The sequence below is a fragment of the Silurus meridionalis genome, chromosome 16 (assembly GCF_014805685.1).
Source record: "Silurus meridionalis isolate SWU-2019-XX chromosome 16, ASM1480568v1, whole genome shotgun sequence".
In the NCBI taxonomy this organism is placed as follows: Eukaryota; Metazoa; Chordata; class Actinopteri; order Siluriformes; family Siluridae; genus Silurus; species Silurus meridionalis.
This window is the reverse complement of record NC_060899.1, coordinates 14,007,148-14,148,515: the sequence shown is the minus strand read 5'-3', so window position 1 is coordinate 14,148,515 and position 141,368 is coordinate 14,007,148. Positions and strand designations below refer to the sequence as shown.

At 38.3% G+C, this 141,368-nt stretch overlaps 16 protein-coding genes across 27 annotated transcripts; 11 read left to right on the top strand and 5 right to left on the bottom strand.

Moving 5' to 3' along the window:
- The first annotated feature begins 4,019 nt into the window (after positions 1 to 4,019).
- On the top strand, positions 4,020 to 6,848 carry LOC124399136 (chemokine XC receptor 1-like). Its single transcript, XM_046869864.1, has 2 exons — positions 4,020 to 4,255; positions 5,032 to 6,848. Exons 1-2 carry the CDS (start codon positions 4,252 to 4,254, stop codon positions 5,967 to 5,969), a joined length of 942 nt encoding a protein of 313 aa, XP_046725820.1. The 5' UTR covers positions 4,020 to 4,251; the 3' UTR covers positions 5,970 to 6,848.
- Positions 6,849 to 8,357: 1,509 nt separating this feature from the next.
- Positions 8,358 to 10,191, top strand: LOC124399170 (chemokine XC receptor 1-like). The gene is made up of 2 exons (XM_046869930.1): positions 8,358 to 8,438; positions 8,720 to 10,191. Exons 1-2 carry the CDS (start codon positions 8,435 to 8,437, stop codon positions 9,643 to 9,645), a joined length of 930 nt encoding a protein of 309 aa, XP_046725886.1. The 5' UTR covers positions 8,358 to 8,434; the 3' UTR covers positions 9,646 to 10,191.
- Positions 10,192 to 15,956: 5,765 nt separating this feature from the next.
- On the top strand, positions 15,957 to 17,721 carry LOC124399205 (chemokine XC receptor 1-like). The gene is made up of 2 exons (XM_046869987.1): positions 15,957 to 15,974; positions 16,469 to 17,721. The coding sequence occupies exon 2, from the start codon at positions 16,483 to 16,485 to the stop codon at positions 17,419 to 17,421; it is 939 nt and encodes a 312-aa protein (XP_046725943.1). The 5' UTR covers positions 15,957 to 15,974; positions 16,469 to 16,482; the 3' UTR covers positions 17,422 to 17,721.
- Positions 17,722 to 21,051: 3,330 nt separating this feature from the next.
- LOC124398602 (chemokine XC receptor 1-like) lies at positions 21,052 to 23,002 on the top strand. Its single transcript, XM_046868789.1, has 2 exons — positions 21,052 to 21,055; positions 21,994 to 23,002. Exons 1-2 carry the CDS (start codon positions 21,052 to 21,054, stop codon positions 22,971 to 22,973), a joined length of 984 nt encoding a protein of 327 aa, XP_046724745.1. The 3' UTR covers positions 22,974 to 23,002.
- A 1,471-nt stretch (positions 23,003 to 24,473) lies between these two features.
- On the top strand, positions 24,474 to 26,408 carry LOC124399188 (chemokine XC receptor 1-like). The gene is made up of 2 exons (XM_046869954.1): positions 24,474 to 24,574; positions 25,043 to 26,408. Exons 1-2 carry the CDS (start codon positions 24,571 to 24,573, stop codon positions 25,966 to 25,968), a joined length of 930 nt encoding a protein of 309 aa, XP_046725910.1. The 5' UTR covers positions 24,474 to 24,570; the 3' UTR covers positions 25,969 to 26,408.
- A 3,362-nt stretch (positions 26,409 to 29,770) lies between these two features.
- Positions 29,771 to 31,351, top strand: LOC124399183 (chemokine XC receptor 1-like). The gene is made up of 2 exons (XM_046869949.1): positions 29,771 to 29,908; positions 30,024 to 31,351. The coding sequence occupies exons 1-2, from the start codon at positions 29,905 to 29,907 to the stop codon at positions 31,070 to 31,072; spliced, it is 1,053 nt and encodes a 350-aa protein (XP_046725905.1). The 5' UTR covers positions 29,771 to 29,904; the 3' UTR covers positions 31,073 to 31,351.
- A 685-nt stretch (positions 31,352 to 32,036) lies between these two features.
- Positions 32,037 to 55,606, bottom strand: map7b (microtubule-associated protein 7b). Of its 11 annotated transcripts, none has more exons than XM_046869788.1 (20): positions 55,498 to 55,606; positions 45,205 to 45,327; positions 45,025 to 45,099; positions 43,421 to 43,584; positions 42,878 to 42,992; positions 42,211 to 42,309; positions 41,031 to 41,141; positions 40,052 to 40,153; positions 39,044 to 39,160; positions 38,130 to 38,302; positions 36,851 to 36,993; positions 36,214 to 36,524; positions 35,943 to 36,099; positions 35,689 to 35,857; positions 35,444 to 35,548; positions 35,312 to 35,353; positions 35,078 to 35,138; positions 34,216 to 34,348; positions 33,750 to 33,970; positions 32,037 to 33,502 (listed from the first exon to the last, which is right to left on the bottom strand). In XM_046869788.1, the coding sequence occupies exons 1-20, from the start codon at positions 55,541 to 55,543 to the stop codon at positions 33,492 to 33,494; spliced, it is 2,478 nt and encodes an 825-aa protein (XP_046725744.1). In that variant the 5' UTR covers positions 55,544 to 55,606; the 3' UTR covers positions 32,037 to 33,491. The 11 variants fall into 11 exon arrangements, with proteins under 11 accessions (XP_046725744.1, XP_046725740.1, XP_046725743.1 ...); XM_046869784.1 differs by lacking the exon at positions 55,498 to 55,606 and adding an exon at positions 51,389 to 51,945; XM_046869787.1 differs by lacking the exon at positions 55,498 to 55,606 and adding an exon at positions 51,389 to 51,945 and having other exon boundaries at positions 38,130 to 38,278.
- A 4,062-nt stretch (positions 55,607 to 59,668) lies between these two features.
- On the top strand, positions 59,669 to 72,127 carry ppp1r14c (protein phosphatase 1, regulatory (inhibitor) subunit 14C). The gene is made up of 4 exons (XM_046870225.1): positions 59,669 to 60,009; positions 69,385 to 69,468; positions 69,589 to 69,621; positions 70,292 to 72,127. The coding sequence occupies exons 1-4, from the start codon at positions 59,776 to 59,778 to the stop codon at positions 70,364 to 70,366; spliced, it is 426 nt and encodes a 141-aa protein (XP_046726181.1). The 5' UTR covers positions 59,669 to 59,775; the 3' UTR covers positions 70,367 to 72,127.
- Positions 72,128 to 77,642: 5,515 nt separating this feature from the next.
- Positions 77,643 to 81,092, top strand: iyd (iodotyrosine deiodinase). Its single transcript, XM_046869858.1, has 5 exons — positions 77,643 to 78,006; positions 78,925 to 79,119; positions 79,396 to 79,555; positions 80,182 to 80,338; positions 80,419 to 81,092. The coding sequence occupies exons 1-5, from the start codon at positions 77,808 to 77,810 to the stop codon at positions 80,599 to 80,601; spliced, it is 894 nt and encodes a 297-aa protein (XP_046725814.1). The 5' UTR covers positions 77,643 to 77,807; the 3' UTR covers positions 80,602 to 81,092.
- A 331-nt stretch (positions 81,093 to 81,423) lies between these two features.
- selenoi (selenoprotein I) lies at positions 81,424 to 92,001 on the top strand. The gene is made up of 10 exons (XM_046869856.1): positions 81,424 to 81,578; positions 84,281 to 84,349; positions 85,113 to 85,221; positions 85,628 to 85,702; positions 85,932 to 86,194; positions 86,772 to 86,880; positions 87,185 to 87,233; positions 87,434 to 87,614; positions 88,822 to 89,004; positions 89,507 to 92,001. The coding sequence occupies exons 1-10, from the start codon at positions 81,522 to 81,524 to the stop codon at positions 89,612 to 89,614; spliced, it is 1,203 nt and encodes a 400-aa protein (XP_046725812.1). The 5' UTR covers positions 81,424 to 81,521; the 3' UTR covers positions 89,615 to 92,001.
- Positions 92,002 to 93,152: 1,151 nt separating this feature from the next.
- Positions 93,153 to 101,617, top strand: dnajc16 (DnaJ (Hsp40) homolog, subfamily C, member 16). Of its 2 annotated transcripts, XM_046869854.1 has the most exons (16): positions 93,153 to 93,401; positions 93,810 to 93,995; positions 94,215 to 94,281; positions 94,411 to 94,732; positions 94,889 to 95,073; positions 95,162 to 95,266; positions 95,356 to 95,514; positions 95,615 to 95,745; positions 96,664 to 96,838; positions 96,914 to 97,096; positions 97,280 to 97,356; positions 97,456 to 97,536; positions 97,606 to 97,695; positions 97,798 to 97,968; positions 98,380 to 98,439; positions 98,828 to 98,908. In XM_046869854.1, the coding sequence occupies exons 2-15, from the start codon at positions 93,820 to 93,822 to the stop codon at positions 98,396 to 98,398; spliced, it is 1,941 nt and encodes a 646-aa protein (XP_046725810.1). In that variant the 5' UTR covers positions 93,153 to 93,401; positions 93,810 to 93,819; the 3' UTR covers positions 98,399 to 98,439; positions 98,828 to 98,908. The 2 variants fall into 2 exon arrangements, with proteins under 2 accessions (XP_046725810.1, XP_046725809.1); XM_046869853.1 differs by lacking the exon at positions 98,380 to 98,439 and having other exon boundaries at positions 98,828 to 101,617.
- Positions 101,618 to 101,764: 147 nt separating this feature from the next.
- agmat (agmatine ureohydrolase (agmatinase)) lies at positions 101,765 to 105,020 on the bottom strand. The gene is made up of 7 exons (XM_046869857.1): positions 104,616 to 105,020; positions 103,375 to 103,574; positions 103,095 to 103,143; positions 102,794 to 102,989; positions 102,476 to 102,655; positions 102,142 to 102,226; positions 101,765 to 102,034 (listed from the first exon to the last, which is right to left on the bottom strand). Exons 1-7 carry the CDS (start codon positions 104,894 to 104,896, stop codon positions 101,961 to 101,963), a joined length of 1,065 nt encoding a protein of 354 aa, XP_046725813.1. The 5' UTR covers positions 104,897 to 105,020; the 3' UTR covers positions 101,765 to 101,960.
- A 664-nt stretch (positions 105,021 to 105,684) lies between these two features.
- On the bottom strand, positions 105,685 to 109,038 carry pink1 (PTEN induced kinase 1). The gene is made up of 8 exons (XM_046869855.1): positions 108,582 to 109,038; positions 107,700 to 107,972; positions 107,508 to 107,608; positions 107,194 to 107,376; positions 106,855 to 107,018; positions 106,641 to 106,768; positions 106,318 to 106,548; positions 105,685 to 106,236 (listed from the first exon to the last, which is right to left on the bottom strand). The coding sequence occupies exons 1-8, from the start codon at positions 108,936 to 108,938 to the stop codon at positions 105,970 to 105,972; spliced, it is 1,704 nt and encodes a 567-aa protein (XP_046725811.1). The 5' UTR covers positions 108,939 to 109,038; the 3' UTR covers positions 105,685 to 105,969.
- Positions 109,039 to 109,671: 633 nt separating this feature from the next.
- On the bottom strand, positions 109,672 to 115,104 carry cdaa (cytidine deaminase a). The gene is made up of 6 exons (XM_046869860.1): positions 115,013 to 115,104; positions 114,716 to 114,789; positions 111,896 to 112,071; positions 110,173 to 110,284; positions 110,015 to 110,072; positions 109,672 to 109,929 (listed from the first exon to the last, which is right to left on the bottom strand). The coding sequence occupies exons 3-6, from the start codon at positions 112,023 to 112,025 to the stop codon at positions 109,819 to 109,821; spliced, it is 411 nt and encodes a 136-aa protein (XP_046725816.1). The 5' UTR covers positions 112,026 to 112,071; positions 114,716 to 114,789; positions 115,013 to 115,104; the 3' UTR covers positions 109,672 to 109,818.
- A 2,397-nt stretch (positions 115,105 to 117,501) lies between these two features.
- Positions 117,502 to 119,813, bottom strand: LOC124399134 (trypsin-3). Its single transcript, XM_046869861.1, has 5 exons — positions 119,683 to 119,813; positions 119,335 to 119,485; positions 118,717 to 118,858; positions 118,238 to 118,495; positions 117,502 to 117,945 (listed from the first exon to the last, which is right to left on the bottom strand). The coding sequence occupies exons 1-5, from the start codon at positions 119,732 to 119,734 to the stop codon at positions 117,787 to 117,789; spliced, it is 762 nt and encodes a 253-aa protein (XP_046725817.1). The 5' UTR covers positions 119,735 to 119,813; the 3' UTR covers positions 117,502 to 117,786.
- Positions 119,814 to 121,517: 1,704 nt separating this feature from the next.
- zmp:0000001088 (trypsin) lies at positions 121,518 to 131,686 on the top strand. The gene is made up of 6 exons (XM_046869859.1): positions 121,518 to 121,567; positions 122,778 to 123,029; positions 126,435 to 126,594; positions 127,841 to 127,982; positions 129,873 to 130,136; positions 131,144 to 131,686. Exons 2-6 carry the CDS (start codon positions 122,972 to 122,974, stop codon positions 131,312 to 131,314), a joined length of 795 nt encoding a protein of 264 aa, XP_046725815.1. The 5' UTR covers positions 121,518 to 121,567; positions 122,778 to 122,971; the 3' UTR covers positions 131,315 to 131,686.
- Positions 131,687 to 141,368: the final 9,682 nt, after the last annotated feature.

Below are 141,368 nucleotides of genomic sequence, written 5' to 3'. Positions count from 1 at the left end.
AATGTCTCAGAAGTAAAATATATTGTTACACAGATTAAACCATTTTTCTATGAGAATATATGAGAGAAAAACTTTGTTCATGGCCAATTCTGGGGCATGTTCAAAGGCCCAGCATTGGCAGCTCAGTGGTGATGGGATTTTAAATGATGGCTTTTTGATCAGAAGTCCAACATCTTAATTACTAAACGTTCTGATACTGCTACACTTCTATACTATTACATCTCCTTAGCAACAGAGCAAAATGCTATTAACAGTACAGTGTCATATCTACAGTATATACAATGTGATAGACTAGATAGATAGATAGATAGATAGATAGATAGATAGATAGATAGATAGATAGATAGATAGATAGATAGATAGATAGATAGATAGATAGATAGATAGATAGATCTTTGCAAACCTCCAGAACATGTGATAGCATCTGATCGATTCTGGGAAACACCCCCAAAATATTTTCTTAAGCAGTATTTCTATTTAAAATGCATTCACAAAAACAAGATTTTATTTCAGATTTTTAAAAATTGAAATTATTTTAATTTACTATTCTGTTCTTTGCTTTCCAGAATACAGCACAATGGCAGAGCTTTCAAATGAATTAAACTCTAGTTATAATTCATATTTATATTATGATTATTATGATTATTATGCATTTATATGTGACCATGGATCAGAGGCTGAATACAGTCACATTGCAATTCCCATAATCTTCAGCATTGTGATCATCCTCAGTCTTGTTGGTAACGTCCTGGTGGTTGGGATCAGCGTATTCAGCGTGAGGCTCCAATCAGTGATCGGCATCTTCATACTCAACATGGCTCTGTCAGACCTGCTGCTTACTATCGGACTACTGCTCTGGCTCTGCATATATTTCTGGAGTTGGACAATTGGAGTGGCAGGGTGTAAGGTGTCCATCTTTTTTTCCTTTGTTGGATTTTACAGCTGCATAGTGTTCCTGGTGTTAATAAGTGTTCAACGCTACATAGCCGTGGTGCACCCTTGCCAAAGATGGAAGACAGGCCGGTGCTTGAACCTCGTTCTCGTCATTGCTTGGTTGGTGAGCACCTTGGCAGCATTGCAAGCTACAGTGCATGTCACCCTCATCTCTGAGGTAAATAGCCATGCTTCCTACTGTGGCTACAGCAGCATTACTGCATCTGTTGCTAACACAGATCATTGTCTTTGTGTGTGCCTATTTGGGCATGGTTTTTTTCTACATCAGAATCCTGCAAACCATCTTAATGTCACCGACAAACCAGAGACGTACAACTACTAGACTTGCCTTCATTTTGGTAGCGACCTACTTCATTTGTTGTGCTCCTTATAGCATAGTGAATATTCTGTTCCTCTTAGAATACCATGAGATCTTTCTTTTCAGATATTGTGAAGGACTCGGTTTACCGTACGTCGTCTACATCTGCCAACTTTTGGCTTTCAGCCACTGCTGCTTCAATCCACTGATTTATGGTTTGTTCAGTGTAAAGTTCCGCCTGACGGTGCGAGAGATTTTTCAAAGGCGAGCAACTTTAAATTCTGCTCAAATCAGGATGGCGTAAATCTGAATGTTGTCTCAAGCTGAATAATTACGTCCCAGCGCTGCATATGAATCATGATTATTAGTGACCTCCAAATTCTAGACAAAATGCTATTTTTTTTCCTGATTTCTGGAATTTCCTAATCACATTCTTTCTTTTCTTTCATTTATGAGGGACCACATTCACAAACATCTGTTATTCATGGAAGTTTTTTCAAATCTGGACACTGATGTGCTAGACGTGTATTTTAAAGGAAAATCCAATCTATGGTTTTGTATGTTTTATGTGAAATATAATCAATAATCATTATTACTCTTATGGCTCTGATTCTTTGTAAAAAATGACCACAAACGTAAAATATTTCCCCACTGATTATAAGATTTTATTTCGACAAAGCATTTTAAAAATCATGCTCGAGAATTTATTGGAAAACACAAATAACATATAAGGTTTTCTTTCTATTTCTTTTCTGGTATCGGAATCTGTACCAAAGTTTTAACAAAAAGTTTATTTTTATTTAAGCATACAAAGTGTATTAACTTTTTCACAAAGGTGAAAATTACCTTTAAATTTGTGATATAAAAGAATAATTACATGGAATGGAATATTACATTATACATAATATATAAGTATGATTTCTCTAAGATTTCTGTTTATAAATTTACAATTACAAATATTATTTTACCGGTTTCAAATTTTTTTTATTCTATTGGCAGATATATTATTTTTTCTTTTTACTATTAAGTGCTTATCATGTGCAAGTGTTTGTTCAACAATGTACAGTCTCATTATTAAAATCAAGTAGTGTTATTTCACAGAGAGGTGTTTTGCTTACAGCATCAGGATTCACTGTCAATCAAATGCTCAACAAATTGAGTGCTGATAAATGTACCAAATGTGTTGAGGGTGACCTTTAAAAACCAAACATTGAAAACGATGGAAAAACAATGGAAAACGTTTTCATGGAAAACAATATTCCAGCCCAATTTCACTGCATTTTGTGATATAGTCATGAAATATAATCTATTGATTCGTGCTCATACAGTAGACCTAAATTTCCCTCTTATTTAGTCATCCTCACTGAGGATGACTTTCTATATAATTTATTTCATTAGAAAGTGTTTTTGGTGTCAAGGTTTTCTTTTTGCCACTGGATACCACAGATGCTGTACTGTTTTGTTTTTCTTTTCTTTTTTTTTTATCTTTAAGCACCATGCTTTATATTCGGGAAGCTACTCTTTATTGTAAACTATCATCAGTGGTTCCTTCCAGTCAAAACAAAGTAAATTTATTCTACCGGTTAATTAAGAAGTCTGTGTTTATTTACTACAGTCTAACCCTCACCCTTGCCATAAATCAGAGTCTTATTCTCTGACATGGGGAAAAAAGATTACCATTGGCATTTCTGTCAGCATTACCCATGATCCTCTGCCTCTATAGCTATGGAGATTGGAAACTCTCATCCATGAAAATGTATCAATAAATGAGTGTGTGACTATATCACGAAATGCCGTGAGTCTGTGTTGGATATTCCCTAATGGCAGTGACTTCTTTCCACAGAATAATGTGTCTTGCATATCCACACTGCAACAACTGACCAGAAATGGTTTGAGGGACATGATAAAAAGTTCAAGGTGTTGAATTGGCTTCCAGATTTTTCCAGATTGAGTACCTGTGGCACATGCTGGACAAACAAGTCCAATCCATAGAGACCCCACTTTACAACTTGTCAGATTTAGAGGATCATGTGTTAATGATTCTGTGTCAGATACTACTGTAGAGTCCAGGCATTTGCGGATCAAAGCTGTTTTATCACATTCATACGGTATATCATTAAACTTTTTCTATTTGTTCTGCATGAGCCCTTTTTCTAATTAAACCTTATTCTGTTTACACTTACTGTGCTCTTCTGACACATAGAAGCCTTCACAGGAAATGTTAAGATGTGGGGCTGATGGGCTTCTGTGCTCCAAGCTGCAAGGTCACAGTTCAAAACCTTACACAACAGAAACACTATATAAAGCACAACCTAAAATTTTTTATTTTTTACAGTATTTTTAATTATATTATTTACTTTTAATTCAGTCGGTAAATCAAAAGGAAAACGGGTAAGGATTCTCACTTTAAAATACAATTTCTCAACTTTGACAGCACTGATCATTAACAAGTAATTAATCAAGTCATTTTTTGTATATGATTCATTAGCGATCACATCCGCTATCACTTCTCCATAACGTTACTGACATTTAAAAAATGTTTTGTTGCATACAAACAGCAAAACCATTCATTTCATGTACTGCTATTTTGTGTAAACAGAGACAGATAAGCTTGACACTGATAATCAAAATGAGATCTTATTTCCTGTTGTAAACTTCTCAAGCATCAACTATTGTTGGTAAAATTGCTTTGCTAGAAGGAGATCATTTTATAAACACAGAGGTAGGGCTTTTATGACACAGAAGCATTCACAGGATGTGGGGATGATTTGCTTCTGTATTCCAAGTTGCAGATTCTCTCTTTAAACCCTTACACAGCAAAAAGACTGTTTCTGGTTAAGGCGGAAAACTGCAGATCCAGTATATGAAGCATAATATAAAAAATTACAAAACAAAGAGGGAACTGAAACACTGAAACAACTGTCCTACAGATACTCCCTGTTAAGCTCCACATTTCTTGAGGGATTCATTGAACTTCAGTCAGAAAAACCAATAGGAAAATGGGTAAGGCTTTTTTTTTATATATGTAATTATATATATTTTCTGGAATTTGACACTAATCATTAACAAACCCCAGTAATTATTTGTATCTGATTCAGTAGCGATAATATCTGCTACACTTCCTCATTCCAGAATAACATTACTGACATTCATACATGACGAGGGTGACACTGATAATCAAAATGACAATTTCCTGTTGTACACTTCACACTAATCCAATTTTGCTGTAAATTTGCTTCGCTATAAAGAGATTTTATTAGGAGATGTTTTCTAAATACAGAGGTAGGCATGGCACAGAACTTTTGGTTGAGATACATAAATTGTTCTTGTGTTCTACATATTTAAAGTAATGAATAGTATTTAATGTTAATATTAAACTATTATGCCCAAGAATATTGATTCATACACTATATTGCCTAAAGTATTGGGTCACCTGGTTTGGTACAGGGTATGTGATTTTTAAACATTCCACATTTAGTCCCAATTTGCTCCTATAATTCCCTCCACTTTTTTGGGAAGATGTTCCACTAGATTTTGGAGTGGGTTTAAGGATATTTGTGTTCCTCAGCCACAAGGGTGTTACGAAAGGCCACGAATTGAGTGCCTCCATCTTTTTGGTAACAGTTTGAGAAAAGAACCACATATAGCAGGAAAGGTCAGGTGACCCAATACTTTTGGCAATATAGTGTATATGAGGATATAGACAGAGTAATTTGAATTGTAGTAACAAAACAGGATGGCAAATATGTATTTTTTTTAATCCTTGCTTTGTTTTTCAGAAAGCCTGGTGGAGTTTACACTAGATGACTATTGGTTTTCACAGAATTACTCTTACGATTGGGACAACATTTATGAGTTACCAATATTCATGGATAACAAACACATTATAATATGCATCATCCTCGGCATTGTGGTCCTTCTTAGTTTTGTTGGTAACATTCTGGTTGTTGTGATCAGTGTATTCTATGTGAGGCTTCGATCATTAATAAGCGTCTTCATACTCAACTTGGCTCTGTCAGACCTGCTGTTCACTGTTGGACTGCCGTTCTGGGTCTGTGATTACCTCTGGAATTTGGATCTTGGAGATGCACTTTGCAAAGTTTACAAGTTTCTTTTCTTCTCAGTTGGATTTTACAGCAACATGGTGTTTCTGGTGTTGATGAGCGTTCAGCGCTACATCTGTGTGGTGCACCCACTCTCAGGCTGGATGAAAGGATGTAGTTTTACAGTTGTTCTTATCTGTGCATGGGCAATAAGCATCTTGGCAGCATTGCAAGTAGCGGTGCAGGTTGAAGCAAATTCTAACTTAGGCTGTATATACAGCAGTAATACTGCATTTCTTGCTATTCTATATAAAGAGATATCTGTTTTTGTGTGCACCTTTTTGTTCATGGCTGTCTTGTACATCAAGATTCTACAAAACATCTTTAAGTCAACAACAAACCAGGGACACAGAACTACTGGACTTGTCTTCACTTTGGTAGCTACCTACTTTGTTTTTTGGGCTCCTTATATAATACTGCATTTTCTGGCCATCTTAAATCATCATCAGGTCAGGTTTTATATCCCTGTCGAATATTTCAATGATGCCATCTACATCTGCTATGTTTTGTCTTTCACCCGATGTTGCCTTAATCCACTGATTTATGGTTTATTTGGTCTAAGGTTCCGTAAGACTGCACGAAACATTTTTCTAAGGCGAGCAAACTCTGAATAAATGGGAATTTAAGAAGTTCATTCTGACAGTGATGTCAAATTAAATAATTAATTAAACCAACTTTTGTAACTTTCTCTAACCAACCACTTGTAACTTCTAGCTCTGAAACCTTGACTCCTAACAAGAAAATCTGAGCAGTCAGGTATTTTTCACAAATTCTCAAAAATCAAAGGGGAAAAAAACAACTTTTAAAGCATATTATTTGCTGCAACTTATCATAAGTAGAATTATAATTATAAGATCTTATTTACAACATTCCTAACTTCTTGATTCCTCTTGACTTAGAAGCATTGATGATTATGAAATCTCACATCAAAATTCGTACAAAGTTTTCCATCACATTCCGGCGTTAAACCCCTGGTGAATGTGACCTGCGTTTTGTCTGAATAATTAAAATTCTGTGTTCTGTGTAAAATCAAAAATCTGTGTTTTTTTGGATTACTTCTCTTTGTTTTTGCATTATTATGATATATTTGCACTTCATGTGTTCGTTTTAAATGACTGAAACTAACCTGCATTAAAGGGATGTGTTCAATTGTTTAATGTTTCTTTTTTTTTTATTTCATGTATAATTTGTCTCATGATTTGTCTCATGATATTCAGTATTAAAAAAGAAAAGAAATCGATTATTTGTAAAATAGCATGCTTTATTTGTTTACCTGGAACATATCTCATTGTGGAAACTGTAGAATTACAGATATAATCAGACCATCAGAGCTGCTCCCAGTGAACCAGTCACCAAAATATACACTATTATTACTGTTTAACTGTGCAATATTGACAAAAATAACGTTTTTTAAAGCAGCACGTGCAATAACAATAGTTTAAAAACGTGCAATATTACCTATGTGCAATATGTTTGATATTATAACTACTTACTTGTGGTCTCTTTTTTCTTCTTTTGTATTTATACATTGTGTTGTGTATATTCTGTATTATTTTTCTACTTTTTTTTTTTTTTTTTTTTTTTTACATATTTGCACATTTCTTTTTTTTTTTGCTGCTGTAACAGAAAATTTTCCCCACTGTGGGACAAATAAAGGCATATCTTATCTTTCTACATTTAGTTTATTATAGTGTTTGATTACATCAAGCATTTATCATACAAATTTGAGAAAGTTTGATAAGGACCAAATTGTGACGTCTAGACGACTGGGTCTGCAACAATGATCAGTATATATCAAAAGTAGTCCAAGGAAGGAACAGTGGAAAACCGGCAACAGGGTCATGGGCGACCAAGGCTCATTGATGCATGTGGGGAGTGAAGGCTGGTCATTTAACTAAAAATGTATGGTGTCTCTGGGGGATATGTTTGTGGTATGGTAACATGGCTAGAGCATTGGTTGGGGGTTTATAACCAGTCATGTCAAAAAGGCCAAGCCTGATAGATTTTTACGCAATAAATTTTACAGTCTATGATGTCATTGTCACTGCTGTGCTGAGAACAAGCTACCTCAAAGATAATGTCACTGATGTTCCTTTTTTTTTGCTTTGTGATCTGATATACTTCCGATATTAGCTCTAATTCTGAGACTCATATTTAAGAAAGACAGTTCCTGTTTAATATATTTAATATTCATTGATAGATGAAGTACACAACCATGCATGAGTTAAAGTAAAGATACACTAGGTAAAATATTACTGCAGGATAAAGTAAAAACGCTCATTTTAAACTTTAATTTAAGTAAAAGTACAAAATTATTTGCCATAAATCATGAGACGTGATGGACAAACAAGTCTGCTGCTAATGTTATAGTGCCAGATACCTGAAGTCGGAGTCGGAGTCCAGGCTCCAGCTGGTCAGAGTTGTTATGACACACAACAGGACCTACACAATATTAGGCAGATGTTTTAATGTTATTGCTGATTACAGAGACATATAACTGAGAGGTAGAAGCATTTACAGGAAATGTGGAAGGTGGGGGTGATGGGCTACAACTTAAAACCTTACACAGCACAAAAAAGTGTTATTCATTGTGGTGGGCAAAGGCACCTTGGTATGTAGTAGTATTTTTGAAGTAAAAAAAAGGATGACAAAAAGGAATCATTGAGATCATCTTGTGTTCAAAAAAATTCAATCCATTAAGGATTAACTTCACAAACTGTAAAATTTAAAAGACTCTTCTGCTAATGTCTTGGTGTCAGATACTACTTTAGAGGCCAGGCATTGACGGATCAGAGCTGTTTTTATCACATTCAGAAACACTGTATGTCATATATCTCTTCCTCTATTTGTTCTGCACGAGCCCTTTTTTCTTTTTATACTTTATTCTGTTCACACTTACTGCACTTTTCTGACACGTAGAAGATTTCACAGGAAATGTTAATAGATAGGGCTTCCGTGCTCCAACTCGCAAGTTCACTCTTAAAAACCTTACACAGCAGAAAGTCTGGAGCTGGTTAAGGCGAGTGCTGCACATTTTTTGAGTGATTCGTTTGAATTCAGTCAGTAAACCAAAAGGAAAATGGGTAAGGATTCTTACTTTTAAATATAATTTTCCAAATGTAAACTTCTCACTCACCGAATTTCGTTTGGTAAAATTGCTTTGCTATAAGGAGATCCTTTTATAAATACAGAGGTAGGCATGATGCAGAATTTTTGATAGAGAGTAAAAAAAAGGAAAAATTCTGTTCTAAATATGTCAAGTAATAAATATTATTGATATTAATGTTTCATTATGTTGAAGAAAATAAAGACACATACAGCATGAGGATGAATTCTTTTTACTTATGCTTGCTTTGTTTTTTAGACGAGAGCACACTGATGGAGACTACAGATGAATATTGGCATAAAAACCACATTGCCGTTTCCATCCTCCTCGGCATTGTGGTAATTCTTAGTGTTGTCGGTAACTTTATTGTTATTGTGACCAGCATATTCTATGTGAGGCTTCGATCACTGACCAGCATCTTCATACTCAACTTGGCTCTGTCAGACCTGCTGTTCACTGTTGGACTGCCGTTCTGGGTCTGTGATTACATCTGGAATTTGGATCTTGGAGATGCACTTTGCAAAGTTTACAAGTTTTTTTTCTTTTCAGTTGGATTTTACAGCAGCGTGGTGCTCTTGGGGTTGATGACTGTTCATCGCTATATGGTTGTTGTGCATTCTCTCTCAGGCTGGAAGAAAGAACCTAGTTTTACAGAGGTTTTTATCTGTGTGTGGGTGATGAGCATCTTGGCATCATTGCCAGTCACAGTGCATGCTAAAGCGAATCCTTACTCACAAGGCTGTACATACAGCAGTAATGCTGCATTTCTTGCTATTGCATATAAAGAGATTATTATTTATATGTACGCCTTTTGGTTCATAGCTTTATGCTACATCACAATTTTGCAAAACATTATCAGGTCAACAACAAATCAGGGACACGGAACTACTGGACTCGCCTTCACTCTGGTAGCTACCTACTTTGTTTTTTGGGGTCCTTATAACATAATGCATTTTCTGAACATCTTAAATTATCCTCAGGTCGTGGTTTATATGTCTGTCAAATATCACTTTAATGCCGTTAACATCTGCAATATTCTGGCTCTCACCAGATGCTGCCTCAATCCACTGATTTATGGTTTATTTGGACTAAAGTTCCGTAAGACCGCAAGAGAGATTTTTAAAAAGGGAGCTACTACAAACTCTACACAGATGGAAATTGAATTAACAGTGATGTCAGTTTGAACGATTAAGTGCCAACTTCTGTAACTTTTTGTACTTACCTGTAACTTCTAGCTGCGGAGCCTCAACTCCTAACACAAAAAAACAGTCAGGTATTTTTCACAAATTCTCCCAGAACAAAAAAAAATGAATCAAATATCAAAACATGTATTTTGTGGCAAAAACTAATTAGTAGAATTATAATTATAAGACCTCATGGACCACAATCCAGACTTTTGGATTCTCTTGATTCTCTAGTGATGATTGTAAAATCTTCAAAGTTCAAAGTTCAAGTTTGGTCAAAGTTGTCCAAAAGTTCTTAATTTTCATTGCATTCAGGCTTTAATCTCAGGTGAATATTATTTATGCTTTATCTGACTAGTTGATCAAATTTGAAATCTGTGATTTTTCTGATTATTTGTGCTTGTTTGCTTTACCTCATGATAAAATATTTGCACTTCCTGTGTTCATTTTCAATGACTGAAACTAAACTGCATTTAAGGGATGCATGTAATGGTCTTTTTTCTCATTTCATGTATGATTTAACTCATTATACACTCACCATTTAAAAAAAAAAAAAAAGAAATCGATTATTTGTAACATGTCTGCATGTTTAGTCTCATTGTAGAAACTGTAGAATTACTGAAAAAGTTCAAATAAATGGTATTTTAAACAAAAGGATTTATTGGTTTTAATATTTTTTTTACATGTACATTTTTATACAGATGTGACTGCTTGAAGGAAAAATAAGTGGACTTAAGAAATTCCACCAAACTAAACCTAAGCTTTATTTCTCTAAATACAATGTTCAACATCTATCCATATAGTTAGAAAGGAAAAATGGGCAAGTATAAGGCAAGTTTGAGCGAGTTTGATAAAGGGCCAAATTGTGAGGTCTAGACGACTGGGTCAGAGTATCTCCAAAACTGCAGCTCTTGTGGGATGTTCCCAGTGGTCATTTTCTATCAAAAGTGCTCCAAGGAAGGAACAGTGGTGAACCGGCGACAGGGTCATTAATGCACATGGGGAGTGAAGACTGTCCCGTGTAGTACGAGCCAACAGACGAGCTCCTGTAGCTCAAATTGCTAAAGAAGTTAATGCTGTTAATCCTCGACTGATCAGGACTGTTTTGGCAGCAAAAGAAGGACCAACACAATATAAGGCAGACTATATATATACTGTAGCAAACCTTATACATTTAACCATTTAACCATTTAATTTTTTATCAACTCAATTCATGTAATAAATGTATATGAGTGAAAAGTAGGATATTTGACTTTGAAATGTAGTGAAGTTAAATGTAGAAGCATTCACAGGAAATGGTAATAGGTGGGGTTTTGGACTTCGGTGCTCCAAGTTGCAAGGTAACAGTTAAAAACCTTACACAGCAGAAAGACTGGCGCTGATTAAGGTGGAGAGCTGCAGCTTTATAAATAACAACCTAAACAGTTTTATTTTCACAGTTTTTTGTAATTCATTTGAATTCAGTCAGTAAACCAAAAGAAAAATGGGTAAGGATTTTTACTTTCAAATAGAATTTCTTAACTTTGACAGCACTGATCAGCCTAAAATTATTATTTGTATCTGATTCAGTAGCGATCATATCTGCCATCACTGCTTTATTCCAATATAACCTTTTTTCATACAAACAGCAAAGTTGGTAAAGTTGCTTTGTTATAAGAAGATAATTTTATAAATCACAGAAGTAGGCATGACGCAGTTCTTTTGGCTGAGATTGAATGGTTTTTTTTATTGTTCTACTGTTCTACATATGTCAAGTCATAAATAGGATTAATGTTAATATTACATTATTATGTTGAAGGAAATATAGATACTAATATGAGCATACAGACATACAGATAGAGAAATTTTAATTGTTTCAACAAACAGTTTTTTTTCTTATCCTTGCTTTGTTTTTCAGAAAACAGCACACTGATGCAGACTACAGATGAATATTGGCGTTACTATGGAATTGTGCAAGAAATATTCTTTGATAAAAGTCATATTACAGTTTCCATCATCCTCGGCATTGTGGTCCTTCTTAGCCTTGTCGGAAACATTCTGGTTATTGTGGCCAGCGTATTGTATGTGAGGCTTCGATCACTGATGAGCATCTTTATACTCAACTTGGCTCTGTCAGACCTGCTGTTCACTGTTGGACTGCCGTTCTGGGTCTGTGATTACATCTGGAATTTGGATCTTGGAGATGCACTTTGCAAAGTTTACAAGTTTTTTTGTTCAGTTGGATTTTACAGCAACGTGGTGTTCCTGGTGTTGATGAGCGTTCAGCACTACATTGCCATGCTGCACCCTTTCTCAGGCTGGAATCAAGAATTGAGTTTTGTAGATGTTCTTATCTGTTCATGGGTGATGAGCATTTTGGCAGCATTGCCAGTCATAGTGCACGTTAATGCAAATCATTACATAGGAGGCTGTATGTACAGTAATAATACTGCATTTGTTGCTATTGCATATAAAAAGATTATTGTTTTTATGTGCGCCTTTTTGTTCATGGCTTTCTGCTACATCAGGATTCTGAAAAAGATCTTCAAGTCAACAACAAACCAGGGACACAGAACTACTGGACTTGGGTTCACTCTGGTAGCTACCTACTTTGTTTTTTGGGCTCCTTATTACATACTGACTTTTCTGTACATCTTATCAGATTATCATAAGATCAGGGATTTTACTCTAAAGTCGACACATTTCTATTACAGCTGGTACATCTGCTGTATTCTGGTTCTCACCCGATGCTGCCTCAATCCACTGATCTATGGTTTATTTGGTCTAAAGTTTTATAAGACTGCACGAGAGATTTTTCAAAGGCGAGGAACTCCAAACTCTGCACAGATGGGAATTGAAGAAGTTCGTTCTGACAGTGATGTCAATTTGAATAATTAAGTACCAACTTCTGTGACTTTCTTTAACTACCTGTATTTTTTAGCTCTGCAACCTTGACTCCTCACACGAACATTCTATCAGTCAGGTATTTTTCACAAATCCTGTGTCCTAAAACTTATAGTTTGCTGCAACAACTAATCATAAGTGGAATTATAATTATAAGAGCTCATAGATCTCAATCCTGACTTTTTGGTTCCTTGGTATGCTGAGCTATTTTATGAGTTGCTCAGTAGCTCCTGGTTCCATAACCTCAAATGACTGTATACGTCTTTTTTTTTTTTTTAATTTAGAAAATAAATTACTCATAATCTTACATTCCGGTGATCATGTTAGTCCTCACTCTCCGGTGTTTTGTATTGTTTTAAAGATTTATAATCTCACCGAGGTTTGGTGAGTTTGGAATCATTAAAAATGGGCAAATGTGAAGATCTGAGTCTAAGAATCTTCATGGCAGCAGTATTCCCTAATGGCTTACAGTAGGACAAAGTGGACTTGTACATGGCAAATTTTTGTTCAGGAAAGGTCTGAGGAATGCTCAATCTCAGTCAGATCACGCATTCATGGGTACTTGATAGACAACCAAGACTCTGTTGCTAATGTCTTGGTAGGAGATACCACACCTTCAGAGGATTCGTTTGACTTCTCAGTAAAGCAGGTAGTAATTCAGGAAAGAAACTGTAAGAATTCTACTAGAATTTGTATCTTTATAACAGTATAATCTTATTGACATTAAAACACGTTGTTGCACAAAAAATATTTATTTTTATTTTTTACATATGTAAAGCAATAAAGGTTATTTTAGAAATGAGTTTATTAGACGGACAGCGCATGTAGGACGTTTTGGAGACAATGTGAGGGAGGCGAGATTGAGATGGTTTGGACATGTGCAGAAGAGGGACATGGGGTATATCAGTAGGAGAATGCTGAGGATGGAGCCACCAGGAAGGAGGAAAAGAGGAAGACCAAGGAGGAAGTTTATGGATGTGGTGAGGGAAGACATGCAGGTGGTTGGGTTGAAAAAGGCAGATGTAGAGGACAGAGGGGTATGGAGACGGATGATCCGCTAATGGGAGAAGTCGAAAGACGAAGAAGAAGAAGAAGAAGAAGATAGCAATAAATGTTATTAAATGTTAATATTAATTTTTTATGTCTAAGGATATAGATACTAAAAAAAATTATAAAAAAATTTGTAGATATTTTTGTTTGGTGACTCTAATTATAAAAAGTTCAGCTGATGACCAACTGTACAGCAACAAACTTATAAAAAATAAAATGTTTATTTTTGTCATCCTCAGCACTGTCTTCCTTCTAGTAGGTAAATTTCTGTTCGTTGTGGTCGTTTATTTCCACGTGACTTCGATAAGAGATTTTATTCTTCATGATCAGCTTGTCTCTGCCAGACCTGCTGCTCACTGCCAAACATCCGTTCTGGGTCTGTGCTCATATCTGGCATTTAGATCTCACACACACAGTGTGGTTTTAAAAAAAAAGAAACTGTATGACTTTTTATCCTCAGCAGGATTCTAAAGCAGGATGCTGTTGCTGGTGTTGATAAGTTTTCGGTGCTACATGATTGTGGTGATTCCTCTTTAGACATGGTGTTGCAGAAGTACTTACCTGTGTGTGGGTGATGAGTGCTTTGGCAGCTTTGCATATACATAATTCAAAGATTTCAAGATTTATAGCAATTTTAAAACATACTATCAAACTTATTGTAAAACACAAGTAAAGCATGCGGTTTCCTTTCTTTTTCTTCTCTGCTATAGTATTCTGTGCCAAAGTTTTACCGAAGTCCTTTAGGTAAATCTTTGCATATGATACCTTAATGTTTTAATAAACATACAAGGTGCAATTTATTTGTTTATATTTGTGATTAAAAAAAGAATAAAATATAAACGAGCCAACAAACCCAGACACAAAAAGAGGGAACTTAAATAAACAGGGGGCTAACAAAACAGATGAAACATTAGGCACAGACTAGGGAGTAGGTAGTAGGGGGTATGAAGTAGGGAGTAGGGGGTAGGGAATAGGGAGTAAGGGGTAGGGAGCTGGGGCAAACTAGCAGCATCTAGTGGCCGAACCTTGTAATAACAGTCTTTTTCCCTGATCCTGGCACAAATCCTCAACACCACAATAAGGTCTAGACAGAAGGTAGAAGAAGGTATTACACCACATCTGGATGAATAATGTACATCTGTTTGTAGATCGTCTCATACCTAAACATTGTAATAAATACCAATAAAAATGTAACCAATCTTTAATGAGCTTTACACTGAAATGCTGTTATGTTATTCTCACTCATTTAGATTAATAATAATTATAATCGCTAATCCGCAAACATATAAACTAATATATCCACTTAGTTCACAGCGAATGGCAGTTTTAAATAAAACTGATTCAACTTCAGATAACCGCCAGGGGGCGATCTGGTTCATCTGTAAATTCTCTCACTGCACATTAAAAGAAAAAAGAGCTGCTGCAGCACATATTAGAGAAAAAATAATGCAGGCTACGACAGAAAATAATCAGAAGACAGTGCATCATGACTTGCTGTGTATGGGGTCGCAAAGCTAAAGAGCAGTCAGATTATTCAAGGCTGTGCCTTGAACTTTAACAAGCAAACATCAGACCTGGACCGTGGAGCAATGGGAGAAAGTGGACTGGTCTCATGAATCACATAATATGTATGGCCAGATGTGTGGCAAGCCTGCAGAGGCAGTGTGATGCTCTGATTGATGGAAGGCTTCCATCATTCATATAGGTAGTGCATTGACATGTACCACGTACATCTAATACGTCCTGCATATCCACAATGCAACAATTGACCAGAGATGGTTTGAGGAACATGAAAAAGAGTTCAAGGTATTGACATTCAGATTCTTTCAGACAGAACATTTGTGACATGCTGGACAAACAAATCCTATCCATAGAGGCCTTATTTTACAACTTACAGTACATAAAGGATCTTCTGCTAATGTCTTGGTGTCAGATATTACAGTACATCTTTAGAATCCAGGCCTTGACGGATCGGAGCTGTTTAGGGGGCACAACATCATGACAAACACTATACACGGCAGATGGTTTTAATGCTATGGCATATTACAGTATGCCTCTTTTTCTATCTCTTCTGAACGAGCCACGTTTCTCTTATTAGATTATACTATTTATACTTTCTGTGCTCTTCTGAGACTTGGAAGCATTCACAGGATATATTAAGATGTTGGGCTGATGGTATTCATATGACAAGGTGCATTTTTTCACACTTCTAAACCACACACAGCAGAAAGACGGGTAGTGGTTAAAACAGAGAGCTCCAGCCACTGCATATGGACCACAAAGTAAAAAAGAAATAACAAAAGGGGAAATAAAATACTCTAGCTGCCCTACAAGTTGAGTTTCACATTACTCGAGTTATTCATTTGACTTCAGTCAGTTAACCAAAAGGACAAAGGGTAAGCATTCTTATTTTCTAATAGAACATTCACAGCACTTCATTAACAAGCTCAAGTGGCTATTTGTATCTGATTCAGTAGTGATCATGTCTGCTATCAATGCCTCATTCCAATATAAAAACAAAAAAACTAAACAAGATCTCTACTTTTACCTCTACTTTTACCTCAGACCAAGATCTCTACCTACTTTTACCTCAGACCAAGATCTCTACCTACTTTTACCTCAGATCTGCTTCGAATCTTGTTGGTAAAGTTGCTTTGCTATAAGTAAAGCAGGCAATTTTTTAATAAAGAAGCAGGCATGGCACAAAACCTTTGGTTGAGATTGTAAAATATAAATAAATTGTATTTATTGTTAATATTGCGTTACTATGCCACAGGAAATTGATATTTATATGAGATACAGATTTTTTTTTAATCAATTCTACAATTCTAATTGTTTCAACCAAAACAGAATGGCAAAGAATTTGTGTTTCTTATACTTTGTTTTTTAGAAAACAGCACTCTGATGGAGACTAAAGTTTATTCTAATGATGTTGATCATTACCGTGCACCATCATACAGTCACGCAACAGCTTTCTGGATTGTGGTTAACAAACAAATTACAATTTCCATCCTCCTCGGCATTGTGGTCCTTCTTAGCCTTGTCGGAAACATTCTGGTTGTTGTGGCCAGCGTATTGTATGTGAGGCTTCGATCACTGATGAGCATCTTCATACTCAACTTGGCTCTGTCAGACCTGCTGTTCACTGTTGGAATGCTGTTCTGGATCTGTGATTACATCTGGCATTTGGATCTTGGAGACACCGTTTGCAAAATGTACAGGTTTTTCTTCTCAGTCGGATGTTACAGCAACGTGGTGTTCCAGGTGTTGATGAGTTTTCAGCGCTACATGGCCGTGGTGCACCCTCGCACAGGTTGGAAGAAAGGACAAAGTGTCAAAGATGTTCTTATCTGTGCGTGGGTGATGAGCATCTTGGCAGCATTGCCAGTCACAGTGCACTTTAAAACATATCCTTACTTAGAAGGCTGTACATACAGCAGTGATACTGCATTTGCTGCTAGTATGTATAAAGGGATCTTTGTTTTTTTGTGCTCCTTTTTGTTCATGGCTTTTTGCTACATCAGGATTCTGCAAAACATCAAGTCAACAACAAATCAGGAACACAAAACTACTGGACTCGCCTTCACTCTGTCAGCTACCTACTTTGTTTTTTGGGGTCCTTATAGCATAGTGACTTTTATGACCATCTTCTCAGATTATCATCAGATGAGGTTTTTTACTGAGAACTGGACAGATAAATTTTACAGTCGGCTCTCCCTTATTCTGTCTCTCACCCGATGCTGCCACAATCCACTCATCTATGGTTTGTTTATTTCAAAGTTCAGTAAGACTACACGAGAGATTTTTCAAAGGCGAGCTACTCCAAACCCTTTGGGAATTTGAAGGTGGTCGTTCTGACAGTTCTTCACTCATAAGAGTGATGATTGTGATTGTCAAAATTCTCCTCACATTCAAGCTTTAAGCCCAGGTGAATTTTATTTACACTTTGTCCAACTAGTTCGGTGTTTTTTCTGATAATTTTTGTTAGTTTTGTTCGGTTTTTGCCTCATGAGGATATATTTGCACTTCCTTTGTTGATTTTAAACGAATAAAACTAACCTGAATTTAGGAATTTGCTTGTAGTGGTTAAATACCTGAGTAATAATGAATTTTCTTTCTAATTGTGAAGTATGATTTGTCTGCCTTGTTTGAACCTTGAAAAATAAAAAAGGAAATCGCTTATACGTAACCTAGCATGCTACATGTTTAGTTGGAACATGTCTCACTGTAGAAACTGTAGAAACACAAAACATGTTTAAATAAAGCTAAATTGTGTTTCAAACAAAATGATTTTTTGATATTAATATTACATGCTATACAGATGTCACTGTTTGGGAATATAATTGGATTTATGAAATTCCACCAAACTAAACCTAAGCGTTATTTCTCAGTGTGGAATGTTTAACATCTGGTTATTCCTTTATAACACTATATATATAGTGACATGTAGAAGCATTCACAGGAAATGTTAAGAGGTGGAGCTGATGGGTTTCGTTGCTACAAGGTGCAAGTTCACAGTTCCAAACCTTACACAGCTAAAGGTCTGGTACTGGTTGAGGCAGAGAGCTGCAGCGATATTTTCAGATTATTTGAGTGAATCATTTGAATTCAGTCAGCAAACCAAAAGGAAAATGGGTAAGGATTCTTACTTTCAAATATAATTTCTCAACTTTGACAGCACGGATCATTAACAAACACGAGTAATTATTGAAATATATTATTCAGTAGCGATCACGTCTGCGATCACTGCATCATTCCAACATGACCTTACTGACATTCAGAAATGTTTTGTCGCATATTAACAGCAAAACCATTTCTTTTATGTACTGCTCTTTTGTGTAAATGGAGATAAGTTTAACACTGATAATCATAATGAGATCTAATTTCCAGAACATCTGGTTGAGATTAAAAACATGATAAATGTGTTCTACATATGTCAAATAATACATAGAATTGAATGTTGAAATTACATTTTTATTTCAGAGCTTATAGATACTTATATGAGGATACAGATAAAGAATAGCTAATTGTTTTAACAAAACAGGATGGCAAACATTGTATTGTATTCCATTAATTCCATTCCCTATTGATTTAGCATAAGACACAGTGGGTTTTTTATGGCAAATATTTAATGAAATTATTAAGATACATTTAATTTGGATTCATCCCACCTTACTGACGTGACGTCACTCCAGGTCTTGTTAGTTCTCCCACTGCAAACTCTGAAGGCTGAGGTGACGTCAACCAACCCCCACCTCGTACTTCTCTGAGTACTACACAGTGAGTGGTGGGCTCACATTGTTGATGACCAACTTCCACCCTTTCATGGAAACAATATTCTCTAATGGCAGTGGCCTTTTTCAGCAGAATTATGTGTCCTGCATACCACACAGCACCAAGTCCAATCCATAGAGGCCATTTCACAACTTGTAAAACTTAAAGGATCTTCTGCTAATGTTTTGGTGTCAGATACTACAGCATAAAGAGTCCAGGTCTCTTTTTACTTTTATTTTTCCTGCACAAGCCCTGTTAATCTTTTAAGAGTTTGGGCTGATTTGATCGTGCGACAAGTTTCTCACACTTCAAAACCTCACACAGCCATAAGACTGCTACTGGTTACGGTGTAAAGCTGAAGCTCTATGAAGCACAATGTAAAAACATCAACAAAATGGGAACTAAAACACTGCAACTGTCCTGCAGATAATTGATGCTGTTTCACATTTTTGAGTGATAGATTTGACTTCAGTCAGTAAACCAATAGGAAAATGGGTAAGGATTCTTACTTTCAATTAGAATATCTCTTTTTTGACAGCACTGGTCATTAACAGATTCAAGTAATTATTTGTATCTGATTTAGAAGCGATCACTTCTGCTATCACGTCCTCATTTCAATATAACCTTCCTGACATTCAAAAAGGTTTTAATTCATATTAAAAGCAAATACATTCATTTTTATATATTGTTATTTTGTGAAGACAGAGACTGGTAAGATTGACACTGATAATCAAAATGAGCTAATTTCCTTTTGTAAATTTCTCACTAATCGAAACTTGTTGGTAAAGTTGCTTCGCTATGAGATCATTTTATAAATACAGAGGCATGAGATATATATATATACTGGGCATGAGATATATATATACTGTATATACTTTTTTTTATCCTTGTTTTTTTTTTTTTTTTTTTAAACAGCTCACTGATGCAGACTACAGATGAATATTGGCGTTACTATAAAATTGTGCCACAAATATTCTTTGATAAAAGTCACATTACAGTTTCCATCATCCTCGGTATTGTGGTCCTTCTTAGTCTTGTTGGTAACATTCTGGTTATTGTGACCAGCATATCCTATGTGAGGCTTCGATCACTGACCAGCATCTCCATACTCAACTTGACCTGTAATTTTTAGCTTTTGAGCCTTTACTCACATGAAAATCCTAGCAGTCAGGTTCTTTTTTATAAATTCACTTGAAATAAAAAAACACAAACATCAATTTTGCTGCAACATCTACACATGAATAGAATCCTATTTATAAGACCTAATGGACCACAGTCCTGACGTCCTGGTTCCTCTTCACTCAAAAACGTGAATGTGAAATCTCAGGTTCTCACAGATTAATTCAACATCACATTCAAGCTTTAACCACATGTGAATTTTATTTACTCTTTGTCTGACTAGTTGACTAAATAAAAAAATCTGTGTTTCTTCTGACTATTTTTGTTTGCTTTTTCCTCATTAAGGAAATATTTGCACTTCCTGTGTTCATTTCTTTGTTCACAACTGAAACTAACCAGAATTTAAAGGATTGCATCAAAAGGTTTGCCTTTTTCCCATTTTTTAAAGTGTGATTTGTCTCATGATACATTCACCATAACCTTTTCGGACCCTCGAAAAATAAAGAGAAATCACTTATATGTAACATAACACGCTACATGTTTAGTTGTTATACATCTCACTGTAGAAAGTGTAGAATTGCAAAAAAAAAAATTAATAAAGCTGAATTGTGTTTTAAAGAAAATGATTTATTGATTTTAATATTGTAAAGTTATTTAAGGGAAAAAGAAACTCAATCAAACTAAACCCAATTCTAATATCTCTGAGTGGAGTTTTTAAACATCTGGCTATTTTCTCATGCACACACATACTCCAAAACATTTTAAGATTTAAGTATTAGTATACTCTAAGTATTAGCCATATATATACATTACAAATTCAGGATCCTGCATGACGTGGGTCGAAGTTGTAATCTTGGGTACAAGTATAAGAATCTGAGTGAAAGGAACTGATATGGTTGGGCTTTTGATCTACAAGTTCCAAATTCTAATGCTTAGATTAGGTATATAAATGCAGCTATAGGACGCCCTGTAAAAGAAACATTGTGTACATCCTACAAAAACTCTTTTTTGAGATTCACATTACTTAGATCATTGGTTTGACTTCAGTCAGTAAACCAGTTCATAAATCAGAAAAGGATAATGGGTAAGAATTTTTATTTCAAGTCAAGTCAAGAGGCTTTTATTGTCATTTCTACTATACACAGTGGTACACAGTACACAGTAAAAACGAGACAACGTTCCTCCGGAACCCTGGTGCTACACTAAACAACAACATAGAGCTACAACACAACACAAAGCTACAGAAAGTGCATCGAGTGCAACCGAGTGCAAACAGTGCAGACAAAAAACAGTACAGACAGACAGTGCAGACAGACAACACAAGACACAGTAAAAAAAACTATACCCCAGAGTGAATATAACCAGAACAATGTAGTGCAAAAAACAGCAGCAATCAAGAGGTGCAAAAGACAGTATGTAAACAGTATAGTATAATACAGTCAAAGGTGCAAAAAAACAGCATGTAAACAGTATAATAAAGTGAAAGGTGCAAAAAACAGCAGTTAGAGAGTGTAGTATGGTCAAGTAAAAATAATAGTGTGTGAGAGTGAGTGTGTGTAAGTTCCGTTTTAGTTCTGTGTATTGAGAAGCCTGATGGCTTGAGGAAAGAAACTGTTGCACAGTCTTGATGTGGCGGCCCGAATGCTTCGGAACCGTTTTCCTGATGGCAGGAGAGTAAAAAGTGTGTGTGACGGGTGTGTGTGGTCATCCACACTGCTGTTTGCTTTGCGGATGCAGCATGTGGTGTAAATGTCCATAATAGAGGGAAGAGAGACTAGAATTATTTCAACTAGAATTTCCACCTTTGTTATAACCCTACTGACATTATAACACTTTTTGTTGCACATAAATATTCTTTAGTGTTCTACATATGTAAGGGAAAAAATAGTATTAAATGTTTTTGCATTATTATGTCTGAGGATTATAGACATTGAGAGAACAGGACACAAGACATTATAATAGGTTTTTTTAAAAAGGATGGCAGAGATGCTTTTTTTAAAATTTATCTCTGCTTTTTTCCAGGAAACAACACAATGATGGAGACTATAGATGGACCTCGGTTTGGTTACTCTAAGTATGAAAGTTCAGTACTGTACAGCAACAAAATTATGAACAACATACACATAACAATTCCTATAATCCTCAGCATTTTCGGCCTTCTTAGTCTCATTGGTAACATCTTGGTCAGTGTATACACAAGGCTTCAATCACTGACCAGCATCTTCATACTCAACTTGGCTCTGTCAGACCTGCTGCTCACCATCAGACTTCCGTTCTGGGTCTCTGATTACATCTGGCGTTTGGATCTCGGAGACTCAGTGTGCAAAGTTTACAACTTTTTATCCTCAGCTGGGTTCTACAGCAGCATGTTGTTCCTGGTTTTGATGAGTATTCAGCGCTACATGATCGTGGTGCACTCTCTCTCAGGTCTGAAGGAAGGACATATTGTCACAGATGTACTTACCTGTGTGTGGGTGATGAGTGTTTTGGCAGCATTGCCAATTACAATGCACTTTAAAGCACAGCATTACCTAGGAGGCTGCAGGTACAGAAGAAAAGCTGCAATTGTTGTTATTATGTATAAAGAGATCATCGTTTTTGTGTGTGCCTTGTTGGTCACGAGTTTCTGCTACATCAGCATTCTGCGAACCATCTTCAAGTCACCAAAAGACCAGAGACACACATTTTCTGGACTTGACATCATTCTGGTAGCTACCTATTTTATTTGCTGGGCTCCTTATAACATACTGAATTTTCTGTACATCTTAGATTATCATCAGATCACGGCCTTTTCAAATGACAAACATCTTAATTACGGCATTTACATCAGCTATATTCTGGCTCTCCCCCGATGCTGCCTCAATCCAGTGAGCTATGGTTTATCTCGTCTAAAATTGTGTAAAACTGTGCGAGAGATTTTTCAAAGACAGGTTGCTTCAAACCCTGCACAGATGGGAATTGAGGACTGTCATTCTGACAGCTATGCCAGTTTGAATATTTAAGTCATTAAGCTGGATAGAAATCATGTTTTCTGAGACCTGAAGTCAAACACATAATAATAGACAGTGCAGTTCACTCATTCAGTGCCCATCATCCTGAAAAAGACATTTGCTTTTCACTTTCTTTTGTTGTTCTGAACTTGTTGTAATAAAATTAAGAATGTGTTGCTTCTTGTGTTTTTTTTTATTAACCTCTACCATTATTATGTAATGCAGCTCATGGTTTCACTTGTTGATTTTGCATTTGTCATGTGCTGTTTCATGCCATTGATAATATTTGTACATTGCACTATTACTGCAAAATAAAGATTTGATTGCCTTTAATGCTACATACTTGCTATAGATACACAAATAGGTGTGAGAATCACATGTTCTGGAACCATCTGTTCATCCTCGGTACGTCTAACAAAGACAGTAGTTAGAACAAAAAAATCTCATATTTGGACTTGACCTTGAAGGCAAAGGAGGAGGTTTATGGTAAGTAAGGGATCACATGCAGTTGGTTAGGTAATTTGAAAGAGGCAGATGTAGCGGACACGGGGGTATGAAGATGGATGATCCACTGTGGCGACCCCTACTGGTAGCAGCCGAAAAAAGAAGGACTTATCTGACCAAAGGACAGTTTCTACTGGTTTCTGATTCAGGTAATTTTAATAATCGTACCCTCTGCATCCTCTTGGTCTTCCTTTCATGGGATGGTTCTCGCAAAAGCCTGTTTCATCATAGCGTTTGATGGTTTTGGCAACTACACATGGGAATAGTTTAGAGTTATTACGATTTTTTAAAGTGACTGACCTTCATTTGTTGTAATGATGGACTGTCATTTCTCTTCACTAAACGGAGTGTTTTGTTGCCATAAAATGGATTTGTTGTTAGAATAGTTGTAGTAGCACTAATAGACCTTTATTTTATAGTATAATTTTTGTATTACTTTTTTTTAAACCTGTACTTACAGACCTGGAAGCATTGACAGGGTGGCAGGCTTTGCTGCTTTTACTTCCAGTTACTCACACCACAAAACCATACACAGCAGAAAAACTGTTACTAGTTAAAGCATGTGAAAGCAGCTCTTTGAAGTACAGTGTAAAAAAGAGCATGAGAGAGAAGAACTGAAACATTGCATTCACCTGATCATATGTAAGCTTGACTATTCATTATTTGATTAATTGTGCAACAATGTATTCATGAATTACAGTTATATAATTTGCATAATCCTCAGCATCATGATCATCCTTATTGTCATTATTCAATCACTGGCCAACATTGTCATACTCAATTTAGCTCTGCAGATCTACTGCTCACTGTTTGTATATGCTTGTATAAGATGTATAAGCCTTTACAGGGAATGATAACAAGAATTGGGGGTGGGCCACAAATTCCAGTTACTTACACCTCAAAACAGTGCGGAAAAATGGTATTGGAGAAGGAGTGTTTACGTCACACCACTGCTGCGTCCTTTTAACTTTCACCTCATTGTGAAAAGACAAAGACAAGGGGAACTCCAGCAGTTAAAACATCTGGCAGAGTGAAGAAGCTTTGGTGATTTAAGTGATTCTGTTGACTTTCATCAGTGACCTAGGTCTTAATTCAGGAAAGGATAATGGGTAAGAATTCTTGTTTCAGCTACAATGTTTTTTTTTTTCACAATTTACAGAACTATTTATTAACAACTTACTAATTATTAACAATCTCATCACTGATTCAGTAGTGATTTGGTCTGCTTACTTCCTCAATATAGTATAGCTTAACTCACAGCTTAACTCACAGCTTAACTCACATATTATATATCATCATTATATAGCAACCAAACCATTCTTTCGAAATAGTTCTTTATAAAACACCACTGACTTAATAATTTAATCCTGTTACAATCTGTCAAGGGGTGAAATATATCAGACACATGGACGGTAATAAAAAAAAAAATCTATTATGCAGGTGGTTGTAACCAATGGCTAATTGCTGCATGTTTCACATAAAAAAATGAGCTAGGCTCAAGAAAGTAAAGAGAGATATCAGTGAAACAGGATGTCAAAGATGTATTGTTTTTATTTAATCCTTGCTTTGCTTTTCAGAAACCAGCACACCAACGACGATTACAGATTACTACACCTATGTTGACTTTTATAGTAATGAAATGGACAACAAAGTACCCCCGGCTGAAAATAGACACATTAAAATTCCTATAGTCCTCATCATTGTGATAAGCCTCAGTCTCATTGGTAACATCCTGGTTGCTGGGTTCAGCATTTTCTATATGAGATTTCGAACACTGACCAGCATCACCATACTCAACTTGGCTCTCTCAGACTTGCTGCTCACTAGCCAACCTGTTATTTGGGTCTGTAAATACTTCTGGCCTTGGACTCTTACAGATGCAGCGTGCAAGTTTTTCGAATTTCTATCCTCTATTGGATTTTACAGCAGCATGGTGTTCCTGGTGTTGATGAGTGTTCAGCGCTACATGGCCGTGGTGCACCCTCACTCAGGCTGGAAAACAAAAGGTTGCATTACATGCATTTTTATATGTGCATGGGTGATGACTGCCTTAGCAGCATTGCCAGGCACAGTGCACACTGAAGCTTGGTCTTACGCAGGCTGTATGTATAACAGTGAATCTGTATTTATTGCTGTTAATTATGAAAAGATCATTTTTTTTGTGTGCGCTTTTGTGTTCATGGCTTTTTGCTACATCAGGATTCTGCTAACCATGTTCAGGTCACCAACAAACCAGAGCCAGAGAATTACTGGACTTGCTTTCATACTGGTAGCTACCTACTTTCTTTTTTGGGCTCCTTATAAAATATTTCTTTTTTTGTACATCCTAACTTGGCATGGCATCAATGTTATTAGCAAGGATGATAATTGTTTTTATGCCTTCAACATCTGCAATCTTCTGTCTCTCACCCGATGCTGCCTCAATCCAGTGATCTATGGTTTATTTGGTCTAAAATTCCATAAAATTGTGAGAGACACAATTTTACAATTCAATACCGGGTGAATTCTAAAATCCTCATTAGATTAGAAATCTGTGTTTTTGCGTGCTTTTGCCCTATAATCACTATAACCGGCGCTATCCTCTTTTGATTAACCATTACTAAAAAATACAGTTTGTGGTTGTTGTTTTCGCATGTCATGCTGTGTAATTCAATAATGTCCTTCATTATAATTGTACATCTGAGCTGTTACACTGTTACTGCCAAACAGTTTATACAAACAGTCTATTCTTCTTACACTGCATATGTTTCTTTATTGCTACAGATACTGTAGGCTGTTTATTCAAATTCTAATTCAAATTTTATTCAGGTTATTTAGCATTTTGTAAGTAATAATTTACTGCACAGCATATAGTAAGGTACTCTTAGTAAAAAATAAATAAAAATAAAGATATTCTTTTATTTTCTTTTGCATATTATATAAACTTGTATACCACGATTTGTCTTGATACCTCCCATTTCAAAACCAGTTGAGACAATAAAATAAATATTTTTCTCCAAGATGCCCTGTTTAGCCATTTTTCTTATGCATATTCAGAATGAAAAGAAAAAAAAAATGTTAGTGATATATTTTAAATAAAAATAATTATTGTGATTTATTTCATTACAATAATGTAATGACCTTTATTGATCATTTTGACCCACTTTAGTATTACTGGTATATTTAGAGAATATTTCTTTTATTACAGAAAATCTATTTCATTTCCAGGCTGTAACACTATAAAATGTGAATCCATACCAGCCCTTTTTTTTTTCCATCTTTTCTTTATAATTATTTTTCACATTTTATATTATACCTAACTATTATACCTTTTTTATACCTATCATTTATATACATTTTATATGTATACAATTATTATTTCTCTGAGTCTCTGATTACACGGACTTATTTTATTGCTTTTTTTTGTCACAAAACAGTCACAGGAAATGTTAACAGGAATTGAAGATGCCAACGTGCCCTAGTTTCATAGACCTCAAAACCTCATAATGCAGAAAAAATGGTATTACGTAAGGCAAAGGCAGATCGAACGGTATGCTTGAATAATTAAAATGTAATCTTTATCTTTATTAAAAATATTTATTAAAAGCTTCATTCTTTTCACATTTTTATTTACAACAATATCATAATAGGCTGTATATCAGTTTATTGCCAGAAATCAACTTATTCTATGTGAAATCAGACATTGAGCACCCCCATCTAACTAAAATGGCATGATCCTTGTTTCATAGCACCTCTGTGAGATTGGTGGTCAAATCAGCGTCCTCCTCTCAAAGCACTGACTGTTCATCTATTCTGGGTCATCTCTAGTTTTCAGGATGCAAATTTAAAAATTCTCAGTTATGATTGGTCAGTTTTAATACATTTTAATTAGGAACTTAATTCGTTTTCATTAGGAACTAGGAAACCCAAACATGTTACAGCATGACAATGCCTATACAGTAAGATGAAGTGGCTTCTTGCGTGGCCTGCTATTGACCTCTGACCTCAGCTCTACTGAACACCTCTAAGATCAATTGTTATTCTGAATGCACCCCAGGCCTCCTCACCTCATCTACATCAGAACATCTTTCCAGAAAATTAAAGGGTATTCTTTTAGTTATATATATATATATATATATATATATATATATATATATATATATATATATATATATATATATATATATGTGTGTGTGTGTGTGTGTGTGTGTGTGTGTGTGTGTGTGTGTGTGTGTGTGTGTGGATTTTTTAACTGAATTCTACATTACATTAATCCACATAAATCTTATGGTATTCTTGATAATTAGGATGACACATTTAAATCTCATACACTCAACATACAGCATTACACAGATTACGGTGTCAGTGTCTCCCAGATAATATCTGTTCGGTGGTGGTCCTCCGATGGTGTCTTTGTAATCAGCAACAGGTGTTTAGTTAATAACTTTCAGTTATCAACTTTTCACCATTAAAACTACGGCAGGACCCAAATGTCAGATAACACTGACTTAAAATATGTAAAAAAGAAAAATTAAAAAAAAAAAGACATTATTCAGGATTCTGCTGTCAAAGTTGGAAAATGTTGTTTGAAAAAAGCATGAAAAATGGGCAAGGGTAAGAATCCCACAGAACACAAACCTACTGTCTAAGCAACTGCAATATTTCTGAATTAGTTTTGATTGATTTGCATATGTAAAGAATTGAATACAAGAGCATGGTGTCAGTGGAAAATAATGGCTGCAGTATCACCTCAGATGGTAAGCCCCCAATCCACACACACACACACACACACACACACACACACACACACACACACACACACACCAAAGTGTGTAGTCCTTGTATACCACAAGTAGTTTCTGGGTCAATGACTGTTTTTTTTTGTGTGTGTGTAGAATAAGTAGTCTATATAAACCACTTCTTCAAACATGGTTGTGCTACACCTACCTACAGAATGAGAAGTAGCTAGATATATTTGAAATTCGATCATATACATCAAGCTTAACTATATTTTCATGCATGGTAGGCCAAAAAGGTTTTGATTGCACTTTTGGAAAACACAGGCAAACAAATCCTATTCATAAGGTCAGGTTGTAATCAAAAACAGGTAGTCGAGATCAGATCAAGCAGTGTTTCTGGTCTGTTTATGTAGGTGCAGATGTAATTGTGAAAAGCTGTCATTAGAAGTCAATGTGACAGAGTTTGTGTGCTTTTCCAGAATTATAATCTGGGGCAGCCATGTTAGTGGGCCATGGTGAGTTAGTGGTTATCCAAGCTGACATTAAAATGTCAAATGTGTCATTTCTGTAAATAAAATGATTTGCTTTCAGTCAGAAGATAAAACTCAATCCTTAAAAATAAGAATTGTGCATGCAGTATGAAATGCATTCATTAAAGAGGTTTATAAAGTGAGAACTTGTACTTGTGCTTATGCAATTTATATTAGCAGCGGTATATCAGCAGGTTTACACATCACACCAAAGATGGGAAGTAATGAAGCATAAATACTTCGTTACTGTACTTAAATAGATTTTTCGGTATCAGTATTTTACTTCACTATTTGTTTTTCAGACAACTTTTTACTTTCACTCATATTTTTGACACAAATATCTGCACTTTCTACTTCTAACATTTTCAAACCTGGCATGTTATCTTAGTTTTAATCTATTTGGTGACATGATCAATACTCTTTCTTTGTAGTGCACGCCATTTTTCACCCATCAACCTACTCCTAGTCATTTCCTGGAACATCACAGGCGTATTCTAGCCTACAAAGCTAACAATAAGCAAGAAATTTTTTACTTAAGTACATGTCAGAGCCCAAATTTCTTTACTTTAACTTGAGTGAAAAAGTGTAATCAGTACTTCAACTTTTACCAGAGTCTTTTCATACATGAGCATCTGTACTTCTACTTAAATGGAGGATGTGTGTACTTTTGTCATCTCTGCATCACATTAATAAATCCAGTCTGTTCCATTTCTCTTTTTCTATTTCTTCCTTATCAGACCTGTTTATTTTATTTTTTCAAAATTTTCTTAATGTAAATTGATCTATTCCATATGTACAGTATATAATTATGTATAAAATAAAAATCCTTCATTCTTGTAATTTGTATCTGCATGGGTTTATAATTGTAGCCAACATCTAAGTGTCTGATTACAAATGTTCACTTGATATGTAGTAGCATTAACAGGAATTCGGGTTGGGCAAAATGTTCCAGTTTTTCACACCTCAAAACCTCACATGGCAAAAAAACATGATTTTGGTGAAAGCATGTTTACACCATGTGCTTCTTTTTTGATGTTAACCTGAATATCATCGCAGCTTTATGAAGCATGGCATGCAAAGAGGCAGGCAACGAGGAACTTTTTGATCATTCTACAGAGACCTTTAGGAATAAAAGTAAATAAAGTGAGTTGGCTTCATTTTGTTAAGCTGGTCAAAAATCAGAAGAGGAGAATGGGTAAGAATTCATGTTTTCTTTGGTATAATGAATGACACCCCGGGTACATTTTGGCTAATTTTGTTAATTATTTCATAGTAATAATCGAATAATACTGGTTATATATTCTTTTCAGAATCCAGCACACTGATGAAGACTATAACTGTACAAGAAATATACAGCGAAACCTCCAAGGCTGAATACAGAAGCATTGAAATTCCCATGAACCTCAGCATTGTAATTCTCCTCAGTCTTTCTCGAATCAACCTGCTGATCATGATCAGTGTATTCTGTATGAAACTTCCTTCACTGACCAGGATTATCATTCTCAACTTGGCTCTGTCAGACCTGCTGTTTACTGTTGGACCACTTTTCTGGGTCTATGACCATATCTGGGGTTCGACTCTGGGAGAGACAGTGTGCAAAGTTTACAGCTTTTATTCTTCAGTCGGGTTTTACAGCAGCATGGTGTTCCTGGTGTTGATGAGTGTCGAGCGCTACATGGCCGTGGTGCACCCTCAATCAGACTGGAAAAAAGAATTTTGTGTCAGAGATGGTCTTGTATTTGCGTGGGTGATGAGCATCCTGGTAGCATTGCCAGTCATGGTGAACATTAATGCCCAGTCTTACTCAGGAGGCTGTAGGTACAGCAAGACAATTCCATATGTTATCACCATGTATAAAGAGCTCCTTCTGTTTGTAAGTGCCTTTTTGGTCATGGGTTTCTGCTACATCAGGATCCTGCCAACTGTTAAGTTTCCAGGAAACCACAGCAACATAACTACTGGACTTGCCTTCGTTTTGGTCACTACATTCTTCATTTGCTGGGCTCCTTATAACACATTGAATTTGCTTTACATCTTAGATTACCATCAGATTTGGATTTATACCAATGAAAAACATCTTATTAATGGCACATACATCTGCTTTATTCTGGCTTTTACCCGATGCTGCCTCAATCCAGTGATTTATGGTTTATTTGGTCTAGAATCCGGTAAAAGAGAGGAAAAGCGAGCTGCTTCTGAAACTGCACCGGTGGGAACTGAACATGAAGGTTCAAGCCATGAATATTGTGATCTTTCAGTTAATAAAAGTCCACGGACTAGCAAACCTGATGATCGTAGTCTTTCAAGTAAAAGGTCTTGCAAATTTCTCGCAAAAAAAAAAAGGTTTTGGTGCATATAACAGCAGAAGTGAATGGAGATTTGTCTTTTGAGAGTCACATCCCTCACATTCAAGCTTCTTAACACCAAGCTTAAATTTTATCTACATTTTGACCACTTTGACAAAATTATGAATGTGTGCCGATGTTGTTTGTAGTCTCAAACGATAAGAACTAGGCTCTCTGTGTCAGCAGTAGTTTTTTGTTTTTTATTATAATGTATTGCGGCTCGAGGTTTTACTTGTTGATTTTGCAGTTTGAATGTTGATGTATTTAATTATATGTGTACAGTGTATCTGAGCTGTTGCAGTCTTACTGCCTAATATTGTTTATACTGCTTACAATGTTTTGGAGACAATGTAAGGAAGGCGAGAATGAGATAGTTTGGACATGTGCAGAAGAGGGACATGGGGTATATCAGTAGGAGAATGCTGAGGATGGAGAAACCATGAGGAGGAAAAGAGAAAGACCAAGGAGGAGGTTTATGGATGTGGTGAGGGAAGACATGCAGGTAGTTGGGTTGAAAAAGGCAGATGTAGAGGACAGGGGGGTATGGAGACGGATGATCCGCTGTGGCGCCCCCTAATGGGAGAAGCCGAAAGAAGACGATGACTATTATGTACTCAGTATGCATCTAGTAAAATGATTTTTGTGTGTGTGTGTGTGTGTGTGTGTGTGTGTGTGTACTTTCAAATTTTAGAATATATTTATAACTATTAAACTATTATATTAATAACTATTCAACATCAGCATTTTTTTCCTTTCCAAACACAATTTCGAAAGCGCTACTAACGATTTCTCTCGACTTTAGATTTGTCAGAAAGTGATGGAATGATGGGTAAAATGATTGATAGGTAGGTAACATCAACTCACAGACAGATAGATATATAAAAACACACATCCCCAGAGGATCCAAATAAGAAAAAGGGGTGTGCTGTCTTACTGTAAAATCTAAATTCTAATAAAAAATGTTTAATAAAGCAGATATGTCTTTCAAAAAAATGATTTATTGATTTTAATATATATATATTTTTTTTACATGCTATACAGATGTGACTGCTTGAAAGGGAAATAAGAATGAGGATTTTGTAAAGAGATGAAAGAAAAAAAAAAGCCAGAAAATGACTGAAGATTATGAATGTGCAGAGCGTAGTTTTAGTTTGGTGAGTTTCTAAGTGTTATTCATGTGGCTGGGAAACGTTTAGCTCTCTGTTCTAGCTGGTACAGATGCCAGGTTACAGTCTGAGATCATGTAGCCATTGTGTTCTATTTTTTGGGGTGTATTCAGTCTTTGTACAATATAGTCCTTTATTTACTGTACACAATCTACATTTACAGTGTTTTAATGGACACCAGTTTACCTTGCAGTCAATCGAAATGCTTGAGTCACACATTTTTTAAACGTGATTGAAACTTTAAAGATGATCTAGCTCTATCGATCATGATGTATGACATGGAGGGGAGGGGGATAATCAGCCCTTAAAAACCCAAACACACCTCTTGATCCGATAAGGCATAGGGAAGGTCCACGTTGCAGCATTTTAAATCTCACTTATCATTTTACTAAATATTACTGTACCCATCGTGTCTGCATTCGGCAGAGAAACCCTGTCTTGTTTTTCAACACGACCCGTCTAGCTAATATCCGAAACTCGGAAACCTGCTGCGTCAGACAGTCGATTAGACAGTGTTTCGTTGGTAAGATGTTTGGATTGAGACTTCAATAGAGTAGTGATGCACCGAAATAAATTCTTGAAATGATATATAATAATAAAATAAATAAATAATTATAATAATAATATTTGTGCTTTTAATAGGATATTACTGACAACACACAAAACATTATACAAATCGTTTGAATAGATAATTAAACTATTATTTAAAAAAAACGATTATTTCGGTGCATCACTATACTGATGACTCATCTCCAGAGCAACACTGTCAAAATTAAGCAAGTGCATATTAAAGCTGTATAAAGCAGTAGGAAAATACTTCACACTTTCTCTTCATTCGTGTAAAAAAATCATAATGCACTCCTCAGAGCAAAAAAAAAAAAAATCTGATGCCCTCATTAGGTTCAGCACTTTACTCAGTTCTACCTCGACAGAAACAAATAAACCAAAAAAAAAAAAAGATCTTTAAGTATTAGATCAGACTTTACAGCTGATTTACATCCGCACGTTTCCCACAAACACGCCACCAGCACGTTCATCAACTGTGTTCCTGGAACATACCACATTAGTGTTTATGGGGGTAGAAGGTAGGAGCTGCATTACAGAAAGCGGAAGGATGACTGTTTAGAGAGCGGTCCATTACTTATTGTTGTATAGATACTTTCCTCCTCACATAACCCGGGGTCTGTGTTGGAGAAAACGTAAAATATAGAAGAATCTAAGCAGGAAATCAGTCACACTTTGTTTCCTATTATGATCTCTGAGGGTTTCAGATGTCACCTGTAACAACAGAAAAAACACACAAACAAAAACACATGAGGTATTCTTGCTATTTAAATTATTTAAAAAAGGGCAATTTGTTTGTGATTGGTTAATTTCCGAAGTGTTTAATTCCTTGTTCTGGCCAAACAAATGGACTGGGTAGAACAATGTTTTTTTATGATGTTCTACTTTAAAACAATTACAAGACAGAGTTATAAAGTGTAAAGTAAGGACAATGATGATGAAGGTTGGTACGTCAGCTCACTTGTGTGCTGCTGGACTTGGCTTTGATCCCATGTGCTTAGGTCATGTATGCTTCCGTTCTCTCGGAAAGCCAGCAGTGGTGTCTTCCTCCTCTCATCTTCTTCCTCACCATCGCCCTCCTGCCGGGACAGCTTGCTCACCATGGGCACCTCGATCACCTCCTCAAATGTCGGAGACTCCACCGTGACACCGTTTTCCTGAAGCTGGGCTTCGGTGCTTAATCTTAAATGAATTAATGAATAAAAAATAAACAAATTATAAATACAACTGTTTAATAGTACTGTTACACCTGTAGTGACATATTATAACCACATGAGGAACAGAGATGCAAATATGGTGTTAATATCAAGTCAGCCTCAGTATCAGTTTCTCTCATCAGTTATCATCATTTGGAATATCAGCTAGAGACTTCAGACCAGAGAATTCTGACCTAAAGAGTGAGGTAGAGCTGGAGATGCAGTACTCACTCGTGTCCAGCAGGGGGGAGTGTGTTCAAGTTGAAATCAGGTTTAGTGTGTCCGTTGCTGTCATTGTGCTGTGGGTTGTGAGGGATTGGTGGAGCCGATACAGTGATGGACGGGATTCCAGAGACCACATTCACTGGAGAAAGAGAAGGGGGGAATACAGAAAATAAACATGTATTGCACATACAACTAAATGTTGTCAGAGACAGAGAGTAGAAAGGAAGACAGGAAGAAGAAAAAGAGAGAGAGACAGACAGTTGGTGTGAGATAGACGGTGAAAGAGAAAACAGACAAAGAGACAAACTGTCAAAATAAAGAGAAAAGAGATATAGAGAAGAGAGACACTATCAAAGCCAAACTGGGATGAGAGAGTAGGCAGGTCAGAGAGAGAGAACGTGAAAGAGCAAGTGAGACAGACAAACTACAATAATGAGAAGGGAGAGGCAATCAGACAAAGAAAAGAGATACGATCAGAGATAAACTGAGACTAAAGAACAGAACAATCAGTCAGAGAGACAGACAGACAGAGAAAAGAGAGAGTCGCTTAGAGAGAACAGTGAGAGAAACTGTCAGTCAGGGAGAGACAGCTAGTAAGACAGAAAAGAGAGAGAGTCAGTGAGAAACAGACAGACAAAGCTAAAGAGAGACAAGATAGTCTGAAAGAAAAAAAGAGAGACAGTGAGTGTGTGAGAGAGAGAGAGAGAGAGAGAGAGAGAAACAAAGAACAGTCAAAAGAAAGACAGCCAGTGAGATAGAAGAGAGTGAGTCAGTGAGAAACAGACAGACAAAGAAAAAAAACATCAAATATGCAGTAGGCATAATGAAACACAAACTGGCCATAGAATAGACGTGAAATCATTCTTACCCGTGTCCTGGGTATTCTGCTGACTCACATCTCCATTCCTCTGACTTTGACCAGGGCTTTTCTGATAAATAAATCAGAGGTTATGTAAAAATATTAAACAACAGAACGAGAAAGTCTGATTGGCTGACTGGGTTTAGTGCTGTTCAGATTCTTATTCAGTTCCTCAGAATAACATGGGTGATATGTGTGTGTGTGTGTGTGTGTGTGTGTGTGTGTGTAAGTGTGGTACTGTACCTGATCTGAGCGGCGTGTTCGCTTCATGATCTCCTCGAGGCGCTATGGAAGAGAAGACGATGAACATGGTAATATGGTTTAAGCTAAAAAAATAAAAAAATAAATAAAAAGAAAGAAAGAAAGAAAGTGTACCTTTTTCCTCTCAAGTCTCTCTGCTTCCTCTTTCTGGAAGTGTTTCTCCCTCTCCTGACGCAAGCGCTCTGCCTCTTCACGCTGACGAGCCTCCTCTTCTTCTTTCTGTCCATGTGCATACACACAATTTGTGTGAAGGTATGAAACATACACTATGTGTGCAATACATTTTTATTATAGGTATGTATGTGTGTGTGTGTGTGTGTGTGTGTGTGTGTGAGAGAGAGAGAGAGAGTGAGTGAAACCTGTCTCTGCAGGCGTTCCGATTCTTCTTTCTCTCTCTGCATTCGTTCCTCTTCTAATCTCCTCTCTTCTTCCTCCTTGCGTTTTTTCTCTTCGGCCAGACGCTGGGCCTCCTCTTCTCTTTTCGCTCTCTCCTCAGCTATCTTCTGTGCCATCTCCTCTCGGTGTCGCCTGTCAATTCAACGGACACACAAACAAAATAAGTACTGGAGTGTCTTGTATTCGTTATGTAATATCATTTTTGGCGGATACGAACCTCTCAACCTCCTCCTGTTGTCTTCTCTCTTCCTCCTCTCTCTCCCTCTGCTCTCGGGCCTGACGTCGTTTCTCCGCCATCAGTCGAGATGCCTCCTCTGGGTCGGTGGTTCCAGCACTGGGTCTGGCCCCTGGAGGACTCAACACTCTTTCTACACCTAAAAAAAACAGGATAGGTTTACAATGAAATGCACAATGCACCTGTGTGTGTGTGTGTGTGTGTGTGTGTGTGTGTGTGTGTGTGTGTGTGTCACAGCAGCAGTCACTCTAACCATTGGTTTCCACTTTCCAAGTGATTTCAGCTGCTGCTTTCGCAGGACTTTCGCTTTGCTCCTTCTTCTTTTGTCCCGCCTCCTCGTCCTCTTCTCTGCTGCCCTCAGTTTCTTCTCTTTTGACCACTTCATTTAACTGCGATGGTTTCTCGTCCTCCAGACTCACGCTCGGGCTCTCGGAGGTCACCCGGCTCGGTCGCAGGTTACCAGGCAACAGGGAGGGGTTGCTAGGAGATAAGTGAATAGAAGATGGAGGAGGAGACCTTGACCTTTTGGACATGGGAGACTTCTGAGGTGGTTTAGGGGAGATCCTAAAGAAAAAGTTGAAAGGGAAAGTCAGTTGTTGCATCATCGTTATGTAAGAAGCCAGTCGAAACCAAATCCATTGATCATTTACAAAAGTAATAACACCCTAAAAGGGGGATGTGACTAAGCTGCACTGTGGTAAGTTGCATTTTTTACTGTTCATATTTTCAGCTTTCTGTGGGCGTTGCCTTTTCCAGAACTTTGTCTGCATAAGAATAATAGAAAATCAGCATAACTGAAAGTGTTGCACATTTCACCGGATTTCGACCATGAAAACGATTGCACACAAAAAACTAAACATTTGATAAACAAGATGAAGAAGTGTCAGTACCTGGTGGGTGACGGCTGGCTGCATTTAACACGCTGACTGCCAGGAGAGGGAGCTCTCTTAGTGGTGGCGATGCTCAAATTTGGAGTGGGACAGGACAGGTTACTCCAGGATTTACGCACATAGTCTTTATCCTTTCTATCAATCTAACCATAAAAAAATATAATTAGAGCAAATATAGAAATCTTAGTACAAGAAAAATCTTGTCATCCAGTGTTTTCTCACAGCCGTTCCTGATCTTTGAACTAGAACAGTAACAGCTGTGAGAAAACACTGGATGACAAGATGCTTTTGCCATCTTTATCTATTGACATGTGTGTCCAACAGATGGCAGTATTGAGAGAAAAAGGTAATTGTGGTAAGTAAAGTAAAGATAAAGGTAAATGACTGTAGTAGTAATGCACACATTTACTCAGTACAATCTCTTGCTTCCTTAACAGGCAAAGTTTCTAAGATTGGGCTGGAGTTAAAAACAACAGAAAGAGAAAGTCTGGCTGATAGTTCAGTGATCTTCAGATTCTGATTTAGTTCCTCAAAATAACATGTGCATGTGTAATTGTTTGTCTATAGACATGGTTAGAGTTGGAGTATCTGTTTTTGTTTTGTGAACTTTGAGAGGGGAAAAAACAGCCTGGGGCCTTTGGAACAGACTGAATTAGTCCAACGCATGTTAGTGGCTCTGGGTCTCAGACATAAGTCCTTAATACTATAAGCCTCTGGCAAACTGCGCACACCCAAATTCTGGTGTGTGTGTGTGTGTACGGTCATCAGGGCAAACCCGACCAATCTGAAGCTGGTGTACATCCTGTGGAGCTTAAACTCTAATCTAGGCACCCATGCAAAAACAAAAACATCAAAATTACTAGAAAAAAATTGGGGAGAGGGTAAAATGCAGCAAAGAGCACAAACATTATGCACAAACACAACTCTGAATTATCTAAGCAAAATTAAATGAATCGTAATCGTAAGGATCTTTATAAAATTCGGATTCATTTGTACATTCTTTTTTTTTTTTCTGACTACACAGCAGGACTGATTATGCTCCCTACATACTATACTACAACAAAATTGCCTGATCGGACTTCGATGACCACTTGCATCATGGTATCAAATATCTAAGAGGAAAGCAATAATAATCAAGATATATTTTAAAATCAGTTTGAGGCATCAAAGGTTTTTAGGTGTTTCCTGTATCAGTGTGGAAAAGAAGCAATAATGGAAATAGGGTACAACTGCTACAGCTAAATTCTCTCTTACAGCCCTCGTGTGTGTGTCTTCTTACCAGCACATTATTAGCTGCCTTCCTGCACATGTTGCCGTCAGGCCTCGCTCTGACCGCTCGCTCGAAGCTGGGCCCGGCTCGGATCGGTCGCTCGGCGCTGCGTGACTGTAGGGTCTTGAGGGGCAGTGAGCTTGTGTGGTGACAGGAGGCTGAGCGAGGACAAACGGGGGTCACTGAACCGGATTGCAGGTTAAGTAGCCGAGCAGGCCGTGTGAAGTAAGAGTGTATTAAACAGAAAGGTGAGGGATGAGAGGAGGGGCGGGTGCAGGGGAGAAGGAAGAAATGATATGAAAAGGAAAAGGAAGAAAGAGAAAGTGTGTCAGCATCTACAATGCAATCAAAGGTCACTTGGAGACTGTGATCATCTCTGAGGTGAGGAGCTAAAAGTATTGTATTAGAGCGGAAATGGGCGTGGCTTAGCAGCCATGTTTAGTAGATCTCAGTGATGATCGAGTCTGTGCGTTAGCAGCTTTTTGCCCCACTTGTTATTTAAAGGTTAGAATAGACACTGGAGAGAGAGAGAGAGAGAGAGAGAGAGAGAGAGAGAGAGAGAGAGAGACTGAAAAAGAGAGAGAGAAAGAGCACCAAGAGAGTGAGAGAGAGACACACCCCAAAGACAACAAAAGGAATAAAAGTTGCATAAGAGTCTAATGTTTGCTCCCACATGCAGCCTTTGTGCACAAGATTTAAATGAAGCAACACACACACACACACACACACACACACACACACACACACACACACAGAACGAGAGTAACTATGGTAACAGTTTAGGGAGAGAGAACACCCCTGAAAGAGCAGTTTTGTTTCAGAAAGAAAAGCAAAGGCAGCCAAACAGAGCTTAATTCTTAAACATCTACTGTGTTAGAGTTGTGTGGTTGTGTGTGTGTGTGTGTGTGTGTGTGTCGCTTTACCTGCATCTCCAGACAGAGACACAGCACTACGACTTCTGGCCAGGTACGAGTGTGTTGGTGTCTGTAAGCGACTGACTACATTGTTCTCCCATGGGGTTAGAGGCATACGGTGCATACCTGAAACACACACAAGTTTTATATCAATTTATCATTATTCCTAAATGCTAGTTAAAGGAGCATTTGGCAAGCTGAAAATACAAAGAATGAAGAGTCAAAGCCAAACCACACCACAGAAAAGTGATATTGCATGCATATACAAGACCCATTTCCATTCCTATTGAAATCCATACCACTAAAGTCATTAGCATGCTGTAGGAACACATGCCCTCAGCTGAATACACTTAAAGGTGCAGTTTGTATTTTTTTTTTTAATCATTAGTTATTTAATAAATCACACCATTACAAAAGTTACCTTGAACAAGGCTTATTTCACAATCTAGAGCTTCAATTCGAGTTGCTCAGAAATCATCCCAGCCCCAAGACAATTCATGAAGCGAGTGCGTGTTTATTTATTTGTTTATTTATTTATTTATTAAACAGAGGTATGAGGAGTTTGTTACGAATTAAGAGCTTTCTTTGCAATGGCATTTCTTCTAGGCTTTGGAAAAATCACAAACTGCTCCTTTAATGCGCTCAGATTAACAAAAATGTCGCAACACCTTGTCCTTGCGCCGAAGCTGGAAAAAAACAGGAAAAAAATAACTGATTATATAAAGAGGGAAAAATAAAACTCCTTACAGACATGCAAGACCCAACACCAGCTTTTCAAAACATGCCAGTTTGCCCCAAAGTATCTCCTCACACACACTCACTGAAACACTACCTGGTTACTTTAATTTAAAATCTAGTGGCTTATTAATGATTATAAAGCACTCTATAGATCCTTTTTTTTTATTAAGCTATCAAATCTGAAGATTTCAGGTACTCATATTCAGTGAATGTGTTTTTCCTGCTGAGAAAAAAAAAAAAAGAGAGAAAAAAAAATCCTTGTTTTGCACTAAAATCAACCTGCAGGTCTATCCTGGTAGATCTTCTCTTTGGATGGTCGAGCTTTGGATGAAAATCTATTTACTAAGCAAGAGGAGGAGAGGGACGTCTGCTTCTGTAAGCCTTGGACCAATAGCACAAGATGAAAAAACAAGTAAACAGGTTAAAACAAACATTATGGTTTGACTGAGACTTTCAGATTAGTATTGTTTTTTTCAAGAGGCTGTATTCATCTCCATCTTTCCCTCAACCCTGTCCAGTTTCCTCCCATCCGCTTAAAAACACATTTACATTGCTCAATGATCCCACCACCATGTTTCACTGGTGGGCCAAAAAAAAGTTTTATATATGACTTTAGAATAATTTTTCTTGACCAGCTTTGTGGAGTGTTCCAAACTTGATTTTAGGGACACCTGACTCTTCCAGTCATCTGTGGATCTTCCCTAAACTGTTGCCACAATGTTGGAGGCACTCATTCGTATAAGATACACAAAGTTAGCTCCATGAAGATACAATGTTTATGAGTTGGAGTGGAAGATCTCATGGAATAGAGCTCTGACATCAACCCTACTGAAAAGCTTTGAGATGAATTGCAACGATGACTGAACCCCATGCCTTCTAATATCACCTACATCAGTTCCTGGGTTCACTAACACCCTTTTGGCTGAATAAGCACAAATTTCCATAAGCACACTCCAAAATCATTTAAATATCTTTCCAGAAGAGTGTAGAATGGGAATTAAGTATGGAATGGGGTATTCAAAGAGCACAATCATATGGTTAGGTGTCCACAGACATTTGTCCATATAGTGTGCTTTGGATAGGTTTGATCGCCATTAACAAAGAAAAAAGTTCACAGTGTATTGTGTGTACTGAGTAAGTCAACATGATTACGAAGATTAAACAAAAGTGGGGAGGAAAAAAATACACCCAGGACAGAATGTGTATTTTCTTACGAACATGGACAGACCAGTGTGTGTATGTGCGTTTGTGTGTTTACCTCGGTCTGGCGTGTTTAATAGTGTGGCAGATGAGGAAGACAGACGTTTGCTTATAACTGGGTCTATGTGCTTGGACAGATTCATGGTGGAAACTGACCTTCGGTCAGCATCTACAAACACAGAGACACAACAACGACAACACACACAGCATGAGACATAAAATGTGAACAGTATGCTCGGTACAGAAACACTGACCGAGAGAACAGTCAAGTTTGGAGACAATGCTGACTGAAAGGGCAGGGAAAAAGACTTGTAACTTTTTCCATAGTGTAATCAAGGTCACACAAAAACACACAGCATATCCTCACCAGGTCGTTATATTCATTTGTTATTCATGTACAGTATCCCTAGCAAGTGCCAGGTAAAAACAAGCAAGCAAGCAAGCAAGATTGATTCTTTTTCTATTTTTTGCTTACATCAAATAGCAAGTAATGAAATACATTTTCCTCAAGCATTCTCAGTCCCAGCTAGCAGCAGATAATTTACCTAGCTTAAAACCTAAATTAATTTTATCATCTTCAATATTGCAGATTTAGTAATTTTAGGTGTCATTTTTTTTTTTTTATTTCAATGCTCACTAAAAAGATTAATCTTCCCCCAGCACTTTTTGAAAGCAGCAGCTTCCTAACAAATTTACATATCACCAAAAATTAACGTCAAAGAGCTAGACCACACTCGTTAGTTTAAATTATGTGAAACTAGCATTAGCTAGCAAATGGTATTAGGACTGTTATAGCCTATATACACTTCTTTAGACTGGACTGCACCACAGCTTTAATGTTTGCTCACAAGAATCTAATGTAGCTGTAGCTACTACATATGATTACTACATGCACCTTCAATATTAGCAGCTACATAATTGGATTTGGAATATATCTAAAAAAAAATCTTGACTTTGTTCAACTTGCTCACATTTTAGTGTCCCCTATGAAAGTTCATTGACTTGTTCAAGACTCGTTCTTTGTTCTACAGTCACTTCAGATCACAAAAATACAAAATCATCACATAATGCAGCAAATGCTAAAGCTACACAACTCTATAGCAAAAATTAGGCCTTGATTATTCCTCTTAACTGTTTCACTAGTGCAATAATCGTGCACTACGGTCTGACGCTACGTGCTATGACTGACTATGCTAGTCAGATGGCTAGTGGGCTGCACTACTCTGAGTCATATTCACATTGTGTGTGCGGGCGCTGCTGGCGTGCCAAACTGAAAACATCATCGCACTCCAGTCCAGCCAAATCCAGTGTGAAGAGGAGAGCAGAGTCACCAAATCCTGAGAGAGAGAGTGATGATGTAAGAGACAAACAGACAGAGACAGAATGTGATAGAGAAGAGACATTGACATAGATAAATGGAGTGAGAGACCAACAGACAGAGATTGAGAAAGTCACAGATATGAAGACAGCTATAAAAAAGATAAAGTGAGACAAAGAAAAACACAGATATTCAGAGAGAGATAGAAAAGTAAAGATTATTAGAGAGTCGAAAAGAGACATGGAGAGAAAGAGACAGAGACATGGTGAGACAGAGCGAGAAAGAAACAGAGTGAATGAGGGAGGACAAAAATAACAGTAAGAAACAATAGGGAGTGGCGATCGAAGCAGAGCCCTGAGTCAGCACGTGTGCACTAGGGGAGAGAGATGCAGAGAACAAATCCGATGTGTTCATGTACACACGTTCACGCATCCGTACACACATCCCCATGCACGCGTGCACACACACATACACACCGAGCGCAAAAATAATAGAAATCCCAGCATCTTAGTGTTTTATCTATGACAGAAGTGTATATGTTTGACACGGTGTAGTGCCAGTGGTTGCGGATGGTGCAGTGTGTTTACCACTGTTGTGCGAGGTGCTGGAGGTTAGGGTTCCTCCCCAGCTCCAGCGGTTCGGCTTCGGTTTGACTCGCCGACTCTTCTCCAGAGTCCTTCTCACCACGGCCTCATACCGAGCCTGGTACACATGAAAAGTCAAACTCCATTTACACACGTACCGCACACTGCATAAACAAATATTAAAAAATATAGGCAACAATACTGCATTTTCTTTCAAAGATATAGAAACTTTTAATAGAAATATTAATATTAAAAGGCAGCGTGTGCTTCACATGTGCTCATCTGGTAACATTAGGATTTCAGACAGAGGTGTGAAGTTCTGAATACATATAGAAATATAAGGTATATTTAAACACATTTAAATATAGTTTATGTATTGGTCTGTATTTTGTGTTTATATACAATATTCTCTGTGGAATATTATTTCCAAATTGTGGAAATTGTGTGTATATACATTCTTTTCCAGGTGTTTTGTAAATATTTGGTAGATATATTGCGACTATGTAATATGTAAGGAAAGTGTTTTGGTGACAAAACAGCCCTCACCTTCTCCTCCTCCAGTTTCTGCCGTCGTTTCTCCTCCACAGCGGCATGCTTCCTCTCCTCCTTAAGCCTTTGCTCCTCCAGACGCCTCCTTCTGTCCTCCTGCTGCTTCTCATAGTACAGCCTTGCCCGCTCCTCACGCTCTAATAACTGAGCCTCTCGCACAGCTACACACACACACACACACACACACACACACACACACACACACACACACACACACACACACACACACGACCCAAACTCAGTGAGTTTATAGAATCAACAGTCCTTAGGATGTGGTTATTTATAGCACACAAAAACCCAGCGAACAACCTCAAAGCTGCTATCCAACCTCATCGTTCAAATAGTCACCTTTTACTTTTACATATTCACTGAACAATAAACAATTTACCCAAATCTACCAGACTAAAACTTTCGCTTTGTGACTCAGAGCCTTTACATAAGTCTTTTTGTGGGTGCCATAGCAACCGGGCCACCAAAAAGTTTACATAATGACTAAAGCTCGCCACAGCAACGTGCCATGGTCACCTATTCATGCAGAAAGAGTGTGTGCGTGCAGTTCAAATGCCGATTTCAAAAAGATTTCAATATACTCGGTGCCGAGAATTCAATTTTGGCAATCAGTGGGCGAAAACCTACAAAATCACACACTTATATGGACACACAAAGAAACACCAGGCACATTATCTACAACCTGGAATTACATTGGGGAAGCAAGAGAGAGCATGAATGACTTGATTTTAGGATAACATCAGCGTGAGGATTTCTTAATACATGTCCCTAAGGCTTGGTTACTGAAATGCGCTTTACCTGGAGGTGTCTATATCTGCTGGAACTTGTTCAGCTAAGGTTGTGACTGGCAAAAATGTGCTCTTGCTTGCTTCACTCAACCAGCTTCCAGTTACATACAAAATTATATTTAAAGCTCTTTTATTTGTGTGGAACTGCCTACATGGTTTGGCACCTGCCTACCTTTCGATCTCATCTCCGTTCAACATTTGCCCAGAGCAACTAGCTCCTTAAATAGCTTACAGTTAACACAGTGTTCTCAGTAGCTGGACCTTGGTTCTGGAATAAGTTGCACCTCCAGAACTCCACATCAAAACTCGATGAGTTTAAGTCATGTCTTGAGGCAAATTAATTTGTTTTTTAGATAATGATTCAGTGTTTAACTGTTTATTTGCATCTACGGGACTCTAATACTTTGTACAGCACTTGGGTCACCAAATCATCAGCCCAATAATTTTATCTGGTGTGGAAAGTAAAAAAATGATTCTGTTCTGGAAAACAGCAAAACCAAATCTTTCATCCAGCATTTAAGAGGTATTTTGTGTCCAAAGTTTAAAATTGAATGAATAGCTCAAAGACACGCATACTGTAAGATGCTGGTTTTGAGGTTTATTTGTGAACTGTCCTTCATTTCGAAAACAAATTTTTGGGTCTTAAGTGGTTAAGCCATTAAACTTTGGCTCTGGAAAGTTAAAATGTTAGCATCACCAAGCTACCACTGCTGGGCCCTTGAGCAAGGCCCTTACACCTTAACTGGAAGTGTGTTTGACCAATGCTTTTATTAAATGCATCCTGAGTTTAAATGTGTGTCCTACCGTTCTGTTTCTCTCTCTCCTCCCTCCTCTCTCGAGCCAGTCTCTGCCTCTCATCAAGTTTGAATACCAGATGCTCTGCATACAGACACACAAAATGGAAAACTTGAGATTTTATTTTCTTAGGACTCGTTCAACTAGAATATCATATTTCAGTATGTTGTGTGTGTGTGTGTGTCTTGCCTGGTCTGCTTGTATTCTGTACATCGGCAGAGCTGGAAATGTTGTACGTGTTGTGTCCAGAGGTCGTAGAATCTGGCCGACTTAAAGGATTCTTCTCATCGCCTCTGTGATGGGAGTCAGAGCCTGAAAGATTAAAAAGGGCAAAAAAAATAAAGGAACAGATAACAGATAATAATTAAAGAAAACACCACTATCTGTACATCTGACATTTGCCAGGAAACAATACTGAAAGACAAACAAACGGTCATCATTCTGTACATACTTTGTTTACTTCATGAAGTCTTTCTTAGTACATATTTGTTTGACTTCTGTTTTTTTTTCCCCCGCCCTGCTTGCTCAGGTAACGAGAATGAATCTGCTTTGGGTATTTTTGTCAGCCAGAATAAAAATACATGTTCCTCCTATTACACTTGACTCCACTGCAATGCAAAACCATATTTTAATCATTTATTTTTGTCGATTCCTGGCATCAAGCCAGAATATTCGCATCAGTGACTCTCTAAAGCAAATGAAACCAAGGATATTTTATACATGTCTACAGCAACCAATCATATTAGCGGGTCAGATTATTTTTGTCATAACGAGATTTACAGGCAAACAATAAGGTCGAGTGAATCTCATCTTGGTTCCCTGCGTTATCCTGAAAACCTTTTTCCGATTACAGAGAGCTGCACATGCAGGAAGTAGCGTTAAGCTGTTAGGAAAATCGCTGCTCTCTCTGCAGCCTATTTGCATGTGTTCCACCTTGGCCTGTCCCACCTCGCCCCGCCTCAGCCAGGTGATTTGTTGAGTTTGGGTTTATGTGCAATCCAGTTTGAATGTGAAATATATCAATATATATCGATTCTATATATAGCGCTGCGTTTCATATTGATTTCTATTTTAAAAGCAATCCACAACCCTCTGTGTATGCAACCTCACCCATACTGTATGAATTTACACCCACAATATAATTATAATAATATAATAATAATAATAATAATAATAATATATATACACACACACACACACACACACACACACACACACACACACACACATATACACACACACACACACACACACACACAGTACCTGCTCCAGAAATGCCCAAAGCCTTTATTTAACCAACACAAATATAAAAAGTCCCAAATTCACCTGACCCAGTTTACTCGCTATCAATTTCCAAACCTTTGTACCTATGAACAATAGTGCTTATCCACTAGGAAACACACTGAAATATCTTATGTTAGTCAGTCTTCCCACTGAAACACCTGTAGGGAATTTATTTCTAATAAAAGCACCAGATCTCATTAGCACATCGGTGTAATCTAATACAACGTATGCATTCCATGTAGAGAGCCACTGAATGAGAATACGACAGTAGTTTATACAGCGTATCCTATAACCCCCTCCTGATGCTGGATTTGTAAGCTTAGGGTTAAGAACCCTAAGGATCATTGGCAGTATCTCGGAATTATATCAGGAGTCAGCAAATACAAGAATCAAGGGCTTAATATAAACATGCAGGAGAGATTAAGTAAAATACACTATATGCACAAGTATGCAGACATAAGATTGGTGTGTGTTTTGTGAACATCTCATTCCACATCTAGTCCATGTTATAATAACCTCAGCTCTTCTGGGGTTTCACAATACTTTGAAGTGTGCTTGTGGTGATTTGTGCTCATCCAGCCACAAGGGTGTTAGTAAAGTCAAGTGTATGTAGGTGAGGTGAGGAGGCCTGGATTGCATTCAGTGTTCCAATTCATCCCAAAGGTGTTCTCTAGGCTTGAGGTCAGAGCTCTAGAGCAGGCCACTCAAGATCTTTTATTACAACCCATGTAACCCATATATTCATGGAGCTCGCTTTGGACACAGAGGCCCTGTCCAAAGACATTCTGTACAATTGTGTGCATCCAGCTTTGTGGTAACATTTTAAGAAAGAACTACATATAGCAGAGAAAGTCAGGATGACTTGACTTGAAATCAGGTGACCCAATACTTTTGTCCAAATAGTGTACCAATAATTGTCAGCTAAAATGTCCTTCGGTTTGATTTTTAAATCTAATTTGATAACCACAACCACAGAGAACTGGTTCACAAATTCTCTGACAGACAAACAATCTGTGAATCAATACATAATGTATATCTGCAGTCTCACTCTCCTTCCCTTACTCACCTGGGTCCAGCTGTATGACATACAACACCGGCCAGTGTATACAGCCAGTTATGCCAGCAAGGAAAAGAAAAAACGGAAAAACTAAACTTGAAACAGGGCTAAACTGGACGCTACACATGAGATCTGAATGCTGTGCCAGATTAGAAATGTAGTCCAATATTACATTACATTTAGGAATCTATTCCTGGTGCTGGCTAAATAGGTTAAGGAGGATTTAGCAGAACATCCTCTCCCAGTGACCTCAAATACACTATATGGACCAAAGTACTAGGACTCCTGACTTTCTCAGCCATATCTTGTTATTCCCTAAAAGGTTACCATAAAACTAAAGGCACACAGTTGTACTTTGAATGCAGTACCAGGGAATTTTCCTTTTGCTTGAACTTGAAAACCCAAACCTGTTCCAGAATAATAATGGCTTATTCACAAAGACAGCTACATGAAGATGTGCTTTACATAGGTTGGAGTGGAAGAGCCACTGCTATAGCTCTAGCCTACTGAACACCTTCAGGATGAATGGGAATGTTGACTAGGGCTTCCTCACCCTCTGTACCTACAGTACAGACCAAAAGTTTGGACACACCTTCTCATTCAAAGAGTTTTCTTTATTTTCATGACTATGAAAATTGTAGAGTCACACTGAAGGCATCAAGGGCTATTTGACCAAGAAGGAGAGTGATGGGGTGCTGCGCCAGATGACCTGGCCTCCACAGTCACCGGACCTGAACCCAATCGAGATGGTTTAGGGGTGAGCTGGACCGCAGAGTGAAGGCAAAAGGGCCAACAAGCGCCAAGCATCTCTCGGGGAACTCCTTCAAGACTGTTGGAAGACCATTTCAGGTGACTACCTCTTGAAGCTCATCAAGAGAATGCCAAGAGTGTGCAAAGCAGTAATCAAAGCAAAAGGTGGCTACTTTGAAGAACCTAGAATATGAAATTTTTCAGTTGTTTCACAATTTTTTGTTATGTATATAATTCCATATATAATTCCACGTGTTAATTCATAGTTTTGATGCCTTCAGTGTGAATCTACAATTTTCATAGTCATGAAAATAAAGAAAACTCTTTGAATGAGAAGGTGTGTCCAAACTTTTGGTCTGTACTGTACATCAGCACAAATCTCCACAAAAACACTCCAAACAAATTGTGGGACACCTTTCCATTAGAGTGGAGGTTGCTATACAAGCAAATGGAAAATAATTGTGGAATAAGATGGTCAAAAAGGTTCAATCTGATGGTCAGGTGTCCACAAACTGTTGTCCATATAGTGCACTTAACACTGTCTTGTCTTGATTCAAGAGTTCAATGGTGCTGTGGTGTAATAACTGGGGACGAGGCCTCATAAGAGTAAGTGACCTTTAACCCATCTATCTGACTGAAGTCAAAACAACAGTTGAAATGCGACGGTAATACACACCCTATTGTGTGTGGTTAATATTATTGTGAGCATGTGCATTGTTAATGGGTCAATAAAAAAAAAAAAAATGTCTACGCCACACTAATCTGTCAGTGTGTACGTGTGGCGTGTGTGTAAGCAGGAGGATAAGGCCTTCCAGTCCAGGACTGAGCAGCTTAGCATCACTTTATGCTAATCTGAGAACGAGGGCAGGAGAGCACTTGCTCAATCCAGGACAAAAAGTGCAAAAGGCCGTTTTCCTACTCACATGTACACCATCATCTTTCCCTTATACCCCCCAAAAAGGAGCACGTTTTTTATGCACTTCCTATTTGCTAGTTCTTAGAATATATATTAGGGGAAAAAACTGCACAATCGATAAACCCCTGTGGAAAGTGCCTGATTTCGAGTACCGATAAATATCATCTCCAGTGAATTGTTTCTGGAGATGATTCAGCATTTGGACACAATCCAAAATTGAAAGTGCACCATGATCTCATCTCACTCATCTTCAGTAACCACTCCGGGTTGCCGGGAATATACCGTAATATACCAGAATACATTGTGAGCATTTGGTGTGAGATAAGGTGGTGGACGCTAGTTTATATCAGAGCACCATACACAAATATTCAGACTTGCAGGGGTTGAATGTACAGTCATCAGTTGTAGAGGTTGCTCAGTGGTTAATTGGTTGGTTTTAGACTGCTGGGCCCCTAGGCAAGGCCCTTAACAATTAACTGCTCAAGTGTTCACTGTAAAGGCAACAATTGTAAGTCACACTAGATAAGGTCATCTACCAAATGGCTAAAATGTAAAATCAGGCCACTTGCTAGCAAGTTTTTGGCAGGTGGAATGAAATCAGCAGACCTGAAGAAAACCCAAACAGACACAGATTTTTTAAATTCCAAGTTATGACATCACACCCCAGACTGATCGCACACTTTTGTATACAAGTTGCCACTGGATTAAAAAAAAGCAGCACATTTCTAAAAACTATTAACAAACAGCAATCTATAGAACATCACTGTGAGCTAACGATGCATGAAATCGTATCCTTGAGTGCACAGTTGCATTAAAGCTGCAAAGACAATCACAGATGCTGCCACCACCATGGCTTGAAGGCATAAATATTTTTTTACAGGTTTTATTAGAACACAGGAGTGACACCAGCCACGCTCCCGCGATCCGGTTTGTCTACTTCAGACATTCTCCGCCTTTGAGTCATGTGAGCTGACGTGATCTTAAACGGCTCTCATCACTGTTCCCTTGCAGAAAGTCGGTTTATAAATCTGATATATACAGATGACCGTTTTTTGTGCCATCAGGTATAAAGATTAAATTAAAAATGGTTCTTTGAAAAGATGATACACAAAAATGACAACAGAATTGTTCTTGGTTAGGCATGCCCAGCATTGAAAGCAAGACAAAACCTCTGGCGAGCCCATGGGTATACACATACTCACGTCAAAACAAGCCAAGAATCACACTTGTACCGTATAAAGAAGGACTGAAAGATTTCTACAGAAAAGCTCCCACATTCACTCACTTAACCATGCATACTCAAATACAACACACTGCCATTCAACTAATAATACGTCAAATACACAAATTTGTGCCCAACATCCACACTTAATCTTGGAGGGCTACAACTTTTTGTCTTTCAAACCAGACGAATCATGAACACAGGCTCATTTTGGGTTTTCTCATTAATAATAAAGTAATTATATTTACAAATCAGGCTACTTACACAACAACAACAAAAAACAATGAGAATCTCCTATTTATTTGGACTCTTTTAAAATCATACTACAACCTCCCTTTCTCCACCATGATCAAACTGGATACAGGAGAAACAAGATGTACACTATCAGGGCAAAATTATAAAAACATGACTTTTCCAGCCATATACGGTTCTTACCCAAACTGTTGCTACATATTTACAGGCGTGCAATAATATAGGATGTCTTTGGATGCAGGAGCATGACATTTTCCCGTCACTAAAACCATAGAACCAAGCCCTTGTCATGCACAAAGCCAGCTCCATGAAGATATTGCTCTGGATATTGATTTCCGGGAAGAGATCTTGAGTGGCCTGCTACAGAGCTCTGAGCTCAACCTTATTAAACACCTGTGGGATGAATTGGAACATTGACTGCACCCCAGGCCCCCTCACCTCACCTTCATCAGTACCTGAATTTACTCTTCACAAGCACACTAAAAGCAAGTGGAACATCTTCCCAGAAGAGTGGAGGTCAATAGTTTTGACAACTAAGATACAGTGAAAAACTCAAAAGTAAGAATTAATGCAATAATGGAAACTTGCACAAAAAAAAAGAAAAAAAAAAAAAAAACACGTATACATACACAATCCATTGGCCTACATTTAAAGTTTTCATGTGAAACTTCGCATATCTCTGAGACAGTCTACTTAATCCGACTTTCAATCCACGACGCCTGCTAAACATAATCAGGCTTTTTGATTAGCACTGGATCAGACCTAGATTAGAGCTGAAACTGAATTCTGCAGAACTGCAGATCTACTCTTCCTCTTCCCCATCCATCCATCCATCCATCCACCCATCCATCCATCCATCCATCCGATACTCTGTCCCCTAACTTCCACTCACCTCCTCTCCTGCGTTTTTTGCGCCAGCTACGTTGCTCCTCGTCCTCCTCGGTGATGGTGGTGAGGGAGGTGATGACTGACCTGCCGCCCCCTTTCCTCAGCCTGGGGGGCAACAGCATCCTCCCTCCCTCTGCACCGCACTCGTCCTGGCTCTAATCGTTGGTCCCCTCTCTCTCACTTTCTCTCTCTCTCTCTCCCAGTGTGTGTGTGTGTGTGAGCTCCTGTCCGGTACGCTTACTCACGCTAATGCTAACTACTAGCACCCAGGCTGCTCATCTCCTCCCAGTGCACTCAAAGATGTCAAGAAGGCGGAAGATGGCATCCAGGGAAATTAGAAAGCAGGACAAGAAGTGACTTAAAGCAGAAAGATCCAGAAAGGTGAAGAAAACAGGCAGGAAAAGGAAACTGACAAATCTGGAAATAAACAGCTCGTAAAAGACACCTCAGGATGCTGAACGTTCCAGAAGATCACATAGTCATCACTCTTTCCTTTTTTCTTCTCTTTTAAGCCGTAGAGATGCTGCCACTTTCTCTCAAGGTCTCTACTGCTGCTGTACTGCTCTTCTTTGCTCTCCCTCTCCCTGGTTCTCTCTCTCTCTCTCTCTCTCTCTCTCTCTCTCTCACACACACACACACACACACACACACACACACACACACACACACACACACACACACACACACACACACACACACACACACACGTGCCTATCTATTTCCTACTGAAATATTCAGTGTGGAGGGAAGCAGGGCAAGGTGAGTCAGTCGCTTAATAATTGCTCTACAACAGCACAAGGCTGAAAGAGAGAAATGATAGACGGACGAACAGACGGAGGGATAGATAGATGCAGAGTAGGCCTTCTTCCAAATCACAAAAGAGAACACCAAGTGTCTACTGCCAATCTCCCGGGATACACAGTGGCATGTAGGGTGAGGATCTAATTAAGTCACAATTCTGCTGCTCGTCTGACATGAGAGAGACGGAAAGAGATAGAGAGATAGAGAGATCTGGTTCACAAAGTTTCACCACTCTTTACAACCATGCTGAACAGAAAAACATCTCAAATCAACGAAACATTTATTATTGGGTATAATTATGTTTAATCAAATGATTAAAGTGGTAGCTCAGTGGTTAAGGTGCTGGGTTACTAATTGGAAGGTCGGGGGTTCAGACCTAGGTATCACCAAGCTGCCATTCTCGGGCCCTTAAGCAAGGCCCTTAACCCTCTGTGCTCCAGGGGTTCCGTATCATGTCTGACCCTGGGGTCTGGGATATGTGAAAAATGATTTTATGAGGAAAGACCGGATATTGAAACAAAAGAGAAAAGCGAAAATAATTATTGCTCTTCAAATACACACACACACACACACACACACACACACACACACACACACATCCCAGTTTCTGTGTGTGCAGCATATATATGCAAGGTAAGCAAGCACAGCGGAAATAAGGATTCAGTTCAACAGTACACACGAGCCTGTCATCACTCCTGGGACCAATCACTTTTTTTTTTTTTTTTTTTACTGTCATAGTCGTAATGCGAATGCAAAACGTGAACAGAGGAAACTACAACCAATCGAAAACCTTTTCTTGTCAATCACACCATTGAAATCATACGAACGTTCATTTAAAAAAATAATAATAATAAATAAATAAATCATCCTGCCATCTTCACAGCTATATTCCTTTTCAGTTTGCCATCACTCATAAAACAATAAACCTGCTGAACAAGCAATCATCCATCATTTAACGCTCTATACACCATATGGCATTTCAGCTCTCCGCTCTATTAAAACCTCACATATCGCTCCACACACACATGCATCTCAACTACAGGTACATATGCTATATTGACAAAATATTAGGACACCTGACTTTTCCATCCATTTGTGGTTCTTTCTCAAACTATTCTCACATAGCTGGAGACACACATCTGTAAAGAATATATTTCGGATGCTGTAGCATAACATTTTCACCTCACTTGAACTAGGAGACCCAAACCCCTGTGCACGAAGCCAACTCATCAGAACACCGTGATGAACCAAATCTCCACAAGCACACTCCATAGTCTTCTGGACCATCTTCCCAGAAGAGTGGATCGTATTATAACAGCAAATGGAGACTACATTTGGAAATGGGATGTTTAAACATGTGAGAGAAAAAAAAAAAAAACCTCTGTGGAGTGGAACGCCGTGTTCTCTCCATTCGTGGAATGACCGCTAAGTTTACGCAGTTCAGCAGCTCGTTTATTAGCGAACCACTGGGGATTTTCCTTCAGCTGAAACCACTGTGCAGGAACCTACACGCCCAAAGGTAAAGGTGCTCTCTCTCTCTCTCTCTCTCTCTCTCTCTCTCTTTTATCCTTCCTTCTCACTCTCTCTCTCTCACACACACACACACACACACACACACACACACACACACACACACACACACACACACACAGAGAATACCCAGCAAATAAGGGCTGAGGCTTGAGCAATATTGATCTTTGCCCCCAGTATAAGCGTCGCTTTACTCTTTAACCCTGCTGCAGCAGTACAAGCACACAGTTAGACTTTAATACTCCAAGCAGAATTAAATTAATATATACAATATTTTTATATAGTACAGTATGACACCCCTCAGTGATCTACATCTTTGTCCGTATTGATAATTTACTCATTTAAAAAACACAAACTGTTGACAGACTGTTGATCCATTGAAGCCTACTGGTGACTAGATGAGTCATTAAACACACCCCCCCAGGACATTTCGTCCAATCAAATTAGTCATTTCCCACACTGACGGGCAACAGGATTTTCTCCACCCATTTATCCATCCATCTTTTTACCAAACAGGGAAATAAAATGGCTACACACCAAAGAAACCACGTGTGATGCAGTTACAGTAGAAATTAATGTTGTGCTCATGTACAATTAGAAATACCGCAATGATAAAGCGAGCGCACGTGAATTTCATGATGATGTAATCGTTTTGTTTTGGGGTTTTATGATCCCTCACATCCTGCCGTCCAGAAGGACGTCCATAACAAAAAATGCTGTTCTCGTAACTTTACACATAACAGTTTGGAGGTCGTCATTACAACATGGTGCGTTCACTTCACACAGTATATTTATGACCTCACCTGAAAGGAGCATCATACACCAATATGAAGCTTATAACCCAATATAAGCTCTCTAAATAGTTATTTCCAACATTAAATGTTCAATTTTCTTTAAGCAAAACCAAATAACGTTTTTTTTTTTTACCGAGGATACACAACCAATACAAAAACACAGCTACATTTTACCACAATTTTTTTCCTGTCCACTTTGAACACACACCATGGTCTTATAACGACATCCGAACTCGAACTTTGGAGGAGATCTTAAAGGCGCCATAACGCAGGTCTGGTTGCAGAGGCGGGGCCAATGTGTTGAAGAGCATTTGATTGGATGCAAATTGAGCAAGTGCAGGATGAGTCATTAAAAATGTTTTGCTTTTGTGAATGATAAACTGTAGAATTAATAAAAGCCTATTTCCAAACTACATTTGAGAATTTTGAGTTTGATATGTAATTTTAATGGTTTATTTGTGTCTAGGGCAGCAACAAACAAACAAACAAACAAAAAAGAAATAATGCGGATTATTTTCAGAACCCAAAAGCTCTACAAATGTTTGTTCATAAATTATATTAAAGAAATGTCTCTGGTTGTCAGTCCTCTCACTGCTTCCTCTTTCAGAGTAACAACAAGCAAACACCAGACACTCAAACAGGTGTTTCAAGTTACCTAAGTTTAAAAAAAAGACCCGGATGTGTGCATTCATACAGAAGACTTTTTGCAATTCCGCGTTACTGAATGCAAAAGTGAAATTGAGCCGAATTTGGTGTTTAATAATAATAATAATAATAATAATAATAATAATTATGATAATAATAATCTCCGGGTCTATTCCGGATCCTCTGACCGAATAAAGCAACACCTGTCAAACTTTTATTTATTCATTCTTTTATTTGTTTAATATCTGATTTTACAGACGCTCGAGTTAAAACAGTGTTTATTCTTCATGCACATAAATAAATAGTGATTGGAAAGGTTTTAATTAAAAAAAATCGAGCTTACCCTGGCTGGAACTCCGACAGCCGTCGCTTTCCTCGCGCTCCGCCATTTCTCGCGACGTCACTGGAAAGAGGATTTACCGGCGCGCGCGAGCGCAGCGGCGGTCATCGGATCCGCGCGCGCCTAGCGGACAGGTGTGTATATAAAAAATAAATAAATAAATAAATGAAAAAAGGAATCGTACAGGTGATAATGTTACACAAAAAAAAAACATAATACATTCATCTATATTAATAAAAATGCATATTGAATTTCACGAATCCTTCATTTTTGCATAAGTGTGTTAAAAAATTGTTTGTGTACAAAATAAAATCAAACAACGAAAAACATTTTTTGACAAATTATAAAAAAAATTATCTAAAAGCCAAAATAAAGAAAAACACAATTTGCGTGCATATTTCTTGTTTTGCATTATTTATGTGCACCGAAATATGAAATAGAATGAACAACCATGATATAAAAAAATTATTTCTTTAAATAAAGCTAAATAAAATTATGAATAATGAGGCAGAATTTGCATACAAACTTAATACCTTGCATTATTTCCGTGCACTAGAAATTTGTCTTTCTATTTTCTTTTCTAACCCAAAAAGTGCTTTTCTCTTGTTTGCAATTTAACCCATAATAAACCCATATATATTTATTTAATCTAATGTTCCAAGTTAACGTTTTATTTATCTATAAAATGACCATTTAAAAAGTCACATTACACAAAATAAAGCATGCATATATATTTCCATGGTCAATCTTTGTATAAAGGATGTTATTACATTTTTTTTATAAAACTCCAGACCAAATACTCTCAGTTAATAAACTAAAGGAAGTTTAATCGCTGCTGCCACCTAGTGTTCATAAACCGAACAAACAACCAGAAAACTAATTGCTGCTGCCACCTATTGGCGATACATCAAAATTAACTATAAATAGGCTTCGCGATGCTGCCACCTAGTGTCAATAAAACAGATTCAACTATACGAAGGCTGACCGCTGCTACCATCTAGTGGTTATAAGATGAAGGAACTATTAGAAGTCTGGCCGCTGCTGCCACCTAGTGGTGACAAATCGCTAAACACTTATCACTGGGGGAAAAAATTTAAAATGAAATAAATAAAGTACTGTGAGATTTCTCAATGAGCAAAAAGGTTATATGACTTTAAGTGCTTTTCCAGTGTGTAATGATGAGATTCGTTCGTAAAGAATCCTTACATTTACATTAGTCGGGTTAATTAGCATAATATTAGTCTGTGTGTGTGTGTGTGTGTGTGTGTGTGTGTGTGTGTGTGTGTGTGTGTGTGTGTGTGCCAAGGATGGGTTAGGATTTATTGCTCCTTCTCATTCATTTATGAGTTTTGTATCATTGCATGTTATAGGTGCACAACCTCATTGCCAGAGAGAAGAGCTGCAGCGTTGTCTTTGATTACACACACACACACACACACACACACGCTCTAAACACATCCTGCCAGTGCTCAGGTCAGCGTTTTTCACTTCTAACACGCCAAATTAAGCTAATGAACGCCATGGCAGGTGATGAGTTGACTCAATTTTATAAACTGGTGTGTGTGTGTGTGTGTGTGTGTGTGTCCATCCTGATACAAGTTTAGTATATAATTATCTCCAGAAACATTTACCGGACCAATAAAGATGATGATAGAGAGCTATGACAAACGAGTCGAGCACAGTAAAATATTATTTGTAATTTATCAGCCTTTTGCTGATTAAATGGTGTAGTGAATAAATTTGATCTTTTTTTCAACATCACTTCTGCACCCTCATTTATTGTTGAAACAATATTCAGGTTAAAAGAAAAACAATCATTCTTATATAATTGAATCAATGTTGTTATAAAAAAAAACATTATCAGCAGGACATGTGTAGAGGAGGGACATGGGGTAAATCAGTAGGAGAATGCTGAGGATGGAGCCTCCAGGAAGGAGGAAAAGAGGAAGACCAAGGAGGAGGTTTATTGATGTGTTGAGGGAAGACATGCAGGTAGTCGGTGTGAAAAACGGAGATGTAGAGGACAGGGGGGTATGGAGACGGATGATCCGCTGTTGGAGAAGCCGAAAGAAAAAGAAGAAGAAGAAGAAGATGATTTCTAAAGATGCAAACAACAACAAAAATGTATTTGTTCCGGGTGGCACTAAAGGAACTGTTGTAGTGGTTCGATGTGCAGTTCCACCCTCATGTTATGGTGCATATTGAAACCATTTCTGGACTTTCTGGTTATATTCTGGAGGTGGTGCTTGAGGTGCTGGAGCAGTTTTTACTTCCACAAAAAGCTTTATTTTTGCACTAGCCCATTTAAACCAGTCGTCCCTGGTGTACACAGCGTGTGGTGTGGTGTTTGTGCAGGTGAGAGAGAATGTAATAGTGTTATGGACTTATATAAGTTAATGAAACTCCCACTAATAAGATGACACAGAGGCCAAAGCTTGTGTTCTGTTTTTCTACAGAGAGAGAGAGAGAGAGAGAGAGAGAGAGAGAGAGAGAGAGAGAGAGATTTTTTAGCCATGCTGAGTGTAGATCAATATGGGCAGCTGGGTGATAATAGCACTGAATGAAGGTTAGCCAGGGACACAGAGAACATTGTCTGAACAATATTACACCTCCATGTTCCATCAGCACCAATGCCTCTGTCTCTTCTGCACTGTGAGTAAGTGTATGTGTGTGTGTGTGTGTGTGTGTGTGTGTGTGTGTGTGTGTGTGTGTGTGTGTGTGTGTAAAATGATGATGTTCAATAGAAGGTGCATTGTCTGTTAATTATAATGAATAAGTGATGGTTCTGCAATACAGATGTTGTAAATCTTTCATTGATTATCTGATTATTCTGGTATTAACACTTGGACCTACAGCTGTTTAACTCCAGTGTAGGTTTCGATTTCTCATTACTGGGGAGGAAAATCTCAGTGAGACGACATGAGAAACATTATAAACCTATACATGTCAAGTAGGCTTTTATTGTTAATCCAACAGTATACAGTGAAATGAAACAATGTTCCTACAAGGTGCTACATAAATCAACATAAACTCATAAACACAAGATAACACAAAACTAGGACACTACATAAAGTGCAAACAACACAAGACAGTGAGACAGTAAACACATTGATATCACAGCACCAACCAGTATAGTAGATGTGTGTGTGTGTGTGTGTGTGTGTGTGTGTGTGTGTGTGTGTGTGTGTGTTGATCTAGTCCATTTGTATTGAATAGTCGAATGGCTTGTGGAAAGAAAATGTTACACAGTCTAGCTGTGTGGGCCAGAATGCTTCGAACCCTTTTTCAGACTCTTCAGGAGGGTAAAGAGGATGTGCAAGAGGTGTGTATGATCAGCCCCAATGCTGGTAACCTTGTAGATGCAGCATGTTGTGTAATAGAGGGACCTAGATTATCTTCTCAGATGTTCTCACTATCCACTGTTGGGTCTTGCACAGCACGATTCCCAAATCAAGCAATGATCCACTGCTTAGGATGCTCTTGAAAGTGCAAAAATATATTCTGTACATGCAAATTCTGAAAATGTGTCCTGTGATGACCATGTGAAAGTCTTTATGATCGCAGCAGCAGTTCTTAAGTAGAAATCTACCAGTATCCAGGGGAGATAGTGTGCGCTGACGCAAAATGGTGAGACTTGGTTGTAAATGATGTTTGTTTTGCATAAATCTTCAGGGTGTTCATGCAGGAGAAGATTTAATGAAGCGCAAAATTGTCTCAAGCGTGACACTGCAGTGAAGACTGCATCGTGGAAACAAATATCCAATTATATACCTTGTTCATTGGGGTGCCAGAGGGGTAAGTAATTGCAATGGCTTTTAAACCTAACAATGCGTTAGAGATAATGCAGGGAAAAAAAATCATGCAGATTGTTTCGTGATAAATAAATTTGTTGTGTGGATTTCACATGCATTGAATTTGCTGGTAAATGTGTATTTCTCTTATTTCCACGCTTTAAAATCCCTCCATTTTATTCTGCGAGCTCACAATAAAAAAAAGGACAAATTTCCTACAAAGGGCATCGAGTGCATGCCTGTTAGTGCGCGTGCTTCATCAACGACAGCCACGGCGGCCAATGAGACGCGCGACGGGTTAGACCGTCGACTAATCAGCATCGTTTGCGTCTTTAATTGCGCGGCGAAGCCCCGCCTAAAGACTTTAAGAGCTCGTGCGAAGCTTTAAATAGCAGGTGTTTGGAAGAGACGGACAGACGGACAGATCATCCGGTTTGTGCGGGGTTTTTTTTTATTTTGGTCGCCGCTGCACCGTAGTGACCTCTGCGCCATGTCCGCCGCCAGCCCCGAGCCGTCCACGCCGATCCCCACATCACCGGCTCGGGTCTTCTTCCAGACGGTACCCGGCGTAGGATGCGTTGGCAACGGACCGGTGCCTCGGGACGACCCGGTGCAGAAGAAGCAGGGCAAAGTCACGGTGAAGTACGACCGGAAAGAGCTGCGGAAGAGACTCGTGCTGGAAGAGTGGATCATCGAGCAGCTGAGCGAGCTTTACGACTGCGAGGTTCGTGTATCTCTTTGCGTTTGCACAGCTGGACAGCTGCATTGCATGCGCTTTTGCACAGCTATACAGCTGCATGCACCTGTGCTCACATGCCTATCTGCATGCACCTGTCTCTAAGCGCATCAATTGTCGGGATCTATTGTTTGACCTAAATTCTGTCCTCGGTTTCTTTACGCGTCACCACACACACACACACACACACACACACACACACACGATGAATGAACTCTTCGACACCGTGCATTACACTGTATACAGGTCCAGATTTCGTTACCTTCCGTCATCAGTATGTTCATGCTGATCTAGAGCTCGGTATATATCATCCAATTTATACCTGATTGAAGAATAAATTAGAAATTAAGAGACCGTTTGGCCATCACTTGTTTTTATAACACTTCTGCAGTGTTTTTATTTTCATTTTATTTTATTTTTTTTCCAATCCTCGTGTCAGTATTCCACCTTCTTTAAGACTCCACTCATTAATAAGCCCCGCATGAGATTAAATGGATCTGTAAACTGTAATACTCTGTTGTTCCACTGGAGAATCAGAATAAAGCTGGATAAAGAATCAATCAAATTCAAATTAAATTGTATTTGTCACATAACACATACATACAGAGTATGACATGCAGTGAAATAGGATTTGGCAAATTTATGTTGCCATCAAGACACAAATATATTTGAATATTTCTTACCACAGGCACTTGCCAGATATACAAGATTGTGGGGAAGAAAAATAAAGAACTAGTCAGGCTTGGACTGAAATTGCATGAAGTTGAATGAATAAATGCATGTGTTCATGGATTATTTTGTTGATCAATAGTATCAAGTTTTTCAGTGTCTGAATATGTATTTGGTTTACAGATGTATCGGTGGTGCTGCCCTCATGCGAGTTATTCATGCGAGTTATCCGTTAATGTTTCAGTGCTTGGGCCCACTAAGTGTTATTACATAGCCTATTCTCTAGGTCACAGTCCCTGGATTACCTACAATCCTGGTCCTGAATTACATCATGTCTAGTGCTTTCCTTGTTCTCGGACACCTGAGTTAACTAACATGGTAACAGCTCTTCCTGAGCAGAAAAAATGTTTCTCCAGGACCAGGGTTGGGAGTCTTCTATAGGTAATGACTTTTCAAAGTTCTGTGCTTTTGCTTTTTATTTATTTATTTTTAGTGTTTGGCCCACTGATTTTAAACCTTCAGCTGGCTGCTAATAATTTTTTTTTTTTTTTTTGCTTCCACATATAAACATTCTAATTTATAAATGATTCTAATTTATAAGTACTCCCTCCAAACTTTCTTGTATTCCTGCATGGGTCACTGCTTGGACTGCAGTGTGTTGCTATATACTGCATGTATTATTGTCCCAGTTTCCCCAATCCTGCTTTATCACCCTGGACTAATCAGCTCACTTAGAAAACCCTTGATAGGTGTGTTTGAGTGAAGGATTTTAATTGTTTTTTAGTCTGTACACTTCAGGTCTATTTTTATTTTGTACTATAGAAGCTTAAAGCCATGTTTCTTTTCTGCATTAAACAGTCATTCGCTTTTGTTTTTCCTTTTCACATCAAGTCATTAACTTTTATAGGAAGTTAATAGGCACGGCAGCAGCGTTTCTTTGAGTGTGTGTGTATATATAGAGAGATGTTTGGGAAATAGCAGTGAAGCTAAATCGCATGCAGACTGAACTAGATGCAAATTTTTCATTTCACATACAATATTATACAATAGTTCTTAATGCATTTATGCATTAATGCATTTTCCCATTATTACAATTTTGATTGGTATTCAAAGTACAATATTAATTGCTTTGGTGAATAAGTGCACATACTTCATGTTTTGATACTGATCTCGAGCTTTTGAATTGTTTCCAGTCTCCACTCCATATTTAAGCAAACCAGCACTACCAGTGTTGGTATTTGATTTTAGGCAGTTTTCACACTTAAGTGAGTTTGGTTAAGTCCTGGTTTTGTATTTTAGATCCTGCATAATATTGTGCATCCACTTCCAATATTAGATGCTCAAAATATCAGTATACCAGTGTAATTCTCAGGTGCTGTGAAGACCACTTGAGTGCTACAGCAGGCTGTGCTGGATTTCCAAAAAAAGAGGTTAAGGTCTAGAGCAAGTGTGTGAACAAAGAAGGCTGTCTGTTGAATAGATGAATGTTAATGTTTGTAGTGGATGGTGCCTAGAACAAGGACAGGAGGTTGGAGGTATGGCATGCACAAAAAAAAACAGGCCTGGCATTCACAGAAAATAAAATCTTAAGTCTAGATAAGGCAAGACTTGAGGAGAGAAAAGATGGAGAAGAAAATGAGTCTGTAAGGAAGTCTAGACATCCAGAAGTAACTGATGTGTTGGTGTATGCAGTTTTTAGTACTAATAAGCTAGCCGAGAGAGGGAGACTACTATATACTTGACAGGAAAAAAAGCAAATAAACAGATTCGGACCTGACAAGGATGAAGTTCCAACATTGAAATGACTTATCACTGGTGAACATTACCACAAACAAATGCAGCATTCTGGCATGTATACAGGAAGTACACCAACTGGTGAGCTCAAGGGGTTTGTTTAAAGCCAAAACTCTACTCCTTTGTCTGGGTCTCGAATTCGCCATTGGTCAGATCAGCTTTCATAATTGTACAGGGCTTTATGTCTTTAACTAATGCTTATAGCATTTACTGGACCTGTATTGTGCAGTTTAGGTAAGCCTGTGCCTATTGTAGTCTCAGACATGAGTGGAACCCAGTGTGATCTTTTGCAGTTGTAGCACATTTACCTTTTTTGAACTTTTTTTTTGTTTTTGCATTTTGAGATTCTTTGTTTGTACAGAGTGGCTGTTTGAGTTGCTTGTACTTCTGCCACATGATTGGCTTTTTAGATAAATGCACTAAGCCTTTGTAAAGACGTTCCTATTAAAGTGGCCAGTGAATATATTAAATGAGGGAAGCTGTGATAGTGGAGTCTCTGACTGTCAAGTAGTGTAAAGTCAGCAAAGCTTTTCTCTTCAACATTGGATTCGTTACCACTGGGAAAGCAGACCGGATGACCTCTGACGTCTATACAGATGATTGGAATGTAAATGAGGGAGAGGAAAACCCTGAAACGAGGAAGATTCATGCATGAACCACACAGTAATACAGTCCAAGCAAGTTGGAATTAAGACTGAAAATGTTAATAAAATGTAAGGTTTTGGTTGTGTGAAGCAAATCATGGTTTGTAGTTTGCACGTGTGATCGTATGCTTGAATTGATGTTGATTGAAGACATGTAATGGCCTGAAGTTGTTTGTGTCTTTGTTTAGCCTTAACACAGCGACGTTAGCAAAGCTAGCTCTGGATCTAACTATCATATTAGATTGCTCTTTTAGTTTTTTGTTTAATTAGCAAAATTAGAGAACCAAAAGTGTATGCTAGCTTTGCTGAATGCATCATTGGGCATATTGCTGCACATTGTTGAATAAAAAAATATATATATTACAGTGTACTGTGCATGCCTTCCCATTTCAGGTCTCGGTGGGATTTCCAAGATGGTCTTTCCCCTCTGAATTTCCCGAATCAATGAAGGTCATTTGCAATTGCTTAAATTGCTCACAGCACTCTTAAATCATTTGTGCTTTATTTTCAGTTACACTGGCATACAAACATTGATCTATCCAAGAGAATTGATTGCTAACTGCAGATCTGTATTAAATAGCTAACAATACGGCTCAGAAAATAAAACCCACTTTATTGGGTTTTGGGGGTGTATATAAATATTGAAATGTTTAATGTGCTTAAGTCTGGTGTACATGTATTGTTCCTATGAGAGGTTGGAGGCATCACAGAGTGTTATTGCTAGCACAGTCATAATGGTGTTTAATAGAATAAAAAAGAAATCGATCTACAAGATGACTAGCTTGATTGCGTTTTTAGTGTAAAAGTTAAAGCTTTGGAAGCTGATCTGTTTGAGTGTACAACTTGAATGGTTAAAAGAGCTGAACAGACTTAATGGTGAAAGCCCTGCATGTTCACACCTCTATAGAGTAAGTTTTGAGATTTTTCAAGCCATTTTGTATAGCTTCTTGAGCATTAAAAACAAACTGTTCAAGGTGCTACATTTGGGTTAAAAGGAGGCCGGTTAGAAGAATGTTAAAGGCTTGGTGGAATGAGTGTGTCCTAGAGGAGTGTGAATGAGCATTTGTGGTACTGTTCGGTCAATGAGAAGGTCATTGGATTGAAGTGGCAACAGCAGCTGACTGGGTTGAACGAAATGATATTTCATGTACGTGTATGCTTTCTGCCAGCGGGTGTTCAGTAGCATGGTTTTGTCTGTAAACACACATGATTTTATATCCCCCCTTTTTCTGTGGATCGATTGGTTTTTTTGAGGTTTGGCCTGGAGGCCATGTCTGTCTCACTGTTTGTTTCTCTGAAGTCATGAGGGATAACATTTCGTGCTATGGGGCACAAAAGGTTGTACTAAAAATCATTCTTTCTCTGTGGCTTATTCCACATGTAAGGTTTTTTTTTTTTTTTTTTAAGAATACTGCCTAAAAATTTATTATAAATGAATAGATAGTGTTACTGCCTGTCAAGATTGTGCCAGTTTAGATTTGGCCGTTAATTGTTAACATTTTGGGAAATGTTAACAATCTATATTTTTTAAATATCATGGAAGACGACTGAACGTGATTCTAAAATGGAAAATAGGATGATTTAGTCACTGGGGTGATGTAGCTGAGGTTGAGGAATTGCCTGTGGAACAGAAATTCTTATTTAGAGTTAATATTAAACACATTTATTCTGAGAACTAAACAGATACTGATGGTTGCATTGTGCTCCACTAATAGTGAACCTGAAACAGTCATCAATAAAATGTTGTCAATGGTGACAATGAGCCCTCTCTATCTTGGTCTGTATCCTTCCTGCACATTGATCTTCCATGTCCTGGGATTGTGGGGGTTGCTTTTTGTGTCTAGCTGGTTTCTTTACTCCTCATAAGCGCTCTCAGTAAGAGTAAACCCTGCTTGATATTCCTCGGCAAACCTACAAAAACTGACCTGTCTGCTCCGCTTTGTGCCTGCAGAAAATGAGGCAGCACAAAGAAATAGTGCAAGGTTGAGAAGAGGTTTTTTTTTTTTGTTTTTTTTTCCCTTGTATAAACCTTTTTCTCAGCACCTTGTCCAACTAAACAATGGATCAAATCTGAATCAGTCATGCATCACTGTATTTATTTTATTTAATATTTTAAAATCTTAACAAAGGACCTAGAGGATCTAATAGATCTTTATATCTATATAATCAGCTTCTCATGGGCAGCATCTCATACATTAATAGTTTGCTGTGAGTGAGATTTAATTTGGGTAAAAATTGCATTGACATGGGTAATCCTTCTGTCTGCTGATCTTTGATTGATGTGCTTTGCCATGTGATTGAATTTAAGCAGTATAGCTTCAGGATCCTCACATGGGATCCTCACATATTCCATATGTTCACATCTTGACCAAGTGGGTTTCTTTGGGGTTCTCCAGTTTCTTTCCACAACCCAAAAACATGTCTGTTCAATGATATTTGTGACACCTCACGATGGTGTTTATACTATAGAACGAGGAACTTGGCATCTCCAAGGTCGTCCCTCAAGTGGATGATTAATTCGGGCAGTTGTTTTGTTTAGATTCTCGGCTCTGATGGGTTTACAGCATCAGTAGGAAGAAGTGGTACAATAAAATTTGTCATAAGCAATGATTTACCAGCGAGCATTTACTGCCCACGTTAATTTACTTATAGAGACTTTTTGTATTTTTATTATTTTTTGCAAACTGTAAGTGAAAGGTGTCTTGCTTTGCTGTTTTTGCATCTGTGTGGTGTTTGGACAGCTGTGTAAGATAAGTGTCGGCACCCGTTTATGGCATGGGTGGTTATTATTAGGGTAGTGAAGTGTGTAAACACCTGACCTTTTTAAAAAGCGCACACCTGACACTTGCCAGAGTGCACTGATAACGGTGACAGGAATTCACAATGTGTTTAGTCTTTAACTGCACACACAGTGTACACACACACACACACACACACACACACACACACACACACACACACACGTGTGCCTTTATTTCTATTGAAACTGGTAGGATGCAGAGCAGCTTGTCGTCATTCTGAAAAGCCACAAGACCAAAATTGAAAACTCATTCACCATATGACCCAAAGACCCAAGTTTACAGTAAAGACATGTGACCGTGAAAATACATGATGAAGGACTGATTACAGCATTGTCTCATTGTCCCGTTCATACAACACTGCTTATAAAATATATCCATTTAAAAAATATAATATAAAAAAAAAAACCTGCCCTGTTTGCGGTGTTTCTTTATAGATTAACAAGTTTTATAATAGATTTTTGCATTTCCTGGGTTGCCCTCTATTTTCACAGCAGGTATCCGAAGAGATTTTGCCTGCTGTAGGTCAAGTGTGTGTCCACTGCTTTAGAACACTATGTAATTTAAACAATTTCAGCCTTTGAGCTCTTAAGGCCCTTAACCCTGATATGACTGACCCTGTGCTCTAAGCCCTAACATTACTGGTATATGTGAAAGAATTTCACTGTGCTATAATGTGCTTGTGACAAGTATAATGCACCTTTTTCAGTTCTTTGCACAGAAATAATTGACATTCTCACAATGATGTTTATATGCAAAAAATTGTTTTATCTAAAACCTTGTGTAATAGCCTTTAATGTTTGTTATACAGTATCATTTACATTTACAGCAGACACCCTTATCCATGACAACTTCTACTAATCACACTGATACAACTGCACAATTAAGGGCCTTGCTAAAGATTGCAGCTTGGTGGCGCAGTGATTTAGGCGTTGTCTAATTGTGATTCTGGGGTTTAAATCATGACCTTAAAAATCGAAAGTCTAATGTCTTAACCACTGAGCTACCTTTTGTAGACTTTTAGAATAGCAGTCTCTGGGCATAATTTGGAAATTCCTTTAACCAAAGTTCTTATGAACATTTTAACGAAAAAAACTTTCATGGTTTTTCGATGCCCCAACATCTGCCCTATTATAAATACATTTTATTAGTGATTTCATTATTTTCTTTTGTTGCTGCTATTATTCATAGATTTGGTGGATAGAGGGTTACGGTGAAAATGGTCAAGTATTCCTTTAAACCACACACGATTTCAGAGAGGTAGTAAAATGCATGTAAAATTGCAGAGAAACAAGATGTTCTAGATAAAAAGTGCAAGCAAATTGCTTTGAATATGTCTGGGGGAAATGGTGCTTGCTTCTGTTTTTATTTTATTTTTTTATTTGTGTCTCTTCTTTGAGTCTGGATTGGTGATAAATGTGTGCTGGACACACGTGGTCACCAAGGATGTTGAATCTTCACTCTTGAATCTTGTACTGGTCATTTTTTTTAAAGCTGTACATTTCCCCCTTTGCCTCTCTCCTCCCTCTCTCTCTCTCTCTCTCTCTCTCTCTCTCTCTCTCTCTCTCTCTCTCTCTCTCTCTCTCTCTCAGCACACACAATGTTCATCCCTGATCAGCTGTGTCCTAGCCGTTCACTAATGCAGCCACTAATTACTCCAGCCCACTTCCTCATCGCGTGTGTGTGTGTGTGTGTGTGTGTGTGTGTTTCTTACATCAAAACCAGAGGATGTATTTAACAGATTTGTTTTGGACAGATATATGGAGGCTTATTTTGTAATAATGCGCCATGACTCTTCTCCTGAGGCTCTTTTTGGCGCGGCTAAAACCATTTTCAACAGAGTTCCATCTTAGTAAATCCAATTTATCTCTTCTCTCTCTCGTGCATGAACTTTTTTATTTTTATTATTTTATTTTTTTTATCTATTTAAATTGTTATTGTCTGCCTGAAATCCTTTGTGTTTTTTTTTTTTTTTTTTAAAGGTGCTTCTTTACTAAGAGGAAGGAACTGATTACAATGTTTGCACGTGTATGACTTTCTATCTTTCATATGAGAGAAATATAGACTGTAATCTGCTTAACCAAGTTTGTTTTATTTTAAATGACTTTTTTTTTCCAAGTATTGGGAGTATCCCTGTCTTTTCCAGCCATATGTGGTTCTTCCACAACCCTAACCTGTTCCAGCATGACTATGCCCCTGTGTACAAAGCCAGCTCCATGAAGATATTGTTTACATGGCATGGAAGATTCTGATCTAAATCAGTACCTGGCATTACTTAACCCCTTGTGCCTGAATGAGCAAAAATTTCCACAAGCACATTCTAAAATCTGGTGGAACATCTTCCCAGAAGCGTGAAGGCAACTGTAAGAGCAAATTGGGACTGCATGTGATACTCAAAGCACATTGTACTTAGGACCAGGTGTCTGCAAACATTTAGCAATAGTGTATATGGAATGGTGTGCCAAATCTAGTTTGGGTATCTCTGATAGGCCATGTGTCCTTCATCGAGTCCTTAATTCACCACACCTCTCTTTTTGTTCCAAAGTCATCAAGCAACACATAGTTCAAAATGCACAGATGCCATGCCTCCTTTAATAGAATTAAATAACACTCGTAATAAGACTCTTATTTCTTATCTTAAAACATTTATTATTCAGATCTTCCATGTGAGAAATGTACATGGGTTAATACAATGTACATTGATTAAGCTTAATCTCCTATTGGAAACCAGTGTATTAAACTATAAGTATTGAAACTGGATTGTTTATTGGTGCAGATTATTTGAGTCCATTTTTATTGCACCATAATTGTAACAAACTTGGATTGGGTTTGTTGCTGTAGTGTTTTTATGAGGGTGTTGATGGTTGCAGAATGCTAGGTTTTCATTTTAGAGTAGTTCAGTGTTTTGTTGGTGTTTCTGTCAAGGTAGTAGTTTAATTTTTCAGTATTTCCACTATTGTCTGGGATACTGTGCTTTTTCTTTTCCCATCTCATGGCTTTCAGGATCACAGCTACTAGTCAATCTTCCATTCCAGACAGCCTACTAAATGAAATATGCCCCCACCCCAAAACACACACACACACACACCACTTCAAATATATATTTATAGCTCTCTTCTAATGTGATTGCATGGATGTGTGGTTTCTTTACCACACCATCTTCCCCACCCAGTCATCACTTTGGCATTTAATAAGGTATTAGATTGATCTCAGCCCTGTGTGACCTGGTGATTCCCACCATACTGCAACATACTGGCTGTCCTCACCTCCAGATGAGACAGACAAATGCGAACTAACAGTACACATGCAATTCTGTGAGTCTGTTAACAGATTCCACAATCGGTGTACTATTTTTTTTTTTCCAACTCCTATAATCGATAAACCATGGACAAAAACGCTTAAAAAATGGGTTGTTTGATTGGAAATTTAGAGGTTAATATGTTCCTCTGTCTTTCCAGGAAGAGGAGATGCCTGAGGTTGAGATTGACATCGATGATCTCCTGGAGGTGAACAGTGAGGACGAGAGAGCTGTGAAATTGCAGGCAAGTGTTTCGGTTAACTTTGGAGAGATCCGGTTCAGCATTCAATTTGAATTAGTCATTGAATTGAGCAATGTGTGGCATTGGCGCGAAATAAAGATGCTGAAATCTTTTCTTTTCCAGGAATCCCTGACAGACTGCTATAAACCTACTGATGTAAGTGCATTATTTTTTTTTTTTTTTTTAATCTTTGTACCAAGAAAAGGTGCCTTGATTGCTTAGTAGAATTGAAATTCACTTCATATTTTAAGGAAGGAGTCTCCAGTTTTTGTGCTTTATTTGTGCAGTGTTTGTGTGGCTGAATGAGCACAAATACATCTTCATACAAAAAACAAGTGAAATAGGAAATGTGAAAAGACAAGCAATTAGGTGTCCACAATAGTAGCACTTTCCTTCTAGTGACTAGTAGCAAGCAGGGTGGAAAGACATGATTAAAAATATAGTCAAAAAAAGTATAAATCTATGCTTTCATGTGTGATCAAGTGGTGTACAAATCCATCTGCAGCATGTGCAGTAGTTTGCTTTATGTCAAAACATGCATGTGATTTTTCTCTCCTCCAATTTGGTAGCTAGGATACAATAGTGGAGCGCTAGCAGGTTTCAAAAGTGCAAAACAATGTCCTTTGCCACATAGAATGAGATTTTTGCCAACAGTTCAACCCAGTAGCAAAGGATAACAGGACGATAAGATGAAGCATCTAATGATGACTTGAGGACAAAACTGAATCGAATCTATTCTTTGCCCAAGTATTTCTCTTGAGATGAACCGATGACATTGTACACCTCTGTCAATCCCTTACACAATCTCTCTATCTCTACCTTTTAGGCTTTTGTACAGGAACTCCTCGGAAGGATAAGGGGAATGAGGAAACTGGGCGCTCCTCAAAAGAAAAGCCTTTAATTGCTCTTGAAAGGGCAACGACAATCCAGCGACAATGACTGCAAGTCCCGAAATCAATCATCCAGCCCGACGCTCGGTTCGCCTCTCACCAGCTCTTCATAGTCCGGACTATAAATCTTAGAAAGGACTTTTTTTTTTGTGTCCAAAATTGAATAGATCGAATAGTAGCGTTCACACCTAGCACAGCCTACCACAACCTCAAAGTTTTTAAAAAGCCTATAATGTTGTTTACGACAACAACAAAATGTTGGGTCCATGTCCACGATTTTCTTGTAAGACATTATTATTATTATTATTATTATTATTATTATTATTATTATTATACCTAAAGTTCAAGGGGTTGGATTCATCATTCTTCTGTGGACTGTACAATTTAGTTTCAGCATTTTGATTTGTCTTCCTAGCATACATTGATATTACAATCTTACTAGCATACAGTGTGTTTTTGTTTTTTGTAATGTTTACCTTGTTATACACTTTGTAGTCTTGTAGCTAAAAAGTGTCTCAACCAGTGTGTAAAAGGAATTTTGTAGCTCAGAGTTTAGATGTATAAAAAATCCCCCCACCAAAAAAAAAATTAGGCCTGTTTTATGGCCGACTTGTAGCTGCTGTATAGCGAGCGCTCTCGAGTTGTTTAGTGTTATTTAGAAAATTCCAATTTGTATTTCAATTTTAGTCTACGATCGTTTTGTTTCTTAGTTTTGCATATAGGTTGCCAACGAATGCAAAATGATGGACTTTGTATAAAGAGCTAGTGAACTCGTGTAACGTAATCGCTGCACTAGTGTTCACCTCACAAATGACAAATCACCACTGAGGTGATTTTACAAATTGTCCAATAACCAAGAAAGGAATGCTTTTATTGGTCTTTTTATTTATTTTTTAGATGTTTCCATTAGTGATTGGATCGATTTAGGCTTTGTGTGTTCAGAGAAGGAGGTTTTCTACTTGATTTTGTATTAGGCTCCTCTCATTCGTTTCCTCATCACCAGATGAGCAAGATGTCCATTGTCCTCATTTTTAGCATTTCCTGTCTCATTTAAAGTGTTTTACTAGATGAGACGGAGAGTCTTGGTGGATTGGACAGGTTCCTTTTTTGGGGCTTGTTTAATTATAAGGTGAAGATGTAAAGATCTCTTGTACATGTGTGTTTTAGATACTCGAGAAATCTTCAGGGTTTTTCCAGGGCTTTGGCTTAGCATATTTTCTCTTTTAATGAATTCTGTAAATGTTACATTTTTACTTTTTGCATGTGTTTCAATGGCATGAAGGGAACTTATTTTTTTTATGTCAACCTTGTGTAGAATTTTGTAATTTTTTTTTTTTTTTACATTTATTGATATTACTGTTTTATGACTGATTTTAACTGTATATCAGTTACGATTTATTTGTTTTTTTTTTTATGTAGTGCGTGTGGGTTTTTTTGCATCGTTTTAATTAAAATAAAGTGAATTACATTCTGTTGGTTTGCATACAAATCCACAGACTATAATCATGTCTGGGTTATTTGTTGTGCACTCAATCGCACTATTGGTATTTTAAGCAGAAATTGTGTTTTTATAAAAAGCAATGCTACCAGTGTTTAGGCACATGGAGAGCTGAGTGTTTTCAGGAAATCAGGATGCAAATTTAACTTTCATGAGGTCAGCGGTGCTTGATCTGAACCTCACTGAAGGATGTTATTGACCTGTATCTGGTAACTTGGGAGCATATTGAATGCTGCATTCTTTTATTTGTATTAAACTTTCCATCCTAATCACAGTTCATTAGCACTTTCTGCAGGCAGGCACAAGCAATGTACGTATGTAACGTGGGAATAGGTGAGATTAGACAAAATTCCTCAAAGACTGGTGATGATTTTAAAACCTGATCTTGTGTGCAATTGATGTGAAGTGCCCAAGCTTGGGATATCCTTAAGTTCTGTTGAACTCATTGTGAGACCATATAAGCCATTTTCTGTTGATTTGACAAAAAACTGGAGATATGCATGTACAGTAACCTTCAAGTGCAACATAAATCCACTTATCCACATTTGCGTTGAAATAAGACCGAAGTCCCCTTAAATTTTTTTGACCCACTTTCTTGTGCGCTCCTTAGACGAAGGGCTAAAGACAGGGGCGCGCAGAGCTCTGCACAAGCGCACTTCTAAAGCGCCAATAAGAAGCTCTTAAGCAACTTGTCCAGTGAGCCATCAATATGGACTGCCTCTATATTAGAGTCTTGTAAGATGACGTTAGTCTAAAAGGCAGGGGCACGCAGTGTGTGTGTGTGTGTGTGTGTGTGTGTGTATAAAATATATATATATATATATATATATATATATATATACTGTATATATATATACTGTATATATATATACTGTATATAAATTTACTTTATTCCTTTTTTGTTTTTAAGACCACCCCCAAAAAAAAAAAAAATACCCGTTTTTCATTCTCAGTTTCTTTCCTTTCCTTCGTATTAATCCAATTTCCCATCCCCCTACCATTACAGCCATAAATCTTTCCTACCTGAGTACCAAGCATGTCTCCATAAACCTGCATGGGTTTATTTATAACCTAGTCATGAATTTTTACAATACTTCACAATCTTGAACACAATAACATGCATACTCATAATAATTAATAAATAATTATCGGTGACTGCGATATTCTCCGAAAGTAGTTAAAATCTCAGTGATCATCTGGCACATTTTGCCTGGAGTGAATCTGGCTGCATTTATCAGCTTTTCCTGCTGAGACGGTATCTCTCATAAGGGGAAACAGATGCATTGTGGGATGTTTGCAGCACATGACGCTTCAGTGGCATTGCGTTTTTTGCCAAGAAACTAGGAATGAACCAGAGATGGCAACAGTATACACATCCTTCACTCAAGTAGAAGTACAGATATTTGTTATAAAACACTCTGGTAAAAGTCAAAGTACTGACAATTTCTTTACTAACGTTAAAGTAAAGAAGTTTGGGCTCTGACTTGTACTTAAGTAAAAAGTAGTCGTTACTACTACCTGTTTAAGTGTCACACTGGTAACTGGACCTCACATCATATTAATATATTAATACAAAAAAGAATTGAAAATTGAGTTGCCTAATGAATGTATCCAGGCTGAACATCCACCAGATCGAACACAAGCAGAAAAAAGCTGATGGTGATTAGGAATGTCTCTGTTCTCACTCATGTTTACATCGCTGACTCCCTCTGTCTCATCCACATTAGCCCCAGACTTCTTGTAGCCTTCTGCTCATTGTTAGCTTGGTACACAAGCGTACATTTGTGGTGTGTGAAAGCCAGAAAATTATACATTAGTGGTAGTTCGAAAAAACTGTGCAATGACAGGAAATGGGCTAAAAACGATGCACAATGAGAAGAAAATATATATTTGTGTACAAATTCACTTAAGTACAGTAACAAAGTATTTGTACTTCATTTCTTCCCACTTCTGAAATGAACTGAGCATACGTATAATCAGAAATATGCTTGTAAATATCCAATGAGGCACCATATGTCAATCAAGCTTCCAACAGCTAATATGAAACCTGACTAAACAAAACTGTGCACCTCTATAAAGACATTTCTGTTTAAGTAACCAAACAAGACATGGCCTGTGTGTATATGTTTGTGTTTTGTTATGGCCTGAGAGGGTGTAACAGACCCTAGCCAATGGCATCGGGTCTAAAATCCAGAGCTGCATGTTTATTGGTGGTTAATATTTAACACTCCATCATTAACCCATTTCTGTGGTAAAGCCCACAGGCGCTCTGTGGAACAAGACACATGGCATTGGACTGGCACCATCACAGTAAGAGTTTTATGACAGAGTGTGAACCATACACACTAATACACTCAGGCACACAGGCTATTTTATGATTTCATTTTGGCTACACACAAAAAAAAAATAAAACAAAACCTCAAATCCTACAAATGTGTAGTGGCCTCGAATAACCTTTCACATGCTGAAATGTCAAGCAGAAGTAAAGACTGCACACAGTAGCTGATTAGCATGCAGATTAGCCTATTAGCAATCTGGCATTATGTAGAGTGATCGCACTGACAATGATAATAGTGAATAATACGTGCAGTTAATGTTTCATTTCCTGCAACATTATGAATCTGTTTTGATGCCATTGACAGCAATCAGCTAATCTGCCAAAATGAATTTCAGAAATGATTTAAATTTGTAGAAAAACCTTTTTATTTATTTGTTCATGGTCGAGGTATTTAGTAATTTATTGCCATATGTAATATTTATTAATTCTTAAAATAATTTGACATTATCTATCTATCTATCTATCTATCCATCTATCTATCTATCTATCTATCTATCTATCTAGATACATACATGTATATATATATATATATATATATATATATATATATATATATATATATATATATATATATATATGTACATATCACCAGTCAAAAGTTTGGACCCAAACATTTACAAAAACACTCTTTTCTCTTTTATTCAGTTTCAATATTTATATGCATTTTTCCCCTCCACCATTTTTTTTTTTTTTTTTTTCCTGAGGCTTGAGGGCGTGAAATTGCCCGCTGAGATGGGACACGTGACGGCGGACAGAAATGCTCATGCATTTTCAAACAAGATTATATGCTGTCTTCAATCCCCTTCAATCTTCACGTGTGATTTAATTATCACTAATAAATGGCTGACACAACAACAACAACATCAACAACGTTCACCTGTCAAGTTAGGTATTTATTCCGAAGCTGTGCTCATGAGTCTGAAGGATGACAGGAAGATCACACTCACTGCCAATGAATAATTCATGCACTGCTCCATTGCACGAGTTCCTTTTAAAGATGCATTTTTGATCTTTGGATTTGATCTGTGGCTTCATCCGGAAATGGAAGAATGGAAGACTTCTGATAATTCATCATAATCTTTTCTGTATTGTTAACTATTAATGATTACTTATTAACTGTTATTAAAATTTAATGTTTGTTTGAGGTCGATCCTTGAACATTCCACCAGTCTGTTAACTGATCTGATTTGATTCAGTGCAGGCGATTAGGCCATAGTGCATGTTGGCATACAGGTACATACATACACACATACACACTTTGGTTGAAGTGATCCAAGGTCAATTATTGATCCTTTGACTGGCCTATTGAGATAAATAGCAAAATAATATAGTAATAGTATAAAAATGTAAACATCTATTCTGATTAGTGGTAAGAGGTGCAATACTATGGTGCAATTTAATTTTTTTTTTTTTTAGGGTAACCTTAAATGCTTACATTTTTTTAAATCAGCTGTGTCCAGACCTGCACAAGGTTGACTAACTCCGCCCCTTTTCCTTAAAAGGAAACTATTTTTTCAAAATGTTGTTTCGACAAAGGAAAGCTTGCGATTGGAAGGAAAGTGAAACTCTGGTTAATAATTGTCAAACTTTATATTGTGATTGTGCTCATTTATTGCTGAATTGATGATTATTATTAATATTGCCATAAAAATATCCAAAAGTCTTGCTTGAGCTAAACGTTTTTAATATGTAATCGCTGAATAAGTTACATTATTTTTATTAAAAAAAACCTGCAAATTAATCAAATCATTATGTTTTTATATATATATTTTATTGTATTACTATATTTATTGCACTAATAGTGTATGCATTATTAAGGCAGACAACATTGGGCAAAAAAATAAAAATTAAGCAAAATAAAGTAAATAGATTTTCATTAATAAAGCAAACATTTATTATTTTGTTTATCTGTTTATCTATTTATTTTTTCTGCGAAATTATATTATTTATTAATGTTGGAGTGATTAAATGATTGGTAGATTGACTGAATTAATTCATAATAAAGACAAATTATGTTTCTGAATATAAACAAACCAATAAATAAATGTTTGGTTTATTCATTAATTGTTTTCTGATTACTTTTATTGCTGTACTTTTTTATGGGCTTGTTGGTTGACTGATTAAATGAATTAATAATTAATAATGACATATTATGTTTCTGAATTTGAACAAACAAGCAAATGAATCTAGGTGTTTTAGTTATTTTATTATTTTTGCTTTTCACATTTCATGAACATAACATGAAAACCCTCTCAGACGGATTCTACTGCAATGCAAAGACTGCAGCTTGGTTATTCCTGACTAGGCGATTGCTCACTGCACTGCATCATCCATCCAGAAATGGACCTACAAACAGGATGGCAAGATTGTTCCTCTCATCTTGCTTTTTCTCATATTTTTCTCAGCCTCTGCCTGCACGAGTCAGAGACCAGACTGTCAAAATAACAACTCCAGCCCAGACAGACAGCTGCGTCCCCTCAGGGCTGTAACTGAACAGACTGCACATCATTTTTACATGGACATTGTACAGTTATTCAGGCATAACTCCTGGTAATACCCCTGAATCCTATATGCATATTTTATTTACTATATAACACTATTTAAAGAAATGAAGGATAGAAAAATAGATCTACACAAAAGAAAGGTGAGAGGATTAAAAAAATAGAGATGCATATATGAGACAAGATAAAACACAGGCAAAAGTAAAGAAAAGGAAAATAAAGGAGCAGATTTAAATACATTTCAAATGAAATTCCTTCCTAAAGTCAAAAACATGGCACTTCTGGAAGGAAAATATAAATAGATATATTTAGGTCTAGGTTTTGAGAATTTGAAGAAGGACAAGAAGACTGACATGTAGGAAGGAAGATACAATAATACATATAAAATGATTAAAAGAAAGATAAAAAGTGATAAGAATAATAGAATACATTTTACTCCTGTATTATATGTCTCACTGAATTATAACGTTTTTTTAATGTTCTCTGAACATTGCAGGAAGGTTATTTCATGTTAAAGACCACTGGACATACAGAATACAACTGTTAGAATACAACTTTGGAATAATTCCCAATATTCTGATAACTGATGTTTTAATGATAGACAGGAAATTAAGAAATGTTTTTAATTTTTTTATTTACTTTTTTAATTACTCATTACATAAAATTACAATGTCATTGTAATTAGTCAGTACTATTGTAATCACTGTAAGTGACACTGTTATTACACTGACTCATTATAATGTGTTTGCAAATGATAATAATCCATGTGCTTGTAGGCCATGTGCTTTTATTGATCACATGTGACTGAGATGCTCACATGTACAATTCCAGGGTATAACATTGTTTTACCACATCATGACAGTTTTCCTTAGGAGGAATAGAGAGAGAGAGAGAGAGAGAGAGAGAGAGAGAGAGAGAGAGTAAGATAAAGGGATGGAAAGAGTTAACAGAAACATTAACAGGTTCCGCCCCTGTAACTTTCCCCTTGTTAACTTTGAACAGCTCTCCTAACACCAAGCCTCGGCTCTGGGTCCTGTCCTGTCTGTGTCCTGGGTCCTGTCCTGTCTGTGTCCTGGGTCTTGTCCTGCCTTGTCCTCTATCTTGTCGTCGGTGCCATGGCTCTCATTTCCACTCTGACACCGGTCTTTGTGGCCATCCTGTGCGTGGTCGTCGCCTTTATCTTGAAAACGAAGCGCAGGTCGGAGTCTCCGTCTGCTCAGAAGTCCTCCGGCGGCGTCGGAAAACGAACAGAAGACCGGCCGTGGGTGGATGAGGACCTGCAGGACGACACCGAAATCACTGGACCGGAAAATGGTACGATTTTCGTTCGGGGAGTGATACAAGACCCGACCAGACCCGACCCGACCCGAACCGCTTTTTCTATACAACATATTGAACTCATTACAATGTAGCTGGGATATGAGTATAGTGTGCATACTGATTTTCTGTATCTATAAGAAAAAGAAGAAGAAGAAGAGGAGGAAGAAACCGCTTGCACATTTCTTTTGCCTGGCTTCATGGAATGCAAGAATTCATGTTGTGTGAATCCTGAAGATAATTAAAGATTTAATATCTGATAAGTTCTCCAGTAGGAAACTTCAGCACCTGTGTTTCTTACAGCATGGTCTGTACACCTTTTCAATCATGTGATAATGAAGAAAATCAGTGGTCCGTTCAACTACTGTCTATTATGTGACAAGAGTTATGAATAAATAGAAACTGTATATACATGAGTCATCATGTACATTGAAAAAAAATGGGCTTCCCACTGGTTTTTATGAGAATAAGTCAATACTGGCCATGTTAGACGTGGAGATCCTGCATGAAATGTTCCTACAATATAATGGAGGAAGAAATCAATGTTACTTTTTCCACCACAGTTTTTTTTTTTAGGCCCTCGAATGTCAAAGCTCTTAGAAAACAGCAATGTCAGCAGCTACATCCTGAAGATACAGTATGTTGAGGTCAAGTACCTCAAGAGAGCAGTCATCCAGATTAGAATGGGATTCTGACTCCATGAAAACGTCTTGCATGAGAACTCATTCAGTGTTTGTTCACGCAAGACGCAAATTCCTACTTTCTGTCTGTCTGTCTGTCTGTCTGTCTGTCTGTCTGTCTGTCTTCCACATAGATGTACATATTGATAAAAGTGTTCATGGTAAAATGGCCATGTGTTAATGTATTTTGAGTTTGCGTTGAGTTTAGCTCAGTGTCATATTTTCTTCTTTGTAGAGGAAAATGATTGGGCAGAGACAGGGACAGAAGACCTCCCCCACATTCCGTACACTCCTTGTCGATACCCTGAGGAAGAAATGCTGGAGCGGTCCAAACACTTTTATGCTCTTTTGAACAAGCGCCGGTCGGTGCGCTTCATCAGCCCAGAACCCGTCCCTCGAGAGGTGATCGATAATGTGATACGTGCTGCAGGTACAGACCGCATGGCTTCTGATATACTGAACTCTGATTACAACATTAAATTGCAACTACGAATGGATAAAAGTATGATGTGTTGCTTATCAATAAGGAAACAGGTTTTCAGCATTGATACTGTGGTATAAGAGGAATAAAACACTATATTTGTTTCTTATGTGACCACAAGACTTGATTTTTAGTTTCTTGTGTGCTTGTTGTGCTTTGTGTGTGTGTGTGTGTGTGTGTGTGTGTGTGTGTGTGTGTATATGTGTGTGTGTGTGTGTGTGTAAGGTACGGCTCCAAGTGGTGCTCACACCGAGCCCTGGACATTTGTGGTGGTGGCCGATGATGAGACGAAACACAAAATCCGAGAGATCGTAGAACAGGAGGAAGAGATTAACTACAAACAGAGAATGGGCGATAAATGGGTTCATGACCTGCGAAGACTTCGGTAAAGTCTATGTGTGCGTATATGTGTGTGTTTGTGTAAGCGTGTTTGTCACTCTCACCCCCAAAATCCACACTGTATACACAAATGTTTGTGGACACCTCACCTTGAGATTGGTATTTGCTTTTTGAACATCCCATTCTACATTTAGTCCCTATATGCTGTTATATAATCCTCCACTCCTCTGGGAAGATTGTCATTGATTACTGATGCAACGTCAGGTACTGGTGTATGGTGAGGAGGCCTGTTGTCTATAGTTCCATTCTTCTAATTCATCTCAAAGGTAATCAATACGTTTAAGGTCAGAGCTCTATAGCAGGAAATCTTCCACTCCAACCCATGCAAAGCATATCTTTATAGAGATTGGTTTGTGCACAAGGTCATTGTCACGCTGGAACACACAGTATTTGGGTCTCCTAGTTCAGGATCATGAGGTTCCTACAGTTTTGCTATGGCTGTTAAAGTCAGGTGTCCAAATACTTTTGTTCATATTTTGTTTATACTGTATAGTGTATACTTATTTCTTATCCTCCCATAGCACAAGCACCCTCTGGTGGCTAAGATCTGTAAAATTAATGGCCAATAAACTACAGTATCTACAGCTCTTAGTTATACTCTTTCTTGTACAGGACTAACTGGGTGAAGGATTATCTCGACATGGCGCCGTACCTGATCCTAGTCTTCAAGCAAACCTACGGAATAATGCCAGATGGGAAGAAAAAGACTCACTACTACAACGAGATTAGCGTGTCCATCTCATGTGGCCTCTTGCTGGCAGCTCTGCAGGTGTGCAGAATATTCACACAAACATATATATATATTTTCACGGTGGGACACAGTTTCACATATCTGTTCACATTCTGCAGAATGTGGGTCTGGTGACGGTGACCTCCACACCTTTAAACTGTGGTCCACAACTCCGGGTTCTCCTTCGCCGGCCAGCCAATGAGAAGCTTCTCATGTTGCTTCCTGTTGGTTACGCAGCTACAGATGCCACCGTACCTGATCTGACACGCAAGAAGCTGGAGGACATCATGGCTTTTGTGTGACGGCATTAAACATCCACCTGTCTTTCTGTCTATAATGTGACTGAAAACTGTCAAGCATGACACGAGCACTTCCTTCCTTTAAACAAAAATTATAATCTGGGATAGAAAATGCAGACCTGATGCTACACCTCCGTACTGGTTTTTAGTTTAAGGTCGTAATTAAAAGTATTTTTGTAACTCGCACACAATTTCTGAATCTTGTTGTACATGCATTTGTATTTAAATCTTATAGTTGTATATATAGTTGCTGTGTGTGTGTGTGTGTGTGTGTGTGTGTGTGTGTGTGTGTGTGTGTGTGTGTGTGTGTGTGTGTTTTTTAAAGGAGCGATTTGGAGTAATTGCAGTACAATATAATAAGCTTTTAATCTTTATCTTCTAAATTTTCATGCTATGTGACATTGAGGTATAGAAGCCATACACAAAATGACCATGTTCCAATGACTATGTAACCCAATATAATTGACATTTGATTAAATTTTATTTTAATTACAGATCAACATTTCATATAAAATGTAAACGTGTCTCGTGTTGATTATCCTTTAATAATACAGGAAGTGTGACTTTTATTTTAGAAATCTCAAAACTAATCAGCGCGTTCTGTCCAATCAGGTTCGAAACTTCAGCGGCGTTGCGGTATTTCATAATTAACCCAATATAATTAACATATTCGATTCATTTTCTTTCATAACATTTACATATTTTTGTATAAATAATGCATATATGAATGTACCCCGTATACATATTCTATAATTACACAGGAAGTTGTGACTTTTAATTTAAAAACTTTGAATCCGGTTTGACCTGCGGTGGTCGTGACGGGAAATGACGTTGTATCGACTCCGGCAGCTCCCCAGTGCTGGTGCTCCTCCTTCAGACTGCAGGTGATAGTGACCGGGAGCGTGGTGCTGCTGCAACTCAACATGGCTTTCTACAGTTATGTCACTCAGGAGCAGCTCTCCGGCTTTGATAAATATAAAGTAAGCCCTGAGAATAAAGATTTTTATAATATAATAATCAAAAACAACTATCGCTACGTAGCCTAAAATGCTAATAATGCTAATATTAACGGCATGGGACGGGCGGCGCGAGTCCTCGGTGTCCCGCGTTAGCCGGTTAGCTTTTTTTATTGGACGTTTTGAAATTTCCCCCCTCTGTAATATATAATATATATGTAGGTCATAATCCTGGTGGTTCCGATGAGATTAAGAAAATAAATGATAAAAAAATGTCTTACAATTTGAGTTGGGTTGGGAAATGAACTGCACCCAAGGCCTGATCCTAAATCCCTATCATTTACACACATAGGGCACTAAGTAGGGCGTACATGCCTTTATTCACTGTAGGTCGCAGTAAGGCGTTTGGGATGCGGCCTCAGTTTTACAGTCTGTAGCTCGGAATACTTGCGATATTGCGATATATTGTGGGGCAATACACGTTTATCGTGATACCGTTTTGTAAAAAAAATATATCTTTATTAAAAAAGTCCAACAAATTGTACATTTGCTTCAAATATTTATTTTTGTTTATTAATTGTTTTTTTCTATACACATATATAAAAAAAAAAACATTCAAAATCCGGGAAATTATTATCTGGAATGTCATGCAGCCATATGACTCAGAGGTTTGACAGCTGATGATCTATGGGTTTTGAGAAAGTGAAAGTGTATGATCCGGGCGGAGTGTAGAGACGAGAGAGTTGAAGGAAACACTAAAGCGCTGCTGCATCACTTTAGACAAGAATTTACCCGGCAGTGTGGGTATCTTTTCATTCGTTCCTTCCTTCTCATCCTACATTTCTTCTTCACGTTCTTCCCATCTCTCACTTCTTTCTTTCCCTCCTTTATTCCTTCCTTCTCTCACTTCTTCCTCTTCACTTCCAGTATATTTCTGTGTTGTTTTTTCCATCAATAAAGGTTGGGATTTACGTTGTAGTTGGTGTGTGAGATGCAGAAGGGTGTCAGTGTTTTACTCCACATGGTGAAATGGGCAGTGCCGAGTCTCCTGTGCTTGTCAGGGTAATTGAATGATCTTTACTCTATTTGGAGCACATGGAGATCACGTGAACATGAGTAAATAAGCCCTCGGCCCAGTTGGCAGGTTTTCCAGTTGAGTCGAATCTGTGGATTTATATATACATTACTGTCTTCTCCAGATGTCATGTGTCTTTTTCGAGAGATTCTCATGGGACTTAAACATGTTGTTACAAAGTTGTATTGTTGTATCCTGTCGATTTTAACTTCGTAATCCCTGTTTTTTTCCCCCATTTCCAAAATGTAGCCATTAAAATGGATTTTAAAAGTCATGAACGGTTAAACAGGTGGAAAACATTTTTTCCACACGTATACAAGCTCCACCCAGAGAAATGTATGATTTACACTTATAGAGTTCTCATTATGTCAAGACGTCACTGTGAAGATCACTTGGACATTAAAGCGCTCAGTAGCCACGCTACGAATCATGACGTGTAAACGTGTAAACTTCCTCTAATAACAGTTTTCGAGGATGTGATTGGGGTGGAGGCCGGATTTATTTATTTTTTGGCTCGCAAAGCATTTTTTGTTTAATTCAATGCATCCATCTGTCTGTTCGTCTCATTCTTTCTTTTCTGCTTTCCTTCTCTTCATTTCTTTCTCTTTCTTTCGTCCTTCCTTCCTTCACTTACGTGACTTCACATGCAGGTCGAAGTAAAACCTGATCAATTACAAGCAAACCATTTTTTTGGAATGAAAAACATTTGTCTATCCGTCCGTCTGTCTCTTTCTTTCTTGTCGTCTTTCCTTTTCTTCCTTTCCTCTTAATTCTCTTCTTTCCTTTTTTCTCTTAATTCTCCTAATTTATTTCTTCCTTTCTTTGTTTTTCCTTTTTTCTTCTTTGTTCCTTCCTACCTACTACCTTTTTCTTCTTTCCTTCTTCCTCTTCTTTCTTCCTTCTTTCCCTATTTTCTCTCTGTTCCTCCCTTCCTTTCTTCTTTTATTCCTTCCGCTCTCCCTTCACCTTCTTTCAAATCAATTAAAGAGAATTGAGAGAACAGGAGACAGATGAAATTAAGGATTTCCTTCCTTCCTTCTGTCTCCTTTTGTTCTCTCAATTCTCTTTTAATTGCTTCCTCATTTTTCTTTCTATCTCTTCTCTTCTTCTGATATTCTTTTTCCATCCTCCCTCATTCACTCTTCTTTTCTTACTTCTTTCTTTCCTCTCCTTTTCTTTCTTCCTTCCTTCCTTTCTTCTTTCCATCACATACATCACTTCCAGGTTAAAGTCAATCCTTTCATGTTCATTAGACTGAACATGAGCTGAATCCCAAATCTCTTCATATTCACGTTATACGTTCACTACATGCTGTATACCTGCTGTAGATTCTGCAATAGGAAATGTGTGTATTGTGTGATAGTTTTTGTGTGATAGTGTGGGCTCTTCAGTGCCCCTTGACAGAGCAGAACCACCAGAACGACCATCGATTTGAAAATCGTTTGCATACTGATCTCAGCATCTCAGGACATTTCTTCGCGTCACGTTGATCTTGATGCTGATGATTTCAGCGCTAATTACGGTAATATCAGAAAGACAGACGTGAAATGGCACCATAATCCAGATGGCTCGTGTGTGTGTGTGTTTGTGTGTGTGTGTAAGTGTGAACAAACTTCTAACCCCGTGTCTTCTGTCTCCTTTGTGCTTTCAGTACAGCGCGGTGGACACCAACCCGCTCTCCATCTACATCATGCACCCCTTCTGGAACTCCATGGTGAAGGTGAGAAAGGTCCACCTCATGCACTCACCATGACCAAGAACTTGTTTCTACCCAGAAACTAAAGATGAATTGGCCATTTTATTTCCTGAACTGTTTCCTGAACTCCATTCCTTCTTCTGTGCTTCCTGTTTCTTTTTTTTTTACCTTCTGTAGACAGCACTGGTTATTATATGAAGAACATGAAAGCATGAAGCCCCTGCAGATGTTCTCAGACATGCTGTAGGCTTTGTGTGCTAAGACTATTTATTAGCAGACTTAGCATGAACAGTGTTTCTGTCCATCACAGTGCCAAGATACAACTTTAATGAGTTTTCCACTTAGATCCTATTACAATACAAAAGACCACACCCCTTTATACTAACGATAATCTCTCTCTCTGTCTCGCTCTCTGTCTGTCTCGCTTTCTATTTCACTCACTTTCTGTCTGTCTCGCTCTCTGTTTCACTCTTACTCTGTCTAACTTTCTCTCTCTGTCTCACTCTTTCTCGGTCTCTCTCACTCTTTTGGACACTCGCTTTCTCTCACACTCTCTTTGTCTCACTCACTCTCTCACATCTTTTAACTCTCTCTTTCTCTCTCTATTTTATGTCTCTGTGTATGTCTCTCTGTTTCTCTCTTTCTTTCTTTTATACTCCTTTCACTTTTTACTTGCTGTTCTCTTTTGTATTTCTGTGCATGTCTCTCTCACTTATGTAATTCTGTAATTCTCTCTCTCTCTCTCTCTCTCTCTCTCTCTCTCTCTCTCTCTCTCTCTCTCTCTCAGATCTTACCCACATGGCTGGCCCCTAACCTCATCACTTTCACTGGGTTCATGTTCCTAGTGCTCAACTTTGCAATCTTATCCTTCTACGACTATGACTTCTACGCATCAGGTGAGTGTGTGTGTGTGTAAGAGTGATTGAGATTGGGTGATTGAGCAAGTACAAAGTCCCCTCTCTATCTTCCACTCGTCCTTTTTGGAAGCTGTATATTGAAGACCTGTTTTTTTTACTGCATCTCGATGTTTCTCACTGTGTCTCTCATTTCACTCCATCTCCCTTTCACTTTTTCATCTCGAGTAGACGAGACGTGTCTACCTGTAGCAACTAAACAGCAACTAGAGTGAAACACCCTGTGAATCATCTTTTTTATTAACACACACACACACACACACACACACACACACACACACACACACCACAAAAACTCTAACACACCCTGAACCAGCTTGCTTGGTTTACACAAGTCAATATTTAACTGATCCTGTGTGGTTTTTTAAACTGTGTTTGTGTGTTTTAGCCGAGGGTCATGCACACGTGCCAAGTTGGGTTTGGATAGCTGCAGGCCTCTTTAACTTTCTGGCATACACACTAGGTAAGTGTGTGTGTGTGTGTGTGTGTGTGTGTCAAAGTTAAGCTTGAGTTGAAATAGTAACAGCAGTGTGTGAGTGGTGGCAGCGTGAAAGTGTGTAAACATGTATGTGTGATGATATTCAGACTTACACATCCAGCAGGACATTACATACAGCAGTATGGCGATTCTTGAGAAAATAAAACACTTCGGGGAGATGTGGTGAGACTGTAAAAATGTGCTGTGTGTGTAGACGGAGTCGATGGGAAGCAGGCTCGCAGGACGAACTCGAGCACTCCCCTGGGCGAGCTGTTTGACCACGGCCTGGACAGCTGGGCGTGTGTGTTCTTCGTCAGCTCCATGTACTCCGTGTTCGGGCGCGGCACAAGCGGAGTCAGCGTGCTCACGCTGTACGGCCTGCTCTGGGTCGTCCTTTTCTCTTTCATCCTCTCACACTGGGAGAAATATAACACCGGCGTGCTCTTCCTGCCCTGGGGCTACGACATCAGCCAAGTGGTAAGAGATGATCGCATACAACGAACACACAGAATTACACACCAAGCTGCAAATGAAATTGTTAGGCTCAGCGGGCGTTCACATCTTTCGGCAGATTGGAGGGAGCTGATTGGTTGCACTGTGGAGGCGTTATCATGAATTTCCTAAAGGGATTCCCCTGATTTTTTTGGTCCCCGTTTTAAATTCCCACACATGCTTCCCTGCTATAAATCACTGTTAAACGTGTTACGCTGGCGTGTTTCCCTGCAGTAGATCGCTGGCGTGTTTCCCTGCAGTAGATCGCTGTAGTGTTTCCCTGCAGTAAATCGCTGTAGTGTTTCCCTGCAGTAGATCGCTGGCGTGTTTTTCTGTCAGGTTTCTCCATCATTCTAATTGTGATATGATTTCCCTACACACTTCCCTAATTTATTTGGTATTAGATAAACCCATACATTTATTTTAACATTATCGATATTATGAAGTCAAGAGTTCTCATTTCAGCTCACTTTTTTAAAATTATTTATTTATTTATTTATTTTTACCCTCTATATTTCTTTCTCGTTCTCATATTTGTCAACTTCTTTTCCCCCAAAATCAGACAATCTCTATCGTGTACATCATCACAGCCCTGGTCGGAGTGGAGACGTGGTACCAGCCACTAATGTGGAACATTCTGTACAGAGACCTCTTCATCGTCATGATCCTGGGTGAGAGAGTCGAGTCGCGCTCACACATCTTTCTCTCCCATTTTTTTTTATCAGAATCAGGTTTATTGGCCAAGTGTGTTACTACACACAAAAAATATGGTTCCAGCCGTTAGTGACTCTCAAAAGTCAGACATAAATAACACTACACATTTAGCTTGGACTATAGAAAACAAAACGGACTGTAGAAGACAATACAGACAATGTGAGACAATATAGACAGTTCGAGTATTAAATAGGGGATGATTAAATATATTCAATGTTAAATTATTTTTTTTATAATATTATTTTATTGTCTGCATTACAGGTTGCTTGTTTGCTGTAACGTTACCAATGAGCCTGTACAATGTTTGGAAGTAAGTCTGACTCCTTTGTAGTGTGTGTTTTACCTCTAACTCGTACATAATGTGGCGTTTTGTGTCACCGGAAAATCAGTGTCAATGATGGGCTGATGTCATGTGACCCGATCCCCTCCCCAGTAGCACCAAATGATGTTTATATTATTTTAGTGTCAGTTGTGTGAGTTTTGGCAGAGACTGATGCCGGATTTGTGCAGGGCATATCGCAGTAACACGCTGAAGCACAGCTCTGTGTACGAGGCCTTCTTGCCCTTCTTCTCGCCCCTGCTCATCGCCATCCTCGCCACACTGTGGGTCGTCTTGTCTCCCAGCAACATCCTGGAGCTGCAGCCCAGAATCTTTTACATGATGGTGGGGACGGCCTTCGCCAACGTCACTGTGAGTGCAACACACACACTCTCACAGACAGACACACACACACACACACACACACACAGCATTGTAATCTCTGGTATGCTTGTAGACAAGGTACCTTTTGTGTTTCTCTCTCTTTCCTCCCTCTCTCTTCCTGTGTCTCTCTGCTTCCTATCTTTTTATCTTTGTCATCCGTTCTTTCCGTCAAGCGAGCATGCTGTTTCACTTTGTCTTACTCTTTTTTTTCCTTCTAAGTGTGTCTCTTTTGGGCTCTCTTATTCTGTTTCCACTGGTCTCTCTCTCGCTCTCTCTCTTTTTATCTGTGTCTCTCCTTTTTTGTCTGTATCTCTGTCTCTTTTTTTCTCTCACTTTCATCTTAGTCTCAATCCCTACACCACTTCCACTCTTCCTGTCTTTATTTCTCTGTCTCTTGGTCTCTCACATCAATCTCTCATTCTCCTTTCATGCCACCTTCTCTCTCTCTTTGAACATGCCTGTCTCTCTCATGGTTTCCTTATTGGTCTGTTCCTCTCTCTTTGTGTTACTGTGCTCTGTTGTTTCTTTCTTATTCTGCGTGCTTGTCTTTTAGTCTCAATATCTTCCCCTCTTCCCTCCCCCTCTCCGCCTCTATTTCTGAGTGTCTCTCTGTTTCCTGGTCTCTCATGTCTATCTGTGCTTCTTTCTCTCTCTCTCTCTGTGCCTCTTTTTCTGTCTATCCGTCTTTCTCTCTGCTCAGCATTCTGTCTGTTTCCTGCTTAACCGTCATCTCTCTCTTGTTTCTGCAATCAGGGTTTCCATGGGGTCTTACAAAGAACAAAAAAGTAAAAAAAAGTTGGCCTTAAATAGTAAAAAGCTCATGGAAGTGCTCCTGCAGCATTTTAGATTGATTGTTACTTTTCGTGGTGTTGTAGTTCTTTCTTTCGCTAGTCCAAATTTATTTCCCTGTATTAAGACTTTAAAATGAGACCAACGTGCAACAGCTAATCAGCTTTCTGGTATTGGCGTGAATCTCTCTTTTATTTGTAGCACAGACGTGATTTGATGTTGTGATATGTCTTAAATTTCATTCTTCATGGTCTTAAAAAGGTCTTATAAAATCTTACATTGCTTCTACAATACAAGTGTGATTGTGTGCTCTGTGGTGTATGTAAACGTGGAAATGTAGACGTATAAGGCTGCATTTGTGCTGATCTCTCTCTTTCTCTCTGTCTCTGTGTCTGTCTCTCTGCAGTGCAAGCTGATCGTGTGTCAGATGACTAACACACGCTGCCAGCCTCTGAGTTGGCTGTTGGTGCCGATGGCGTTGGTGGTGTTGCTGGTGATCTCAGGCGTGTTGCAGCAGAGTGAGACGGTGGTGTTGTACGTGTGGACGGCTGTAGTCGTCCTCACACACATACACTACGGGGTTTCAGTGGTGCGTACACACACATACACACATTCAGCTTGAGCCTTAGAGCAGGAAAAATTTTTGCATATCTCAAAATCACACATGCGCGCTTACACACACACACAGAGTGGTTTTCTTCCTCTACACAGGAAGTCCATCTGTGTTGAACAAATGCTGCTTTACAACTTCTCAGGGTGTGAATGCTGCATGCAATGACTGCAACATATCTGAAAAATATGTACTTTCTTTCTGTGTGTGTGTGTCTAAATCACTATCTCTGTCTGCTTCACTAATGACCCATCTGTGTCTTTCATTTACGTCTCATATCTCGTTAACAATCTTCCTATCAGTCTTTCTATCTACAATCTGCCTGTCCTTCTGTTTCTCTGTCCGTCTATCTGTCCACCTGCTTCTCTCTCTATCCATACTAGAGATGGTAAGATTTTCCAATTCACATCTGTGAATTATCCTAATGTCCATTTCGTATTTTTTTTTTCAACACTGTATGCGTTTTTGTCTCCCTCTGTAGGTGGAACAGCTAAGCGCTCACTTTAAGATCTGCGCCTTCTCGCTGAAGAAGCCCAGCTCGGATTGACATGACGAGGAGAAGGTCGGCCTGACGGCGGCGGAGGTCTAAGTCACGCAATCTGCGTCCTCCTTGACTCCGTCCGCACTGAACCCCATCACCGCCGAGACGCACCTCGAAACCAGAAAACCAAACGCTGCTGACTGAACACGCCTTCTACTTCTCAAGCAGGAACGTAGCAATGCGAAACACGCATCTCGACCTCGTCACCTGTGGAACTGCGTGACGGGATTGGCCGAGGCCCTTCGGCTTCTCCGGCGTCCGCTGAGCAGATTCACTTGTTTCCTACGGAAATGCACTTTCAGCCGAGATTCTAGGGGGAATGATCTCACACATACATCCGTGATTTTAAAGTTGACCCCCAACACCAATACCCCCCACACACATATACATACATACACACACACACACACACACACAAATGCACACACATGCACGCACCACATGTTAACATGTAACACATTAATGAATGTTTTGTACATTTTTGCCTTGGGCCATTTTATTTGGATTTATTTAGGGCAATTTTTAGGTCTCAAACTGTAAAAAAACAAAAAAAAAGACTTTCTAATTTATGGCATTACAGGATTACATGGTGTAGAAAAAGTGGACAGATGAAAGTAATGGACTGATTTTTTGGGACGGGAAATCTGAATTAGATTTGTTCTTTCTTTGTGCTTTTATCGGACCTCTATAAAGAAAAATGTCTTGCATCAGGCTGCGCCCCAGCTGTAACAAACCACTCATGGACCTGATCTACTTCAGATCAACACGTGGTTTTATCGGGCCTGACCTTTGTCTACCGAACCGTAGCTGCTTCTTCTTTTCTTTTTTTTTTTTTTAAAACATTGGTGATGGTGTGTCAGTCTGCCGAGCTTTTATTTATTATCTTTTATTTTACTAGTGAGCTTTTATTGTGTTTATTTGTGCTCAAATGAAGAGTGTGCTTCAAAGCCTGTCCAGGAGAGGGCGCACTCTGAGTGGGCGAGTGGCACCTCGCTCCGTTCTATAAACGCAATAAAAGCGCTAGTTCCCTCTCTCTTTTCTTTTCTTGCTTCCCCATTCTTCTGGTCATTTTTTTAAATAAATATTATTTATAATTTGACATTTACATTGTCAGTATTTGCGTACTGATGTGAGTGATAGAGGAAGGAAGTCTCCATGGTTTTATTAGGGTTCGTCTGTTAAGCCCATTCGTTCGTTTTCTGATGTTTTATCACCAGTTACCATTTTACACATTATAATTTTCTCTATTTTTTTTTAAGCGATCACATGACACCTCTGAGACCCTCCAGGTGGACGTGAACGTGAAATCGTCGCCCACCGGAGCGCAAATATGCACAAGCACAACCGGACTACTGCAGAGCGTCTCTTTCTCTCCAAACACGACTCGAAACACTCAATTAATTATAGAGAGATTTATCATTCAGTATTTAATCTTTTTGTGTGTGTGTGCGAGGTCAGTACCTAGCATATATCAGATTACTTATTTTTTATTTACATTTTTTACTTACGTGTACGTGAAATCTATTATTATTATTATTATTATTATTATTATTATTCACATAATAGTGAATCTTTTTTAATACGGTGCTCTGATGTCAGGTTCCCGAAAGTGCTGCAATGCGTTTATAGGAGAACTCTAGCATTTTTACTTTAAAAAGCTTATTATATATCTACAGATATGTGGTGTGCGTGTGATTTTTACCCCAGAACACGTTTTATTCTCTGTACTCCAGAGCGAATAGAAAAATCTAATGCAGATGTGAGCAGATGTTGAGTTTATTGGAAAAAAAATTACAAAAAAAAGAATAGTCGAATGGCCTAAATTTTACTCAAGAGGTTTTGTGTTTGCAAAAAAATGCTGATGTGATTACAGTTGTGTAATTGACCATATATTTATATCTATTTTATTTGAATTGGTGTTAACTATATTTCAATTAGGAAGAAATGCCCCAAAAGTCGACTCAGTTTTTCCCCTCAAGCAGCTATTAACCCACTCCAACATCTTCCCTTTAATTATTATTTTTTAATCCATAGTAATCACTCGTCCATTACAGATTTGTTTGAGTAGAAAATCTCTCAGTACTCCTTTAATGGATCTGCTACTTGTTAGCCGGGTTTGATGGCTCTGTAATACTGTGTACGTTTCAGGATCATCCCCTAAAAATGTGACCTTTTTCTGCATCTGGGAGCACCGGAGATCATCTCCATCTTTTTTTTTTCCTCTCTTTTTTTTCCTTGCTAAAAATACTTGATGTGTTCTATCTGTGTGTTTGTAATTACATAATCAGATTGTATTTTTTATGAATTTAATCAAAATGCTCACTCTGAACCACTAAACACTCAGTGTGATGAAATGCATATGTACTGTATTGCGCCCTGAATATTGCAAAACCCTATTAAATGAAAGCAGATCGTCAAACACGGTTGTGACATTACAGATGTGGCTCTATTTTCTTTTTTACACACTCATAAATGAAACCAGATGCTCTTTGTAGGATATGGAGATTAAGACGCATTACATTCCTATTTTTTCTTTTTAATAGCACAATCAGAGTAGACCGTTTTTTATTATTGCGTCTCTTATTGTGCATTTGTGCAATTTAAATAAATAATCTTTCTTCTAAACCGGGAAATAAGAGTCGACTCTTTCGTCGTTTAAACGATTCCTTAATTAAAATCAATTCACTGCCATTTTCACTCAAGCTTGTTGAGTCTTCGAGTCTTGCAAATGATTCATTGCTGATATGATCTATTGGGATGAGGATGCCTTCTCCATTTTTTCTTACAGCACCATGAAAACTAGTCTTCACTCTATCCTCAAAGTCTCTCCATCACAATATTGTATATCCACATGCATTACTTTTACCTCCTGTTTTATTTTCACACACTCATCCCTTTTCCTCTCTGTCCTGTTGTTCATTAAATGTTGACAGTGTTTGGCCCCTTTACTTAGACCTAGTATTTAAATTTGTCTCCTTCTATGATCATCCTAAATGGCCCATTTTTTAAGACCAGATTAGAAGAGTCGACTCATTTTGGCTATCAAATGATACATTTTGTTCATTTTGTTTATTTTATAAGAACACCCCAGAGATTGTGAAAGTCGATAAAATTGTAATAAAATAAAATAATTAAAAGGGTTTTTTATTCCTAATGTGCGGCCCCGGTGTTTGGGGTCTGTTGTCCTAAGTGGTTCTTTTTTCTTCTCAACTGGAAAATAAGAGTCGACTCTTTCGTCTCAAATGATTCCTTTATCAAAATCAATTCACTTAATCTTGTAATGAGAAACTTCCAGTCTTTCAAAGACATTATTGCTAATATGATCTATTAGGGTGAGGATGTTCTCTCCATTTTCTCTCATAGCAACACGAATGTTTTAAAGCTACATAGAAATTGCTTTTAAAAAATCCACAGATTTCAGTGCTTTAAATACATTTCCATCATTAAGACATAAATTGCATCACCCTCTCTGTTTTCTCCATAGACTAACGTAATGCACGCTTTTATTGTGACGGCATGACCCAGTCGCGCGCGCGTGTGCGTGTGTGTGTGTGTGTGTGTGTGTGTGTGTGTGTGTGGTGGGGGGGATGCGGAGCGGGATGCGGAGGCAGGGATGCGCACGATGCGGAGCTGGATCTACAGCAGGATCATGAACATCTGAGCATCAAAACGCGGTTTTAACGGGGATTTGACATCTGTCCTAAAAATCCAGGGTCGAACCGGAATTGAATTTCCTGGATCCTTTTATTAAACCCGACATCTGGAATAACGCCTGTTTTCCTCTTAACAAACAAGGTCGCTGATTTGCGATGATGCTGGTGCTGTTAGACTGACTGTAAGTCCCTATTTCTTTCTTTCTTTCTTTATTTATTTAAAGCACTTAAACAAATATTTGTTTAAAAAAAACATCTTTTTAGCTATTTAATGCCTAAATCCTGACTAAGCCTGCGATTCAATACCAAATATTCGTTCACTCCCTACACAAGTGCACTACATAGTAGAAAACAGAACGCCATGTCTAGTGCACTGTATAAGTACCACTGATGTATTTGGTATACAGTCTCTAATAAGGTGCGTTTGCAATGACGGTGACCAAACGCCAACAAGGGTCACCCTACATCCCATCTAGGAGATTATTTATGTCCTGCATTCTAGTGCCCTTCATTCAGCCATCATCAGTGTTTATTTCACTATACTGATTTTTTGTTTCATAACCATGATGTTTGTGTTTGTCTTTTCCCAGTCTGGGAGTCATGGCTAAAACAGTGATGCTGTGCCTGAGTCTTCAGTCTGTCCTGATCCTTTGCGTTGTCTTGTCTGGAGCTCTGGGAGACGATGCAGAATTCAACCCCTACAAGATCTTGGGGGTCACCAAGAGTGCAAGTCAGGCAGAAATCAAGAAAGTGTATAAACGCCTTGCCAAAGAATGGTAACGTTTTGCGAATACCATACCATAATATACCTCCAGACACGCCTGTACTGATCCATGGCTGGTCATGATGTTAGATTTAAAAACTGTAACGTGACAATGAAACTATTAGGATTTGAATGAGGCATTATATCAAACTGTCGTGATAAAGGCTGATGTGATTCACACTCACTGATTCACAATCAGATCTGATCCTCTCTTGCATTTATTTGTTGCCAGGCATCCGGACAAAAACAAGAACCCAGAAGCTGAAGACATGTTTATTAAGATCACAAAATCCTATGAGGTAAAGACCCCCCCCCCCCCCCCACATCCTACTTTTGTGTTTCATTACTCAGAAAATAACAAGAACAGTATCTATTGGAATCTCTCGTCACAGTGTGTTTGTGTTTTTGTGTTTGGCTTTGTGGTTCAGATCTTATCGAACGAAGAAAAAAGAGCCAATTATGATCGCTACAAGCAGACCAACTCCCAGCCTTACGGGCCACATGGCTTCCGTCACTTCCACGACAACTTCTACTTCGATGAGTCCTTCTTCAACTTCCCGTTTAACAGCAAGGGCAGCCGCGACGACACCGACAGCAAGTACATGCTGCACTACAACCAGTACATCAACGAAGTCGTGCCTGACAGCTCCAAGAGACCATTTCTAATCAAGATCACCTCGGACTGGTGCTTCAGCTGCGTCCACATGGATCCTGTGTGGAGGGAGGCCGTGAAGGAACTCGAGCCTCTTGGTAAGGAATGTTTTTTATAATCAGGTCATGGGTAGAGCTGAGTTTCAACGTAGCATGATTACTGGACTGCCTGATTAAATCAGAAGAAACTTCAAAACGGTTTTCACTCTGGTCCTTGTGTCTTTGATATTCTTTCCTTTGCTTCTTCTTTTATAGGTGTAGGAGTAGGGGTAGTTGACGTCGGGTATGAGAGACGCTTAGCGAATCATCTGGGCGCTCACCGCACTCCGTCCATACTCGGCGTGATCAACGGAAAAGTAACTTTCTTTAACTACGCTCTGGCCAAAGAGCATCTCATGCAATTTGTGGAGGACCTGCTGCCTCAGAGACTGGTTGAGAAGGTAAGTTCAGGTCTTCTTCTCCTCCCCCTTTTCTTCATCCCCTGATCTGATTTCTGACCCAAAACTCTACTTATGGATTGTTCTTCAGATCACGGACCGGAATCACCCAGACTTTCTGAAGAGCTGGTATGATATTAACAAACCCCACGTTCTGCTTTTTGACCAAGTGCCTGCGGTTCCTTTGCTGTATAAGGTATATGTGGTTATATTCAGAAGTTGGATGCAGTTCGGATCCTGGGTTTTATGATTAATAGTGCGCGCATACGTCCTGTCCCTGCACAGCTGACTGCGTTTGCCTATAAGGACTATGTCCAGTTTGGCTACGTGGACCAGGGTCTGTCTGAGACGGCCAACCTGCTCAAGCAGTACAACATTAACACCTATGCTCCGACCATGCTTGTCTTCAAGGAGAACACAGACAAACCAGCTGACATTATACAGGTAGTGAATTTCAATGCAGGTGATGTAGGATATACAACAAAACAAGGCATGTAAATATAGGAAAATAATTAATGATGCACTCTTGTTTTTCATTAAACAGGCTAAAGGGATGAAAAAACAAATAATTGATGAATTTATCTCCAACAACAAATTCCTTCTTGCCCCTCGTCTGGTGAACCAGAAGGTCTTTGACGAGCTTTGCCCCGTCAAACAGTTCCATCGGCGCCGAAAGTAAGTTAAAAGCCTTTGTGTCGTATGTCAGAGGGAGCAGAAATTGCTCAAATTTGTAACCCGTGACTTCATTAAAGTTTTAAACATTACTCCAGCAAACTGTATCTTCAGTTCCATCCATAAAAATGCCCTTTAATCGATACACCTTTATAAGATTAAGTCACTGATGATTCAATAGGATTGAGGTGGTATCAAAAGGGTTTGAGACTATTGGTGCAACTGGTGCTATTCTGACCACAGAGATGTTTGACATGACATACGATTGACATACGGCGATGCTGCAACGAGTCGTTTAAAGTGTTTTGAGCGGCAGGCGTGCTTCAAGAGAGGAAGAACATCTCAGAGAGATCAGGAAGACCTTGAATGAGCTCAACCCAAAAATGTCGAAACCATTCAGCAACTTGTGCATGATGATCGTTGGAGAACAATTCACATAATCTCACTTTGCACCCACCCTACTCACCAGATATGGCTTCTGCGGACTTCATCCTGAAGATGAATATACAGCTCAAAGGTTGCCGTTCTGGCACCATCGTGGAGCTCCATTGCAAATCACACACACTTTGAAAAGAAGATTTATAAGACATACTCCAGATGTGACAGGAACACTGGGAGCACTGTATTGAAGTGCAAGTGGACTATTTTGAAGGTGATAGTGTGTAGACATTAATTAAGGTACTTTCTTGCCCATCCCACATTCGTGCCCATGTTTATGAAGCTCCACCTCCAGGTTTTTTAGGTGTCTCCATTTTTCTGTTCATACTGGTTGGAACACTAGATCATTGATATACGAGTATCTGTAAAAGGAAAAAATACCTTTGAGAGCTTCAGTGTTTTTTTTAGAGGCACATCTGTAATTATTTACATGAAGATGGTTGTGATTTAAAGTTTTTGTTTATTTTGCTGTTCTCTCTTCAGATACTGTGTTCTGCTTATCACCGGCGAGGAAGAAGTCTTTGTCCCAGGAAACAAAGCTTTCTTGTCTCTGGCTTCTGTGAACACAGAGGAGGTTCTCCGTTTTGCATATGTATACCAACGTCAGCAGCAGCCTCTGTGTGCTGTGCTACTGAAGAACAGAGACACTCCTCCACAGGTACATTCTTACAGCACCATGATGCTCAGCCCCAAAAGTCAGACTTTATTACAATAACAAAGTACATGTATGTAGGTGGTGATCCTGGAGCGGCGTAACGGGGCCGGTAAAGTGCTCTACAAGCCCATCCAGGGCGGCTGGAATGGTAGCGAAGAAGACAAACACAAGCTGATGGAGGAGCTGGAGCGGCTGCGGAAAGACCCCTCCATCCTTACCCATGATGCCACGCTGCCTGAGCTCAACAACGACTTTGCTTCAGTCAGTCTTTCTGAGCATTTATTCTTAAATGGGAAACTATTCCCACCAATAAATCCATTCTATAAGGAATTATATGAACAATAGAGTGATTAGCGTGACATTACCATGAAAAGTCGTATTTTACTAACAATGTTGTAAAGCGAATTTCAACCCAAACTGTATACTGTATCTTTCCGATTGCAGATGTTTTTAATCAGGTGGATTTATGCTGCGTATGATTACTTGTCGGAAATTATTGATGATGTTCTCCACAATAATTGGTAAGTAACAAATATCCATTACAGTATACTGTATTCTTGGGGATTAAAAAAAAAACGTTGTTTATGAGGAGGTTGTTATTATTGCTCTCAACACTTCAGGCGTGAAATGATGCCTCTGCTGTCTCTGATATCCTCTGCCCTGTTTATCCTGTTTGGCACGGTGATTATTCAGGCTTTCAGGTACGTTTCAGTTTACACTTATATCCTCATTTTGAACTTCGCACACAGATTTATAAATATGGTTTTCAGTGATTCTGGTGAGGAGAAACCGATGAAACCAAAGGCCAAAGAAGCAGCAAAGACCCAGAATGGATCACCAAGCACTACCAACATGTCCAGGTGCCCCATATGTACATTTGTGAATGAATATTCACAAATATTTATGACTAATTTGCTAACTAATTTGCTTAACGCCCCCCCTCAATGTTTGTTTTGGCGCAGCCGCCCACCAAAGAAAAACTTTGTGGAGGTGACGGAGTTAACAGACATCACTTATACCAGTAATTTGGTGAAGCTGCGACCAGGCCATATCAACGTGGTGCTGGTTCTCACGGACGCAACCAAAAACATACTGCTCAGCAAGTTTGCTAAAGAGGTTTACTCCTTCACTGGGTCAGTCTTTTTTTTATACAATTATCACATACGCATGACATCAAGGAAAATATCTTGAATATACCATAGTCAGATTGTTCTACTATTTGCTATAATAGAGTACAATAAACCAATATAAGATTATGAATTTTATTCCGAGAAACATAAGTTTTTTTTTTTTTTTATTTCCAGCTCTATTTAGAATATATATTATGAGAATGCATACTGGGTAGGAGAGTGTTTGAGATGGTTTGCACTAGTGCATCCTTATAAAAGTTAACGATGTGTTGCATTGATTTTAAAAAGTGTGCATCGGATACAAGTTAGAACTTTAAAAAAACAATTGAATTATATATAATTATGAGTAGATACGCTATACTTTTATTATCTAAAAAGTAACCAATATTGTTTGGCCAATATTTGATATTTCAGATTGATTTCTTCTTGCTAAACTGTTTCTCAAGCACATTCTCACAGCATCACTGCTGCTAGGTGAATATGACGCATCACAACACAACAGAGACCTGAGTCACATAGAAAATGGATTAACATGGCAGAGGTAGAGCTGTACCCTCCCGGAGACAGAAAAGAAAAAGAACGTCTGGTTTTATTTCATCTTTTGTTCTTTTTGTTTGCCACTACAAAGGGCGGTTTGTGAAAGGGACATGGGTTAGAAGTCAAAAGTCGCTTAGCTAAATTTATGATTTGCTTCCAGTCTGACCCGAAGAAATTAAAGAAATATAACTCTGTTTGAGAATATACACTATTTTTAGTAGTATACTATTTAAGTGTATGTTTTTATGAGTAAGATTGTATATTAAAACAGTGAAGCAGTTCGTCATTGTGACAGGAAAAAGTTAACAATTCTTAAAATCTCCAGGAGCCAGACATTGCACTTCTCCTTCCTGAATGTGGACAAGCACAACGAATGGATGTCCACCCTGCTGGAATTCGCCCAGGACGCCATGCAGCTGGAAGCGGACGAGGAGGAGGAGGCCAGCAACCGCAAGACAGATTACACAGGCTACGTGCTGGCGCTCAACGGTCATAAGAAATACCTGTGCCTGTTCAAGCCTGTGTACACTGGGGAGGACGCTAACAGCAGAGCAGAGGACGAGGCAGGGAGCTCCAGATCCAGGTCAAGCTCCAGAGATGAGCATCAGCATAGGAAAGGAGGGGCACGCTCACGCTCCACCACTCTTCACATTCACCACAAACTGGATCGTCTGGGTTTGTGGATGGAGCGGCTGATGGAAGGCACGCTACCTCGATACTACATCCCGGCTTGGCCTGGTCTGGACAAGATCACGGTGAATAAATAGAGTTGGAAAACCTAGCATGCTGCAAAAGTCGGTGCTGGTTCTTTGGGAGCGGTTTCTCGTCATTCCTATAGCAGTAGGCGGACTTTGTGACCTCAGAGCTCAGACTCTGACTTTTTACACAGATGCTGTAAATGACCCGAGTCTAATAGTAGCTCCATGCTGCGCTATAACTACTGAATGCTGCTCCAGCTGTTACTTTAAAGGTACAATAGATAGGGATATCCATTGATACGTAACCAAACATAATACCAGTGACAAAATTCAACCTGCATATCAGTCTTTAATTATTATTACCCACAATGTCTCTCAGCTACTTGTTAATAGTGAGTGGATTTCATCCTATCAGGCATTTTAGTCAAATCTTCTGATCAAACACGTTCACTTTCCTCTAATCTGACTAATCTAAACTCTGTCTCACTCCACAATCCGACTGCTCTTAAATGAATATAACAATAAACATCGCTGGAAAGTGCTGATTTGGAAAACAAGTTCTTGTTTTTATGTTTTTTAGGACCTAGCATCAACAGTTATCCTTTATCATTAAGATCTGTCATCTCCTAGTAAACAGCATTGTAACTGTGCTAGCAATAACAGTGTCCTCATGTGATGTCTGCATGGCACCACATTGGAAATATGTATTTTTAAAATGTATTGAGGTGGAGACAAGACCTGAAAGCTTTCTGTAATTGTAAAATGTCTCTTTTGATATACAAAATGGGTTGAAATGTGAGGATTTCAGTCGGTGTAAAACTTAACCTGATCCCCTGCCATGCACACGGTCACCTTCACATGGTAAATGTAGCATGGACTAAAAAAAAAGTAAACTAACAGTGGGAAGCATCATCTAGACAGCAAAATATTTAATAATCGTAATTATAATCGTACAGATTTTAAATAATCCTATTAGTGTTATGCATACGTGTGCGTATTTAGATTTTGTCCTGAACAGAAGAATATAGAGGACCGTGTCTTTCCTGTGCAATAAGACTACTTTGCCTTGAACCTGGTTCTTTAAATACATTTTTCAAAAATTTTTTGGTGGACACCTGAACATTCCATTCCACCTCTGGTCCCCATTTAAACTTCTGGGAAGATGTTCCACTAGATTTTGGAGTGTACTTGCAGACATTCATTCGAAGTCTGATATAGGTGAGGTGTTGCAATTCATCCCAAACCAAAGGTGTTTGATAAGTTTGAGGTCAGATCTCAATAGCAGGCCAATCAAGATCTTCCACTCCAACATATCAGAAGCATATTTTCATTGAGCTTGTTTTTTGGTTTTCCCAGTTCGTGTAAAGGGAAAACGTCATGCAACCACATCCAAAGACAACCGTGTGTCTCCAACTTTTAACAGTTTGGGGAAGAAACACCTATGGATGGAAAGGTCAGGTGTCCCAATACTTTTGTTCATACATTGTATAGATATAAGCAAATTAAATATTTGTATGATAATGTGCTACACAGTGATCAGACCACCCAGTAATATGAATATGATGTTTTTTGTGCGACCAGTTGTTTTTTTAAAATGAAATGAAAATTTTTCTAAAAATAACTAGGATTCTATTAAAAAAAACGAGAATTTCTTTCTGGGTTTTTTCCCCTTTCTTAATTGCATCATTCAGTAAAATAGCCAATCAGCTTCCAGTATGCAAATTACGCCAACATTTTACAATAGTATTATATATTTTCCTTTCAGGCCGTAGCATGCACAGTAGAAGAGAGTGCTAGCTACAATAGAAGCTAAATAGCTTGTTTCTTCCACCTATTATATTCATAACCTGTATTTATTAGTTACAGAGATGTGTAGCTGCTTCTGTGCCTTTTCTTTCGTGGAACGAGCTTTTGGATGATTTATTTATTTTAAGCAGCATGATAATCCAAATCCAGTCTTCCATCCCAGTACAGGTTATAGGATATGACATTTCTGCCAGAAGATGCATCAAACCAGTGTGCTGTTTAGTTATAAATCCATACCCTGTTGTTATTTATAAATTACAAATAAGCCCATTTATTTCAAGTGTTTTAGTCTTTTCATGTTTGCCTCATCAATTCTGTACAGTCCATGTGTATATCTGCTTGATAGTGTTATAGAATAGATCAAGACAATGATGTGGTCTCATTTATTGCAAAAAATGTAGAGCTGTAACAAATAAAATGAATCATTTAATTTTATTTCCATAATTTTGATATGTGCCAATGTTTCTTTTTTTAAGAAGACATACACTGAATAAGTCAAAGTTTTACTGAAAGTTTTTCTTATTATTTACGGTTCTGGATTGTATTTTCTTTTTTTCTTTTCAATATTAAAAAAAAAAAAAAAAAGGAAAATGTAAATGTAAAAAAAAAATGTATTTAATTATATTAAAAAATCTAATATTAAGAACTTAAACACTGAATATAAAAAGCAGTGAGATATTTTATAACTTAAAAATAACTATATATAAGGTGCTAAAGTAAATATTGAAAGCCAGAGGGGTGTCACAACCTTAACGGAGTTCCTTTGAAATTCCCTTCTGTTTATTTACTTTCCATTTTTTAGATTGATAAAACTTTTATATTTCATTCAAAACAATTCCACTCATTTACATACATTATACATATATGTAACCATGTTTATGTGCTACAGCGTAAACAGAGGTCAGAGGATTCTTACATATTTTCGATTATTTCGAAAATTAGAGCATTTCATAATCAGTAGTGTTTCGTCTTTGGAAGGACACAAAGCATTTCAAAAAGCAGGTTGGCTGCAGTCAGAGCTGTGTTTCCTGTATACGGAGAAGAAAGAAAAGAAAAGAAAAAAGCAACACAGGCTGAAAAATGTTGTCACATAATTTAGACTTTCATGTTAAAAGTATGTAGAGACGTGTGTTACCTGTAGTGTCGTATGGTGGTGAAACCTCCACCAAGTCACAGCCAACAAGATTTATACCTCGGCATCCACGAATTATCTCCAGTCCCTAAACACACACACACACACACACACACACACACACACACACACACACACACACACAGCTTGTTGTATTACAGAAAAGCCTCTAAACTCTCTGTCCTGAAGACTTTCTCATGGCAGAAAATCAGCAAAATGTGTTGCAGCTTCATCTCCAACAGCTGCAAGAACCTGAGACCTTGAGACTCATAAAGGTATAAATATTTACCTAGTAAAATATTTGATTCAGCGATCAGTGTATTAGTGACAGAAATACCTGGATAGGTGTGAGGCCTGCGATCTCAGGCGTTCCAGTGCCAGGGGCATATGCAGGATCCAAAGCATCAATATCGAAGCTGAGGTACACAGGCCCTTTGCCCATTTGGGCTCGAACCTCTGTCATGAGTGGAACCAGAGATTTATGCCAACACTGGTCCGCCTGGACCACACGGAACCCCTGAAGAAAAACATTTACTGTGTGAAACAACACATGCTGCTCAACTGGATCATTGTACGTTAATCGCCATAAGATATTACAAATCGTTACAGGGCCCCCTGGTGGCTAGGAGGACTTTGCTTATATCTGTTGTCAGACCTGTTCTCTGCTCCACGCGTAGGCGTCAGGGGAATAGGCAGTGCCTCGAAGGCCGATCTGAACCACGCGTTTACAGTCCAGCAGTCCCTCTTCTACACAGCGTCTGAACGGTGTGCCATGAGTGATCTTCTCCCCAAGGGACATATCACCTGTATCAGCATGAGCATCCACATGCACCAGACCCACAGGCCCATGTCTGATGCAGGATTAAACCAGTTGGATTAAAAAAGGAGAGATGTATTCACATTAACAGACTCCGTATAAGTGAAGATACATAAGGATAGACATTGTTCCTGCTTACTTTTCCGCCACGGCCTGCAGAATCGGGTACGCAATCGTGTGATCACCCCCTGCCAATGCAACAGAGCTTTAATCCTGTCTAAAGGCTAAAGTTTCACAACTGACATGACAGTAAATCACTGATTAACCCAACGTACCTGCAGGTATATTATATAAACAAGGTTAATCATTATAGAAGCATTCACGTGCCAGACGATGAAAGTTCAACAGATGGAATAAAATCATTAATTATTTTACATCAGATCTTTTTTTTTGTTAGGTTTTTTTTAAGTAAAACTCACCCATTGTAAGCGGTATGCATCCGGCAGCCATGACGTTGCGGTAAAACTCGCGAATCCGTTTGCAGGCATCCTTCAGATTGTACAAATTCACATTCACATCACCGATATCTGCGACCATCATGGACTCCCAAGGTGCAGCTCCAGTGCCACTGTAGTTCCTCAGCATGAACGATTCGGCTCTGATCTGCCGAGGCCCAAACCTGGCAACCGAGCATTCTTCATGTTTTTGAGTGCAAGTGAACATTTGAATTCATAATTGTAATCCGGTGCCGCATTCCAACGTAACCAATGTGAAGATTTACTGTTAAACCTGAATGCACTTCTACTGAACATCAAGCGATGCTGTAGCTGAATGGCTGGAATGGAAACCTTCAGCTACAGTGTTGCTTGGTGGAGAAGATCTGACTAGTAAGATCAGAATGAATTCTTGTGCAGTCATACAGTGAAATATGATAAATACAGTACCTGTAATCCATATTTTAAAACTGGTGTCATACACCAGCTCATGGTGAACTCATCTTTCTTATCACAAGCATACCAAGAAGCCTAGAGATATCTTCTGGGCGATTTAAAAACCTTGTGGTAGGTGACAGGTACATCTCAGAAGCTCTTTAAGCCTGGGGTATCCCCCTTGGGCTGAAGTTCCTATAAAGCCCTTCTCTTGAGCCCCTATGCAAGATACTGTACTGGCTCTGAAATTAGTGTCAAAACACATTACTAGTTCGTCTTCCACATTCTGGTGACTTCGGGGTTATGTTTGAATCTGGACTCGTGAATGTGAAAGTTCAGATTGATAGGTCATGCCAGTCTATTCTGGGAATCTGATCATCTAGCAGAAATGGAACCCAGTGCATTAGATCGAGGACATCCTCAAAATGACTAATATCATAATATACCATGTCCCTCGATAAGGAGCGTCTCGTCGTCCTGGGGATAATTTACACTTTTAGATAGATGCACTGATGACACCTGGACATCCCCAGACTTTACCTGGTTACATAACAATTACGTTTTGGAATTAGAACAACCATAAACTAAAGTTTACTGGAAATTATGACTATTGAATTGTGTTGGCATGTGAACCTGCATGAATTACTGAACCAAGTCTGAGCATAAGCCCAGAGGATTTGTAAGTTGACGTGCAACAGGTTTTCAAGGCGGTTCCTTGCAGCTTTAATGCCCTGACAGTGGGTAAAAAAAAGTGTGCAAATGTGAGATGAGATGGACATCCATGAGCAAACCTGGTTCCGGGTCGGTTGGAGGTCCCGGTGTCGATGGGCACTCCGATGAAAGCTGCGTCCAATCCCTCGGGTGTGTCCTGATACGGTAACTTGGCCATTGTGGCGATCCCGGAGATGCGCGCGACAAACTCGCTGCTTGGAGGAACATTGTAGGACTTGCTGGACATCAGCCTGGTCGGGCTGGCCGTTACGTTCACGTTCACGCTTTCCCGAACCGCGCGCGCTAACGACACGCACGCGGTGGGCAACCGGATTCCTTTCATCCTTATCAAATGTAGCATGGCAATCAGACCTCGATCTTCACATGCACGAGACCTGTCCTGTCTTTTCCTGCCCTGTCCCTTATTTCATTCGTGGAAAATAACAACCCCCTCTCCAAACCCTGAGCTGAACTTTTGCACCCCTGTAACGCGATCCGCTACAAGGCGCCCCCTACAGGAATTCATGGGAAATGCATTTCATTCATCTTAATCTTTTCACTTTTTTTAAAATTTTTAATTTATGCATCACAACAGTGCATAGTGCAATTGTAGGAAAATAATTAACGACGTGGCCCAATTTCCTAGTTCCATGCACGATTTATTTTTCTTTAATAGCACGTCCCAACGTGTTTTATTCTTCTTAAACTTCTTACATAAATAAAAAGCAATATTTTTTTAATTTTTAAACTCATTCAATGTTGCATAAACAACTCCTTACAAATGCCACTATATCAATGATACTTCTATATGTGATGCTACGATGTATTAAAGAAAAATTAGATCAACTTGATTGTGCATGGTGGCACAAGGAAACGGGGAATTCTGGAACTAGGAATTGACAACCCTGGGGCATCAGCAATTTTTTGGACCCAGTGTGAGCACTCAGACGCTACACACCAACTCTGAATCAGTAGTACAGTCGTGGATAATATGTAAAAAAAAAGCCTAATAATATCCCACCCACTAACAGGTGCAATGATGAAGAGATAATCAGTGTTAATTACTTCACCGATCATAATGTTATACCTGGATGGTGTATTTATTCATAAAAAAATAGATGAATAATGAGCATAACAAGGAGACGACAATGTTTTAATAGGATAGTGTATTTATTGAACGTGATGTAATCAACACAACGCTGTGCACTGAACAGAAACATATATGTATGCGCTCTTTCAATTACGTAGCAATCAAGTTATCGAAGCCCCATACGTATTTCCACACGCTGTATCTGGAGATTACATCAAATCTATTAGAAGCGAAAAAGTATGTACATAAAGTGCTATTCCTTCTATACAATCGGAAAACAAATCTAACTGATTGCATTGCATCCACAGTGTTAATGCTACAGTCTGTACTCAGGACGTTCAAGTTCAGATGCTGAAGCTCAGCTGACGTCCATACATGAGGTATCCTGCAGCCATGCGGAGCTCCTCCAGATCCAGGTTGGCGAGAAATCCTCTCTGGAGCTCGGCCTCGACTAAGGCGTTGCGTCTGCTGCCTTTCAGGAGAACCACAGCGGAGTGACACAGCAGCCAGTCGGCCATCTTTCCCATGCTGTCAGGTTTCAAGCTGACAAGAGCACGTTTTCCCCACAGGCTGAGGTGCAGGATGTTGGCGGCGACACGTGCGCTTGGGCGCTAAAGGTAAAAGTGTAAAGTGAGTACAACATCTCAACACTAATCGTGTGAGGTCTAACCCCAGACATGAGGAACGTTTACCTTCTTAGGGTTTCTGCGTAGAAGCAGTCTCACCACCAGCTGCACATCCGAGGGTACGCTGGCACCCAGAGGGGGCAGCTGTTTCTCCTGATAGCTGCGGCTTTCTAAACCTGAGGAGCTGTAAAACGGATTCGGCTGGCCGAAGATCTCATAGCCGATGGCTCCGACCGCCCAGGCGTCTGCCTTACTGTAATTGATCTCCACACCAGGCCCGGATTCGGCTGTGGCCACCTGCACAGACGTTTTTTTTTTGCAGATGAAAACCGACCCACTATGATGATTATGGTGAAATGAATGGAATGGACAATAGGCCTGGACAATACCTCAGGTGCCATGAGGCAGGAATTCCCTCCTCGGTACACATAACGGCTGGTAAAGGGTAGTTTCAGTCCTAAACGCTCCTCTGCCAGGCAGCAGCCAAAGTCGGTGATGACCAGCCTGGGGCAGTCCGCTTCAGGACAAAAAAAATTACAGTTAGAATAAAGCATTAAAAAAAATTATCGATCGATTTGTGATTTAAATGTATGGAGCACTAACCGGAGTCAAACTCCAGCAGGATGTTATCAGATTTAAGGTCTCTGTGAGCGATGTCCTGCCTGCACAGGTGATCCACACCCTCTAGCAACTGCAGAAGCATCATAGAGCCATGTCTGGAGCCTGGTACACAAACCTGCAGGTACTGCTGCAGGGTACACGGGTAACTGAAAGGGAAAATATATCATGTCATAATATTAAGCATAAAACTGTTGCATTGTATTGTTGCTGTTTTACACACTCTTTCCCCCAAACCTATACATGTCTATAGACCGTAAATATATTAGAATCTGTCTGAACATATTTTCATATCTGTGTGGAACAGGAGAAAAAATTCCTTACTTCTTCATGACTAGAAAGAGTGTGTGGTTGTTGCCCAGGCCAGCAGGGTTGAGTCTGGCAGGCAGAGCAGCAGGGTACTCATTCAAAGCGCCAGGAAGGAGCGGGACCTCAGCCGTGAAGGCTCGGTACACTTGGATTATGTTGGGGTGGGCAGTCACTCTTTTGGGTGCTTCCCCAAAATGGCTACAAAGAGAACACAAGTTGAAACTAAGAACATGCAATCTGGCAAAAGTGGAATTTCAATGCAATAAAGCAGCCTCTTTTATATAATCAGCTTTCTGGGACATAATCAAGCCTACACTTTATAACCTCACCCATTTAGGACAAGTTCTTTTTCTTTCCTCAAAGCCTGAGGATTTGCAGGAACCAGCTCTTGGGCCATGGCATTGAGAATCGCCTCGCTAGAAGAACCTGCCTGCAATGCAGTTATAATAACAACAATTTAGATTCATAAAAAATTGCTTGTTGCACTACAGTGAATAATTCATAGTGCTGTTGGAACCTACCCCAATATTCCACATCATTTTCACAGCCAGGGGATAGCTGTGTGCCCCGGGGAATTTTAGAGGTGCCATGATACCACTTTCTTCTCCGTTTTGTTTTAGCTCCACCAAGGAACACCTGCTGTTTGGCCCGAGGGGTGCGAACGGAGCCGCGGCCTCGTACACAGCAGCGTTGCAGCCTTTTCCTATCTGCTTCCCAATCACGTAGTCCTCCAGCTTATATCCAGACGTGAATGGTTTTACAGGGCTCTGAACTGACGACTTCGTGAAAAGTGCCTGCATGTCGATAGACAATCATTTCGTTAATGGAACGAGTGAAACATCACAAATCATGACAATTATTCTCAAAGTAGTTTTCTGTAGGACCTCCACATCCTTATGAACTTTTAACCTTTTCAATTCTTAAAATCTAATTTATACATGTCCACACATTTTGGCCTTCCGTACTTTCTCAGACAACAAAAACGTAGCTTTTTGAAAACGCTCTCCGTAGAAGATAAATTTGAAAACGCCGTTTCTGTGTTTCGGTGCGGACTGTGAAAACAAAAGCTTTTGAAAACTATGATAATAGTTAATAAACGATTTGCTCGTGCACAGGGATGCGAGTGTTTGTATGTATCCGGATTTAGGATAGTATTTATTATAATATACTCTCAATGTTTAATTTAAAAGAGGATGGGAAGGGAGGGGGGCGGAGACATTTCTGGCCCGGAAACATTTCATCATCATCATCATCAATATCAAGAAGTATTTTAATAGTGAAATTAATAAACAAGCGATGTAATGTATGGAGAAGTTTTTCTAAACGACCCTTAAAGTCTAAAACGTGTACAAATATTTTAGCAATTGCCCCTTTAATGGTTTCAGCCGCTGTTGTTAAATTACCTGAATTTCTTGACATGTCGCAGCGCTCCGTCGGTCCTCGTCTAGCTGTTGGTCGATCAAACCTAAACCGACACCGAAAGCCAGAAACACGGCTCTGTTTCTCGGAGAGCCTCCTCCGATCAGCCTACGGAAGCCGGCGGACTGGAGCTGCGCTGCGAGGCCGCTGAGAGACGTGCGGTAATACCGGTAGCGGGCAGGCAGGAAAGTCCGAGGCTGCACGCTGCGGCCTGGTTGATTCACCCGCAAGCGCTCACCTCGGAACTTTCCTGCGATTCGCCCCGCAGGTTTTAAAATCCCGAGCTGGAAAAGCGAGCGGCTGAACTCCAGCCCTCGACTGAGAGCATGTTTGACCGACATGATTTATCAAAATGTCCAAAAATATATATCGAAAGTTATTACACGCGAACGCGCTCCGTTCGCTCTGATAATTATATAGCAAGGACAGTGTTTACATGATGCCTATTGGCTGAACGGTTCCATCACGTGACACATCTTTATTATGGTACAGTATAATTAGAATTCATGGCACTAGAGGCAGACGTACAGATTATACCAAGCATGATAAGTTACCTATGACGTCACAGAAACTTCCCAACAACACGAGATCATGAGAAAACAAGAAAAAATAAATATATTATCATGCATGGCCTTTTAGGACTTAAAGTAAGGGACGACACCTGACTTTTATTCTTAACTAAACCACAAAGTTAAAACAGCTCCATGAACATATGCTTGAAGATGAGGGTTTTGATGCAGCCTGACACGAGTTACTGTTACCACCAAAAACCATTCAGTGTTTTATTGTGTTTTTATATACATTTATAGTTACTTTGTAGAATAGTAACTTAGTACTTATGTTTCAGCAGCTCTTAAAAGTTATTTTATTTATTTATTTATATAACTGCAAAGTAAAAAAAAAGGCAGAAAGACTCTTGATAATCCCATCATGGTGGAAAAACGTATTGGCCATTGCAAAGTACTGACACTGGTGACTCCTTCCATAAGGATATCAAAGTATATATTCTTCTTTTTTTTTGTTTGACTTGTTAGTACTCAAAAGAAAATATAAACACATTATATGAGCACATGATACAAGTATAAAACTGATCAATTTTATTCAGCATTAATACATTTCATAAATATAATAGCATATAAATCAACATTTTCATTCCTAAAAGCCAGCACGTTTGTTCAGTCGAAAAAAATGAAAAAATATCTTCTTAGAAGGAATCACTTTTCACTTCAGCAAGTCTTCAGGACCGAATGAAACAGGAAGGAGGTCGTTCACAGTCTGCTTTAGGAAAGAGCCATCTGGTTTTGACATATAAACTTCCCATTGCAGGCCAAACTGCAAGACAAACGAAAATCATTTCAGCAATCCTACTGCATGATTAAAAAGGAAAGAAAAGAAGCAAAAAAAACAAACAACCAACCTCCCTCATGAACTGTCTGCAGCCACCGCAGGGTGAGATGAAATTATCTGCCATATCACTATTTAAAAAAAAAGAACATTTATAATAATTCATTTAACCCAAACATAATGAAAGTATCTTTTACAAATATGCTTAAAGACAATATTATAGAATCGAACCTGGCTATAGCAATGGCCTTAAACTCTCGATGTCCCTCTGACACGGCTTTGGAGATAGTGACTACCTCAGCGCAGATACCAAGGGCGAGGCAAGCGTTTTCTACATTACACCCTTTAAAGTACAAGCAAAACAAAACATTAGCATTAAAAAAATTATAATTTGCTTACTTCAGATCAGACATAATGCATACAGTATTTGGGTCTAAGAGTACCATTCTTATTTAAAATAAAGTATATATATATATATATATATATATATATATATATATATATATATATATATGCTTCAGTTTTGGTTTCTGTTCCATGAAGATATTTCTTTTTATCACCGTAAATATTTGGTTTAAAGCCTAGAACATTAAGAGGTTAAATTATTACTCATTACTCATTTACTACCTGAGATTAGTGAGTATGGTGACCATTTAGAATATAATCACAGGATTCATCTTTATATTAAAATATATACATTTTATAAACACTTCACATGCACTATTTGGACAAAAGTATTAAGACACCTGACCTCTCCAAATATACTCATTCTTAACTAAACTGTTTACAATGTTAGAAGCACACCATTGTATAAAATGACTTTGGATGCTTTAAACTTGTTTCAGCATCACAAAACCACTGTCTATGAAGGTATCATATACCTGGGTTGTAGTGGAAGATCTCCTGCTATAGAGCTCTGACTCAACCCTACTAAACACTTCTGGGATGAATGTAAATGCTGACTGCACCCCAAGCGTCCTCACCTCCACTACATCAGCACCTGACTTTTAATAAATGAGCACAAATATCGAAACAATCTAAGGGAACATCTTCCCAGAAGAGAGGAGGTTATTATACAAGCAAATGAGGACTAAATGTGGAATGAGATGTATACAAAACATCTTTTGATCAATTGTCTATAAACGTCAGTCCTTATAACACTTCTTTGTCAAAGAGATTATGCACAAGTCAGTAACAGACTTCAGTGTGATAATAACTTCTTATAAACGAGTAGCAATCCTTCATTGCCTCATAGGTAATGAAGCATATTTCCACACCAAACTGATTTTGGTCAATAATTAAGTTCCTTAAATCCCTTTATGTTTCTCACTTAAACCCATACATGAAGCCTAAATGGAGGTTTTAGTTCTTAACCAAAGCCTTTGCAATCTGTCACACTCAACACTCGTATTCTGCGTTTTCAGATACGTCCTGCTCTTCTAAGAACCGATGTCGAGCTGTGAAATGTTGCAGTACAGTAGAAACGCTCAATTATATAACCTCTCTAAGCTTTGTGGCCTTTGCCGTTTTCACGATAAGCACCCCACCCCACCCACCCACCCCTTTTACTGGCACTCAGCTGTTCCCTTCTACAATAGTCCCTGTGTTATGCCTCACAAACTACCGACAGTGTTCGGAGGCACAATGTAAACCACTGCTGTGTTGATTATTAACATCAAACAGTGTAGCTTTGTGTTCAAACCTTCCTTCTGGGAATCACATGCAAAACGCTCATGTAAGAAATAGCAACACAGTATTATAGGTGTAATACTAGTAGTTATAATAGCATTAGTATTAATACAGGCGAGGATGTAAAGCACTAGGTGGTTGATGTAGTTCTAGATATAGTACATTTAATATTCTTAGCAAAACTAGAAGCATTTCCGCCCGTCCTACAATCTCCCATTCAGTGTTCATTAAATTTAAACCTCTAGGTGTAAAATAATCTCCCTACCTGTGTAGACGGTTCCATCGCGTGTCAGAAGAGCTGCTCCTACTCTGAACTTGCTGTACGGAGAGTAGGCGAAGTCTTTCGCTTCGTGGGACTTGGCTATTAAATCTTCTGTACTTAAGATGTTATCCATTATACTGACAACAGTATCCGGTTGATGATGCTGCTGCTCCAGTTCCCTCCAAGCACAAATGAAAGTGTTAAAGTGTGTGTGTATGTGAGTTAGTGAGTGAGGACATAGTATATGAGTATCTGTGTGTGTGTGTGTGTGTGTGTGTGTGTGTGTGTCTCTGCACGCATGCAGAAGGACTAATGTAATGATTACAGGAATGGAAATGTCACTTTTTTTAAGAAAATGTTGCAACAGTTTCATGACTACATAATGACATCTGACACTTAGAAATGTGGGTCGCCATTAGATATAACAGTACAGAACAGTACAGGCAGAGAAAGAGAGACGTTGATGAAAAAGTCACATAGGGGCTGAACGTCCTGTGAAGCAAATCATGTTAATACAAACTCGAACTTGTCACATACTTCACATCCAGTTCCCCTGGAATGCATACAAAGTGGAAATGACACTAGAATGTAGTGAGAGGGTAAAAAACCCACAAAAATCATTCCAGTGAGGTAACAAGATCACGTTAAAATGGTCTCGACTCGAAGACAAAGTTGTGACACAATGTACGTGCTTTTCACTATGGCACAACCCTGACAAGTTCAAGCAAAGACATAACCATATTTCGTTTCCTAACCATTGTGTTTCTATAATTACTGTGCTAAATGCCACGCCAAAAAAAAAAAAAAATCCCTATTCCAAATCAGTATGTAATACGGTTACACCCTAGCGATCCACCCATTCCCGTTTACATTTCTTTCTAATTTAATCTTCTCATCTCTCTGGATTATCTTGCCATTTCTGACCATTACAGCTTCCAATATATGGCAATGTGTATCAGGATTTGTTGTTTATCATCCAAATGATCATTTTTGAGGCAATCATTTTGCATACATGTTTTTGTTGTGGTATAGATTATTTATTTTCTGAATTAACTTTAATGTGAAATAAAGATTGCCACCTGACTCTTGTCTTTTTGTGCATCACTTATCAAACCTCCCCCTATACATTGGGCAGAGCCAAGGAACCTTTTCTATAGTCACCATCGTGTAAAATTAAACAGAAATCATGATCTTATGTTGTTACGTACTCAACGTGAAAGATCTCATTATTATGACATCCTGTACATTATACTGGAGCTTATTATTGTATGGACGCAGCTCATTCTAATTTGTGTGCGGGATTCTTTTTTTTGCTGAACTCCTCTATTATCTTCTACTTCACAGTTCAATGATTAAACTGATGCGTGCTTTGAAATCCTGATGCATCACTGAACGGTTAATGAATTATGAGTTGTGTGAGTGGTTAAAAAATTGACTGATGTGTATAGGAATATAGACTAGAAATTTGGAAATGTTTGACCTGACTGAAGATTGGGAAAAGACAGAACTCACTTTATTTGAGAAAATAGAAGTAGTAGTAGTAGAAGTAATAACAGTAATAATTGTAGTATAAATAGTGATAGTAGGTGCAGTGTAGTAGTACTAGTACTAGTAGAGGAGTGTATAAGTAATGGTAGTAGTAGTTGTATTGGTATTATTTATATTAGTAAAAATAGTAACAATAAAAGCAGTAATGGCAGCAGCAGAAATAATAATATCAGCAGTTGTACTTGTTATAGTAGTAGTGAAGTAGTGAATAGTATTATTCTTATAGTAGTAGTTGTAGTAGTAGTAGTGTATTAATAAAAGTAGAAGTATTGTAAAAATTGCATTAACAGCCTACTGTAGTAATAAAAGGTACAGATGAGTGTTTTACTACTAGTATTAGTTTTAGTTGTATTAGTAATATTATTACCATACTAGCAGCAGTAACAGCAATGCAACAAGTTGGCATTTGTATCGCGATGCATTATTTTGAACATATTTGCATCTGTGAAAACTAATTTATTTTTCATATCATGTTTGGTAAATGTGCTATACTTGTATTATTTAGAAATTATTTGTGACCCATAATGTATATATAGATTGATTTCTCCACACTAAAATGTTTCTCAAGAGCGTAGTCTAAATATGACAAGTGACCGCGTAGACCGAGGCGTGTCCTGAGAGTCACATAAAATATAGATTAACATGGCAGAGGTAGAGCTGCATCTTCCTGGAAACAGAACAGGAAAAGAACATCTGGTTTTATGTTTTAATTATTTATTTATTTTGCCCTATAAAGGCCTGTTTGTAAAAGGGCCATGCGTTAGAAGTCAGACGACACTTAATCAAATTAATAATTTGCTGTCTGTCTGAAGCAAAGAAATAAAAGAAGGAAAATATGTACCATATTAAATAGCATAGCATCATATTTTTTTCCAATCGATTGTGTTGCATTAAATCACATTGTGTTGAATCAAATCGAAATCGAATCGCATTGGTAGCTGCTTCATATGTATATGTAGAGTGGAAGTTGGAAGACTAAGATCTGATGAATGCTGTAGGGGAAACCCTTCATTTTTTAGCATTTCGATTTAAGTCAATTTGATTTGAGAATTGCATGACATTCAATAGAAAAGACGCAGCTGGTTGCCAGTTAATGCACCCATGTTTCACATACAGGTATTCGCTTTGACCAATTTTACTACGAATTCCCCAAATAAAATGCATTAAAGTTAAGATCATAAAAAGGACATACAAACAAACTTTACATATGCCATCTCCTGTGCAAGCAATACAATCAATATACCCAGTAATGATCACACACCAGGTGGAACATACCTGTATAAATCAGCAACAATGACAAAAATAAAATCCTGAATGCAGCTATCTGTTACTCATGCACTGTGTTAGATCTGTCAACAAAGACCAAAAACAAACAAAACAAACAAACACGCGTCACAAGAAACCTAAAACATGACATACAATGTGCACAACATAAACCCAGCTCAAAGCTTCCGGACATGTTTTCTTTCATGAATAAAATGTTCACAGGTTTAAGACTCATAACAGTTGCAAAAAGTAATATTTTAAATTTTTGAGAGTTTCAATGTGTTTTGTTGCAAAATGTGGGTATACCTTCCTTATCTCAGCCCAAACAGCAAACTGTGAGCTGTGTAGTGACGAGGCAGATTAATAGACCCAGTTTCAGTTTGTAAACATTGTGACGTGTTTTGTGGGCGGAGCTTATGCGGAGGATGGATACAATCATTATAAAGAAACACGAGCATTTCAAAACTGGTTACATAGTAGTGATGGGAAGATCGGATCATTTTAGTGAGTCGGTTCTTTAAATATCTTTCATCAAAATGAACGAATCATTTGAGTCATTTAGTTCATTTCGTTGCTTTGATCAGAAATAAAATGAAATTAATTTTTTTTCTAAGCAGATCCCCCAACACAAGCTCTGACTATAGTTCCAATTATTTATATGTGTATACATGGCTGCATAGCGTGTATGAGAGTCACGTGATAAAAGAACGAACAACTTGGACTAGAAGTCACGAGTTAAATTACTCAATTCTGTTTCCTGTACATAAACTACGGATATTTTGCAATGCTTTGCTTTTTGAGATTCCTCCTTCTTCTAAATCACATTAAAAACTTGTGAAAAAAAAGAGAAAATGGATAATATTAAATATGTTTAATAGCATTAAATAAATAAAATATTATATATAAATATTAAATATAAATATTAGTGTATCTCTGCTTTCTCTCAAATTCATGATTTGTGTACTTTGTCCACTTCTGGGCAGAATTAATAGTAGTATTAGGTGTAGAGAGTATTAGTAATAGTATTAGTTATAGTAACAGCATTAGTATTAGTAATAGTAAAGTAGTAAAGGTTGATTTGTGATAGAAGAGTATCTGCAAGAGTGAAAGGGAAAGTTTATAAGACTGTGGTGAGACCTGAGATGTTGTATGGTTTAGAGACAGTGGCATTGAGTAAAAGACAGGAGGTGGAGCTGGAGGTAGCAGAGCTGAAGATGTTGAGGTTTTCGTTGGGAGTGACGACGATGGACAGGATTAGAAATGAGTTTATTAGAGGGACAGCGCATGTAGGGTGTTTTGGTGACAAGGTGAGGGAGGCGAGATTGAGATGGTTTGGACATGTGCAGAGGAGGGACATGAATTATATTGGTAGAAGAATGCTGAGGATGGAGCCACCAGGTAGGAGGAAAAGAGGAAGTCCAAGGAGGAGGTTTATGGATGTGGTGAGGGAAGACATGCAGGTAGTTGGTGTAAAAGAGGCAGATGTAGAGGACAGGGGGGTATGGAGACGGATGATCCGCTGTGGCGACCCCTAATGGGAGCAGCCGAAAGAAGAAGTAATAGTAATAGTAATAGTAGTAACAGATAATTAGTGTAGCAACAGGTGTATTAGTTGTATTAGTAACAGTAAAGTTGTTCTATAATTCCTTTCAAAAGATTTAGGCTGATGGTACCCTAAGTTTGCAACCTAGTAAACAAGTGTTGATTTATTTATTGAGTGAGTCTTCAAAGCACTTTTGTCTGCTAAATGTCATAAATGTAAATGTAAATAGTTGTACAGAAGCAGTAGTAATATAGTAGTATAGTATAGTAGTAGTAAAAAAGTAGTTTTGGCATCAATGAACTATTGTTATAATTGAACTATATCTAACCTGCCTTTACCAGTATTCTTTTGAAATGATCCAAAATCTCACAAGCATTAAGAGACAGCGTTGCATTTTCTGCTGCTTGCTCAGCTTTTTCCACACACTGAACCCAGCACTTGGATGACCTTGATTTGCCCGATGTGTGTTTAATCATTAACGATCATAACAGAAAATAAGTATTGAAAGCTTCAGTTCAGAAAGCACCATGCTAATGATTAGAAGTCAGAATGAATAGCCGTCTTTTGCATTGATTAACATGTGCATCCTTTATCAACAGACCTACAGCAAAGCCTCAAAGCTATGTTTATGTTATATTAAATCAATTCTTCTTAGTTTGGCAATGTTTCATTGATCTCATTGAGTCAATCTAAAAAAAAAAAAAAAAAAGCTCTATTATGGCGACCCAAGCCTCGCTATATGGAGAGTAGGCAGATCTTCCATGTGATTTTAAGGACAATTTATTATAATGAACAAATAAATGACTAAACAAATGTATGTGTGCGGTTTGAAGTTTACATGAGGTAAACGTGCATTAAAATCACCACCATTATATCATATTTTTCTTTAATACCTCTAAAAAAACACCCACTGTTTCTTTATGGTCTATTGTCTAAGATTCATCTTCTCATCAGGCCCCTAAATCTATTCCAGGGGGAGGAAACCAACCCAGCCTGGGGTGTCACACAAGCCAGCACACTCTGTGCCAGTCCCAAGCTCAGATTAGACTGGTGGGTTGTGTCAGGAAGGGCATCCAGAAATTCTGAGCCAAATCAAATATGCAAAACAATGATCCCTCTGTGGAGACCCTCTAGTGAGAGCAGATGAAAGAAAATAACACCACCACTGAAAAACACCTTTATTTATGCTACAGTCGTCTGATACATAAACAATAATCAGTTACAAATATTCCTCTTTATAGCCAAAAAAAAAAAGTAATTGCCTAGATCACAAATTTAATATGACATGCATATGAGATATGAGAGAGAGCGGTGAAATTAAACCGTGCTTAAACATTATATCATTAATCTAGACACTGCTGTGTCTGCAGAACTCACTAGGATTTAATTACTTAATGAATTATGCATATGGATACACACCCAAAACCGATATTACCCCCAGTTACAGATCCCCAGCTACATTTTTTTTTCAATCCATATTGGATTCCTTATAACTGGGACTTGGGCTTTAGTCTAAAGCTAAACCCTTTCTTGATTTTTAGGACTGACTGTCACTTGTGATGATCCCAGTGATCCATCTGTTGTAATTCCTTACTTTGGTGTAGACACCTGGGTAGTAAGGATTGGCACAACCTATCCCCCAGGACACGATACCTTCCAGTAGGCCATTGCACATAAGGGGTCCTCCTGAATCCCCCTGTGGAAAAATATGATTATTCACATGTTTATATGGAAACACATTTGATTATGGAAACAACTATGAATTTGGATCAGATTAAATAAGTTATAATAAATTCAGCTGTGATTAGGATCTTCTACACTACTTGGGGCTGTACTGTACTTTAGCTATGAAAATGTGTCATTTTGTGTCATGGGCCTGACAAAGTGATTTAAAGATTGTTAAAATGGTTTATTTTAGTTATAAAAAACAATGTTGTTATTGTGAGTTCTATAAAATGGTAAGCTATGGAGAATAGGTTCTGCCTTACCTGGCAAGAGTCTTTGCCTCCAAATCGAGATCCAGCACATATCATGTTCTCATTGACCATCGAGTTGTAGAAGTTATAGCAGTTGGGGATGTAATTCACATCCACAGAGCGGAGCACAGAGGACAGGTAGAAGCTGTAGATACGTGTGACGCCCCAGCCGCTCACTGTGCACGTGGTTCCACTATCTAGTGGAGGCATGCTATTATCCGGGAGAGGAGCTGGCTGGACGTATGCATTTAGAACAGCCGGTTGGCTCAGCTAAGAAAAAAAGACACAAGCACACTTTCTATTTCGGTCCAAGCAAAAGACACAGAACCCTAGAGAATAGAGGGATGTGGGAATATAAAGAGACACAATGTCTAGCTCGATGCTAACCCAAGTGCTTAGCTCTTGTTATGTACCAAGATATGTTGACCAGTTAACATTGGATTTGCAATAAGTTAATCAGATTTTTAATCTTTCTGAACTACACTGCTCACCTTCAGGAGCATGATGTCCCCGTTGTATGTTTTCGGGTTGTAGGTGGGGTTGGCTATGATCTTGGACACGCTGAACACCTGCTCAGATCCATCCTCAGCCGCCAGATTATGTGCACTCAGAACCACCTGTATGATATTGCTCCTATCCAAAAGATTACATACCAACTACTATGTATAAAAACAACCTGCGGTCTTCAAACAGGGTGGGATTGTTCAAGAGTGTCTGCATGAGTGGGTAGGACTGGTCAAAAGCGTCTGTATATGTGGATGGGTTTGATTGAGAGTGTCTGCATTAGTGGGTGGGATTGGTGAAGAGTGTTTGCCTGAATGAGTGGGGTTGGACAAAAAAGTCTGTATGAGTGAGTGGTTTTGGTCATGGTGTCTTCATTAATGGTGGGATTGGTCAAAATAGTCATGTGTAAGTTGCATGCATGTGTAAGTTGGATGGGTCAAGAGGGTCTGCATGAGAGGTTGAGATTATTTGAGAGTGTCTGCATAAATTGGTGGGATTGTTTAAATGTCTGCTTGAAAAAGTGGGATTGTCAATGATATTGCTCTACATGGCTATGTGCTAGAATGTTAATATAACAGTAAGGTAAACATGGCTGCAGTACTTACGGCCTCCAGCAGTGGGCAGCAGACACCACCCATTGCTGGTGGATCAGTATGCCTCCACAATAGTGATTTCTCTCATACTGAAGAGATGCTTGGTACTTGATAGAATGAGGCACGACTTCTTGGCCACCAATGATTCTTTGGGTCAGTGAGTCTAATAAGAGTTAAAATTACAAAGCAAATTTATGTGACACCAACTGCTGATTATCATCTATTATCATTTATGAAGAGCATGTCGATAAACGAAAGATCTTAAAGTCAAAATATTTTAAGCTATGAACATAGTTTGACATAGTTTCCTCAAAATCAGATATACAATTTATATAAGATGTTTAGATTTCAAACACCTACCTCGGCTCATCATAGTTAGGACAAGGATTACAACCCCCCAGACGAGAGCCATATTGCGAGCACCTGCTGCTGAACACACCAGTTAATAATAATAAAATCGAAATGGCGTGCGAGCAGAAAAGCGTGCCATTGCAAGAATTATGAAGACAGCCATGCAGATGTGGCACCAGTGTCCATTTGTATTGTGCATATCTCCGTGTCAGTCTGATTTATCACTCTACGCATTTGCAAATGAAGGCTTTTGTCGGTCAAGTGTAGTTTCATTATAGTAAGTGATGCAAAATTACGAGTATGTGATCCATCATGTTGCACAAAAAGATATCAAATGTGATTTTTTTAAAAATATAGAAATATGTGACAAAAAAAGCTTAAAGACTCACCTCACACTGTCGGCATTCATGCGCTTGGGATATGTGGAGCTAGGTCTGCCAGAGCTTCCCATAATGCTTTTATAATAGAGCTATGTCTTTTGTGCATGGCTTTTGTTAGCATGTTGTGTTGTCCCTGTATGAACTACAGGGACTGACCTGGTATATGACAAAGCACAGGGGTCCCTTGGTGTCCATTTACCAAGTCGGTGCTTTCTTCACTCTCACGCTGCTGACTGTGGGCGAAACCTCTCCACAGGAGAGATAACAGCTAAAGCAGGGTGTGAAGCAATTGTCACGAAACAGTATTGGGTGCTGTGGGTTTTTGGTTACAGAGGTAAAACAATTCTCAGTGGCGCAGAGAACAAATGTGTTCGTGGGAGTAGTTTTTTGTACATTAACAATCACAAACACTGACATCTGATTTCTGTCTCCGGATCGATCCTGAGATCAGGTTACTGTGTGCATGCAGTTCTGTGTGTTTTCCTCATGTCTGCTTGGGTTGTTGTCCAGGTCTAAAAATTAGCCTCATTTGTGATTTCATGGTGACAGAAAATCTTATCTCACTACCTTTTAGGTGCAACTTGAGTACCCTTATAACTTGAGTACCCTTATAACTTGAGTACCCTTTGCTAATGTGTGCTTGACTAAAATGCTCTCCTTTGCCATAGTTCTAGTTTTCAAATGTACTCATAATGCATGATGACCCAGAAACTGCAATTTGTATGATATTATTATTATTAGCATAGCAAATTAGCCTTCTTGGCTTGTGAGATTGTATTATTTGTAGCTTGATTGTTGCTCCAACTCAAACGTCTTGCCATTGTTTTTTTTGGTTCAGTGGTGTCTTTAAAAGAATGCATTAAAAAAAAGAAGATCAAAATAATTGACTTTGTAATGAATAATATAGCACTACTTCAAAATGCTTCAAATGTACATAAAAAAAACTATATGGTTGAAATATTAATATGTAAATTTTTGGGGTGAGTAAACAAAATTTGCATTTGTTTCTGTCCTATGTGTTACTCTACTGTGTGCACCTGTTCAGTGTTTTTAGTACTTGATTTTTTTAATGTTTTAATTTCTTCCTTGTTTATTCAAGGTTTCATCATTATATCTTATTTCAGTCTGATCAATTCTTAATTTAATCTGAATTCTATATATGGTTCTACCCTCTTCACTCCTTTACCCCATCTTGGATCTATGGATTAACCGATTTGTTGCTGTCTACCTATGACTATGAATAAAGCATAAATCATATGAGTCCTGCCTCAGCTTGCAACACATTACATGTCCTGGTTAATTTTTCACCAAGCCCACAGCTTCTACATTCTACAGTTTGAGTTACATTTTGATAGATCAGTTCATTTTCTAAAAACTAGTATCCTTGTCTGCATTATATTCACTACTATATTATATATATTAAAACCAAGATCAGATTTCTCCAACTATGTTCATCAATATTTTATATAATACAGAAATGAAAAAAATGAAATGTTCGACTTTGATTTAATTAGGTAGGACATTTATATTTCTTAATATATATTTCACAATATTACTGTTTTATTCTGTATTTTTGAATAAATAAATGCAGGCATGATGAGCATGAGACTTTTTCAAACAATTTAATAAAATTAGTATTGTGTCCAAACTTGTAACTTTTAACTAATATTATTCTAAGATTTTTTTTTTCAACTACATTTAAGTTCCCTGTTAGAGGCTAACCTGCAATTCTGTAGATTTCCAGTTTATTAATATCAATTCCCATATTTTCCCGCTAATTCCAATGACAATTTTCCAGTTTTGAAAATTCGTAAATTTTGCAACTCTAATAATAACCACAATATTATCATGGTTCGTGACGCCATTATAACAAACAAAACATCCCCAAAGCAGGGCTTGTGTGTAGTGTGTAGCAATTGCACAAAATCAAAAGAAACTTGCATCACATTGCAACGTTCCGGCAAATATTTAATATTACCTCGAGCTAAAATGCAGAAAGTAGGTCGATAAAGATGTGTTATGTGGAACATGGGCCTTTAATCTGTGTATGCTAAGTAGCAGCTCAGGAGCAGAGTGGCGGGTCAGCTGTAAAAATTGCCTGCAGTCAGCACTCAGGGGAATGAAGCATGGAATAGCGAAGGCAGTGAGAGAAAGAGATATTGTAGATGTAATGACCAATGAAGGCTGCTGTGTCAGGCTCCAAAGGTGGATATTAGCTACACCCGGTTTTGAGGAAGGTGTTAAGGGAAGATGCAAGAGATCCCCTCAGATAAACACCGACAGAAATGAACTACAGGTTTACGAACTTTTATAAAATCTATTGTGGGTTTTTCCATCATGTGGTCTGATTTGCAAATTTGCAAACAATAAAAACCTTCTTTGTTCATTTCTTTCTTTCGAATTCATATGGAATTTGCATGGAAGTTGAGTAAGATCGAAGAGTTGCACATTCAAGGCGATTCAGAAGGTGTAGCTAATGACATCGCAAGACGTCCAGTGATCACCAACCTCTGCTAATCAACATGCTGTCCATCAGCATTTATTCCCTTCATACTTCCGTACGGTCCAAATAATTCCCTCTGAATCACAGTGGCTTTTAAATTTTCAATGCGATGCAACTTAGGATCCGTGTCAGCCAGATTGGAATAGAAACCCTGAATCAAAAGGTCACAGGTGGATGCTATGTTTCAATTATATATTGTTTTCATGCCTTCTGTCTTCAAGGTGTCCATGGGAACAGAAATCGGAACTGGGAAACCTGAGAGCAGTGAAATGAGCCGTCCTTCACAGAGCAATCAGAGTATGGAGGGAAAAGGTTTCCCGTCAGTTCAGCCTGACTCCTGTGGCTCCTCTCTCTCTCCCTATTTTTCTATCTCAGTCTCCCTCTCTTTCTCTTTCTCTCTCTCTCCTTTTACAACATGGATCACCTGCTCACCTTTTTGCTCTGCATCCTGCTGGAAGTTCTCGCTGTTACCTGTAAGTAAAGCTGTCGACAGTTCTTGAGGAAACTTTTGATCTGTAACTAAAGTGTGCATGGCGTGATTGGAAATTTTTCCCTTTTTTTTATTTAAAGAGGAAATGCTATTATTTTCCCCTCCTAAAGCAAGGTCCAAACATTAAACAATGTTTATTTTGACAGAATCGTTCCCTGAGAAATTTTTCAAAATCAATAAATGTATGTGTAATGGTTTTCTTGTGTGCTTTAATATTTATTGATTTTTATACCCAATTATAAAAGAAACAAATTATTTATGGCAAAAAAAAATTCAAACCCAGCTTCATCCAGCATCAACGAGAATGTCTTCAAATATACTAATGGAAATATGGGAACATGTTGTTTGTATTGTGTCTATTTTCTTTACTCAACGCAACTTTTGAGGTGTAATACTGTATAATTTATGGAGATGTAATCAGCTGGTGTGCATTATAGAGACATGAATTTTGCAGAAATGCAGATCCAGAGATAATGCGTTCACAGCCAGATGCCTTATGATGTGTATGAGTGATTTCTTTATGAGCTGCTAATCTAATCTCATCCCTGTATCGATGCCAAAGCCCAGCTAAGAATGAAGAAGTGTTGCCAAATTCTGAGCACATTTGGGGATATTTATGCTCTGTTCTAGCTGTCTGGCTTTAAAGCTCCCTGGCTTATTCAGGTTGCACACTGAGACTTGCTTGGGTCTGAGATGTATTATTGTAAAGAACCGGCTCTATATGTGGTACCATTATTTATGAACTGAAACTGGAGCTGGGGTTTCAGCTGATGGTGGGGATAAGGGTGAAGATAAGAAGGTTTTCAAAAAAAAAAAAAGTTTCATAAGCGAAACAAAACACACAAAATGACCTCTGCTCTTTCTACTGATCATCACTGATTTGTCAGCTGACCGGCTGGGATTTATGTAGGTGTAATAACACCTGATGGGTTGGTGTGAAGATTATTTCCTGCTAATAAACCTGAAGTAAATTATTTCTCTTACCCAAAAATTGTATCAATTTTATGTCAATTTAATTATAGAATGTCCCAAGACATGTCATTCGCTGGTCATGTTAATAAGACAAGTTTAATCAACCAATCAGTTGCTGAATCAATTGCAGTTTCTCATGATAGTAAAAAACTCCATCCTGAAGACTATCCTGTGATGGAAAAAATAAAAAAAAATATGTCAGTACATAAGAAAAGTTAAATGTAAATCTCCTAACAAAAACTTTTACCATCTGAATGAGCTGTTACTATGGAAACAATATATTAGAATGAGTGTCTTACTATATACCTAGTTCAAATTGCAGATAGAACTATTGGCTCATCTGATAAAAGAATTGAGAACAGAAGAAAAAAACAAATAACAATAAAGATGAAGGCACAACAATTTGATTCACCGTTCGGGTTGTTGTATTGTCTGGATAATAATAGATTCAAACACAGACACAATCATCTTTTTTTCCGAATAGGCAGTTTACAATCTTCCAGAAATGGTCAGAAGCAAAAAAGGTGATAAGATTCCCTGAGGTTTCACTCTCATTAGATGCTCTGTTGCAAATTGAGTTTCAACCCTGTGTGTGTGTGTGTGTGTGTGTGTGTGTGTGTGTGTGTGTGTGTGTGTGTGTGTGTGTGTGTGTGTGTGTGCAGGCACGCATATATATATGTATGTGCAATCCAATCACTGCCACAAGGTCAATACGTTCAAAGGCTAGCCAGGTAAAGATATATGGAGCTCCTCATGGTTGTGTTCTGAGCCCCCTACTGTATTTGCTGTACACATATGACTTTGTCACTTTTAACTCCACCAACATCATTCGCCGCGGCCTGATCTCCAACAAGGACGAGACTGCCTACCTACTGGAGATTTAAACAACAATCTTCTCCTGCACGCCAGCAAGACCAAGGAGTTAATAGTGGACTTCAGCAAGATCAACGGGACCCCAGTAGAGAGAGTGGAGTAGAGTACCTAGGTGTTCACATCACGCAGGACCTGTCTTGGTCCTATCACATCAACACCCTGGTGAAGAAGGCTTGGCAGCGTCTCTTCCATCTGAGGCGCATAAGGGACTTTAAACTACCCTCTCAGGTGCTAAGGACTTTCTACACCTGCACCATTGCGAGTGTCCTGAGGGGTAGCATCAATTCCTAGTTCAGGGAACAGCACCATGCAGGACAGGTGAGCCCTCCAGAGGATGGTGCGGTCAGCTGAACGTTCCACCCGCACCGAGTTCCCTGACCTGCAGGACATCTACAGCACGTGGTGCTGTACCAGGGCCAGGAAGATTGTGAAGGACCTCAACCATCCCAACAATGGACCCTTTTCTCTATTGAGTTCAGGGAAGCACTTCCGATGATTGAAGGCGAACACAGAGAGAATGAGGAAGAGCTTCTTCCCGCAGGCTATTCGGAGTCTAAACCAGGAAACACCAACCACCTAGTACCTGGACGTCTCTCTCTGTCTCATGTTTCCTTTGTGGCACAAATCTTTTGCATAATTGCACACAGTCACTTTAATACCACTGGACTGGCACAAAACAGTGGCACTTTAATACCAGCACATGGACACTTTAGTGACAATCACACTGGAACACACACACACACACACACACACACACACACACACACACACACACACACACACACACACACATGTTGGACAGTTATAAAAAGCTGTTCTCTACATGTCATACTCTTTATGAATGTGTACGTGACAAATAAAATTTGAATTTGAAATTATGGTCTGCATACTGTTATTAATCATGTTTGTAAAGATCACAGAACCATCGACTGCAAGTATTGTCCGGTTGGAAGTGTAGTAGGGTTGAGTTACGATGTGACCAAATTAGCACTCAGAACCTGAAACTGTGGGTCGAGTTACATGTCTCGTCCCTTTTATGCTCGCTTAGGCGGCGATGTAGATAGCCATAGATGAGTTAACACTATGGAGGGGTAATGTGATGATAAATGACTGTACACTTTTTTCCCCCTGAGGCTTTCAAAAAGTTAATACTAACAAGTCCTGTGTTTCTTACCAAAGGCATTTCCATCAGAACAATTCTGCCAATAAATATCATGACGCTATTTTTTCTTTGTACAAATTATAGATACTAATAAATATCATATTATTAAATCACATTATATTAGTCAACTAAACTGGAGTGTCCATATAGTATATAATATATGAACAAAAGTATTGGGACACCTGACTGATTCCAACCACATGTTCCAACATTTTGACACATACTGTTATACTGTTATAAACTGTTATGCATAAATGTCAGAGATATAAGTCAGATTTATTTAAATTACATGTTTAATGTCTATTTTATTTGGTGCTACATGATTTTTGGAACAGTAGAATATAATGCACTGTGATGTTGAATCCACACTGTTTTTCTCAGGTCAGACAATGATGCAGGGCCGGATAATAGGCGGATACGCCCCTGCACCTTACTCCATCAAGTACATGGTGTCCATCCAGACCATCGTGGGACAGCACTTCTGCGGTGGCACTTTGATTAACAAGTACTGGGTGCTGACAGCAGCACACTGCAACGTAGGGTAAGTTTCTTTGAAAAAATCTAACGAACAAAGAAAAAACACAAATCATCTCCTTCTGTAAAAATGTTTCTCAAAAGCAAAAAAGCTTACAGTGTAGTTTCACTTGAATATACACCCTAGAGAAACTGGGAAACTTACATGAAACCTGAAAGGATGGGACATTACAGACCAAACCAAGAAAACAGGGACCAGAGGACCTAGAGTTATAAGGAGATTATTTAAGGCCACTTGTTTTGCAAGTTGTGATTGGAAATAAAGTGCACTAAATGCATTAAAGATAAATATAAGAGAAATTGTACATTCAGTTTCCTGTGCTATATTCAGCTTCCAAAATTTTAACTGACAAATTAAAAAAAATTTATTATAAAAATGTTCTAGGGAAAAATGTAACATTTCAAGGTAGCAATAAACAACTAAAACTGATTAAGTTTTAAAATAAAATAAAAAATGATTAATCAACAAATAGTAATAATGAATCAGCACACTATAATGATTATATTAAAAGGTAGGGCTTGTTGATTATTCCCTCTGGATATACACTATATGGATACAAGTCACCTGACTAATCCAGCCATACGTGGTTCTTTCAACTGTTACCACAATGTTCAAGGCACATAATTGTATAGGATGTCTTTGGATGTGTTTGTATTCAATTTATGCTTCGGAAAGGTTTGGAGTTCCAAGTCAAGTCCAATAAAATGTTCCAGTGCTCCGATCTCAACCCTACTGAACATCTAAGTGCCCCCAAGCCTGCTCACTTTACTACATCAGTACTTTACTAACTCCTTTGTGGCGACAAATATTCACAAGCGCACTCCAAAATCTAGTACATCATCTTCCCAGAGGAATGGAGGGTTTTATAACAGCAAACAGGAAACCAATGTGGAATGGAATGATCAAAAACAAATTAATCTTATGATCAGGTGTCCACAAACCTTTGTCCATATGGTTGTACATATTGTGTAATAAAAATTGTAATAAAAAATAAAATATGTATTCGATCTCAGGAGGAAAAGTGGAGCAAAGAAAAGGTGCTGTAGTTTTATGCCTTAACCTTTGCTTGCTTGATTTATTACGCAATATTCGGGTTTATATTCATAACACTGCAGAAAATACGATCTAATCAGACAATGGTTAAACCTTCTGTATGTAGTTGAAGGAAATGCTAATTAAATTCCATATTTCAGTTTTGTTTATAGTATTTTTTCACTGTGGAGGAAAGATCGGTTTTATGTGTTGTATCTAGTGCTGGGAACATGAGGATTGTCACCGGAGATTATTCCGTAAGTGTGTACGAAGGGACAGAACAGTACCGGTCGCCACAGCTTCTAGTACCTCACCCGCAGTACAACAAAAGCACTAACAATGCAGACATCATGCTCATAAAGGTAAGAGTCTGAACAATGTTCTCTTCAATTACCATCTGGAAATACAAATTGATTACCTGCGACTGCTGGAAACACATTGGGCCAATTCATGATTGATAGATTTGCAGGCTTTGGGTTCATGATTCATTTTCTATGTAGTTCTGACTGTTAATAAAATCACAGAAATCCTTATTTAAACATATGATTGTTCGAGTAACAGCTACGGTTTTAGAGCTCCGAAAATGAAGTGTTCAGAGTAAATGCCTATATGAATGTTATCATTTAATAAGTGAAACCTGAAACTGCTCTGTTCCCTGAATTGAAAAAAAACAACAACATTGAGACATGGGAAAGTGTCATTACCTTTCACTGAGCCTTCTCTTTCCTGTAAACTTTACAGAAAATCAAGGAACAACCTTAAAAACATGCTACAAAAAAACAGCATAAAACACCCCAAATAAATACTGTGTACTTGGCAAAAAAGCAGCACAGGATAATATCTGTGATAAAAGACAGTTTAACGTTACTGTCCCGGCAGTATAATATTTTTATAGACTCCCTATAAACTTCTGGTATTTTTGCAGACATAACAGATACTCATATTGTAAGCAGAGTGTTTAAACGCTTTAATTCTGATGTAATTATATATTTGGGATGACAGGTTGGTTCTCTACGAATTAAAATGCACTAGAACCATTTGTGAAAAAAACAATGAATGAAAACCAGTGTCATTTTATTGATTTTCGACTGTAATTTAGTTTTCAGTTTCATGGAAATTGCCTATAACGGCAAATCCTGCTGTAGAAAAGGGAGTTTTTTCTTTTTGCCACAATCGCCCTAGGCTTGCTCATTGTATACATACAATTAATATAATTAAATGTAAATATTAGTGAAACATTAGAGCTTCTAATTAAAAGTACAAAAAATCTAACTAAATATCTGACGTTTTTTATATATATAAAGTATTGTGAAAGTATTTAAAAATGTACATTAACACACTTGATTGATGCTTTCATTCAAAGTGACTTGGTTGTAAGCACAACCTTCTGACCAACAGCCAAAAGCCATTCATCCACAACTGCAAAGACTACTGTACATTTTAGTGGTTAAGGCTCTGGGTTAGTGATCAGAAAGTCAGGGGTTCAAGCCCCAGGATCACCAAGCTGCCACTCTTGGGTACTTGGGCAAGGCCTTAAACCCTCCCACCATGAGGGGCGTTATATCATGGCTGACCCTGTGCTCTGCCCCCAGCTTCCTAACATCTTTGCGATCATTGTGCTGTAATCTAAATGTGATAAAAATAAAGTGCTTCTTTCTTTCCTTTCTTTTTTCTAAAGAAACTCTTAGCTGGCTTTTTCCTAGCTTTTATTTATCTTTACCACTGTATAGACCTGTAAAAAAAAAGAGAAAGAGATCCTTTGACAGATTCCGGGAGATCCACTGTCTGACTTCCTGGTTCACAAAGACTTGATGTCCTCTGCAGTAGAGTGAAGGGTGGTGATGCATTGCTGTTCTTTTGTGCCGTGGCCTGAATTCAAGGCAGTCTAGATTCAATTACTAGAAGCATCAACATAAGTCTGTCAAGAGTGCCTTTATGTGCTGTTCAAAGACTTTGCCCTGGCTTTCAAACAACAGAAAAAAGTTTTAGTTGTTGATGCTGGCGAAAGCTCCATCACTTCATCAGATTTTCAGTGTTCTTAGTTTGAAAATTATATTAATTAATATTTTAATAACAGTAAATTAAAAGTGACCCCAGAGATAAAGACTGCTCCATCAGGGGTAACTCAAAACAATGCTGTTTCACCTAATGGTATCTGACATTTAAAAATCCAGATATGATATTTTAGGAACGATGTCACAAGCAGAGGGCCCTCTCGTTTCATAAATATTGCTTCTTTCTTTCCTATCCAGATGCAGACTCCGGTGATTGTTAATGACTATGTGAGCACTGCACCGCTGCCCCGTCAAGGGGAGAACATGGCAGAGGGGCGTGTGTGTCGTGTATCAGGCTGGGGATTCACTAGCCCCACTGGGGGTATCCCTACATCTCTTCACACTGCCACTGTGCCCATTGTCTCCAGTGCCAACTGCAACAACACCGACTCCTACAATGGAAACATCACAGAAAACATGATCTGTGCTGGCTACGCTGAGGGAGGAACAGATGCTTGTAGTGTAAGCTACATATTTGCAACATCATTACTAAGTAATTGTCACAATATGGATTTTTAATGAGGGCCAAATTGTGGAAACTATGAAACTTTGTTTATTAGTGTGTAAAGCAACTACAGATTTCACATCCTGACTTATACCTCATAACTGTGTTTAGCATTGATTTTATATTCCCCCCCCCCCAACCCAAATAGTATATAATGACTTATTTGAAAGGGCTTTGATATGTAATTTTCATACCAACCATATTAGGTTTTGTGGCAATTCTAAAAATCGTTTCACTTTTTAAAAAAACTTTTGTTTTTGCTTTATTCTCAATGTTATTGTGGACAGGTGTAAATAGTTTGCCCAGCAGGGGGCCTCACATACCCCCTTCCCTTTCCTATCACCCTGCTCACCAGCAGCTAAACACAGATCCATAATACTCTACATACAGAAACCCAACAGTTTCCTGACGAACACATTTGCAGCAATAAAATACATGTAGTCCAAGAGTTACAATGTTCCGACTTGTGATTTTTCAATCTAATGATGACGATAGCAATTGAAAAAAAAAAAATATATATATAGTAATTTTCTTGCAGCATTTAAATTTTACTATACATTGGGACGCTGCCAGGATGTACGCATCTCCCGCCTTTTGAGATGCCTTACTTTCACCAGAGTTTAGTTCAAGCGTGTATTTTTTTCTGTGTTTCAATTATAATTTGTTAATTTATTAACTATTTACAATAAACTACCCCATACTGATCACCATTATTTAAGAGTCATGGTTATGCTTGGCCATGTCTCGACTCACAAATTGTTCAAGTTACAATGTTGTCATCGGAACGCATCTTCAAAGTCTGGGACTTTGATTCTTCAAGTGGACTAGAAAACCAGTGTACATAATCTTAATGAACAAAAATAGATTTTCCATTAATATAGAAAATGTATATGTAATATCAGTTTTTAGGAATACTGACCCTTGCACTGATGATGCAGTTTTTTTAACACTTTCCTCTTCGCAGGGTGACTCTGGTGGGCCACTGGTGTGCGAAGGGCGTGTCTACGGGATTGTGTCTTGGGGTAACGGTTGCGCAGATCCAAGGTATCCTGGAGTTTACACCGCCGTGTCAAATTTTCGCAAGTGGATTGACGACACTATATTCGGTTTTTATGGGAACTGTGGCAAGAAGTAGAGCGTGCTACCTCGATCCATGTTCAACCATTAACTTGAAACCACAAAGAGATCAACATGCCAAAATTCCATGTTGTTAGAGTATATTTTCATGTTGCGTTATGTTAATATTATTCAACTGTAAATTATGGTGATTTATTCACCACCAGTGTCAGGACAGTCAGAGGTAAAATCTCTTTTTAGTATTTTGTTCCTTAATTAATAAAATAGCTTATATTGGTATAGACTTTCTTTTCTGTTTTTAGGAGGGTTTGAGTCGAGTGAACCTTTGCGTATGTTCTTTAGTAGTTGCCATATTGTATAGCATAGTCATTTGCATTAGCAGATCCAACAAAACAATGTGTTCCTACCAAAGAATTACCATTGGTTATGAATAAAGTAATTTTTCCCCCTTAAAAATTTAGCTGTACATCTCCAGTGCACATCTGCCACATCTGCTTTAAATCTACCAGGTCTTTAGCTAAAGACAAAACGAAACATCGACACACATCTGCACACATCAGCTTTAAATATATTGAGTCTTTAGCTATAGACACAATGAAACAGACACACACATGCATATATACACATCTGCAAACACCTGGTTCAAAACTGTCATGTCTTTATATATAGACACAATAAAACAGACACACAAATCTACACACATCTGCATTAAATCCCTCTGGTCTTTAGCTATACACACAATGAAACAGACACACATCTACACACATCTGCACACATCTGCTTTAAATTTGTCTGGTCTTTACCTATAAACTCAATACAACAGACACACATCTGCACTCATCTGCTTTAGGTCTACCAGATCTTTGGCAATAGACATAATGAAAAATAGATACATGCATCTACACACCTCTGCACACATCTGCTTTAAACCTGTCACATCTTTAGATAAAGTCACAATGAAACAGAAACACATCTGCACACATCTGCTTTAAATCTACCAGGTCTTTAGCTATTGACAAGAATGAAACATAGGCACCTATCTACACACATCTGCACACATCTGCTTTAAATCTGATGGGTCTTTACCTATAGACCCAATACCACATTGACACACATCTGACCACATCTGCTTAAATATATTGGGTCTTAGCTATAGACGCAATGGAACCCACACATCTGCACACATCTGCTTGCTGAGCTTTTATAGGCATAATTTACAATCATCAATCAGGTAAGAGGTATTTGTTTTAGGTGTATTCTAGTTTTTTCCTTTAAAAAATTATATGAGCACTGAATTAATAATATTTTTTAATCTGCAGAATTTCCATATGACAACAAACAAAATATAATTTTAATATAATAATAATATATCACCATCATTAAGAGTGCTAAAATTGCTAGCAAGAAACACCTGGCAGGGCATAGAAAAAAAAAAAAGAACAGCAAATCCCAAGAGCTTGTCATTGTACGAGATGGAAACAGTGAGTCCAGAAATTAGTAGCATTTTTCAGCAATTTCTTCCCCCCACAGAGCTGTGAGTAACTCTACAGACTCTACTCTACGAGAACTCATCATCCTGTCACGATAAGTAAAGGGTCCAGATTTGGGCTTCTAGCTACACAGCACTGTGTGTGGAACATTAGCTTCCTGTCATGTTCAAACACCAGTCCAGAGGAAAAAAAGTAATCACTCACTGTTAGAACTGTGCTTCTGGTGTCTACCTCACTGGTGAAAACAAACCTGCTGATCTCTGAACCGAGCAGTGTTTTTTGCTTGAGTTAGCAAGGTTAGCAAGTGATTAAAAGTGCATGTTATTTAAATCTGTTAAAGCGTTAAAACAAAATCTTCACACATTCTGATGTTTATTATTTTAAAAACATCCATTGGACATTGTACTGCATCACCATTATTAAGAACTTCCCTATAATAGCATTATTGTATGCCATTATTGCCAGACAATCCTTAACGACCTCTGGTTACTTCCCATATTTCCAATATTTCCAACGTTTCAACGTTTTCCAACAACAGACTCGGTCACAATCACATTCGTCTGATTATTAATCCCACACCCCTGAAAGCAATATTTAAGACTTTTCAGTTTCATCCTCTTGTGGCAAAGTAATCTGTCAGAGAAGGTGTCTGGGAGGTTGGTTACATTCCTACTTTCTCTTTTGGATTAAAGTAGCGTTGTTTTTTTTTTTTTTTGCATTTGCATTTGCATTTGCAGCATATGACAGACACCCTTATGTACAGAATCTAATTCATACAACTAAGCAGCTATGGGGTTAAGGGCCTTACTCAGGGGCAATTAAGTGGCAGCTTGGTGTAGCTTGGATTTAAACTCATGAACTTCAGATCCAAAATCCAAATGCTTTGCATTGGTAAATTTGATTAGTATCTCAGTGATTGTGAGTGTTGCAGGTGTTGTAGTCTGTGGTGGCCATGATTTTATGCTGGGTATTGGAGTTGTATTTTGCTTAATACTAGCATATTAGATGTACAGGCAAATTAATCCAATGCGGTAAACCATATTGTCAAGGGTTCATGCAAAGGTCATCAACATAAAAAAAAAAAAATCAAATACCAGGAGCAATAAGGTGTAAAAAAAGAGGAAGCAACCAGGCAAGATGTGTTTGCTCTCAGGTGTGTGTGATTAGTAATCAGGGGAATGAGAGTGTACCCATGCCAGTTGTTGGGAAATGGATCTTCATCTTGGCCTCATTTTCGCTGGTTGAGCTCATTCAAGATCTTCCTGATCTCCTGTTGTCTTCGTGATGTTTTTCTGTTCTTGAAATGCGCACGCCACTCGAAACACCTCGAACGACTCATTGCAGCATCTCCGTATGCATCCTAGATTCAGATAAAAGGCCATTTTTAGCTGAGCGCTACATGACATAAGGCTTGTCTCTGATCTCTTGAGAACTCTTGAACATGGACAATTCTTATTTTTCTTTTTAGGACTGAATGATTTTACCATGATGTATCCATGTACCCTATCTAATGCTTTATAGGCCAAATTGCTCATTTGCTTTAGAGAGATACTATAATGGACAAAATATTGGGACTTATATCTGACTTTTCCATATATCATATGTGACACTATTAGCTCAAAGTTGAAGGACCACAGTTGTATAGGATGTCTTTGGATGCATCCTATACATTAGCATTACATTTTTTCCTTTACTTGGTAAAACTTTGTTTTACTGTCTTCTTCTTCTTTCGGGTTCTCTTATTAGGGGGTCACCACAGCGGATCATCCGTCTCCATACCCCCCTGTCCTCTACATCTGCCTCTTTCACACTGGCTTTAGGCAGTCTAGCAAATGAGAAGAGAAACAACGCCAATATTACGGCTTGGCGATAGACAAACGAACAAGAGTCAGTCAGTTAGTGTATTACTTCATGATGTTTTCCTGAATAAATGTTCTTTAAATAGTGTGTGTGAGAGAGTGTGAGAGTGTTTATGCAGGTAATACCTTTGCTTAATCAGTAAATAAACAAATCAGAGCTGGAAAGTGTCTGTGAATTCTGGAAGTTGGAGCCCAGGGTGGCTTTATTGGATGGCTATGATGTCTGAGAGAGATTTGAAGTTTTTTTCTGTCTCTCTTTTGTCTTTCCTTTTTCTGTAACCTACTAAATGTGCAAACAAAATGTACATCTCACTGACATCTAGCTAGTTTTTGAAGTGACCTGAATATTTTATAGACCCGTACCAGAGTTTTAAATGGCAAACAATGCCAAAGCAGACGTTAGCTCTGGATATGTGAGGAAATCTAACATTTTGAGTGTGACAGGGTTCAAACAGAAAGCACAGAAAGTATCCATCATTAGCTTTGTACTTTGGAAATGTCAGCTTTGCTTTCCTGTCAGTAATGCACAGCCTGCCCAAGCTGGATAATTTACCTAATTGGTTCAATCAGTCAAAAAAAAAAAATACTGGCTTTAAACGAGCAAGGTCTTTATAACCTCGCTTGTAAGAGATGTCATAACCCCAGTGACAGCTACAAATGCGTACGGTCATTCAGCATTTCTGAGGCATTAACTCAGAGACAGGAGGCATCTATTTTTCATTGCTCATTGAGACAAGCAGCTGAGCAGGGGCTAAATTGAGATGAATAGTGCTCAGCGATGTACCTGGGAGTGCGCAGACCTACATTAGAAAACAGTGCAAACGTTCACGGAATGGTAAAAACACTGAAGGATAGGCAGCGCATAAATTACACCGTGCTCTCTGGAAAATGATCTAAAGGGCCTGTGCTGTTCTGTAATTGCGTGGGCTTATGGGAGATTTGAGCACAAACCGTGCAAACTGTTTGCTTATGGAATCCTAATGGCCTGGGAGAGATCAGCTCGAGAATGAAATGTACAGTTAGCAATACATCTGCCGAAACGTTTATATTTTATAGGAGCAGCTTTTATCTTATCTTACCTTATCTCGTATTGTCTCATCTTACCTCATCTAACCTCTGATCTCATCATGTTCTCGAATTATCTCATCCTATCTCATCTTGTCTTATAATTTCATCTTGCCTTGTCATAACTTCTTATCTTATCTTGTCTCATCTTATCTTATACGGTCTTTTGTTTGATCTGATCTTGTTTTAGGTTTATCGTGTCTCATCTCGTATTTTATCTTATCTCATCTTATCTCATCTCCTTTTAACATTTCATCTTATTTTTGTTTTGTTGCTCTATCTGATACATTATATAATATATATAGTCTATCTCATAGTGTCAATAGACCTAATATTATTATAGTTTCTTTTGTTATTATTCTTCATTCATTTTCACAGCATTTTCCAGCATACTTTATAAATTTATAGTTGCAATTAGTGTTTGAACATCCATGAGACAGATTCCTGTTTCTTATATTATAGCAGCATCAGTTGTTTCTTCATTACCTTCTTTTCATTTCTTTTTCTTTATCAAGGTCTAAAACAAAAAAAACAAACAAAATTACCCAGCTTTTACTAAACACTGACACTGAAAACTCCTTCCATCAATGTCTAGTAATAGATTGATCTGTATTGCATGTCATTCACTTGCTAATTAAATATAACTATAAGACTGAGGTGAAAAAATATAATTGTATCGAATTTTTTTTTTTCTCCAGCTTTAGAAGTACTCTTAAGAGCTTTACAGAACAGGATGTGACCTGGTTGTTACATAAAGCCGCTGTGAAGGCTGTAATTACCGGAGCTGTTCTTTTTCTTTTTTTTTTTTCGCCCCCTTAAGTCTCAGCTGCACTTTTACTGTTCTCCCTGAATAACTCCCCGAGCAAGAAAAGGCCAGATACTAAAGAAAGCGGTGTCAGTGCCAGGCCTTTTAAGAGCGACTGCAAAGTGAGGAAATGAGTCAGGGATGAGTTGAGCCTTTAATTATGTTTAAAAAATGTGGCCATTAGGCAGACTAGTAGCCTGTTGTGTGAAGACATTATTACCACTAAAGGTATTACTTATGCAGAAATAAAGGTACTCCGTTTCCCTTTTCTTGCTCCGAGTGCCCTCATCCTGATTACGATTCATGGAGTTTCTCTGGAGACGAATGTCAGAAACTCAAGTGCTGTAATGTTCCTTAACAAGACCTGTCAGTCAGGAGACAGTGTTCTGTACTGTCTGTCAGTTGATAACAGGGCTTGTTACCTAGAGCCCAGATCAGACCTGTGTGTGTGTGTGTGTGTGTGTGTGTGTGTGTGTGTGTGTGTGTGTGTGTGTGTGTGTGTGTGTGTGTGTGACATAACATCCTCCACATGTCTCCACTGTACCATGAATGCTAAAGCAGACAGACACAAAGTCGCACCTACACATTGTCTGCCCAATAACATTACATTTTTGATGTCTTGGAAACGTTGGCAACTCCAAATTATTAGACACAATCAATAGAAAAAGGTGTTAAAAAAGAGACTTTTTTTTACAATAAATAATCAGTCAGTAATACAACAAGAAAAATAATCATTATACATATTTGTCTAGGACAATTTAAGTGTATATACATTATATGCACAAAAGTTTGTAAACTCCTTAGCATAAGCCTGGTATGTGCTTTTGAACATCTCGTTATACATTTAGTCCTAATTTGCTCTTATAATAACCTCCACTCTTCCGGGAAGATGTTCCACAAGATTTTGGAGTGTGCTAGTGGAGTTTTGAGGTCATTCAGACACAAGGGTGTCAGTAAAGTAAGGTATGGATGAAGGTGAGGAGGCCTGGGGTGCAGTTAGCATTCGGTTTCATCCCAAAGGTGTTCAATGGGGTTGAGGTCAGAGCTCTATAGCAGGAGTTCTTCCACTTTCCATGTAAACCATATCTTAATGGAGATGGCATTGTGCAAAGGGTTCAAGTGAAAATGTTATGCTCAGACATCCTATACAATTGTGTGACTCCAACAGTGTAGCAACAGTTGGGTGACGAACCACATATGGCAGGAAAATTCCAGTGTCTCAGTACGTTTGTCCAGATCAGATGCACTTAAAATACATGGGTATATAGAGTTCTTTATGGGTGGCATTTTTCATTTTCTTTTTACACTGGTTTTCTTTCTGAAGTGCTTCACTTGTATCCCTTATTCTGCCAGCCATACACTCACACAAAAGCACAGCGTCGCATGATTAGCACTAGAAAAAGACACATACTCACAGACGCAGCACTGGAAATGAAGGGGGCGTCAGCATCCTGACTCAAAATACAGCCCAATCACACACCCACCCAGCAGTGGCTATTAAAAAGGCAGCAAGTGCTGAAGGGGAGGGGGGGGTTTAATGTGGGGTTTCTGAGGCTGACTCGTGGGTGTGCTGTGTTTTTCACTTCTACGTATGACTCAGTTCACCCGAAGCTCGAACACACTGAGCACATTTTCAACACACCTCCGGGAGAAACATTAGCCTCTCGCACATCACAGAACTCAGCGTTAACGCTCCAAAATAAAATCCTACAGCGAAAGATGAGGATAGAGATGAAGGAGAAAAGAGAAGATTAAAGACCACCACACACACACACACACACACACACACACACCCACATATCCCAATGCCACTTTGCACACACTTAGATAAGATGTGCAGTAATTGTTTAGTGTATTTTTTATACAGCAGGATCTTCTTTATATTGTAAAGTTTACTGTAAGAAGATTTGAGTTACATGAAAGGGGGTTTCTAAAACCAGAATGATCAGAATTAGAATACTTTATTGAATCCACATTGAAATTCTTCATTGAAAAGGCTCACAGTGCAATTCATGTAAAATAGAGTAAAAATGTAAAATAAAGCATTAAGTCATATATTAAGTATAGATACTGTAAAATTAGTTTCCAATCTTAACATCTTCCCAGAAGAGTGGAGGTGATTACAACAGTAAATAGTACCTAAGTGTGGAATGAGATGTTCAAACAGATCTTACTGTTAGGTGTCCAAAAATGTTTGAGCACACAATATAGCTATGCAAAATTGATCTTTCAGCTACTTTATTTATTTAAATGCTCGTTGACTACTAAATAATTCATACTCGTGCAAACTGTTTAATCATGCACAGATGACCGATTACACTAAGCTCTTTGTATCCGCTAGAGAGCAACTACCGTTTCCACATTTCCACCGGGTTTCACTTCAGCATTATACAGAAACCGATCCATCCACTTTAATGTTTCCTCGAGGGCCCAATGGGAGTTTCGGAGCACGACTTGTGAAAGCCGACTGCTCACAAACTGCTGCGCTGCTGATTTTCATCCAACAATTGGCTACAGGGATGAGCCTGAGAGAGGACAGAGTCTGATCGATAGTCAAGAAGCATGATAGGCATGAATAGGGCACAAGGCTAATAGCAATAAAAGACCGTCTCCTAGCCAACATACACCTTGGTCTGAAATGAGCAGTAGGCCTGAGGGAAGCACTTAAGAGAAATTTGTAAATTGTATATATATATATATATATATATATATATATATATATATATATATATATACAGTATATATAAAGATGAACAATATAAAGGCAAAGATAAACCATTAAACAATGACTTTCCGGTCTTTCAGTATTGTCTTTTCCACACTGAGCACGCATTTCATTTGAGGGTCATTACAAGCCGTTACGAGTGCGATGTGCACACCGCTTTCATTGCTTAAAATTGAAAGTCAACAGCTCATGTTTTATTAACTGGATATTACCTCGCCTCGACTCGCCAAAGTACAACTGCAATCAAGCGCTTTACATAAAGCGGCTGGCAAACTTCCTCCGCAATTACCTGTACGGATGACTTGCATAAACAGTTGCGATCAAAGTGGGGATGAATTATTTAAAATTCGTGAGCCTCGAAGGTGTAAGTTGTATCTTTAAAAGCTATTTCGGAAATTGCACCTAATAAAAAGCAGGCAGTTCGGCTTAGGTGCCTCTTCAGCATTGCAGCCTGTAAAATCTTAATGTTTTTTTATCAGTAATAATTATAATGATAATGACACTACTACTACTACTACTAATAATAATAATGTTTATTAATTATGATTATTGTTATGTTTATTATTATACATTATTGATTTCATTATTTATTGTTTATGAACAAATATCAATTATAATGTGGGTATTTATATTAAGGATATTTGACCCTCTAAACTAAAAGAAAGAAAGAAAGAAAGAAAGAAAGAAAGAAAGAAAGAAAGAAAGAAAGAAAGAAAGAAAGAAAGAAAGAAAGAAAGAACGAAAGCTTTGTACTTGTCACATATACTTTACACAATGGTGGGCGGTCAGGGCCAGAGTGGCTTTCTCTGCTGGCCTAAACACTATCAGAAGCACTGACCTACATTTACAACCTAAATTCTAATATTTAATAATAATTGTATTAATTTATTCCCAACAGTTTATTCTCTTCATTTCATAGCGTTTCTATTGGCTGCACTGCTTCCAGTACGTGTATGTGGATCTTAGTTTTTTTGTCCAATCAGATTTCAGCCTCTATGTGCTGCCATGTCAGTCTAATCTGCCCAGGGCCTTCAGATTCAGTAGTGAATTCATTTTTAACTTAGTCTCTATTAGCAACAGGTCTGTTTCTTTAACCAGATTTTCAGATCAGATTTCAAATTCGCCTCATAGGGCAGCTAGCTGGCTCAGAAAAGAGCACAGAGAGTAAAGGGCATTGCTTAAGGGCCACAAGGGTGCCAGCTCGGTGATCACGGAGTTTAAACCACTGGCTAAATCAGAGGAGAACAAGATGTTCCACTTCTGTCAGCCAACAACAAGAATATGGAGCTGTTCTTAACACCAAAATGTGGACGTTTTAAAAAACATTTTGACGTCTTCTCTTTCTTCAGTATTAATCTGTCCAGATTTGGCATAGCCTGTTTCATATCCACAGCTATTGTGAATATACTGACAGAGTTGTATGTTTTTGCAACATCTGATTAATTAGTATTCAATAAAGACCTGAGCATCGATCATGCCTTATTTTTTTCAAATTTGCCAAATAAACAGCTGGTGTTCTCTTCTGATTCGAACTGCTAAAATGTCTAATTTATATACCTATATACATTCTTCCACTATTGATTGACGAATCAGCTTTTTTTTAGACTGCAGGCATGGTGGATTTAAAGTCACATCTCCCTTATGACTCTGGTTTAAGACACTGTCAGTAGCAGACACTAATTAGCACTAACAAGCTCCCTTGTGGGCTTTTTCCCCACTCCATTCTGCCATTGTTCTCTGTGCTGGAAAAAGCAGTAGAACCAAAAACCAGTGGATAATGTTTAGTAGGCTGTCATTAAAGATAGGGGTGTTAATGCACCAGTAAAGGGCAATTAAGTCAGAATAATTTTGGCGACATTCCCTGCTGCCTAAACGCCCACTCTCGCGTTCCTCATCGTTGGCGCTTTTTCCGCTCTGACGAAAGAGTCTAGAAAGTCACAAAGCAGAAGTCTGCAAATATATTAAGTTCCATTACTGTGTGAATTTGAAGCAGGGGCATCTCTTAGGGGAGAAAAAGTTTCATCTTACTGATTGTCTGCTTTTGTTTGATACCATCAAGGGTTTCCTTTTCAGAAAACATTCCAAGTGTAACACTGTTAGGAAGCAAAGACTATTAACTAAGACAAAGACTATTTTTTAGGAACCAATTTCTACATTTAGTAGTCAAG

What these genes read in the sequence shown, in the direction of transcription:
- zmp:0000001088 (XM_046869859.1), top strand. Translation starts at nt 122,972, where the DNA reads ATGGATCACCTGCTCACCTTTTTGCTCTGCATCCTGCTGGAAGTTCTC. An exon ending in CAGACATCATGCTCATAAAG is followed by an intron (nt 127,983 to 129,872) that starts GTAAGAGTCTGA and finishes TTTCCTATCCAG; the next exon opens with ATGCAGACTCCGGTGATTGT. An exon ending in GAGGAACAGATGCTTGTAGT is followed by an intron (nt 130,137 to 131,143) that starts GTAAGCTACATA and finishes TCCTCTTCGCAG; the next exon opens with GGTGACTCTGGTGGGCCACT.
- LOC124399134 (XM_046869861.1), bottom strand. Translation starts at nt 119,734, where the DNA reads ATGGCTCTCGTCTGGGGGGTTGTAATCCTTGTCCTAACTATGATGAGC. An exon ending in CCTAACTATGATGAGCCGAG is followed by an intron (nt 119,486 to 119,682) that starts GTAGGTGTTTGA and finishes AACTCTTATTAG; the next exon opens with ACTCACTGACCCAAAGAATC. An exon ending in GGGACATCATGCTCCTGAAG is followed by an intron (nt 118,496 to 118,716) that starts GTGAGCAGTGTA and finishes TTTTTTTCTTAG; the next exon opens with CTGAGCCAACCGGCTGTTCT.
- map7b (XM_046869784.1), bottom strand. Translation starts at nt 51,506, where the DNA reads ATGCTGTTGCCCCCCAGGCTGAGGAAAGGGGGCGGCAGGTCAGTCATC. An exon ending in GGAGAGAGAGAAACAGAACG is followed by an intron (nt 43,585 to 45,024) that starts GTAGGACACACA and finishes GTGTGTGTGTAG; the next exon opens with CTGTGCGAGAGGCTCAGTTA. An exon ending in CAACAGGAGGAGGTTGAGAG is followed by an intron (nt 35,858 to 35,942) that starts GTTCGTATCCGC and finishes TTGAATTGACAG; the next exon opens with GCGACACCGAGAGGAGATGG.
- iyd (XM_046869858.1), top strand. Translation starts at nt 77,808, where the DNA reads ATGGCTCTCATTTCCACTCTGACACCGGTCTTTGTGGCCATCCTGTGC. An exon ending in CATGACCTGCGAAGACTTCG is followed by an intron (nt 79,556 to 80,181) that starts GTAAAGTCTATG and finishes TTTCTTGTACAG; the next exon opens with GACTAACTGGGTGAAGGATT. An exon ending in TCTTGCTGGCAGCTCTGCAG is followed by an intron (nt 80,339 to 80,418) that starts GTGTGCAGAATA and finishes CACATTCTGCAG; the next exon opens with AATGTGGGTCTGGTGACGGT.
- cdaa (XM_046869860.1), bottom strand. Translation starts at nt 112,025, where the DNA reads ATGGATAACATCTTAAGTACAGAAGATTTAATAGCCAAGTCCCACGAA. An exon ending in AAGGCCATTGCTATAGCCAG is followed by an intron (nt 110,073 to 110,172) that starts GTTCGATTCTAT and finishes TTTTTTAAATAG; the next exon opens with TGATATGGCAGATAATTTCA. An exon ending in GCAGACAGTTCATGAGGGAG is followed by an intron (nt 109,930 to 110,014) that starts GTTGGTTGTTTG and finishes TTTGTCTTGCAG; the next exon opens with TTTGGCCTGCAATGGGAAGT.
- agmat (XM_046869857.1), bottom strand. Translation starts at nt 104,896, where the DNA reads ATGCTACATTTGATAAGGATGAAAGGAATCCGGTTGCCCACCGCGTGC. An exon ending in TCCAACCGACCCGGAACCAG is followed by an intron (nt 103,575 to 104,615) that starts GTTTGCTCATGG and finishes CTCGGTTGCCAG; the next exon opens with GTTTGGGCCTCGGCAGATCA. An exon ending in ACCACCATACGACACTACAG is followed by an intron (nt 102,035 to 102,141) that starts GTAACACACGTC and finishes CTCCGTATACAG; the next exon opens with GAAACACAGCTCTGACTGCA.
- ppp1r14c (XM_046870225.1), top strand. Translation starts at nt 59,776, where the DNA reads ATGTCCGCCGCCAGCCCCGAGCCGTCCACGCCGATCCCCACATCACCG. An exon ending in GCGAGCTTTACGACTGCGAG is followed by an intron (nt 60,010 to 69,384) that starts GTTCGTGTATCT and finishes CTGTCTTTCCAG; the next exon opens with GAAGAGGAGATGCCTGAGGT. An exon ending in ACTGCTATAAACCTACTGAT is followed by an intron (nt 69,622 to 70,291) that starts GTAAGTGCATTA and finishes TCTACCTTTTAG; the next exon opens with GCTTTTGTACAGGAACTCCT.
- pink1 (XM_046869855.1), bottom strand. Translation starts at nt 108,938, where the DNA reads ATGTCGGTCAAACATGCTCTCAGTCGAGGGCTGGAGTTCAGCCGCTCG. An exon ending in CGACATGTCAAGAAATTCAG is followed by an intron (nt 107,973 to 108,581) that starts GTAATTTAACAA and finishes ATCGACATGCAG; the next exon opens with GCACTTTTCACGAAGTCGTC. An exon ending in CCTGCCTCATGGCACCTGAG is followed by an intron (nt 106,549 to 106,640) that starts GTATTGTCCAGG and finishes ACGTCTGTGCAG; the next exon opens with GTGGCCACAGCCGAATCCGG.
- dnajc16 (XM_046869853.1), top strand. Translation starts at nt 93,820, where the DNA reads ATGGCTAAAACAGTGATGCTGTGCCTGAGTCTTCAGTCTGTCCTGATC. An exon ending in CGGTTCCTTTGCTGTATAAG is followed by an intron (nt 95,267 to 95,355) that starts GTATATGTGGTT and finishes GTCCCTGCACAG; the next exon opens with CTGACTGCGTTTGCCTATAA. An exon ending in GTGATTATTCAGGCTTTCAG is followed by an intron (nt 97,537 to 97,605) that starts GTACGTTTCAGT and finishes TATGGTTTTCAG; the next exon opens with TGATTCTGGTGAGGAGAAAC.
- LOC124399205 (XM_046869987.1), top strand. Translation starts at nt 16,483, where the DNA reads ATGGAGACTAAAGTTTATTCTAATGATGTTGATCATTACCGTGCACCA.